Source organism: Acinonyx jubatus, chromosome A1, assembly GCF_027475565.1.
Source record: "Acinonyx jubatus isolate Ajub_Pintada_27869175 chromosome A1, VMU_Ajub_asm_v1.0, whole genome shotgun sequence".
Lineage (NCBI taxonomy): Eukaryota > Metazoa > Chordata > Mammalia > Carnivora > Felidae > Acinonyx > Acinonyx jubatus.
In genome coordinates, this window is record NC_069380.1 from 111,036,853 (window position 1) to 111,178,162 (window position 141,310).

Consider the following 141,310-nt stretch of genomic DNA (forward strand, 5'->3'; position numbering starts at 1 on the left):
CATCATCAATCCTTGTGGGAAGAGATAAATGACATAAAAAGTACTGGGTTATTATTACATCTTGAAAAGGCCCTAGGAAACTTGGCATGCTCCTGCCCTGAGGTGGCTTAGAATATCAACTTTACTGGAGCTTTTCCCTGGAAGACAAAAGAAGATGAGAACATCTTGAGAGAGGTCAGAAGACACTAGAAGCTTGGGGGAGGGCTTCCCAGAGGCAGGAGGCGAGTTCCACCCCTGGAGGGACCCTCAGGGCATCTATTTCCCCTCCCCCCCCCCCCCCCCCCACAAAGCAGCAAACCCTGGGGGCAGCCTCCAGGTGATAAAGGTGTCACTCCTGGCCTGGCCGGAGGAGGAAAACGCAAAGAGCCATTTTGGCAGCAGGAGCACCCAGGGAGCGGACGTTGTTTTTTCCCAGCGAAGAAAACCAGGTTGGCAATTGACACAGAATCCGCCTCGTGGTTGAGCTCCAGATTTTAGTCTGACTTCTCGTCAAGCGTGAGGTCCCCATGTGGCCTCTGCGCCCTGGGCCTTGTCCATGCTTTGTGTCCTCAGCAGGGCCATTGCAAGGGCATTTGTTCCTCACGTACATTCCCTGGTGGGACAGAGGCACTCTGCCTGCAGCCTGGGCCCTTGTGCCTCCTGCGGGTGGCTTCGCTGGTCACCCCGCCTTCTCAAATCTCTGCTTCCTCATCTGGATTGCCCGGGCAGCGAGCGTACTCCTCCTGGACGACAGGGGCTAAAAGCTCAGGCTGAAGGGCCAAAGGGACCTGGAACAAGACACTCAGCCACACTGGCCTCATGTGCCACATCTCCAGAACAGAGATTTCAATCCCTGCCCCCGGGATTGTGAGGGTTACCGGGGAGGGTATATTCCAGGTGCTTCCTAGGCGCAGTGCTCGGTACCCGGTCCTCGCTCCACGTTCTGTGACTCCAGAAAAGTGAGTCCGCATCTCTGGGCCCCATCGTTCCAGCTGGTCCACGAGTGTGGGGATCGAGAGGGGATATGCAGTGAAGCCACAGAAGGCCCATGCCTCATATGAACTGGCGGCAGCCCCCAGGGGATGGGTCCCCAGTGGTAGAGGCTCTGCTGAGCCAGATGCTTGCTTGAGCTACAGTTAGAGTAAGTGGCACAGCAGCTGTGAGGAGGGGGCCCTCTAGAAGTCACCTGAGACTTCTTGCACGTGGGGAGGAGCACCAACCCCACAGAAAGGCCAGAGGGGCCGGCTTTAAACTATATGGAGGGGCGCCTGGGCGGCTCAGTTGGTTGAGCGTCCGACTTTAGCTCAAATCATGATCTCAAAGGTTTGTGAGTTCAAGCCCCGCATCAGGCCCACTGCTGTGCGTGCAGAGCCCGCTTTGGATCCTCTGTCCCTCTGTCTCTCTACCCCACCCTCACTAGTGCTCTCTCTCTCTTGCAAAAATAAAACATTAAAAAAAAGAAGACTATACTGAAGGGGACAGGCTAAGTCCAGCACATATGGAATGAAGAAAGCACATTGTGACGCCTGAATCCTTTTATGTAAAATGAGTTACAGTCATCCACGTCTACAGGACACGTGGACGCAGGGGCCAAACTGGAAGGGGTGAAGTGTAGTATGTGTGGCCTGGAGCGCACGTGTTCTCACGTCACCTGTGTGTTTTTGCCGTATCTGATGACAGCTTGTGATCAGTATGCAAGGAGACTCAGCATTTTATTGAAAAACAGTCTACCTTAGTCTTGTCCCAGGCAGAAATACCTGAAAAATCATGGCTTTGATGGGACAATTATATTTTTTCTAATATGCGGTAAATCAAATGTATTTGCTGTTAAAATAAAAACTGATCACATGGTCACCTAAAATAATTTTCTTTTTTTTTCTTTTTTTTTAATATGAAATTTATTGTCAAATTGGTTTCCATACAACACCCAGTGCTCATCCCAGAAGGTGCCCTCCTCAATATAAAATAATTTTCAATGGCAAAGTGATTAAATACTTTGGCCTCAGAATCCGGCTGCCTAAATTTGAATTCCAGCCCTGCCATTTACTGGTGGCCTTTTATTGCCCTCTTTAAACCTCCTTTCCTTATCTTTACAAAGGGGTAATAATGGTACCTCGCTGATAGGATTCTTAAGAGGACATAAAGTAATCAACAAAAAATGACCAGCATGGATCCCGACCTAGAGTGACCACTGAAATAAAGGTGACTATTAAAAACTGGTTACAGTGATTTCTGCTTCTAATCACATCAATACTGCTGGTATTAGTTGTTCTCCCACTGTGAACAACTAGAAAACTGGATAAAATAGGAAGCCACTATTTGAAGACAGTGGAAAACAGAAAGTTCTGGACAGTGATCTAGGAGGGAAAGGGAACAAATGAAATGGGCCCTAACCCCCCCCCCCCCCCCCGGCTTTCTGCCTGATTGAGAATACAGCGAGAAGGGACACTGGTGCAGAGTCCATGGCCTCTGGTAGTCCAGAAGGCAGAGATCTATGTTCTAGAGGATGGGAGACTGGAACTTGCATCCGATTCTACTTATGTGAGTTTGGGGAAAGGCAAAAACACAGGGACAGAAAACAGATTGGAGGTTAAATAGAGGCGAGAAGGGTTTTCAACTGAAGGACACAGTGAGTGGTGCCCTAAGAAGCAGCTTACAGGTGCCCAGTCCGCACCTCTCTTCCCAACTGCACATTTAGTGATGCCGTGTCAGCAGTTTGAAACTGGCCAGGGTGGGAGTGTTGACACCAGGGAAATGAGCCAACAGTCAAGGCTTAGTTGTGTTGTCTTCTTTGTTTTTGAGAACCGGTTTACCAGCACACCACTGGGCAAAAGGGAATTTGGGGAGTAATTGGACTGGTCTTTATCTTGATTAAGGTGGTGGTTACTTGATGGGATGATTGGTTAAAATTCATAGATCTGCAAACTATCGAAGGGGTAGATTTTACTAACTGAAAAAGAAAGTGCAAAAAGCTTGAAATTTAGAGACAAATTCAACATAAATTTCTATGAAAGTGTGGACATAGGCTTTTTAAAAGTATTTAATATTAATAATGTGTTAACATTAAATATTTAATATTATTTAATATTTATTTAAAAATTTTAAAATATTTAATGTATTTTTTTTTGAAATTTTTTAATCTTTATTTTTGAGAGAGAGCGCACGAGCACACACAGAAGTGGGGAGGGGCAGAGAGCGAGGGAGACACAGAATCTGAAGCAGGCTCCAGGCTCCAAGCTGTCAGCACAGAGTCCAACACAGGGCTCAAACCCAGGAACCGTGAGATCATGACCTGAGCTAAAGTCGGACAGACACTTAACTGACTGAGCCACCCAGGCACCAGTGAACTATTTAATGTATTTTTTAAATGTTAAAGTATATTTTCAAAAAAAACGAAATTGGCAAACTACCCTAGCTGATTTCAAGGCATAGAGTAAATTTGCAGCTGTCCACAGGACAGCTCCCACATCAAAGAGTAATCTGGCTCAAACCGTCAATAGTGCCAAGATTGAGAAACACTGATCACAGTAATCAAGAATATGCCACAGTATTGGTCAGTTGGACAGAGCAGAGAGGCCAGGATGAATGGACCTGTGCATATAGTACTGATTATGAGAAACGGGAAAAGTCTTCAACCAATGACATTGACATAGTGGAGATCTAAATGGAAAAATAGATCCTGATGCCTACCTCAAACCGTATCAATTACCTCAAAAACAATTATAGGAGACCTAAACATAAAAGGTAAGGGTATAGAACATCTAGAAGAAAACATAGGAAGAAATCATCACAGTCTTAGGATAAGCACGTGTTTCTTCGGATACCAAAAGCCCAAATGAGAAATGCAAATTGGATTTCCTCAAAATGAAAAAAATTTCCTAGAAAGACATTGTTAACAAGATTGAAGTCAAGGCACAGCCTGGTAGAAAATATTCACAATACATATTTCTGACAAAGGACTTGTATCCAGTATATATAAAGAGCTCTTACAACATAACAATAAGAAGACAAAAAACTTTATTAAAAGTGGGGGAAAGGAGCTTCCAGTGTTGGCATGGTAGCGTAAGCTCACTTAGTCAACTCCTCCCACTAATTATAACAAAAACTTTGAGCCATATTAAAAATCCAACTACTGGAGAACTCTAAAAAGTAAACAAAAACAGATTGTGGAGATGACGCTTCTAGACAAGTGATCCATGCAGGGGGAACTTTCCCATCTTCTCTCTCTCGATCTCTCTCTGTCTCTGTCTTTGTCTCTGTCTCTCGCAGTCTCTTGGCTTTACCCACAGGGCAGGCTCCACTTGCACAGCAACAATGCAGCAGTGGCAGAAGGGGGGCCCTGGGAGGACGCAGAGTGTGGAAGGAATCCAGGAGGAGAGAGAGCCAGGAAAGTGGTCTCTTAATTCTGTGAATCAGTGTACACGGATGGCCTAACCTCTGAGCTCTGCCTGAATGGGACAGACCCAAACCAGCACAGCAAAGCTTTGAAAACCAAACTGAGCTTTAAACCATGTGCACGTATCTTTTTAGCCTAATCACTAAATAATTCATGCTCAAGAACAGAGTCAAGCCAATACAGCGCAGGCTTAGAGCACTGAACTGAGATTTGAGGCGTTATGTATGGAAGGCAAGACAGAACATGCAGCTTGAACCTAACCCAGTTGATTGTCTGCTAGAACAAAAATACAGACTTCTCTGGAGGATTATTTACAGGACCCAAAGTCTACACAACATAACATTCACAATGTCTGGGACAATTCAAAATTAGCCAACAGACAAAGAACCAGGAAAATGTGGCCACTTCTCCAAGGAAGAGACAATAAATGCCAATGCCAAGGTGGCCCATGCATTGCAATGATCAAACCAAGAGTTCAAAGAAGCTATTATAACTGTGCTCCATTAGGTCAAGAAAAACACATTTGGAATGAATAAAAGGATAGAAGTTCTCAGCGTAGACACAGGACCTATAAAAAGGAACCAGATGGAAATGTTAGGACTGAAAAATACAAAATCGGAATTTAAAAATTTACTGATTTCAATAGCAGCTTGGTGATGATGAGAGGGCAAAAAAAACCTATAAACTTCAAGATAGATGAATAGAAATTATGCAATCTGAAGAACAGAGAGAAAAGAAAATTAGAAAAAAAAGAGCAGAGCACCAGGGACCTGTGGGAAAATATATTTAAATTTTTAAAGGTTAGTTAAATTTAATTTTTTTCTTTTTTAATTTGATAGAGAAGGCATCAAGGATGTGTCATGGAGAAGAAAGGGGCAGTGCTGAGGGACTGGGCACAGACGGGTCAGGAAGGGTAGGCAGATCTAGGTCTGACCCCACCATGGGAGGTCCTGGAGCCACTCCAGGGAGGGGAGAGCCCAAGGATCTCGTACCCAGTCTGCCCTGTGACTTCAGGTGGGACACTGGCTTGGAGAGGGGCAGATGGTTCTTAGGGTCACAAACATCAGGAAGAGGCAAGAGCCATAAAAGGGATAGTTAGAAGGCCCAGGAAGAACTCCCAGCTCAAGAGATTCTCCAACAACCCCCACTCCATTGCAGCTTGGTTCCTGTGCCCAGCCCCCACCCCATCCAAACAACAAGGTTCTAGACCAGCCCCCACATGAGTCCATGCTCCTCAGGGTGGAAGCCCAGAAACAGGGGCTAGGTGGTCCCTCAGAGGTGTCACTGGAGTCCCAGCAGGAGAGGAAAAATCAACTGCAAAAAAATATTGGAAGAAATAAGCCTTCCAAGATTTGGTGAAAGATGTAAACTGATATATTCTGGAGGCTCTGCAAACCCCCAAAGGATAAGGTCATTGGAAACCATGCCTAGACACATTATAAATGGCTGAAAATGAAAGCTAAATACCATCAAAATAGCTGGAAAAACATGATACGCTACATATTGTGGAATAAGGATTGTGATACATCCATACAATGAAATAGCACTCTGTAAGAAAAAAGGAACAAACTATTCATACATGCAAAAACATAAAGGAATCTCACAAATATTATGCTGTGTAAGACAAGTCAAAGTAGGGGCATCTGGGTGGTTCATTCATTCGAGCGTCCAGCTCTCAGTTTTGGCTCAGGTGATGATCCGAGGATCGTGGGATCGAGCCCCACATCAGGTTCTGTGCGGAGTGTGGAGCCTGCTTAAAATTCTCTCTCTCTCTTCCCCTGTCCCCCTCTCCCCCATGTCCTCTCTCTCTTTCTCTCAAATTAAGAAAAAAGTTAAAGTATCTGGTGTATGATTCCATTTATGTAAATTTCTAGAAAATACAGAATAATCTATAGTGACAGAGAGCAGATCAAGTGGTTGCCTGGACATGGGAGAAACAGATTACAAAAGTGCATCAGGAAATTTGGGGGACTGATAAAAATACTTGGTATCCTGATTGTGGTGATGGTTTACCAGGTGCGTACAAATGTGAAAACTGGGCAAATTGCATACTTTGCATATATGCGGTTTGGTGTACTTTGTAACAATAAAGTTGTTAAAATATGCAAAAGATTCAAACACTTAACAGATGAAGTTATATGAACTGACGATATGCACACGAAAAGATGCTCAACATCACGAGTCGTTATCGTAAACTAAAACCATAATGCTGTCCTCGTACATACCCACCAGAATGGCAGAACTTTTAAATTTTTTTTTCAACGTTTATTTGTTTTTTGGGGGACAGAGAGAGACAGAGCATGAACGGGCGAGGGGCAGAGAGAGAGGGAGACACAGAATCGGAAACAGGCTCCAGGCTCTGAGCCATCAGCCCAGAGCCCGACGCGGGGCTCGAACTCACGGACCGCGAGATCGTGACCTGACTGAAGTCGGACGCTTAACCGACTGCGCCACCCAGGTGCCCCAAGAATGGCAGAACTTTTAAAGTGATGGAGAGAAACTCCATCTTTCACACACTGCCCCCGGGAACGTAAGAGGGCACAACCTGGCTTGGGAATCAGTGCGTCAGCTTCGTAAACACATGCTTACCGTGTGATCAAGCTATTCACATCGTGAGTGCTTACCGAAGAGAAACGAAAACTTTGCCCCCACCGTCTCGTACACTACCATGCCCAGCAGCCTAGTTGCTAATGGAAACAACCCAACGGCCCACCAATGAATCGACAAACACACTGTGGTGTAGAAAGGTGCAAACAGAATGCCGCCAACGTGGATGAATCTTAAAAACAAAATGCTGAAAACAAGGAAGCTGCGCACAAAACTACGTACTGTGTGATTCCATTTATTCTAGAACACACAAAATGAATCTATGACATCAAAACGCAAATCAGTTGTTGCTTGGGGCTGGAAGGCCGGGGCGGGGGGTACTACGTGAAGAGAGGCATTTCTGTATATTAATTTTGGGCTTGCTACATGGATTTTTAGGTTGTGAATGATATGCTTTATACTGTATATAACCTAGACCTCAATAAAGCTGATGTTTTTAAATATGGCTGTATAAGGGGGCGCCTGGGCAGCTCAGTGGGTAGAGCATGTGACTCTTGATCTCAGAGTCATGAGTTCAAGCCCCGCATCGGGCACGGAGCCTACTTATTTTTTTTTTTTTTAATGTTTATTTTTGAGAGAGGCAGAGACAGAGAGACAGAGACAGAGCGCGAATAGGGGAGGGGCAGAGAGACAGAGAGACACAGAATCAGAAGCAGGCTCCAGGCTCCAAGCACAGAGCCTGACGTGGGGCTCGAACTCACTACCTGCAAGATAGTGACCTGGGCTGAAGTCGGATGCTCAACCGACTGAGCCACCCAGGCACCCCGGAGCCTACTTATTAATAAATAAGTAAATAGGGGTGCCTGGGTGGCTCAGTCGGTTAAGCATCTGACTTCAGCTTAGGTCATGATCTTGCAGTTCATGGGTTTGAGCCCTGCGTTGGGCTCTGTGCTGACAGCTCAGAGCCTGGAGCCTGCTTCGGATTCTGTGTCTCCCTCTCCTGTGTCTGCCCCTCCCCCGGTTACACTCTGTCTCTCTGTCTCTCTCTCTCAAAAACAAACAAACAAACAAACAAACATAAATAAATAAATAAATAAATAAATAAATGTATAATGTATGGAATTGGTACCAAAAGAGACAAAGAGGGACAGAGCAATAAACAAATTAGAGAAACTGACTTGAGTTTAAAATAGTTATGAATTTCAAACGTGGTTATTCTGGCTTTTCATATCAGGTTGGTGGAGAGATCCATTATTCATCAATGGTATTGAATCAACACATATAACTCATAAAATAAAATTAGAGCCTTATCTGTTACCACTTACAAAACATACATTCCACGTGGATTAAAGAGTTAATTCCATAAAACAAGAAAAGCAAGCTTTAACGGCCCTGGGGTAGGGGTGGGGGGTCCGGGGCCTGGCCCCGAGGAGCCCTGCTGGGTCACACTGTGCTTGGAATCCAGCAATGGAGAAGCTTGAGGTCCTGGAGATACCAGGGCCTTGTGGCCCTCGGCTGGGGTTCTCCAGCCTCCAGACCTAAGGCTAAAGACTACCTCTGAAGGCCGTCCTAGCGGAGGCTCAGCTCCCCAGTCTCTAACACGGCACAACAGTGGTACTATTTCCAACTTGAAGGTCTATAGAGAGGGCTGCATGTGGGGAAACGCCCAGTGCAGCAGCTGATTCTTGGGAGGTGTGACAATAAAGGCTGGTCTCTTCCCTCTGTGCGGGACCATCAGGCCTGGGACAGAGCTGGGAAGGGTGGCTCTGTGGGGGAAAGTGGGCATTAGGCTTTGTGTCTCACTCTGTGCTCTCAAGTGACTGGGAAAGACCCACAGAGGAGAGGGGGCTAAAATCAAGTGGCAAGAGTAGAAACCCAAGGGGACTGAAGCACTCAGGTACGGAGCGGTCTAGACAGCCTGAGACAACAGCATGAATCCTTGGGGTGCCCCCTCACCTTCCTGGGGAGGCTGCTGAGGCGCTGAGGCACTGAATCTCTGGGCACAAGTCCTTGAGTGAGCTCACTGGATCTGTCATGGAGAGCTGTTCTGATTCCAGAAGATGCCTGCCCTCCCTTTGTATCCTGCAAGTCCCAGGGGGGAGATCTGGATTAAGCTGAATTAAGAGGCAGGTGATGATCACAGGTGTTGGGTGCTTGGGCAGGGGTCTCCATGGTAACGGTGCCATCTGGCTTTCTTGCCTGGCAGCAGGCCTTGTGACTTCATGGTGGAACCTTCTCTGACAGGCAGAGGGGGATTTGCCAGGGGGAAGAGCAGGCCAGGAGGAAGGGATCTGCCAAGGGCAGCTTTGTCTTTTCCATCAGAGTCTGAAGATTAACCTTGATCATGGCACAATGTGGGGCTACCACTGACTCCAGAACGGATGCCGAGACGGTGGCCGAGGGACAGCATAAGCCCCTCTGGAGAGTAGGTGGGGACATACCTGGCCTCCTTGAATCCAGAACCCACTGGTGAAGTGGAGCCAGGGCCCAGGCGGGCAAGACTCAGACATGGGAGAGCCTCTGGGCCAACACCTCTGGATGGCAGGAAGGGTAAGGTCTAGGGAGACCCAGCCCCTGCAGGGAGACTCTCCCCATAAACTGCTCATGAGGCTCTGCAAGCCTTCATTCTTGTGTCCACTCCCTTCACCCACACAATCAGCCATCCAACCCACCTGTATGTGTGAGTGTCCTGGGGCTGCTGAAACAAGTCACCATAAACTGGGTGGCTTAACACAACACCAGTGTATTCTGTCACAGTTCTGAAGGCAGGCTCCTTCTTGGGGGCTCAAGGAGAAGGTGTTCCTTGCCTCTCCTAGTTCCTGGTGGCTCCTGGCGATCCGTGGCATCTCTTGGCTTGGGCAGCATCCCTCCCATCTCTGCCACCACTGTTGTATGATGCTCCCCTTGTGTCTGTGTCCAAATTTCCCTCATAAAGGATACCAGTCATTGGATATAGGGCCATCCTAATCCAGTATGACCTCATTTTACCTTGACTGCATCTACAAAGACTCTCTTTCCAAATAAGATCCCTTTCCCAGGTACCAGGAGTTAGGACCTCAGCATATCTTATGGGGGACACAGTTGAGACCACAATACCATGTAGGTCATTGTGAAAAGAGCACAGGCTTAAGAGCAGGGTAGGCTTGGCCTCCAACCCTGACAGTGCCTCCACACCATCTTGTTCCCTAGGCCCAGCAAAGTTGGGAGGGGGCTCCCGTGGTCTACCTGCAGAGGGGCCGTGGTGTGTCTGGGGAGGAGGAGGAGGTCTGGTCCCTGCTCTTCAGGAGCTCACAGTCTGTGGGGCCATGGGCCGTCACCAAGGGTTAGGACTTTCAAAAGGGACAGTGGTGGTCAAGCTGCACACAAGGAGTTAGGACAGGCATGACCACACATGTGGCTGGGGTGGGGAACTCAAGGCCCAGAGACCCCAGCAAGGATCAAGAAGGCCAGGGCCAGACCATAAGTCCTTCCTATGGGACTCAGAATCCACGGGGTACCCCTGCACGCCACATATACCCATGGGCTCTGGGTCTGACCCTGATGGGCAAAGGTGGAGAATGGGTTGTTTTTTCACTGACGGGTGCTCTGGGCTTCTGTGTCCCACTCTGGGCCTGGGAAGTAATTCCTTATTCCCCTTCCCAGCCTCCCCACAAGACCTGCCTTCCCCTTCCTATTGACAGGGAGTCTGGCAAGGACTTTGCTCCTGGACAAGCCCAGTTTAATATTCTCTTTCTTCCTCCTTCTCTCCCACCTTTCTTTCCTTTATTCCAATATTTGGTATCTGCCATATGCCAAGGCTGTTCTAGGCCTTGAGGATACAGAAGACAGATGGGCCTAGCCTCAGTGGAATTTATAACTGGTGAGATGAGAGATATTAATCAAGTCACCATGCAGATGAATGTTTCACAGCAGAGGTGTGGATGCTCCGAATGAGGGGCATCAGGGTGGTGGAAGTCAGCAACAGAGTGAAGCAGCTAAACCGGGGAAGGATGGGAGCCTGGAGCCACAAGCTGAAGTTGTCAACCAGGAAAAAGGAGAAGGAAGAGATTCCAGGCAGGAGCATTAGCATGAGTGAAGGGCCTGTGGCAGGAGGCTGCTTGGCGACTTGAGAAGGACTGAGAGGTCTGTGTGGATGGACTGGACAGTGCAGGGAATATGCGATGGCCTGAGAGTCAGCAAATTAGCCCCGTCATTTGTTGGAAAAGTACCGATATTGCATGCCCACAATGAGACGAGACCACCACACCCCAGAATAGGCAGACTGAGACCAAGAACGTTCCAGCGTGGGAGATGTGAGGCTGGAGTGATTGGGAGTCAGTGCAGGGATTGGGGGAGGCAGGGGCTGGGAAAGCTCCTTTGAACTGGGAGGGGAAGGGCAGATCTGGGCATAGGTTCTAAAGCCGGGCCAAGCTTTGTGTGACCAAGGAAGGGCAAGGAGGCCTGTGTATACAGAGTGGAACCAGCTGTGCGTGGGGGAAGGCTGCAGGTGCTGGCAGGGCCAGGCCCTCCAAGACTCTTGGGTAACCTGACTGTGGCTGGCAGCTGCCGCTGGGTTCTCCTGGAGGGGAGCACACTCAGGTTTATGCTTTGGAAAGACCCCTCTGGCCTCCAGTGTCAGCAGGAATGGGAGACGGGGCTAGGGGGCGGGGACTTTGGGCTGCGGTAACAGGTGGAACACCATTCTCTTTCCAGTCATCCCAGAAGAGCTGTGAGCCTGAGCCCAGCGTCTTGGCTTCCCAGAGCCTCCTGGAGGCGGCCGGCCCAGAGCCCCTGTCCCAGCACCCACAGGCCAGCCGTTCAAGGGGCAGTGAGCCCCTCAGCAGCCTTGACCTCTCCCATGGGTCTCCGGTGGCCTTAGAGTACCTGCCCTTCTTTCGCACCTATGGGACTCTCCTGGCCGTGGGGGAGCTGGTCCCACAGCCTGAGGCTTGCAGGGACCAAGAAGGAGACCAGACTGTCAGAGATCCAGCATTCCATGAGGACTCAGAACCGCCCAGCGGCTTCTTCCCTTTCTACCGCTCCAAGGAGGAGTGTTTTCCCAGGCTGGGCCTTCCTGGCAGGTCATGCTGGGGCTCCCGAGACCCATGCACCAGGAAGGAGGCTCTGGCTGGCTGCGTCTGCAGGATGACCGTCAGCTGCGCATGCTCTGTGAGTGGGCGTGGCCCCGGGGGAATGTGTTTAAGCCCCTTGAGCTTCAAAGTCCTTACAAAGGGAGGCAATAGTGGAGCTACTGGGGGAGCCATGGTGAGAATTACGTACAGTAACGCCAGGCTTAGCCGGTGTTCTCCGACAGAAGCACCTGTGTAGTCCTTATGACTCGCTCGGCACCCCAGCCGATGCTCCAAGTACATCATCTCACCTGTCCTAATAATAGTCCGATGAGAGACGGCTGATTGCTGCTCCCACATGACCGAAGGGAGAAAAATGAGTCTCAGGGCAGTTAAGCGACTTGGTAGCAAGAGCAAACCTGGGCTCCGACCCCAAGCCGGTGCCCTGTCATGTCACTACCAGTCACAGAGCTGGGGGCTGTGCCGTGACCACAGAGACGGAGCAGGCGGGATGAGTGGATTGTGATCCCAGATGCACTCCTTCCGGCCGGGAGGCCTGGGGGGCTGAATGATATTGCTCACTGTTCTCCAGTCTGCAGAGTAGTCATGCATCCTGCCTCCTTCCCTACCGCTGCTGGGGTGTTGCAGGCACAAGGCCAGCGCTGGATTTCTAGCCAAACTTGGGAGCCTGGCTGACCGTCTTGTCTCCTTCCCACACAGGCTGCCTCGGCAAGCCCAGACCACCTCCCTGGGTCCTCTCGCTCGCCACCCTGCTGCCCCATCCTGCTGGTCCCAGAGGGGCACTGCCATGACAGCGGTCTGACTGCCCCTTCCTCCAGTGATGCTGCCTTCAGGGACCATGCCCTTGGTGGCTCGGGATTCGTGCCTTACTACAGAACCCTCGAGGAGGCGCTGCACGCCAGCCCTGGGCCTCCAGTCTCTCCGCTGGGGAGCCAGGAGCCCACAGGGATGCTGCCCAGGCCTGGTGCAGCGACTTTGTGAAGGAGTGTGAGTTACTAGCAGCTGGAGCCGCTGAAGATTGGGCCCCAGCACCTGCTCATCTGCAAGAGCTGAACGTGGCTGGGGGTGAGGGTTCCAGAACTGGCCTGGGACCACAACTCTGCCTTACCTCCCCCTCTGCCTGGGTGCCTAGGAACCACGGAGCTGGCAGGAGGAGCCCAAACGCTGGTAGGCCTGTCCATCCCCTCTCAGTCTATTTGGGTGGGCCAACAAGAAGATCCTGTGCCCTGCCAGGGTGCACCTCCACACCAGTGTCCGACTGAGCAGGCCTGGGGCAGGAGCAGTCCTTCTCCTCGAGGACTGGAGCTGAGATGCTCAGCCTGTGCCCCCCGCAGCCACAGCCTCAGCCTCAGGAAGTGACCCCACAGCCCTGGGTGCTCCCTCGGCCCTCCTAGCTGGAAAAACTGCCCGAGGCCAAGGGGACAGCAGCAGCTCCCAAAGGCACTCCACCAAGGAGATGTCTGCCCGGCCCAGCACTCAGACCGTCCCACAGTCCTCCTCTGCAGTAGCCTGTTCCAAGCTCAGAGGAAGGGAGCAGGACCTTGGTCCTCTGAACAACTGAGGGATGCAGACCAGAGACTGAATAAATCACTTCACTACAAGGATTGGAGTTGGTGCGCTAACGTGGTGCTTTGGAGTAATGCGTGCAGCTTGCATTAAGTGAGCATTTGCTATGTGCTAGGCACCTTACAGAGACCATCTCTGTATCCTCATGGGGGTAGACCCTTGCATCAGCTCCATTCTCCAGATGAAGAAACAGGCTCAGAGAGGTAAGTTGCCTGCCTGGGCTCACACAGCTCACAGACAGCAGAGCTGGGGTTCATAGCCAGGGCTGTGTGGGCTCAGGGCCTGAGTACTTAAAACCCTTCCCTACACACCCCTCCTCACTGGGTCTTGATGCAGCAGGGAAAGAGCCAGCTGCCAGCCATCGAGCACCGTGGAGGCCACCCCACATCGCCTTTTCTCCTTCCCCCTTTCCTTCCCTGGCTCCCCATGCTTTGCAGCCGCAGGTAGGGGAGAGCAGCATATGACACATCTGCTGAGGCCCTCCCCTCCCTGGCCTCTCTGGATACCATTTCCTGGTGCCCCAGCCTGACCCCAGACTCCAGGCTCACCCCACACCATGGCAGATGGCTCTGAGGCTGCAGCACGTGGTTATGACAACAGCATGCGCTCACCCACCCCACCCGCTCCTGGGACTGTGCACCATGGTACCCATGTTCACAGCCACTCTGTCCCGGTGCACTGGTTCCATGGCCCCCCTCCTCCCTCCTCCCCTCCCCGGTGACCTGATGGCTGCCCCTCACCTGCTCCCTAGTCCTCCTGAGGACAGTGAAGTTGAGAGGCCATGGGAGAGAAATCATTGGTCATGTTTCAGTTATGTCCAAGAATTTCTTTTTTAAAATGCACTTTTAAGTATTTCTTGGGGCATTCCTATGACTTCCCTTTGGGCTGGGTTGGCAATATGGTGAAGAAATATATATGTGCCCTCGCTGCAGGACTCCTTGGCTTTGTTCTTGGAGGGGGTGACTGGTCTTTCCCCTCTTAGATTCCCCATGGCTGGGTCCAACCAGCTGGCATCCCTGGGCTGTCACTGCCCTCAGAGACACAGATTGGGTGGGGAAGCGTCTGGCTGCGTGTTAGAAACTGGGGCCACTCTCTCCCCGTACAGCCCAAGCTGGGTCGGCCATATGACCCCCATACACGTGGGGGTCATACACGTGGCCTCCCAAGCATCAGCAGGGCCCAGAGCCCTGCAGGTTCTAATCCCAACCCTCCTGGGGGGAGATGCACAAACCTGACTGGCTAGCAGGCTGAAGAGAACCTCCAGTGTTCAAGACTGAGAGTTTTCTTGAGGAAGCTATTTGCAGGAAGGATCTGGGGCAGGAGAGGTCCTGGGTGAGGGAATGAGCTTATCTGGAAAAGCAGTCTGCTTCTGGTCGGTCCAGCTGATGTCAGCGAGTTGTTCTGTGCTGACACAGACCAGGCATGAGCACACATCAGGATACAGAGGCCTAACAACGATAAGAGCTAACTTTCATTGTTGGCCCTGTGTTGGCCATGGGGCTGAGCACTTCACGTGCATTGATTTTCAGTTGAGAATGATTTCATGTAGGGGGGCCTGGGTGGCTCGGTCAGTTAAGCATCTCTTGATGGCGACTCAGGTCATGATCTCACGGTTCCTGAGTTCGAGCCTCCCCCTGGGCTCTACACTGACAGTTTGGAGTCGGCTCGGGATTCTCTCTCTCTCTGCCCCTCCTCCACTTGCACTCTCTCTCTCTCTCAAAATAAATACACTTAAAACAAAAAAAGAATGATTTCATTTAGCTACAAGTAGCACCCCCATTTCACAGATGAGAATGTCTAGGCACAGGTTGCTTAAACGGCTGACTGAAGACTACAGAGCCAGAAACCAGTAGAGGCAGGCTTTGAACGTATCTAATGTAGACCCCATGGTCTTGACCATTACGCTTAGATATAATACATGTTAATAAATGGTGGGCTTACATTAGCTTATAGTAGACCTCTAGTTCTGTGTAATAATAAGTCATCTCAAAACGTAGTGGTTTAAAATAACGACATACGTGCATTTTCTGACTGTTGTGAGGGTCGGGAATCGGGGAGCAGCTTGACTGGGCCGTTGTGGCCTGGGGTTTCTCGTGAAGTTGTGGTCAGGGTCTTGGGCAGGGCTTGGTCATCTGAGGGCTTGATGGGCTGAAGGCTCTGCCTGCTCACTGCCTCGGCTGCCGGGTTGGTGCTGGTTGTTTGGGGAGAGCCTCACAGCATGGTGACTGGCTTCCCCAGTGACCCTAGAGACTGAGACAAAAGCTGTCATGACAGTTACAACTTAGCCTCAAGAGTCACATCTTCTCACCATTGTCATACTCTGTTGGTCACGCAGATTAGCTGTAATTCAGTGTGGAAAGAGACCTCACAAAGGCATGGATGGTAAGTCTGGGGGGCCCTGTTGGAGACTGGCTGCCATAATGGTCTAAAACAAGATAGCCAAATTCTGGTGATTCACGGGGAGAGAGAGCTCATTCACCGCGGCTGGTGCACAGGAGGAGAAGGGGCGGCTTGGCAGGCAGGAGCCCTGCGGTGGAGAGGTAGCCGGCTGACGTCACAGGACGCCGGCTACAGCAGAACCACGCAGGCTTGGGGGCAGTGGGTGACTTCCCTTCTGCCCCTGCCCCAAGTGGGCTTGTACCTCGTTTAAGTATGGTTCTCCTGAGCCTTCTCCCTGGCCAGAGCTTTTGTCACTTTGCAAATCTCTATTTTGGAGAAAATCTAATCCATATGGTTTGGGGGGATTTTGCTCTTTTAAATTTTTCCTTTGCACTTTGTACAAAGTTGAGAGTTCTTTGGAGTCCTTTAAAATCTCTCCTCCCTCAACAACAGGAAGTGTGCTCTTTGCCATGTACATAGGGACCCTGGAGCACAGAACAGTGGGATTTGGGTGGGTTCAGAGCTGGGGGGTTTGTCATACCCTGTGTCTTTCCTGAAGGTGACTCACAGCAAGTGGGAAGACCTGTACTGTCCCTGGAGGTGGAAAGTAGCTCTAATTCCTGCCTGCCCTTCCCCCAGTCCCCGGTCCTGGCCCCCGTTCTCACACAGAGGGCGTTCAGGTCACACACACGTGCTGGGGTAACAGTGAACTGCCCAGGCAGCTGCGGGGAAGGAGACCACAGCTCGAGCTGGTTTGCAAGGAGCCAAAGCCTGCCTCGGCGTGGGCCCGGGGAGTTTGTCTCAGTGAGATGCAGGCAGATGGCCGCAGGACGGGTCCTATGTCCACTTGTGGGGCAGCATGAAGACTGAGGACTGCCCACAGTCACTTTGCTGGCCAAGGTCCTCTGCCATCAGGCTCCCAGCCTCAGCCTCCCCTCCCACAGCAAGGAGCATCTTCCAGGCATTCTGCTTTCCCCGCTTGACATTGTCCAGCCTCTTCCTTCTGGCCACCTGTCCTTCTCTACTACCTTCATGGGTCAAAACTCAGCTCATCTCTTTAGGACCGGCCCAAATGTCCCCTCCTTCCCAAGGCTCTGAGTCTGCCCTCAAGACTTTCCCCTGTCCCTACTGGCCTGTTTTCTTTTCAGGTGAGGCAGGGTATGGGGTTTTCTGGCCTCCCCTCAGGGTCCTGCAGCTGATGCTTGAAGAACACATTATGGGGGAGACCTGCCCATGGCGGAGCAGGTAGACATCTTCAACACAAACTTGTCTCTGCTTTCAGCGTCTCGCGCCCTCTGCACCCCCAGCAGGCTGGCCCACGGTAGGTGCTCTGCAGCGGCTTTGGGATGTGATCTCAACTGCTGTACTGGATCCTCCCCCCACCCCACCCCCATGTCCCTTTCCTCCTACAGAAACTCCTCCAGTCTAGATCTACTGGTCCCTTGACCTGCCTGGCCTCCACTTCTCAGCACCAGCCCACGTGCGTCCATCAGTTGAGAAGAAAAGGTCAAGGAGAGCCAGGCTTTCCTTCCTCTCAGATGAGCACAGAGCCAGCAAGGCCCATGGGAGTCTGTCAGGAAGGAATGGATGGAGGGTACCCCAGGGTACTCCCCTTGATGACCATGGCATCTGCTCCAGAAGCCCTGAGAATATGAGTGTCATTGGCAAATGTTACTACCAGCTTATTGATGGTGGGGAAAGTGAAGCACAGAGGTTAGGACATTTATACAGAGGGGCCAGGGCAGGGATGAGAGCAAGGGCTTTGGGGAAGTCACCTCCACTTTCTGAGTCTTGGCCAAGAGGCAGCACCTTGGTTAAGAGCTGGTCCTGGAGTCGTACAGCAAGTGCATAATCCTCCATTCACTGCCTGTGTGGCTTTGGGGAAATTGCTTAACCTCTCTGAGCCGTACTCTTCTCACCTATAAAATGGGGAATTTCTTCACAGAATACAATGAGATGGTATAGGTGGAGCATATAGTACTGGGCCAGCTTAGAGCCCTGGTTAAAAAAAAAAAAGAAAAAAAGACCGTGGTATATTTGAGGTCTTGATGAATCAAGGCAGGTGAAGAGATTGGGGCTGTCACCTGTCTTTACTGAGGCATTCTCCCTCCAAGTACAGTCAACTCCAAAAATCCTCCGCTGGGTCCTCACCAGTCTCCTCTGACACCCTCAGACTCCTCTGAGTCTCCCAGGTCTGCACCTCTTTCAGTGCCCAAGTGCATACTCCACCAGCCCAGGGCAGAGGAAACCAGACCAGAAAATTCTCCCCACTGTGGCAGCCAAGCGGTTTCCCCCACCCCACTCCTGGGAGTCCCAAGTGCTGTACAGCAGCGCCCTCTGCTGGCACATCTTGACAAGACATGCATATCTGGTGGTGCTGTGGCCCAGAAATTTCATACCTTTTGGACACCACCTAAGAGGGAACTCATCTGCACTCTTTCTCCAAAAGACAGAGGGGGAAATTGAGGCCTGGACTTGCCCAAGGGCAGCGGCAGCACCAGAAGCAGAGCCCAGGCCGCCCAGCCTCCCAGTGGCTGCTTGGCCCCACTTCACAGCCCTACACCTCTTTTCTTGACTGGGAGTCACATTGAATAGACGCTGGGCCAAATACAGTCTGAACATGCTCTGAATAGACTTTCTCAAAGAACTGTCAACGAGAAGCTCAAATAGCAGCTAGAAAATCACTGTATGCTCCTTCCCTTCCCTTCAGAATCAGGGAAGAGACCCGAGAGCTCCCATTATCTGAGGCCAATGCAGGACTGCTGCAGCAGGTGCAGCTGGAGGGTAGACGGGACGGGGCAGAGGGCCTCTGTCACCATGATCCAGGCAGAGACGTCAGAAAGGGCTGCATGTCAGAGCCATGGAGGAGATGACTGTTGGGATGGGGCCCAGGGAGAGAAAGGAATCGCAGACGGCATCCAGGATCCGGCCTGGGTGACTGGCTGGGTGGGGACACGGAGTAAGGCATGCTTGGGGAGTTAAAGAGGTCATCAGGGACGTGTCACATGGGAAATGCTGTGGGGTCACCCAAGTGGAGGTGTTGAGTAAAGGCAGGCAGGCTCAGAAGTGAGGTCTGAGTGGGAGATGAGTGCTGGTTTCCTGGCCGCCCCCCTTTCCCCTCCCCCCTCTCATGGAAGCACCGGGAGGAAGCACCAAGGAGTGAGAGCAGGGCAGCAGAGAAGGGGAGAACAGCTGAGGGGTGGGGGGATGGGCTTCCAGGAGGCGAGAGAGCAGGAGACAGGGGCACGGCCACAGGTCATCAGACTGACTGGAGCAGCCGGCTCAGGACTGTGCTTCTCCGCTGGGCTTGGCTGGGCAGGTGGGGAGCGAGGGCTTGGCCGAGGGAGAGTTGAGGAGCTAGAGCCGTGGGGCTGGATGGACTCAAGTGCAGCTGGGAGACTCGAGGCCTGGGGGCCTTCCCTGAGCCCTGCCTGCCACACAGGTCCCTCCTCAGTGCTCCCACAGCCACCTCCGTGTGGCAGCTCAGACAAAGTGTCTCCTCTCTGACAGCTCCCAAGAACAGAGGCTGGCACACAGTGGGTCCTCAGGCAAGTCCTTACCTGAAAGGGCAGATGAGAGGTGGGAAGTGGTGGCTGTCAAACGTCAGCCCATCCCGTGTGCACCACCCCCCCTCACCACTGCAGTGGGAAATGCTCCTGGGGGCTACCTTCCAGGAAGGAGTTGAGGGAGCAAGGAAGTGAGGGGTGTTTTTCTTGCCCTGGCAACCCAGGAAGCTGATCTGTCTGTGCCCTAGTTTCTGTACCTGCTCTCTCCCGAGGGCAGAAGACGTGTGCATGGCGACATGGCAAATGCTCCAAAGCAGGGAAGCCAGGTGTAAGTGGCAGGCCGGATCCCACAGCCTGGTGGTCTGGGATTCTCCAGGCCTGGCCCTTGACTGCCGCTGGACCTGGGTCCTCCCCCTGCCTGGCGGTCGGTGTGCCTCATGGGCAGACCTGTGACATACATTTGGGAATGGAACATGGACTGTGGTTCCTTCTGGAAAGGAGTCTACTCCTTCCCTCCTGCCGCATTCATGAACGGTGCAAAGCAGCGGATTTCGGGACTCAGGCGGCTGTCCCAGAGCTGCCGGAGCCACTGCCTGCCAGTTCGTGCTGACACGGGACCGAGGAATGACAGTCCACCCTAGCACCCCGTAGGTGGTCCTCCAAGAGAGTGGGTCTTTCGACCTGTTGACTTGCTCAATAGTGACGGTAAAAAAAAGGGCCATTCTTTGGAGACCTTTCATTTATTCTACTGTCCCGGCACACATCCCAGGCCCCGTAGGTAGGCCAGTGCTGATGGTGAGCCCCGACTCCTCAGCAGCCTCTTGGCCCTTAGGATCAAGCCTCAGTGGTCAGACTTTGTCTTGCTTGGGAAGAAGGAGGCCTGGGTGACGTGATGTGGATGTGCTGGTGGGAGAAGAGCAGGCCCAGCAGAGCCCCCTTCTTCTAGACCATCCCCTCACCATTTTGGGTGCCAAGGTTGGGTTCCTGCCGGGCATTAGCATCGAATCATCTTCCTTCTTGGAAGGGGATCAGGAACTCCCAGTGCACCAAAAGAGGCCTCTCCACACAGCCAGGCCAAGCTGGGTCCCTGCTGGGTTCAGGGCCTCGCTGCAGAGAGGATACCTGAGGAAGAGAGGACTACCCCTCTGCCTTCCTGGGAACCCAGGGTGGAAAGTGTAGGCTGAACCCGGGGCTGGAGGGAGCTGGGCCCCTGGAGAGCTGGAAATTAGACATGACCCTGAATCCCCAGGTCTTGCTTGGGCCCAGGATGCTGAGTGGGACCAGGCTGCGTGACAGTAAGCATCACCCCCTGGGGCTGGGAGGGGGAAGAGAAAGCCCGCAGCTGATTGGAATCTGTACTGTCAAGATTGTGTCAGGTGAACAGAGGGGTCTACCAGAGAAACAATCAGCTGGAGACATATATATTAGGCAAGCGTGGGGTCTAGCTGGGAAAATCTGAAATCTGGAGCACAGGCTGGAAGGCTGGGAATGCTTAGGAGCTGACATTGCATTCTACAGGTGAAATTTCCTTTTCCTCACGGATGCCTCCATTTTGTTCTTTAAAAACAAAACGAAACAAAACAAAAAGCAAACAAAAACATTGGGGGCACCTGGGTGGCTCAGTCGGTTAAAAGTCTGACTCTGGCTCTGGTCAGGATCTCATGGTTCGTCAGTTCGAGCGCTGCATCAGGCTCTCTATCCCCTCTCTATCCCTCCCCCACCAGGATTCTCTCTTTCTCTCTCTCTCAAAAATAAATAAACATTTTTTTTTAAAAAGATTGTATTTGTAAGTAATCTCTACACCCAACTCACAACCCTGAGATCGAGAGTTGTATGCTGTTCCAACTGAGCCATCCAGGCACCCCTCCACTTGGCTTGTAAGGCCTTTCAACAGTTTGGGTGGAAGGCACCCAGATGATCAAGGATAAACTCCCTTACTTAAAATCAGCTGGTTTTAGGTGTTAACCAAACCTACAAAAATACCTTCGCGGTCCATTAATGTTTGACTGAATCACGGGGTGCTGTTGCCCACCCAGCCAACTTGATACAAAGCTGACCCTCACTGGGGGGGATAGTAATGCCTGCTCACAGCTGCTATGAGGGGGAAGCAGGACCACGCATAAAGCACCCCCTTTCCCCCCCCCCCCACTCCTTCCACGCACAGACCCTGGCCTGAAGACATCCTCGTAGCTAATGTTTATTTAGAGCTGACTTGGAGCCTAGCCTGGGGCTAAGTGCTTTCCACACACTATTTGTTACTCATAGATAGATAGGGTTCTGCAACCTGGGGCTAGCCAGAGAGGTGTGGAGGGTGTGTCGAGAAAGAGTCCCTAACCTCTAAAACGGGCAAAATCGTGTGTCCTGTGTCTAGTGAAACTGTCTCTGGCTTCCAATCAGATCATCACAACTAAGAACTTGTGGCCGAGCTGAAAGCCGCTCATTCCGTTAGAATTCTTTCGGTGCTCTTTTGGAAAGAGGATGTGTCCTCACAGGTAAACAATCCTATCACAGGTCTTGGTGTTTGTAATCAAATACTTCCCGACCTTGGATAAGGCCTTTCTACCTCTTGTAATGAGGCCGGCCAAACTGTCCCGGACACCACTTGCAGTGTCTCGGAGGAGGACTGAGCGAGGCGGGGGCGGGCATCTGGGCCTCGAGGCGCCGAGGACGTGTGGTGGCAAGGAGTGGGCGCGGGAGAAGGGCGGGCTAAGGGAACGCACCGCGCGGGCCCCAGCGTCCCGGACGGGCGAGGTGCGGCGCCTTTAAGGTCCGCTGGGGGCGTGCTAGCAGCGGCCACGGGCCCTTGGAGAGGTAAGCGCTGGCGCCCCGCGGGTCCTGTGCTCGGAGACGGGACTCGAAGTAGGACCTACGGCGCGCCCGAGTCTCCCACCTCCTCCCCCGAGCGCGGGCCGGCGGGTGGAACGCCCCGCGGACTCTCACTGGGCACCCACCCGGCTGCGGGAGCGCGAGGCGCCGCTACTGTGGCCATGGGCAGCTTCCAGCTGGAGGACTTCGCGGCGGGCTGGATCGGAGGTGAGCCCGGCCCTGGATGGGAGGGAGCCCCCCCACCCCCACTCCGGAGGTGAGTGTGCTTGTGGGAGACGCCCGGGCCAGGGAGAAGGAGAGAGAGCCGGCCGAGCTCACACACGGTGCTGGGGTCTGGGGGCTCCGCACCAGTGCGCCTCCGCCTGCTGCCCGAGCGCCCCTCCGCCGCTGGCCTCGCTGTGCTCGCGGTGCCTCGCCTGTTGCCGGGGCTGACCCCCGCCAGCCTCGCAGCTACTCTCTGAGCTGCGGCTTTGCCTCAAAGTGAGGACCCGCCCAAGCGGCTCCGGTAACGATTAAACCGGCCGTCGAAGCCGACAGCCAATGGAGAGTCCGGGCGCGCACACACCCTTCGGAGACTCGGTGTGTGCCTGAGGTTGGGGTCCTGACTGCAAGAGCTTGTGGGTGAGGGTGGCGATTGCTCCCGGCGCGGGAGGGTGTCTGGCTTCGCGATGCGGCGCCTCCCAGGAGGAGCGCTGGCTGAAGCGTGCCGGCGGTCTGGGAGCCCAGCCCCTGGCGGCAGGTGCCCGTTGCCAGATAGGAGGAACCCTTCCCGTTTTCAGCCTTTGTCGGCTGTCCGGTCTCTCCTCCCAGCACTCTTGGACGAGGTCGTCCCTTTGAGCGGCTGCTTGGAGCCGCTGTTTGCTGGACCTGGGATGGGCTTGCGTGGGCGAGAGTTGCATTGATTTCCTTACTTCTCTGATCTTCTCTTTCCAGTAGATTTAGTTCTCCTCTTTTCTCAGCTACTGACCAGGTTTGGGGAGGGTTTGAGAAGGACTTCCCTTTTTGTTAAGTATTAGCTTTCTTTTGGCCCCATCTAAGAGGATCATCAGAAAAGGGGTGCTGGCAAATGCAGCCGCTGCCCAAAGACAGAATCCAAAACAAAACTGAAAACCTGAGGGACTGAGGCAGAGGCTATAATTAGCATGTTTGTGCCCCACCAAGAGTTTTGGAAATGGAGAAGACCAGGAGATTTGTAGGAAAATGAAAATGAAACGAGAGCCACAGACCAGATAGTATTCCCGCCCCCCCCTTCTGTCCCTTTCTGGTGGCCCTTCCCACCTCTGTCCACCCACAGGTGGCTGCAGGCCCCTGCTTCTCCCTGTCATGAGCAGAGGTCTTTCCTTCTACCAAAAGCAGGTTTTTTGTACAGGCTGTCTTGAGTCAGACTGAGACCACCGTGTTCTAACTTTACCATGGGGGGGTGAGGGGGGGTCGGAGGCTGTACCCAGAGGCTCATTGGCCATATCCAGGCCCTCTTCTTTTTTTTTTTTTTAATGTTTTTAAAGTTTATTTCAAAAGAGACAGAGCGAGTGAGGGGCAGAGTGAGAGGGAGACAGAATCCCAAGCAGGCTCTGCAAGCCAGATGCCCAGCTAGAACTCCTGAACCTCTGAGACCATGAGCCAAAACTGAGTCAGATGCTTAACCTACTGAGCCACCCCTTTGGCCAACCATCACCCACCCTGAGGGAGAGCCTTCCCTGCTTAAGGCTGTCCACTTAAGTAGCCAGACCAACTTCAGGAGGGCTGCCCCTGGCTGGGTTTCAGAAATGCCCTAGAGGGTGAAGCTGTCAGAGTAGCTCCAGGTCTGTGATGACTCAGGGGCCTTCCCCAAGTCACGCAGTAAGCAGTGGATGGTCCTTTATTCTGCGATGGTCCTTACTTTCTTGATGTTAACATTTCTTGTGTTTTGCTCTCGGGGCTTTCTCGCTTCTGTGAAGTGAGGAGAGTGTAATAACTGAATACTTAGTAGGTAGCAGAGGCTGTTTAAGTGCCACATGTATTTTTTAATATTTATTTATTTTGAGAGAGAGAGAGAGAGAGAGAGAGAGAGTGTGAGCTGGGGAGGGGCGGAGAGAGAAGGAGAGGGAGAATCCAACCACACTCCATACCCTGTGTGGAGCCCAACATCGGGCTCAGTCTCATGATTGCAAGATCATGTCCTGACTGAGCTAAAATCAAGAGTCGGTTGCTCAGTGCAGGGGCCCTCACATGTGTTTTTTAAAGTTGTTATTTATTTATTTATTTATTTATTTAGGGGGAGAGAGAGCAATTGCTAGTGGGGGAGGGGCAGAAAGAGGTGAGAGAGAGAATCCCAAGCAGGCTCTGCGCTGTCAGCTCTGAGCCGCATGAGGGGCTCGAACTCACAAACTGTGAGATCATGACCGAAGTGAAATCAAGAGTCGCTCAACCGACTGAGCCACCCAGGTACTCCCCACACACATGTATTTTTGAAACAACTTCACTGTGGGGCACCTGGGTGACTCAGTCAGTTAAGTGTCTGACTCTTGATTTCGGCTCAGGTCACGATCCCAGGGTCATGGGGTTGAGCCCCTCATGGAGCCCATGTTGAGCCCCACGTCCAGCTCCATGCTGAGTATGGAGCCTGTTTGAGATATTCTTTGTTTCTCTCTCTCTCTCTCTCCCCCTCTCGCTCTCCCTCCCTCCCCCTCTCCCTCCCTCCCCTCCCCCTCTGCCCTTCACCCACATGCATGCTATCAACATAAATAAATAAATAGTAAACAAATATTAAAACAACTTTCTTGAGGTTATTTTACATATACTAATATATACTCATTTCAAGTATGTAATTCAGTAATTTTTAGCGACTTTACCAGTGGTGCAGCCATTTACCATAAATTTGTTTTAGCCCATTTTCTTCCCTGTGAGATCCTTCATGCGCGTTTACAGTTAAATTCCATCCCCTCCCTCTGGGCAACCGTGAATTTCCTTTCTGGCTGTATAAGTTAGCCTTTTCTTGGCATTTTATATAAATTGAATCATACAATGTGCGGTCTTCTGGCTATTTATATATTTCTTTATAACCCCAGTGAGGTTTTACATCCTCATCGTATAGATCCTCATTTCACAGACGAGAAAATGGGAACAAAGGGGCATCCAGTGACTTGTCCAAGGCCATGTGTCTGGCATGAGCAGAGAGTCTGATGCCAGGCCGTCTTAACCCCTGTACTCATCTGTACCTATTTTCTTTCTTAATGAACTTGCATAATAAAATCTCAACATCGTATCCTTTACATTTTGTTTGAAGTTTCACTGGTCTGTGAGGTCCTCGGGTCTGGAAACCACTGGCCTGATTGTGTTGTTTCTTATCTTGCATTTCCTGCTTTCAGGTGGGTGGGCTAATGAATGAGCAGGGAGACACAGGTCCAAGATGGGCTCTGGGTCTGCTTCCCTGGGCCAAGAGACACCTGTAGTGAAGGCTGCACTCAATAGGGAGGAAACAACTGGAGTCTGGGACCAGAGGTCCTTTCTTCCCCTGCTGGGAGGGGTTCCTGTAGAGTGAACTTCCCACTGTCACCTTTCTGCCTCTGCCCACTTCTGTGGGAAGGAGGGGCTGAGAGGGATCTGGAGGTTCTAGACCTGTACTGGTGTTAGCTGCTTCCTCTGCCCCTCTACCCATCTAGTATTCCAGCACTGTTTTACCTGATGAAATCACGGCTGCTAGCAGAGAAACTTCCTCATCTGGGTGACAGGGAATTTGTCATAGAGGATTGGTTCCCATTTCAACCTTGCAGTCACCAGCTTCTATAAGGGCGTCTTCATCTGTGTGGCCTCGGAGCAGCCTTGCTTCCCTCTGAAACTGCAAGCCTTGTGATTATGTGTGTCAATTGGCATTTTTCTGTGAGAAGAGAAATCCAGAGTATCCTTTAAAGGAGAGGCCTTCTTCAAAACAAAACAAAACAAAACTGGATAGTGGCAGCATCTCTCTCTCTTTTTTTTAAATTTTTTAATGTTTATTTTTGAGAGAGAGAGAGAGAGAGACAGAGCATGAGCAGGGGGAGGGGCAGAGAGAGAAGGAGACACAGGATCTGAAGCAGGCTCCAGGCTCCAAGCTGTCAGCACAGAGCCCAACACGGGGCTCGAACTCAAGAACTGTGAGATCATGACCTGGGCCAAAATCAGACGTTTAACCAATTGAGCCACCCAGGTGCCCCCGCATCTCTCTTTCAACAGCCTATAAGAGCCAGGACTCTGCTGGTACTTTACAATCATTACCTCTCTTCATTCTTACAATGGAACTGTGAGGCAGGTGCTGATGCTACTCCCACCTACACATGCTAAAAGCGAGGTATCGAAAAGATGAAGTAACCTTTCAGGTAACCGAAAAGTTTCTGGGTTTTCTCCTCACACCCTCCCCTTTTTATTTGAGGTGACATTCACATAATGTAGAATTAACCATTTAAAGGTGCCCGATTCAGTGGCATTTCGTATGGTCACAGTGTTGTACAACAGCCCCCTCTGGTCTAGTTCCAGATGTTCCTCACACCCAAGGAAGTCTCTGGACCCAACAAGTCATTCCTATTTCCCCTCTCTCCAGGCCCTGACAACCACTTGTCCGCTTTCTGTCTCTCGGGATTTGCCTATTCGGGATAATTCACGTAAACGGAGTCAGATGATACGTGACCTTCTGTGTCTGGCCTCCTGCACGCAGCATCACATCTTCAGCATTCACCCACGTGACAGCGAGCATCGGCCCTACATTCCTATTTATGTCTAACAACGTTCATTTTATGGATTTACTGCATTTTATTGGCCCACTCACCCCCTGATGGGCATTTGGGCTGTTTCCACCATTTGGTCATCATGAATAGTGCTGCTGTGCTCACATATGTTCATGGACATGTCTCAGTGCCTGTTGTAGTTCTTTTAGGTATCTGTCTAGGAGTGGAATTGCTGGGCCATGTGATGATTCTTTGTTTAAGTTCTTGAGGAAACGACACACTGTTTCCACAGTGGCTGCACCATTTTGCATCTCCACCAGCAACGTACAAGAATTCCAGTCCTCCATATCCTCGCCAACCCTTCTTATTTTCCTTAAAAAAAAAAAAGAAAAAAATTAGGGCCATCCTAGCAGGTGACAAGGGGGACTGCCTCTCACTGTGATGTTGATTTGCGTTTCCCTAATGACTCGCGATGTTAGGCATCTTTTCATTTACATGTTGGCCGTTTGTATATTTTGTATTTTCTTTGGAGAAATGCCTATTCAAATCCTTTGCCCTTAAAAAAAATCCTTTCTTTTTTTTTTTTTAGTTGTAAGTATTCTTTATAAATTCTGGATACTAGAGCCTTATCACATATATGATTTGCAGATATTTCTTCCCAGTCCATAGGTTGTCTTCACTTTCTTGATAGTGTCCTTTGCTGCACAAAAGTTTTTAATTCTTATGATACCCACCTCGTTTTTTCTTTTGTTATTTGTGTTTTTAGTGTCCTGTCTGAGAATCTGTTGCCCATCTAAGGTTGTGAAGATTTCCTCCTGCATTTTGTAAATGATTTTTATAGTTTTAGTACTTCCATTTAGGTCTTTGGTCTATTTTGAATTCATTTTTTGTGTATGGTATGAGGTAGGGGTCTAACTTCATTTTTTGGCATGCAGGTATCCAGTTTTCCCAGCACCCTCACTGCCCTTTTTTGGGATGCTCGTTTCTCGAGGCAGAGCCCAGGTTTCACTTCCTTTTCTCTGCCTTCCTCAGTGCCTTTGCCAGTGCCCGGCACATTGCGGGTGGGGGAGGCAACTGGGCATTGAGTGAATGAGTGAATGTGAGTGCCTGAGCCCCTGTCTTATCCCAAGAGGCAGCCCGCGCACGTGAGAAGCCCAGGGGCTGAGTGACCAGGTCCTTTTCTTTGATCTACAGGTGCAGCCAGCGTCATTGTCGGTCACCCTCTGGACACGGTCAAGGTACTTCAACCACGTTTGCCATTACCTCTTGGAAGGGGGCCTGGAGTGAGTCTGCCTCCAGGAATGCATCTGGTGTTTCTGATCCCAAGACAGTCTCTAGCCCAGGGCAGATTCTGTGTGCCAGCCCAGGGGGGGTGGGGCGCCAGGAAGACTGGTTTGGATCATCCTTCTCCTCTCATTACTTGGCAGTGATTTTGTTTTTGTGAATGTTCCATTTCTGCCTTGAGGTTCTCATGGGCTGTGGGGGAGGGGGCCAAGGCAATGGTGAGAATCCCCTTAGTCTCTGTGGAACTAAGAAACTGGGAAACGCTTCAGATGTGAAGCGGCCTCGGAGTCCAAAATTTAAGGTTGGGTTTTAGGTGATTAGAAAAGATGTTCTGGGCATGGAAAGCAGTGCGAGCAGAGGCGGAGATGGGGACACTGCCTGGGGGCCATGCTTGGGAAAAGCGTGGCCAGTGTTGCTGATGCATCAGGTTTCTGAAAGCACCTATAGGATCAGAGTCCAGGAAAGGTGGGTCAGCACTTAATCTTTGGAAGCCTTCAGTATCAGGTTAGGACTGTGGATTTGGGCTGGGGTTGGCAACTGTTGTAAGGTGATGTAGTGCATGGAGTGTGAGGACTCAGTGGGGCCATCTGACATTGGGATCATCCATGCTCCTTGTTCTACACATAGAGAAACTAGCCCGAAAGGGGAAGGGGCTTTCCTTAGGTCAGACAACAGCTTAAAGCATTGAAGAGTGAGGTGAGTGCCCCCCGTCCTTGCCACCTGTCCCCAGGACTCAGAGCCTTACCCTAAGAGCATGGTCACGAATAGTGCCTTCTCACCCCTGACTTGAACATTCATGTCTAAGGCTCTGGCTGGATCATGCACAAAGAGGAGCTGTTCAGGCCCTTCCCAGCCGGCTGCTACAGTCCCTTTTCTCCCCGTCTTCCTCCTTTTGGGACAGTGTGCGCCCCTCTTAGGTCAGAGCCCCGGCCTGCTCTCTTCTTGACAGGGCGTCAGCCCATTTGTCTTGAATAATTGAAGATATTTCCTAGCTCCTTGTATCCCCCTATGGCCCTGTCTTTTGCTCATACATCAAATACCTACTAGACACTTGTTTTTGCAGGCAGTATGGGGATAGCAAGGCATCAGTAGGAGACAAAACATGACCAATCCCTGCCCCTGTAGGCCTTCCGGCTACATTCCTGGCACAGGCAACCATTGTGTCTCCTGGGGAGAGTGTCCTTCCCTTACCCTCAGCGTGACCAGGAGCTGGTGGAGATTTTGGAGGCATGCCCTCCCCACACAGGCAAGTCTGGCCACCTGAAAAGGTGGAGCTGTCCTCCTCTCCACTTGGCCCCTTCCTGATACATCAAATCCAGTCTCTGCCCAGCCTGAGAACCTCTTTACTCAGCACACCAGCCTGGTGATGCCAGCTTGCATGGCTGGCCTTGCATCCCATCCGGGGATGTGGCCCGGGGCCCTCGTAACTGCTCAGAACAAGGAGCCTTCCTTCCTTTCTTCTGGCTGATGTTTTCTCTGAAGTTTCTGAGAAAGGTCCAGGCAAGAGGCTCAGAGTCTGAATCACCTGGAGGGCAGTCTTTGCCTCCCCACCTATTCTCCCGTGCCCAGGGTGCAGCCCTTACCCTCCCCACGCCTTGCTTTTCTCATCTGAAAAATGGGCAAAGAGCATCTCCCGGCAGGGCTGTCGTGAAGATTGTCGCTGTGGCACCGAGGCTAGAGTAATGAGTGAGACTTTCACATCCTGATGAACACCCCTACTGGGATGTTGGGAGTGCGTTGTGACTTGTCCGAGGTCCCAGGGCTTGCCCTTGGAAGAGCCCAGCTAAAAGGACCTGGTCAGGCTCCTTCCCCTGCCCTTGGCTACCTCACCCAAGTATGAGAGCCAGCCCGTGGCTGCTTGCTGGCCGTGGAGCTGGGATCCGGATTCTCACCTGGCTCTCGGCACAGCTGGGGCATTTGGGGTGTATGCCTGATGCAGTGTGACTTACCAGGGTTTACTAATCGGGGCTCAGCTGCCTTTAGACCAGCTAGTGAACTATGGGAGAGCAAGTAGGCATTGTTGCAAGCTGCTACGTTTGTCATAATTCGTTACAGCGGCAACAGGAAGCGAATAGAGGAAGACAGCTTTGTCCATCTGTGAAAGGGGATAGTATCCATGCTGCCTAGTGTTTGTGGGGTTCCGTGAGAGAAGTTCTGTAGGATGCCCCATGTTTCCCCAGGAGTGCAGTTGTCCTACACTGAATACAGGCACCTGTTATGACGGTGCACTGTGCTGCTGGCCACAGGGGTGGCCTCCTCAGGCGCTCAGCGTGGCAGGGAGACCATCGCTCCATGGTTTTGAAACTATTCTGTGATCTGGGTTTGACTCTTGAGTTGAGTTTCCTCATGTACGGTTTGCTTGAGTGATTCGAGCCCGCGAGTTTTTCAGTGGAACTTGATTCTTCTTGGGGACTCAACCTTTTTGTGGATTCGGTACCCAGAGGCATCCTTGTCAGCGCTGGGGCCAGTGGGAGAGGGCATTCGGCCTCTTTATGCCAGTCTTAAATGGGGACGAGAAAGAGGCCCGTGCCCACCTCCCCTTGCCTACGTTCTCATCCTGGTTGGGGATACCCCACCCCCAGGTAGACCTCTGTGGGTCTGCTTAATGGGAAGACCATGAATGCCCTGTTCTCATCTTGCTGCACCTTCCAGGGTGTCTTCACCTCCACCTGACTTAATATTGCATTTCCTTCAACCAGCCCACACTCTTGACCCTGGGTCTCTTTTTCTCCATGGCACCTGTCATCATCTGGCATATATATTTGATTGGGAATTACCTTTTATTGGCTGTTTTTTTCCATCCCCACTTGGGTATAAGTTCCAGGAGGCCAGTAAGTTTGTTTTCTCTACCGCTGAATTTCCTGAGAGTAAATCAGTGACTGTTATAAAACAGGCGTTCAATAGTACTGGTTGAGTGAGTCAATCAATACATTTCTCTGATTATGAAAGCAATCTTTATGAAACATAGGATACCATTTACGTATCGTACCTGTAAGAGCGCTACAGATTGCCTGTGGCCAGCTGGGTTTCTAACACTGTTGTGATGAATGTCGAGCTCTTAGACGTGCTGTTAGCCATGGTTATTAGCTCAGAGAGGGGGTGCGGAGGGAGAATGTTGGAATTTTTTTTATTAAGAAAATGTATTCCCACATGAGCTGTGTACTGAAAATTATTTTTAAATTATGTAAGCTAAAAATAATGAAAGTAACTCCTGTCTATCGTAGGAAAGTTGGAAAATGAAATGCAGTTCAGTGCAGAAAAACATCACCCATGATTTTCCCCTCAGAGGCCGTCACTTTTATGATGTGTGTTCTGCCTAAGTTTCTGCTACCTGTCTACAGACTGAGCTCAGGCTGTTAGTGTAGAGTATTAGTCTGCCTCGTGGGTCTTAGTGGTCCCTGGATTCTAGGGGGCAGGGTCCAGATCATTCCTTCTGTGGTTCTCAGGGCTCCTTCTTACCAGTTTCAAGGGGGGTGCCCTGGCCCTTTTGTGGGCTTCCTCAGACCCTCTGTGGCTGTCAGCTCATGCCCCTGATCACCAGAGCCAGCCTCCATCATAGGACACCGCATCTTCCCCTCCAGCCCCTCCTTCATCCAGTGCAAAGGGGACACGTGCTAGGGCCATGCTCAGCTTGGGGACAGGAGGGAAATACGAGATGACCCTGCCATAGAGAGGGAGCCCAAATAAGCCATAATTAGAGAAAGGACACCATTGCAACATTTAAGTTCAGACCGAAAAGATGAGCAGGAGCTGGAGGAAGAGCCTTCTGGGGGGAAGGAAGGGCTGATAGAAATTTCAGGCAGGGAGGGGAAGGGGGAAAGTGACATTCTAAGGACTTGGGGACGTGCCACGTGGTGGGCACAGACGGCAGGAGCATGGAGAAAATGACACGCAGGGGTGAGAGGCAGGCAGTCCCAGGCCTCCTGGACGCTGGCAGAGAGGGTGGGGTTTACTCTAGGGTTTGCTGGGAAGCCACCAGTGAACTTTGAATGGCAGTGGTGCGATTCACTGTGGTTGGAAGAGAACAGCGTGACTGCTGTGCAGATGCAGGCGAAGGGGTGAGAGGGAAGACCAGCCCATCCTCCAGCGGGGAGACCAGTGGGGAGACCAGCCCATCCTCCGGCGGGGAGATGTGGGGGTTCCGGGGGGGTGAGGAGGACAAGTCGCTCTGCTAATACTGAGGACGGCAGAGTGTGGACAGCAGACAGAGCAGGGCCACGGATTAGTTTTTGTAGTCAAGAGACAGGGATCACATGTTGATCATTCAGGCATCACTTTGGAACAACAAACGGGCCTTTGTTCTTCTCTCAGACCAGGAAGACTTCTGCTATGTTCAGCAAGGTCTGAATGGGACATTGAGGGAGGCGGTGCAGGTAGAGGACAGAGCACAGGCCTGGTGGGGACAGAAACCCAGCCCTCCTCACTGGCCAGGTCACTTGGGGCAGGGCCTTCCCCTCTCCGGGCCCCGGCGCCACAAGGTCAGCATCTCTGGGGCAGCGGGGATGTGAATGATCCCGTCCTGGGCCCTCACGTCACTGCATCTCTCCGCAGACTCGCCTGCAGGCCGGCGTCAACTACGGGGACACCATCAGCTGCATCCGCACGGTGTACAGGAGGGAGAGTGTAAGTGCCCCCCGCCCCGGGGCAGGGCCTGGAGCCACACCCGTCAGGGACTCCCACGAACGAACGGCTCGAAGCCTGCCCAGGCCCGGGCACCGTGGCCACAGTCCTGACGCCAGCCCATCGGGCGGGAGGCCTGATCATTGCTTTTGGCTCAGCGTCGCCTCCTCCCTCCTCATCTCACACCACCACACCTCAAGTGTCACGCGTCACCTAAACTTAACCCTGACACCTTGTGCAGTGTTACTGGAGAGAGACCCGATTTTGTGTGACCTCTCTGGAGAAATTCTTAGGAATTTGGAGTCACAGGAAGGAGAAGTCCTGTGAAAACAGGGTGACCCGTCCATTTTCAATGCCAAACGAGAAGTCACTAAACCACACACTCACTGGCTTCCCTTCCTGTGGCGGGAGCCAGGCCCTGCTGATTCCAGATGTCCAGTGCTGACTTGTACCTCAGGTTTCTTGAGACCAGGAGGCCCAAGATTTTCCTTTTCCAAGGGGAAAACTGAAAAATATTTTTTTAAGTTTGTTTATTTTTGAGAGAGAGAGAGGACACGCATGCATATGAGCAGGGGAGGGCCAGAGAGAGACAGAGAGAGATAGAGAGAGAGAATCCCAAGCAGCTCCCACCCTGTCAGCGCAGAGCCTGACTCAGGGCTCGAACTCACAAACCCTGAGATCATGACATGAGCTGAAATCCAAAGTCGCACACCTAACTGACTGAGCCACCCAGGTGCCCCAGTTTTGAATAATATTTTATAATTCTTGAGAATTAGCGTGTGCTTTCCAAAGACTTTCTCAGGCCCCTCTTTGGGGAGTTTAAAATACAGTTTCTGATTTGTGATGAAATGACTATTTATTTTAACGTTTATTTATTTTTAAGACAGAGAGAGACAGAGCATGAACGGGGGAGGGTCAGAGAGAGGGAGACACAGAATCTGAAACAGGCTCCAGGCTCTGAGCTTTCAGCACAGAGCCCGACGCGGGGCTCGAACTCACGAACTGTGAGATAGTGACCTGAGCCGAAGTCGGCCGCTTAACCGACTGAGCCACCCAGGCGCCCCTGAAATGACAATTTAAAGAAGCAGTCAGTTACAAGCCCTGTGGCAGCCCTGGGCTTTCCCTTGAGTCCCTGGAAACCTGGCCCCATTGCTGACCACCACCTTTTCCACGACCTCCATCATAGGAGGTGCCCCGGGGCTCAGGAGCCTCCCATCCGCGCTCGGAGATTTTCCTCAGAGGTGTGTTTTTTGTTTGGGTGTTCTAACTCTCTTGATAGGCTGCTTGACAACGGACTACAAACCTCACTCTAGCTGTTCCCGGCGGTGTGCAATTTGTCACTCCCCTGAAAGGTGGCTATCATTTCTCCTTTTTGGCACACATGGTCCCCATTGCCTGCCAGCCAGTGTCCCAGCGCCGGGGGTTTTGTGGGAACTGTGGGCGTTCCTTGGAGACACAGCCCTTTGGGGCTAAGTGATGCCCCACGTTATCTGGAGGAGCTTGTTTTGGAGGGAGGACCTGAGGCAGGCTGTGTGTGAACGTGTGCGTGGGAGGCGTCCTGCCTCTGACAGATAGGGCACAAACACCTAGGTCAGGATTAGCAGGTTTGTGTCGGCCCTGGAGTTTGTACAACAGCTTCCTGGTGCTTTTTCGCTTTTGGCACAGAGCTAAAAGTATGTGCTGGCCTAACTCCTCCAAGGGCCTCTGGAATTTTCCAGGTTTCAGAGGAGTGTCTGTGATGTTCCTCAAGAGTGCAGGGTGGAGGGGAGCCTGGGTGGCTCAGTCGGTTAGGCGTCCGACTTAGGCTCAGGTCATGACCTCACAGTTTATGGGTTCAAGCCCTGCCCTGGGCTCTGGGCTGACAGCTCAAGTTCTGTGTCTCCCTCTCTCTCTGCCCCTCCCCAGCTCGTTCTCTGTCTCTCCCTCCCTCTCTCCCTCCGTCACTCTCTCCCTCTCTCAAAAATAAATAAACATTAAAAAAAAATTTTTTTTAAAAGAGTGCAGTGTGGAAAGGACCCTCTCCTCAGCCTGCAGCCCCCTCTCCTGTGGTTTCCGCGTATGTGCAGAACCCTTCTGAGGACTCTGCTCCCCTTAGACCCTCCCCATAGACTTGGCCCATTGAATTTTAGTCACCTGTCAGTTTGTCTGGCCCTGTCCCCCTCCCCTTTCCTGCACCCAGAGCGTAGGCTCAGTGAGGGCAGCGAGGATTTCTTATGGTGTCCGCATGTCCCCCTGGCACCTGGCAGATGTTTCAGAGAATGGTGCTTGGCAAGTCTGTGCTACCCTCTAGGGCTCCTCGCAGCCTGATATCCGTCCAGCCCAAGAACACGGGGCCACCCTGGTGGCAAATACAGATTCCAGGCCCAGGACACCTAGACTCAGGAAACAAAACTGCATACACGCGCTGATTTCTCTGCCCAGGGCAAGAATGCCCTGGAGAGCACCCCCTCACCTGCCATGGCTCTCCTATCACTCAGCATCCTCTTGTATTCTTGTCACTGTCATGATGATTTATTTTTCCTGTAGTGTCACCTCACCAGCCTGCGGGCTCCCAGGCGGGCAGGGACTGTGTGGAGGGCAGCGTGGGGAGCTCGGCGCCTTGGCCTGCAGACGTCCCTGGGCCCTCATGCTCCACCGCCCTCGTTTTCCCACAGGTCTTCGGCTTCTTCAAGGGCATGTCCTTTCCCCTTGCCAGCATCGCGGTCTACAACTCTGCGGTGTTTGGGGTCTTCAGTAACACGCAGAGGTTCCTCAGCCAGCACCACTGCAGGGAGCCCGGGGCCAGCCCGTCCGGCACCCTGTCTGACCTTCTCCTGGCCAGCATGGTGGCTGGCGTGGTCTCTGTGGGGCTGGGCACGCCCGTAGACCTCATCAAGATCCGGCTGCAGATGCAAACACAGCCATTTCAGGAAGGTAAGAGTAGGGGAGGGGTCCTGATGCCTGGGTACCTGCGACCCTTGGCTGGTTCGCCGGTCTGGGCTGCAGTTGTTAATATCCTTTTTATTGAGCAGAGCATCTGCATTGTCACGTGATAGTCTATAATTATTCTTCTTATCTGTAGTATCTATCATTAATTAGATGATTAATCAATTGTTCTGTGCCAGGCGCCTACCTAGAGCCCTGTGTATGTTAACTTAATTGGTCTTCATAACAATTGTGTAAGGCAAGTGCTATTACTGCGTCCATTTTGCAGAGGAGAAAACCAAGTCTCTCAGAGGTTGAGACACTTATACAAGGCCACACAGCTAATGACTGGTTGGTGAGGAGCAGCTACATAATTTGCAGTGTCCAGTGTGGGAGGAAAATGTGGGATTCTTTATCGAAAAATTATTAAGAATTTTCAAAGAGCATCCCAGAGCATTAAATCAGGCATGGGGACCTGAGGAACTCACAGACAGATCTCAAACCCACACACTTGTCCACAACACTAGGGTGTGCAGCCAGGACGTCTCAAACCTAGACCACCAGCTGTAGGGGGTGAGGGGTCACTCCTCTCCCCCTCCTTGACTTTGTAGTTAGAGCTTCATTTCTTGGTGTGCTACACAGCAACCCTGTACCACATGCCGAGTCTGTTACTTCCTCTCTGCTGAGAAAGGAGTTTCTGTGTCTTTTCCTGGGAGTGGTTTTGATAAAGGAGGATGGAAAGAACGGGAAGGCACTTGGTGTGCAGAGTAGAAAGTGCCAGCTTGCACGGAAGGACAAGCTGGGGGCCTTAGGTTTCAATCCCTCCACGTACGGTTCTTGACTCTGACTGCACTCTGTCTCGTCAGGTTAAGATACGCCCCTGCCTGGGCCACCGTCTCCTTTCTGTATAATGGAAGGACTGGATCTGTGGTGCTTCCTGACACCTCAGATGTCTGGTCTGGGCTGACAGCTCTCATGGATAAGACTCCTCTCCCTGGCAGCCTTTTGAATGACCTGTATGTGACGTCTCTGCCCTCAGAGGCTGGGGCTCAGCTGGGCTCCACAGTCAAAGCCCTGTAATATACTGGGGAGCATTCCAGCCAGCCCAGCAGCTCTTCTGCCTTGATTCAGCCCGCACATCTTGTCCAGCCCAGGATGTATTCGGGACAAGGCTGTACATTCTCTGAGCATGATGCTGGTATCCCCACTGGGGCATGTGGAGGGCCTGGGACCAGCGGCCCTAGCCAGTTGCGTCATGCCTCAAGGATGCTCAGTACCCCCCAGGCCCACGGTCACTGTCATCATGTGGGTGACACAGGGCAAGAAACAGGTTGGCTCATCCGGAGGGTTACAGCACACCCCTGTTGGGACCTCTAAGAGACCTGCGGGGCAAGGGGATCCCACCTCCACCTGTTTGACATACTGAGTCACGTCTTGGTACAACTTAGTTGAGTCGAAGGGTTGCACCTCACAGAAATGTCTGAAGCTTGCTGATCTGGTCCTGTCCCAGAGGCAAAAGCAAAGATGTAGAGGAATGAACATCACGCACAGACTGAGAACAGGGAGTCCTGGCCCCCAGCCTGGTGTTTTCTCTGTCCTATTTCAGGAAAGCTTTATGTCCATCTCAGGCAGAGAGGAACTCTCTCCTTAAGTCTTAAAACCCTTTGGGTCTGGATGTTGGAAGATATACCATTGATGACTCTTCTGCTCCTGGGGGCAGACCTGCGTCCTTCACAACCTGGGCACTTTGACCCCGGAAAGGGAGGAAAAAGGGCTAGGCGTGCGTGTGCCTACTGGGGGAGGCGAGGCACAGCCAGCCCGGACACCGGGGGAGGTGTTTCTCAAGAAATGCCTTCCTTAGGAAAGCCTGGGACATTTGGAGGCAAAATTAAGTGATTCCATCCTCTGTCCTGCCCTCTCCCACCCCCAACCTTCCCCACAGAGGGTGCTAGAATGGTGGCTATAACCTGGCAGGCCAAGGCCTGAACCACAGGGGATCTTGAGGCCAGGCTAAAAGCCTCTGGCGCTTGGAGGAAGGATGGGAGACAGTCCAGGAAGGGCCAGACCCAAGAAGGGTCCCAAAGCTGGGTGCAACCAGCCAGTTTTAGGGAGCTGGGCAGCTGCAACAGCTCACTGGATGCCTGACTGTGTGTGTGCCTTTCAACTCACACCCCAGCTCGACACTGTAAGGTCTGTATAGCTGTTAGCCCTGTTCATTTACCCAGCACACTAGGTACGCACTTGATCTGGGCCAGCACAGCACTGAGGGTCACCTGTGCTTGCTCACCAGCAACCAAGAGAGCCTGACGTATAGCCCTCCCAGGCTATAGCCCTCTCTTTAGCCAATCCCTCGAGGCAGCAACAGAAAATGAACATGTGTTTATTCTGTCCTTTTCAATGTGCCACGAAACTGGCCTTTTGTGGACTCAGGGGAGGCTCTTAATAAGAGGACAGGGGAATTTCCTGCAGGCAAACATTTCTCAGCTCTGCAGTTCTAAGTCTTAGCACCTGGGCCCCCCGGGGCCTAGCTGGCAGGTATGAGGACAAAGGCGGTTTACCTGAGCAAGTGCAGGGAGGGTAGAAACGAGGACTGCAGCATCCGCCTGAGCTGTGCTCCCCAAGCCTCTCGTCTGGGCTCAGCCAGATCACAGCAGTGGGGGCTGAGTAGCTAGTATTTACTGAACCTGTATCCTGTGCCAGGCACCATGTGAAGAGCTCAGTGTGAGTCTCATCTTCCTAGCAACCCCGTTCCTAGACCTTTACAAAGGGGAGCCCGAGGCATGTCCTTAGGTTCCTCCCCCGGGGGGAAGTGGAGTGACTCAGGGCCCACTGGTGCTGTTTCTTTGTCTGCCCGGATGTAGAAGCAGCTTTGATAACACTCCTCCGGCCTTGGCACAAAGTTACCACAAATCTAGCATCGGTCTTGAGGGAGAAAGTGGGCTGGGAGCATGTCTCCAAAAGGACATTGTTTAAAGTAATAGGCCCCGCTCCTGGAATCCAAGGGATGGGTGTGAATTCTGTGTCTGCCTGGTCTGTTGTTCACCCCCAGTCCAGCTGCCTGGGGCGGGAGAGCGGGGGTGGGGGCTGGGGGGAGGTCTTTGGTAGCTATCATGCTGCGGGGTATGGAGCAGGAGAGGCTGGCATTGGGCCACCAGGCCATACTTTGGGCCAGGAGCCTCTCCAGGAAAGCAGAAGGATGTGGCTTTCTTTTCCTCGTCCCTCAGAAACCCTCTAGGCCAGAGATGGAAGGCTCAAAGACTCACTGAGACCTGGGAGGTACCATAAGTGAGCAGAGGTGCCTGGAAAATGTACCCACTTCCGTTTTACTTGACACCCACAGCCCTCCTAACCCACGTCTCATTTTTCCTCTTTTGACTGAAACGTGGACACAGAACACGTTTCACTTTCGCTATCACTCTGCCGTTGCAAAAGCAGCAGCTCAAGCACGAGTCAGCTTTGGTGCCAGGGAAGGCAGCAGGGAGTGGTGGGGACTGTGGCAAGGGTGGCTCACATCCTGTCTGAGGGGTCAGCTATGACCCCATCCCAGGTCCCAGTTGCCGCATGGCCTGGATTGGAAATTGTCAGACAAACTAATTAAGAACAAAACCAGACACAAACACAACGCCATGAAGCCCGAAGCACTGTGTGGACTGGATCAGCGTGTGGCTGGTCCTGACTTACCAGCTTGTGGTCTTGGTTCTGGGTCAGGCCCGCTCCGTGTGGTGACTGTGCTGAGCTGGGCGTTTGCAGGCAGCCTTGGGCAGGGCTTGTGGGATTGTCCACGGTTTGTGGCTTTACCCCAGAATTGTCCAAACCACTTCCTGGGTAGAGACGATGGGCCGTGAGAGACTGTGCCCATATACTGAAGCTGGGTGCCGGGGGTCTCTGGCATCTTTGCTTTGGGACATGTGACAGGTAGAATGGAGGCCACGTCAAGGTCAGAGTTCAGCTCAGCTGAAGGCTTGCAAATATAGCACCAGGGAGCTCATCCTGATTATCTACCAGTGGTGACCCGTGGTTGAAAGGTACAAAAGACATGAAGCTCCTGGGTGGCTCAGTCAGTTAAGTGTCTGTCTCTTGTCTTGGGCTCAGGTCCTGATCTCACAGTTTGTGGGTTCGAGCCCCGCATCAGGCTCTGTGCTGACAGTGCAGAGCCTGCTTGGGATTCTCTCTCAGTCTCTCTCTCTCTCTCTCTCTCTCCCTCCCTCCCTCCCTCCCTCCCCCCCTCCCTCCCCCTCTCCCCCTCTCCCTCCCTCCCTCTCCCTCCCTCCTTCCCTTCCTCCCCTCTCCTCTCTGGCTCTCCCTGACTTGTAGTTTCTCTTTCAAAATAAATGAATAAACTTTAAAAAAAAAATGTAAATAAGACAGAACATTAAATGTAGAGGGAGAATGTCCAAATATAATCAGTTACTACAGTAATGTGTTTCTTTTTCTAAATAAAGTATGTATTTTAATTAAATATTTAAATATAAAGTATTTTAATTAAAATATTTTAAGAGGTTGTCCTTATATAGACAGTTTCATATTCTGTTTTAAGTCAATATTATAACAAATATTTTCCATGTTATGAAAATGGCATAGAAAATTACTTAAAATAGATGACTAATATTTAAAATCGATGTGCATCTCTGTGCACAAAAGGCCCACAGGCGCACATGTATCGAGAGGGATGATACAGTGTGGCAAAAATGCAGTTTCTGGAGTTAGACTGCCTGCTTCTAATCCTACCTCCGTGAGAACCCAGGACCTCTGGGTAGCTCCCCTAATGTCACCCAGCCTCAGTTTCCTCATCGGCAAAGCAGGCATAACCCTACTAGCTACTTCATAACTGGAGTAGAACGGAATGATGTATCACGTGACTATTTTAGCACAATGCCTAGCTCGTTGAAAACATGAAATAAGTGTTAGCTGTACTATTAAACTTCTGAAACCACATTTCCTGTGATGGACGTTTAGGTTTTTGACCGTTTGTTCTCTTTTGAAAATAGTAATGTGCTCAGGCAACGTGTCTATAAGGAGTTGCTTTCAGTTAGGGTTGTTTCCCTAAATGTGTGGGCTCTTTGATTCATGAATGAATGAGTCAAAAGTTCTGGTCATTTTTAAGATTCTTGGCACATACTATGAAATTGTTGTACAGAAGCGTTTTACCAAATTACATCAGCAGTTGCCGAAGTTGAGAGGGAAGTTCTGTCTGGCTCTGACTGCCGCTGCATACTAAACAGCAGTTACCCCGCACGAAAACTCTTGTAACTTAGCAGAGGTTTTCTGTTGGTGCCCCTGCCGCTTGGCCGGCAAGGAAAGGCTGGCCTGAGTTCAGCTGGATGTGGCCTGGACTGTAAGGCACCTGTGAAGAAACCCTCCCTTTTAAGTCATCCTTACCCTGTGTGTGGGCATGAGCCTCCCTGGGTGCCCTACTGGGCCTGAACTGGAATTCAGGGCTGTGGTCCCAGAGGCCAGCAATCCCTCTGCTGCCTGGGCCACGTCATATCCTGGAGGTCTATGGCCATTCACACTCACTTCTCCACCTTCAAGCTTTCAGGTCTGTGTTTTAACTCAGAGACTGATTAATGTGCGTATCACAAAGACCTCAACCCCCCAGGAGGGCAGAGTTTGGGGCCTGCAGGAGGAGGGCTCAGCATTAACTCTGTGCTGACCAGCCTCTAATTTCGCCAGGCCCGGTTGAAGGCAGAGAGCTGAGTGTTCTACCTGTTGGAACACAGTCTCTGGTTCTTTCATTCACAAGCCTTTCCTGAGCTCTTGCTGTGAGCCATGCAGAGTAGATAAATCAGAGGTATCAGATGCACAGCCCCTGCCTCCAGGGAGCACACAGTCTGGTGGGGTGTAGCAAAATGAGAAGGGCCTATGGAAGGCTCTGGCACCTCGGAGTCTGGCTCTGCAGGTCAGGAAGACTCCAGAGAGCAAGTGGCCATTGATGGGGTGTTTGAATATTGGCTAGGCTTTGGAGAGGAAAATGTGGTGATGGAGATGGGTTTCAAACAGAGGAAACCTGTAGGGACAGGGTCAGAGGCGGGAAAAAGCAGGCATGTGACAGAACGAGTGAACCATTCTTGGTTAGGGCAGGGAGGGGAAGGTGCAGGGTGAGTTGTGAACATCTTGGATTTCCTTTTTTTTTTTTTTTTTTTTAATTTTTTAATGTTTATTTTTGAGAGAGACAGAGTGTGAGTGGGGGAGGGCCAGAGAGAGAGGGAGACACAGAATCCGAAGGGGTCTCCAGGTTCTGAGCCGTCAGCACAGAGCCTGATATAGGGCTTGAACTCACGAACTGTGAGATCATGACCTGAGCCGAATTTGGACACTTAACCAACTGAGCCACCCAGGCGCCCCTGAACAGCTTGGATTCCTTAGCCGAGGGTGGGCTAAGGTGCCCTTCAGCAGGCAGCGAGGCATATTGGACACCAGAATGACCACGCAGAGCTGTGTGGGAGGAAGGTGGATCCGGCCTTCAGAAGAAGGAGAAGTGAATGGATTGTTTTGGGGCTGTAGCCTTAGACCAGGGAACAGGGGGCCCAGGGCTGTGGGAACGGAGCGGGGTGGTCCATGGGAGGCATCTGTGATGGAGAATCAGTGGGCCACACAGGAGAGAGGGAAGGGTCTCAAATGACCCGGGACTTGCCATTTGGGTGACTGTCAGGGAGGAAGCCTCCCACACGGGGAATTAAGCAGCACGTGAAGTATGTTGAGGCCGCGCTTGGCGTGGAGCGGGTGACCCGTATACACTTCTTGTCCCTGCTGCAGTTTTGGAGACCGGCAGGAGGGCAGGCTTGAGTGAGAACATGCTGAGTTTGGCTGGGTTCCTGTGCGAGGTACTGCAGCTGGACTACCAGGGTGGGAGCAATAGTCAGGGGTGTGACAGCGAAGTGACAGCTGAGGTGAGCCGCAGAAAGGAAGAGGGTGGAGATGAATGGGAAAATGCCAGGAAGGAGCTCCCGCAACACCAGCCGCTGTGCAGTCAGCAGTTACTGAGCCCCTACCACGTGCACCCCGCCTTTAAATCATCATACCATTCTCTGTGTCTTACAGAGAGGGAAACTGCGGCTCAGGTCGTGTGACGTGTCTGTGCTCCCTCAGCGGTTACATGGTGTCTTGGGGCATTGCTCCTGGCTGTCCACCTCCATGGTCCTTGGAGGCAGAGTCCTGGGAGGCCCCTGTCACCAATGTCGTGTAAAGGGAATCGGGAGGGGAGAATTGCTGACGGGGACGTGACACTGGGGACAGAGACCAAAGGGTGGGGAAGGAAAAAGCCTTTCATTTCCAGGTTGTGAGAGAAGAGCAAAGCAGATGATGCAGGGCCAGAGGAGGGAGGTTGAGGGAGCCCTCTTTGGAAGGCCTGACTCTACCGTGTTCAAGATTATATGAACAGAACGAAGGGGAGAGTGTGGCCAGGATTTGAGGAGAAGAAGGTCCTGATTTCCAAACATGCCTAGGTGAGATAAATAGGGTTGGAGTGGTGACAGCAGGGAGGGCCACGTGAGGGCTAGATCTGGGCAGGCAAGATCATCAACCACGCACCAGCATACAAAGCCTGTTTGGGCTCCAGGATCTGCATGATGACAAGATGGGGTAGAGCCATTTGTCCGATTTTTCTGAATCTTCAGAGATGTCCGGCTGGGAAAGTCGCCAACCGTGTCTGGGAGGCCCTGACTACCTCGGTTTGTCTCTTTGGCAACGGAGTTTTATTGCCACCATAAAGATGTGTGGCTGCCAAGAAAAACACTCTTCTTCAGGCAGGTTGGCCTTGGGGAGGAGCAGCCTTCTGATAGAGCAGATCTTTCAAGACTTTCCCATTGCAGGGCAGGAGTTATTGATGCTAAACTCCCTCACTCTTGGTCCATTTAACTCCTGAAGAAGAGGGCCTGTGTGGGAGGACAGGCACCCTTGGAGCATGTCAAAGGACTGGAGACAAGCCAGGACCGTAGTGCCTGAGCCTTGTTCTTATGTAGGCTGTGAGCTGCCAGTGGTACGTGAGGGCTGGAGCAGTAACAGCCCTGAAGTGAAAGGAGGAAATGTGTGCAGAGGCCAGGCCTTTAGCCATGTAGTTCAAGAGGAGTCCTTGAATTCTGGATGGTTTGGCTGAATCTTTTCCAAACTGTGGTCCCACACCGCTAGCAGAGATGAATGAAGGTGCGTACAGCGTAACACATGCCACTGTGCAGGTGATATACCTGGGTGCCACATCCATTTCGTCTCTAAATCATTGACGAGGGCAAATATTGTTCTGATTTCAGACTTGACGTTAGCATTGGTAGTTTTTGGCCCTGCGTGGGCATCCGCAATCTCCCACAGTAGGTTTGGCCGCAGGCCACTGCTGCCCGAGGTTGGTACTACCAGCACTTCCAGAATCTGGAGTCGTATCAGGATAGGGGTGCTAAAAATAGGAGTGACTATCCGCCTCAAGTAAAGTTCATTTGTCAACATGCTCACTCAATTTTCACAAAAGCCAAAAGAAATTGACAGGCTATTTATCCTTCCCCTTTTGTAGATGATGAGGAAACTCAGGGCCAGTGTGGTTGAGTCTTTTCCACCAGATCGTACAGTAGATAGCAACTGAGCAACAAAGCAAACCCCAGCTGCTTCTAATCCGGGGCTCTTTCTACTAAACCATCTGCCTGTCTTGGACTCTTCAGACCGTAAGGAAACTGCTGGACTCATTGGAAACAGGAAGTGGACGAGAGCTTCCCGGTTGGTAACATTCCGAAGAAGTGCCCTGAGGGGTTTGCCCAGCCTGTGTAAACCCACATCATAGAAGTTACACCCAGCTTGTCTGCTGGAGGATGTATATCCACGGTACGGCATGCTTCCATGACATTTTGGAATAGCGCAGTGGCCGGGACCATGATTTGGGAGTTTCTTCCGATATCTACAGCCTCAGGGACAAGGACCAGACAGGACCAGGACTGGATGAATGCCAAGCTAGGGAGGGAAACTTTGGGAGGCCTAAGTCCTGAGAGCTTCCTGGTCAGATGCTCAAGTGTTGACTGAGTGGATATTGAGGCACAAAGCAGACACCGTGTCAGGTACAGGGTCACGGTGCTCTAGGACAGGCCGTAGCATGGGATTCCTGTCATCAGGAAACTCCTTGCTTGGTTAGGGTACAACAACATGTTCAGAAAACAGCAGCATCTAGAACAGAACTTTTAATAGGGGGTAGCGCCTTTGCAGGCACTGGGAGGGGTGATCCCAGCTTTTCGTAAGAATACCTTTAAAATACAGGGGCGCCTGGGTGGCTCAGTCGGTTAAGCGTCCGACTTCAGCTCAGGTCATGATCTCGCGGTCCGTGAATTCGAGCCCCGCGTCGGGCTCTGGGCTGATGGCTCGGAGCCTGGAGCCTGCTTCCGATTCTGTGTCTCCCTCTCTCTCTGCCCCTCCCCCGTTCATGCTCTGTCTCTCTCTGTCTCAAAAATAAATAAACGTTAAAAAAATTTTATAAAAAAAAATAAAATACATTAAATGGGGTCCAACCCATAGAAGAACAGCTGTACTTTAAGTGTCCATGGATAAAGCAAGCACCTATGGCAAGAAGTTACTATGGATAATTAGTATATTTAGGTACATTTTTGTCATGTCCCCCACAATAACACCTACACATAGGAGAAAAATGGTCATACATGTATGTGAGATATTTTAGGAATTATGTGAATCTATAATGCTAACCGATTTGCGGGTCCCTTGAAATAAGTCCATGCTCCCAACTTGCTAGTCCGCTAGCCTAGAAGTGTTTGAACACAGAAAACTTGGTAAACCTGCATGTCACTGACTGGGACCAGCAGGACCTTGTCCATGGATGGCTTATTTGTTAAGGATTTTCTGTAGAAAATGACCTGCTGAGAAATAATGTTCTGTTCCCATCCCATCTCTATGCACCCACGGGAAAGATCTGGTGGCTCTGTCCCTTCCAGAGAATGGCCAGGCCTTTGTGTTCCTTGTGGCTGGTCCTCTTACCGCTGTGGATCAGTGACCCGCCATTGTGTTTCAGCTGACTGTCCTGTTTCCACAGTCATGGCCCATTGAAGAACTTAAACAGCACTATTTGAGAAGGGAAAGAGATGAAACTGTGTGGTGTTTGTGTCTCAGAAGGGCCCAGCAGTATTCTGTGGCTGTATTTGGGCTTCTGAGAAGAGGGGCAACAGTGGCAAATCTGTGGGGACCCCAGCCTGCGTCTGGGTTGCTTCAGCCTCTCTGAAGTGGGAGAACTCCCAAGAGGTGGCTGCGTGGGTACCTGTTAAGATTGGCCCAACATGCAAACCCCCACCCCATGCAGAAGCATCTGCCTTCAGAGGAACCTCTTGGCCCTGGCAGGGACCAGTAAGCAAGACACCTGACCCTGGTGTGGAGCAGTGGAGCCAGACGGCCTCACTGTGTGGCCTAAGGAGTAATGTTAGGGACCCAGCTAGACAAGGTGAGGGAGCCTGGAGGAGAAGCAGTGTTTTTAGGACTGCATAGGCTCTCCTCTGCTCCTGGATGAAGATGACGAGCATGGTAGGGGTCTATTTCATTGACTCTGAGCATCCTGCCTGTCTTGGTATAGGGGGCTTGAGTTTGTCCTCACTGAATTTGGGAAAACAAAACCACAGATGCCCTGAGTGTTTCGGGTATTTAATCCACACCTGTCATAGTAAAAGGTGATAGGGTCTTGATTTAGGGAAAAAAAAATATCAAGAAAAAATGGTCTAGATAGCAAAGCCTCATGATAAGAAATCAAAATTTGATTTATAATTTATCCTCATTTTAGAACAAAAAACTCGAATTAGAGAAACGAAACATCTTGTGTCCTAGAAGGAAATATGTCTAATGTGAATCCCTTCACATGCACCTGTACACCCCCAAGCCAAGCCCTGAAGGTTCAGGAACAGCAGTCTCAGAGCTGGTGGTTCAGTGTGAACAGACTACTGACCCCAGCATCTCACCTCCTTTCTCCAGTTCCTTCCACAAACAACATGCAGGTCCACGGATTTCAGTTGTGCACATTTCCCAGCGCTGCTTGCCGGCAACCTCCCAAGTCCGCTTTTAAAGGTCACCCAAGTTTGTTCTAAATAGAGTTAACTGTGAACTCTGATTCAGCGCTTTTCTGAGGTCTGCCAAGTCACGCCTCCCCAGGACCTGTCTTCCAAGCCCCGCCCCCTGGACTCCGCCTCCTAAGCCGCGCCTCCCTGGACCAGCCCGTCAAGCCACGCCTTCCCAGGTCCTGTCTCTCAACTTCCTGCCTCCCTGGATCACGCCTCCAAAGCCCCGCCTCTCTTAGGCCATGCTTCCAGGGGCCCAGCCTCAGAGCATCTTTTGGCTGGAGCAGCTGATAGGAGGTGCCGCTGTTTTCTGCTTTGTGGTCCCGTGTGAATCATCATGCCCCTGTTGCTAATGCAGATGGGCCCTAACAACCATCGTCCAGTTGAAAGATTTGCTTCTCCCTGAGTGACACGTCATTGATGCCACAGAGTTCTTTTACCTTATAAAGCAAGCAGGAGAGGGTAGGTAGGCTTGGAATCTTCACTGGGACCAAAACAGTTTGTTTCAAGTGTAAGACGTCATTTTTTCAGTAAGGTGTGGTGACCCAGGTGCATGCAATTGTCACAGCTCATTAACTGTGCACCTATAAGCAACATCTTTTATTGAATGTAAATTATATCTGAATTAAAAAGGAAACTAACAAAAACCAGGATACGAGGCCAGAGAAGACGACCAGGGGCTCCTGAGAGTCATTAGTCCTCATGGGAGAAGAGGTGGAAACAGGGAGGAAGTGTGGTGGAAGAATGCATCATCTCAATGAGATCACAAGGAAACCTCAAACAAACCCCAAATGAGGAAGGGTCTGTTCATCAGAAGGGAGGCAGCATACTCTTAAAAAATGCCTGTGTCATTAAAAGCAAAGAAAAGCTGTAGAAATGATCCAAGTTAAGGAATCTGGGGGTGCCTGACTGGCTCAGTAGGTGGAATGTGTAGACTCTTGAGTTTGGGGTTGTGGGTTGAAGCCCCATATTGGGTGTAAAGTTTACTAAAAACAAAAATAAATAAAGGAAGCTTAAGAGTCATGACAACTAAATGCAGTGCCTGGTTAGACAAGATCCTGCCCTTGGGAGAGAAGGAATGCCATACAGGTCAATATGAGATCAAGTGATAACTTGAGTATAGACAGTATATTAGGTAAAGGTATTGTGAATATAGATTATGACTCTGATTATTGTAGCAGGTAGGACAATATTCCTATTCTTAGAAAACACATACTGAAGCATTTAGGAGTAAAAGGCCATTTTGTATCTAACCCTGAAATGGCCCAGAGAATAATTTCATGTATGTATGTGTGAAAAAAATATATACATGTATGTACAAAAGAATTTCCTCATTGCTTACCTTGGGGAAAAGAGTGAAAAAAGTACAAGTTTGGGTCTTGTTGACAATGCCGGTTCAAAGTTTGTCAAGTATTTTTCCAACATTGGCACCTCTAAACAAGGAAGATTTTTATCCAACATCTCCTATCAGTAATTCCTGGAAGCCACATCATACCCGTAGCTGATTCATGAAACCTTTCATTCCGGGTCAGGTCACTGTTACCTGGAGAAGAACACAGCCCAGGCAAAGTTTATGCACTGGGACAGGGGCATCTGTTCAGTGATAAGGGAGGGGAGGGGAGAGGAGGAAGGGGGAGAGAGAGAGAGAGAGCACACAAACCATACATTTTACAAATGAGGTAAGATGTTAACAATAGGTAAATCTGGGTAAAGGATATAGAAAGGTGTTCTTTGTACAGTTTTTCTTTTTTGCACTTTTTTTTTTACAAATTTGAAATTATTTCCAGATAAGTGTATGTGTGTGTGTGTGTGCTTTACCATTGGTGATGAGGGAGCTGGAAAGAGTTCCAAGGCCTTTGCAGCATCAACTGGTGTCCAGAAGGCATTGGCTGCTGGCTCAGATTCGTGTCAGTATTCCAGGTGATGGTAGTCACCATGGCAATTATATTGCTTTCATAGTCATAAATGGATATTTCTCAAGCAATAAAAGCTAGGTTGCTTATGTTACAAACCTGGGAGATTATATGAGAGAATTTCCTTATTGCTTATTCTGAGAAGAAAAGGAAAAATGTTCAGGTGTTTTGTTGACAAGGCATGCTGGAGGTTGGGCAAGTATTTTTTTTAAACATCTATACCTCTAAACAAGCAGAATATTATCAGGACACGCTCCTTCAATTAGTAACTTCTGAAAGCCACATCATACCTTCAGTTGATTCATGAAAACCTTGACTCCTGGGTCAGGTCACTGTTATTTGGACATAAGCATGACACAGGTACAGTTTATATGTTGGGACGTTTACATCTGTTCTGTTTCATACCAAAATTTCCCAGAATGACCCTAGCAGCATTATAGTGGATTTGGGAAAGGAAGGGGTGTCCAGTGACCTCTCAGTGGGCTTCCAAAGACCATAGTGTCTGACCTTGCTCTGAGCTCAGTGGACCCCTTGCCCCCAAAAGTGGCCACGACCCCTGCTCACTCCCTGGGGGATCTGCTATGAAAGTGGATGGGACTCTGCCTCCTGCCCACACTGTAGTTGGCCAAGCACACATGACAGTGATTATGACCCTCTTCCCCCCCACACAAAAAGAAAATGTGGGATTCATTTGTTCAAGCACACTTCCCAGGCAGATGGGAAGTTCCCCCTGTACCCCACCTCCTTCTGGGAGGGGTAAAAGGACAGGTTGCACCTGATTCTCAAATCTGCAGTTTGGACTCTGGAATCATGAAGCTGAGTATTTTCTCTCAACCGTTCATCTGATAAAGATGGGACTATTTGGGGAGCTTAGAAATTCAACTGTGTAATGAACGTTGCTGCCTCTTTGTCCACGTGTGTAAAACCAAACTGAGGTGCCACCTTCAGGGAACTAAACCCAGCTGGCAAAATAGGTGTGTGTCACAGGCAGGCTTTCATTCTGTGTCCTTCCTGGTCATGCCATGTGAGTTCTTCAAGAAGAGAGTGTTGAGAATAAGAGTCCACTTTATCTGCAGCGGGTCTGGGAGTCCTCTCTGGTCCTGAAGCAAAGCTGAGCTAAAGGGTCCGTGGGAGGGGAGATGAGCATCAGAGATGGAGACGGGAGAGCCAGCTGGAAGGGTTATATGGAAGAGACGGAGTCGCTGCTTGCTGGCTGCATACAGCCCTAGGAGAAGCTAGGGACACAATACCCCCTGATCTGCCAGTAGACACCCCAGAGGTAGACAAGGAGATAGTGGCCCTGTGCCCCTGGACTTTGAGGAGCCAGTGGCATCAGGGCTGCCCTCCAGCTGTTGCAGGGCACGGCCTGACCAGGGCTGGAGTTACAGAATGTTTGGCCCTCCAGCCCCTGTATCCTGCCCCCTACTTATGCCAGTCGCCTCAGTCTCAGTAATAATCTGTTGATAACTTATTCCACTGCTACAATGTACCTGAGCACTTTATAGGTGTTACCTTATTTATGTTCACCTGTTATCTTTTTTCCTTTAAAATATTTTTCAGCTTTATTGGGATATAATTAACATTGATATAAATAACACTGCGTAGGTTTAATATACATGTGCATTTGTTGAATGGTTACCAAAGTGAGGTTAGCTAACATGTTCATCGTGTCATATAGTTACCGTTTGTGTTTGTGAATTGAGAACTCTCAGGATTTACTCTCTTGGCAACTTTGTATACAATAAATATTGGCCTGTTCTCTTTTTAAAGATAAGGAACCAAAGGCTGACAAAAGGTAGCTTACCAAGGTTGAAAGGTTTTTAAGTAGTGGGTTCAGGATTTGGAACCAGAATAGTCTGGGTCCAAAATCTCCCATGCTCTTTTACCACACTGTGCACAAGTACACACACCCACACCCATAGACAACACACACACACACACACACACACACACACACACATAAACACACACACACACACACACAGAGTATATGGGACTTTGCAACCTCTTTTTTAAGAGGGAGCTTGGTACAGCTTGTCATATTTGATCCTAGACAGTCTGCAGTCCCTGCTGCTTACAAAGACATAGTGATGGTTGACCAGAAACCTCTGGACGTCCTATGGCAGCTGGTACTTTATCCCCTGGCAGGCATTGTCTCCAATATGGCTACACATGTTGGCAGGGGCTTTCTGCTGGGACTTGAGAATCTTGGTTTGAGCTGCCAAGGTCAGCAGTTTGGGTAAAAACCAACAGGCCATGTGAGTGGAAACTGTCAGTGGGCTGGGCTGGGTCCGGTGCCGGAGAACGGCCAGTCTCTTGACCTCAGGTCGCTTGCCATCTTCTCCTCCCTGTCTTTGCAGCCAACCTTGGTTTGAGACCCAGGGCGATGACTCTTGGGAAGCCACCAGTCTACCAGGGGCCTGTGGATTGCATTGCAACCATCGTGCGGACCGAGGGCCTGGCAGGGATGTACCGGGGTGTTGGCGCCATGCTACTGAGGGATGTCCCGGGCTATTGCCTCTACTTCATCCCCTATGTGTTCCTGAATGACTGGATCACACCCGAGGCCTGCACGGGCCCCAGCCTCTGTGCTGTGTGGCTGGCAGGCGGCATGGCAGGTAAGGGCAGCCGTACTGACCCCTGCACTTGTTCTGATCCCCTGTATTGGGAAGGCTGGGGAGCCCATCATGCCCTTCTCTGCCCCAGAGAAGGGCACGGTTCACCTAGCTACTCATCCAGTGAGTATTTGGTAAGCACCTGCTATATGCCAGACCTAGCCACACAAAGGAAGGGCTGGGAATAGAGAATGGTCTCCCTCTTTTCTGCATCTCCTTCCCTCTGGATCTATGAGAACAGCAAGTCCCTATTTGGGATTGTTGAACCTTCGGTCAGAAGATATATTCTCCCCTTTCATTCTGGGTCAGGTCTCCTTGAGCTCTGAAAAGGAAATCTGTCATCATGGTTCACCTTTTTTCAATGTCGGCATATAGCAAACCTTTCTAATGTGAGCATTTCATTAGCTCTGTAAGGGAGGAATCAGTCTCCCCATTTGTCAGATGAGAAAACCGAGGTTCAGAGAGACTAGGTGACCCACCCAAGGGCACACAGCTAGTGCATGCAGACAGTACAGCAGGGACTCTGTAGTCAGTGAGATCCCAGTTCAAATCCACACTTACTCAGCTTGTGACCATGGACTGGTTTCTTCACCCCCCTTCTCAGAACTCATACAGCATCCCCATTTCCTTTAGGGTAAAAATCAATGTTCCCGCAGTGGTTTTCAGTCCCTTTATGATGCAGCTGTCTCTTGCCCGTCTGCACTCAGCTCCTGCTCTTGCCCCTGTACGTGCTCTGCTTCAGCCACGCTGGTCTCCTTGCTACGGCATGACCATGCCTGGCTCCTCCCCACCACGAGGCCTTTGCACCTGCTGTTCCTGCTGCCTGGATTTAGCCATATGTAGGTCATCAGGGACTGTGACAAGACCCATGTTGGTGAAGGGTGTGAACACCCAATTGAAGAGAGATTGGGAGAGAAGGGGATGGAAGAAACAGGACAGTCCAAGTACACACGACACCTCTGAGGGGCTTGGTGGTGCTGTGAGGGGGACGGGGACGAGAGGTATGCAGCTAGAGCCAGAGCAGGGTGTGGAAGCCAACAGGGGGTTGCTTCTTAAGAAGGCTGAAAACGTGGCATGTGTGATGCTGTGGGGAAAGGTCTGGAAAGAAGAAAATCGTCGTTGCTCCTCCACTTCCTGCTTCTCCTCCCCCTCCTCCTCATTAGCTATGCTCAAAACTCAGCAAACACATAACAAAGTCCGTGTCTTAGCCACCAAACACCAGTGTCCAGCCCGCTGCCCCCGTGTGTCTGTGGCCTGGCCAGAGCTAGCTCCTAGTAAGGGCTTAGTAAGCACTTGCCGACGGAGGACAAACAAGGCCCCATCCGCTCTCATTTCTGGTGAGAGCAGGTATGAGGGGCCTGGTAGGCAGACCTCACTTTGTAATACCCTTGCCCATGGGCTAAGGAGCCAGGGAATATGCCAGGGCAGCACCTGGACAGACTCCAGGAGAATCAGCTTTGTTATTCTGGAAGGAGTCAAGAGGAAGGGGAGGTCCAGAGGGTTCCCAGAGGGTCACAGGCAGGAGGCCATGGGGGTTGGAGGCTGGGATGGGCAGAGGGCCCAGGGCAGGCTAGGGCCGCTTTTGGGAGCTCCTGGGCAGCAATTACAAAACCTTGCAAACAGCTGCCTTGGACTTTGGCATCAGTTTGTTTTTCTCTTCCTGTCCAAAAATGTGCCAATTTCTGTGTTTATACAATAACCTGGCATTGTTTTCCTAGAGTCCTTTCAAGTCACAAAGGTGCTCAAACTGGGGCACCTGAGCTTCTCCACCAATGATGAGCCAGGCTTGTGTGGTCCCAAGGCCTCTCTGTCACACCTCTGGAAAAGTCACAAGATTTCTAAAGACCTGCCCCTGCTCTTTTCCATCTCTGGGCTGGTCTCTCCCTGGCAAGCAGCCTACCTGCAAGTGTTTGTTTAGCTTCTCTGTATGCAGAGTTGCTTCTGTCTCTGGGGAGCTGCAAGCCTTCAGCCTCAGACATCACTCTGGGCTCTCACCCTTGGTGTCCTGGAAGGGCGCTGCAGAGTATTGGTGGGGCCTGTTCCTGCTTCTCCAGTAAAAGCTGCTAATAAAGGCATCCACTTAGGAAGCTCTGGCTGTGGGCCTGGCTCTGTGCTAGACGTTCACATGCATCCATTTATTTGTCCTCACAGTAACCCCATGAAGATGGGTGCTGGTGCCCCACTTTACAGATGGCAGACCCAAGGCCTGGAGGAAGAGGCTTCTGTAAAGTCCCACACACAGCAAGTGATGAGTGAGGTTCAGAGAAACCTTTGCAGCTCCTGACTGAACTCTTTCCACTTCCCCCAGCAGCTTGTTAAGCCTGTTAGTGGTGGAAATGGGCAGGGAGCCACGTCCCCTCCAGATCCCAAACAGCCAGTCCCTGACACTTGTTTGTCTCTCTCTTTACAGGAGCAATTTCTTGGGGGACAGCGACTCCTATGGATGTCGTGAAAAGTCGACTCCAAGCTGATGGGGTTTATTTAAACAAATACAAAGGTGTCCTGGATTGTATCTCCCAGAGTTACCAGAAGGAAGGTCTTAAAGTAAGCCCCGCAGTAGTCATATGGGGTCAGTGTCAGTCCCTGGAAGGTGGGCCAGACGTTTGGGGGGTATATGAGGTTACAGAGAGGGGAATCAGGAAACTAAAGTGCTCACAGTTACTATATCAAGCACGACTTGAGATTCTTGTCTCATTTAGTCCTTGCCCCAGGCTGGTGGAGGAGACAGAGGTTCAGAGAGGACTAGTAACCTACCTGAGGTCACACAGCTGGTGCATGGCAGAGCCAGGGCCTAGACCCACATCTGTGTCTCACCAAAGCTTCTCTTTCATAGGGATAGGCTGAGAGCTGCTTCCTCACTCACTGCTCAGTGCCTCACTCTCCTGCAAGCTGGGGGCCCCAGAGCTACCTGAGTCATCACATCTCCCAGTGTCTGGTCACTTGGTCTGTCTTCTCTCTCATCCCACTTGAGTCCTTACACCATCACCTCTGGTCTCAACTATGAGGCAGCCTCCAACATGGCCTTGTCTCCCTTCTCTTTCCTCTTCCCTGCACCCAAAGGGCTCATTTAAATCCATGCCTCTTCCAGTCAGCAGACTCGAGTTTAAAGGCAGCCTGGCAGCCTGAGCTGGGGGGAACATCCAGGCAGGTTGCTTCACTGCTCAGCCTCTGTTTTTCCAAGGATAATCATCCCTACCGTGAACAAGGGGGATATTTGTCAGTGAAATACAAAAAGTGCCTAGCTTCGTGCATAACACAGTATATTTAAAAAGAGCTACTTGTCATTGGCTTTAGTATTAGTTTAATTAGTGCAAATGTCACTACTGAGTATTGGGTCTTTGCTTATATGTGTCGCATCCCCAAATATATGCATACGTATATATGTATATATGTATGTGTATGTATGTGGATGGATAGATAATTTTTTTTTTTTTTTTTGCTTCAATGGAGTACTGGAACTTCTCTGGAAACCTGGACTTCCATAAAGCCTCTTTTGTCTGCACATACATCTACATGTACATGTATATGTATGCATACACAGACACACACACACACATATATATACACACATATACTCACATATATATACGTATGTGTATATATATGTGTGTATATATGTATACGTGTATGTATATATACGTGTATGTATATATATATGTATATTTGGCTTCAGTGGAGTGCTGGAACTTCTCTGGAAACCTGGACTTCCACAAAGGCTCTCGTCAGTAGGTGACTAACCAAGGCAGTGTTCTCCAGGTGCTCCCAGACAGCAACTGAGGGGGCTGGAGCCAGGTCATACATAGGCTGCTGCAGGTTCCACTGGCAGTACTGAGGTCTGTCTGCCTAGTACCTGATACACAGAGGGACAGGACTCTGGGGTACTTGACATGTGATCCTGGATCCCATGACTCCCTCAGAGGCACTTGTCTTTGTGGATGGATGTCCAGTTTTTGTTGTTGAGGTGGGGTCAACACAGGGACGTCTTGTACTGCCATGATACTGACATTACTCTATGTATTTACTTTTATTGAGGTCTTTATATCTTCATACAGCTTCAAGTTACTCTCTAGTGCCATTTCATTTCACTCTCCCGGACACCTTTGAACATTTCTTGCAGGGTAGGTCTTGTGATAATGAACTCCTTCAGCTTTTGTTTATCTGAGAATGTCGTAATTTCTCCCTCAGTCTTGAAGGATAGTTTTGCTGGATATAGGATTCTTGATTGACTGTTTTTTCTTCTTTTAACACTGGATATGTTGACCTACTGCCTTCTTGTCTTTCAAGTTTCTAATTAATAATCTGCTGGTAAACTTATTGAGGATTCTTTGTATGTAATGAGTTCCTTCTATCTTCCTGTTTTTAAAAGTTTGATTATAATGTGTCTTGGCTTGGATCTCCTTAAGTTTATTTTGCTTGGAGTTGGTTAAGCTTCTTTGATGTTTATATTCATGTCTTTCATCAAATTTAAGAAGTTTTTAGGAAGTAATTTAGGAAGTTTTTGGCCTTTATTAAGCAAGTTTTTAGCCTTTATTACTCCAAATATTCTCTGCCCCTGTCTCCTTTTGTTTTCTGGGATGTCCACAATGCATGTATTGGTTTGTTTGATAGTTTCCCACAGATCCCTTAGGCTGTTTTCACTGTTCTTCAATCTTGTTTCTATTTCTCAAACTCAATAATTTCCATTGTCTTATTTTTAAGTTTGTTAATTCTTTTTTCTGCCTGCCCAAATATACCTTTGACTCCTTATTGTGAATTTTTCATTCCAGTTATTGTATTTTCAGCTGCAGAATTTTTGTGTTTTTTTTTCTGGGTTTTCTATTTCATATTGATGTTTTTGTTTTTGTTCATATATTATTTTCTTGGTTCTCTCCACATTTTCGTGTAGTCTTCAAGCATCTTTAAGACCCTTGCTCTAAAGTCTTTGTCATGTAAATCTGCTGTCAGGTCTTTTTCAGGGACAATGTCTCTTGACTTATTTTTTCTTCTTCTTTAAATGGACCATACTTTCCTGTTTCCTTTGAGGCCTTGTTATTTTTTATTGGAAACCTGACATTTGAATCTAATAATGGGTTAACTCTGGAAATCAGATTTGGTGTCTTTTGTTATTATTTTTGTTGATTGTTACATTTTTGTGATTGTTTTAGGCGGTCTCTATGCCAAAGATCAGCCTGAAATGTAAACTCGAGGTCTTTTCAGGTCTTTTCTGAACCTTTCTTTGGGTATGCGCGGTTACTTTCTAATTTTCCCCATACATGCAGTTCCTTTTTAATGTCATAGTCTTTAATGTCTATCTCCCAAAGAGGAAAAAGAGAAAAACCAAGGGGGAAAGGGTCATCAGCCAGAGGAGGAAGGGTTTGCATCAGTGAAACAATAATGACTACCTCCCTGTATACACCTCTGTGATCAGAAACAGCAGTCAGTGATCAAAACATAGATCTCTAATATTTGGAGAACAGGGCCCTTATTGCCCACTCTGGCTTCCAAAAGCTATGTGTGCAGGTTGCTCCTCCAGCATAAATCCAGCTGCCTGCCACAGGTCTGGGGGGTGAGGGAGGGGTAGCTGCTACCTTGCTAAGAGCTAAAATTGACTGCACTTAACCATATTTACTGTGCAAACCTTCTCCTAGAAGTTGTAAGGATTCGCCAAACTGTAGAATTTCAAAAAAGTTACATCAGACAGATTCCATCAGTGCAAATTTTATCTAGGTAAGGAAACAGTTGGCTGGCATTTCCTATTCTGCCACCTTCCTAGAATCCTCACCTCACTTGTCTTTTGTATTATTTTAGTAGAAGCACAGTTTGTGATTCAGTCAACTACAGAGGGACACATAAGAGACATTCGCATAGGATGCTTCTTTATTTGAGATACTTTGTCTGCTATTATTAATGTTTCAAAAAATTCAAGTTAATGTATCAAAATATTAATGTTATAATTCTATAAAGTCTATAGAGGCTAAATATATTGCTGATATTATTTCCTCCAAAAATTACTGTGCTCTGTTAAAAACAAAGTCTGGGAAGGCAACTGAGGTCAGATTATAGATTTCTTAATCTCAGTAGCATTTGGTTCAGTTTATATTCAGAGACAGGTTTTAAACAGAGGCAGCCGTATTTAGCTTGATTAACCACTCATTGACTGAAATTAATTTTTTTAATTTTTATTAGTTCATTTTAAAAATGAATAATATATGAACATAGGAAGCTTCAAAAGGTAAAAGATGATATACTGTCTAAATGTCCCTCCTTGGTCTTCAGTCTTCTCTCAAAGATAATCACTGTTATGAGTTTCTTACAATATATCCCAAAAATAGTCACAGCCAGTGTGAGAATATATGTGGATAGGTATATTTACATATGTTTGTATTATGTGTTTGCATATAAACAGAAATCGTAACATGAAGAAAACATCCCACACAGTCCTGGTTGTCTCACAACCAGATTTCTGGCAGCAAGAGGAATGACTTTTTCTGGGGCCTAAGGGGTGTCCCCAGTGACAGATGGCTGTAGCACTGGCTCTATGGGCCACCCACTCCCAAGTAGTTTTTACTGCCACTCACTGAGGCATGGTAAGCCAGCCTGTTCCCATTTTACCATGGAAGAAGAACTCAGTGAAAATAAAGAATTAGAATGGAGTAAAGTAATGATGATGGTACCCATATCTGGTAGTTCTTTGTAACTCACTTAATGACTACCAGTAAAGCATTCCCTTTTTGATAGAGGGAATTAGAAGTCTAGGACTTAGGGGGCATTCCCAAATCAAAAAAGAAAGCTCTGGAAGTAGACTTTTGGGTCTACTCTGCCTGCTGTGATGATCGTCATGGGCCACATGGGCCGTTGCTCACACTTGGAGAGCTACCATCTGAAATAAGGAGGCCAGAGGAGTGACTTGGCATCTTTGAGCTGCACAGAGAGGGCTGTTGTTGAGGGGGTTTGTGATAGTGGATTGAGAGAGGTGGAGGAGGAATATTTAGGCAGTCTCTATGCCTCCCTAAGGAGAGGTGGAGAGGAATATTTGTAGGAAGAGAAGTTTCCTGAGGCACCAGAGTTGATTGCCCTTTGGTTCTGCCATCTGGGGACTGGAACCCTCCCTCCACTCTAGGAATCCCTCACTACCACTACCACCACCAGCCCTCTTTCAGCTTGGGACTGTTTCCTTTTCACAACAAGGAATTTGTTCGTTCATTCGTGTGTCCATCCATCCATTCATCCATCCACTGATTCATTTACTGAGACTTATAACAGACCCTCTGGGCCAAGAAAAGCATTTGACGCTGGGAGTTCCAAGGTGTAGATGCTGAGGGTTCCAAGGTGTGGATGCTGAGCGTTCTTAGGTATAGATTCTGGGGGTTCCAAGGTGTAGATTGGGGCTCCAAGGTGTGGATGCTGAGGGTTCCCAGGTATAGATGCTGGGGGTTCTGAAGTATAGATGCTGGAGTATAGATGATAAGTTCTGAAGCAAACCACACCGTAGCCCTGCTCTCACTGCCCTGACTGGGATTATTAATGGGGGTACAGACAAATTACGGGTGGTTAGGGACAGTGTGAGAAGTGTTGTGACAGCAGAGATGCTGAGTGCACAGAAGACAATGGGCCACAGTCCAGCTTGGGGTGCCCATGGGAAGACTGCTAGAGGTATAGCCAGGTTTAGGGAACATTCCAGCAGAGGGAGCAGAAGATACCCAGTGGTGGGAAAGAGCTGGCTCCTTAGAGGAATGACAGGCTGTTAACCTACCCAGAATGTCAGGTATAAGAGGCAGCCCAGATAAAGTGCAGGGCCAGAACAAAAGGGTCTTGTCAGGCCAGAAAAGGGTGTAGACTTGACACTGGGCAGTGTGGAACGATTGAGGCTTCATGAGGACTCAGTCTGGTGGTTTTGTATTCAGAAAGCTTGGGATAAAAGCCACCAGGTGTGTGCTTTGTCATCTTCGGGCCTTACAGCAGAGCAAACAAACCATGGCTGCTGGAGGGAGGTCATGTCCATATGTCTGAAGAGTCCCATGGTTCCTTCAGGGCCCAGCACTGTGGGAGAGGAGATCCACATTCCAAGCTGGGCCCTGCCTGGCTCAGCCTCACAGAACAGAGTCAAGCCCAGGCCCACAGGGGAGTGTCTGTTGCACCCAGCATGGAATTTTCCTCTCGGAGCTCGAGCCAGTTCCTTGCTGTTATTCAGTCACTGTGGGTGAGCTTGGGGAATTCCAGAAAGGTTAGACGTCAAAGAGCAGCCCTGATGTTAAAGGGTCCTCCTTGCCTTATGCCTGCATCACTCCAGGGTTTGGCTGAGCCACTTGCTTACCTGTGGGGGTCCTTGTCCATCACCTCCCTTCTCTGTGAGGGTCAAAGCTTCCCCCAAGTTCACAGAAGCCATTCTCTTCCCTTCACAATCAAGCTACATCTTGCAGGCTGCCATGGAAGGCCAAGGTGCAGGTGCCTCTCCTGCAGAAAGACATCCTGACATCCTGACCAATGACAGAGGCCTGTACCTACCCTGAAACCACAGTGCCTGACAGCTGAGAAAACTGGGGAAATATAAAAGGGCTGGATTTCTCCTTCCATACAATTACAGTATCAGTTCTATTTATTACACTTGGTAAATATACAGGGGTTAGATAACAGGTTTATATCATAGGCTTGACAGTTCTTGGGTCCTTTACATTTGAGTAGGGCTTCCTTTAGATGTGTTGTCTAGGGAAGACATTTAAGGACCACTCCTCCCCACCGCACCCCTCACCAAATCCCTTAGCTGTTCTCATCACATTCTAGATTATATTGTAATTATTCCCAAATGGGGCCTATCTCCCCGCCCCCAGGAGGTTTTAAACTGGGCAAGGGCTGGAACTACATCACACTGATCAGATCTACTCAATGGGAAGATTCAGGGAGGAAGTGAAGTATCTTATCATATGCCCTAGGGATGGAATACAAATACCCTGTTCTTGTATAAAAGGCTGAGTTAAGCAACTCATCAGTACAGGCCAGGCCGGGACTCCTCCGCACTTGTACTAATGATCTAAGGTTGAGTGCCACCCTGTGTAAAGATGGCTACTGATGATGATGATGATGATGATGATGATGGAGATGATGGAGATAGTTAACAGGTCCATGGCAGGTACTGTACAAGCGCTTTAAGAGCTTCTTCTCATTTATTCCCTCAACAGCCATATCAAGTCAATAGTGTTACCCCCATTTTATAGGTGGGAAGTTGAGTTCTAGAGACTTTGCTACTTGCCCAAGCAAGAGCTATTAAATGGCAAAGCTGTGTCTCAACTTCATGCCTAGTGTCTGAAAAGTATGGCCTGAGTTCTTCCCCACTCTGCCTCTTGGGGGACATCCTGTCAAAATGGTTGGTCCTGACTGGGTGCTCTGTCTACCATTGCGGAGTGAGTGGAGTGCAGAGCTTGGATTTCCAGGTTCCAGAGAAGTGTGTGTGTGTGTGTGTGTGTGTGTACGCACGTGCGCGTGCACATGTGTGGGGGTATGTACATGAGAAATAGCAGCAATTAAACAAGTGTATGTGGGTGTTCATGGTCAGCAACTTGCCCACAGTATTTAGTTGTATGTGTACCAGGCCTGGGAGGAGAAACCCCATCACAGGTGACATGGGTTGAGACAGGAGCATGACTAGGGGGCATCCGGGGTGGTTTTGGCTTGTAAGGGCCCTTTGGGCTCTGTGGGGTCCAGCCTGGGACAAGTGGGCAGCATCCCCAGCCTCTCTCTTCACCTGCAGAGGGTCCAGGTCAGTCCCCTGTGATAACGTCACCTTCTGCCAAAGGTGTTTTTCAGAGGCATCACTGTGAATGCTGTGCGCGGCTTCCCCATGAGTGCCGCCATGTTCCTCGGGTATGAATTCTCGCTGCAGGCAATCCGCGGGGACCACGCCGTGACTAGCCCCTGAGCGCCAGGTCAGTGTGCTTCCTTCTCAGCCCGTTGTACCTCCTGGGAGCTTGACACTGTCTTCTTTGCCATGAACACGTTGTGACTTTCTGAAACATCCCTGCCATTTGTTTCCTCTCTGATCCGTGTGAGTTCTGGGGCTACAGTGGCCAACCTTCTTTTCATCAAAAAGCCCTTCTGAAATGCTCGCCTGTGACTGGTGGTGAGCTGGGTGCTCGCGAACTGAGATGGGCACAGAATTTCCCTGTTTATAGTAAGCTCGCCCATCTGTTTTCCCATCCAGCAGCTTCAACAACCCTTGAAGGGAAGTGTGTTTCACTTTATTATACAAATTCAGTGGCCCAGGCCCAGAAGTGAGGCCTTAAGTTAGAGTGTCCACCCCCTGCCACAGAGCACCATCTCTCCATCTTCCTACTGGACTCAGATCATGAGTCTGAGAGCCAGCGACAGGCTCCCACAGCCCTGGAGGACAGCCTCTGTCCTTGTTCCCTGCCTCCCACCTCTTTCTTTCTCCCACTCTCATTGCAGAAAGATCACTACAGCCCAAGGGATCTAAAAAAAGAAACCTGACCAAGTGACTCCCTTAGTCACATGCTCTCTGTGGCTCCCCATTGCCCTTTAGGTAAAGCGTTAGTCCTTAACCCGTCATCACCAGCACCCTAAAATAATTTTCTCACTCTTGCCTCTGGATCTTTGCACATGCTGTCCCTGTCTGACCCCCTTTTGTCACACCCTTCCTCTTGTCCTTGGCTTTACCAACTCCTCTCTGTCATCTGGGCTTTGGTCAAGAAATCTCTTCCTCCAGGAAGCCTGCCCCGATGCCTCCGCTAAGATGAGTTGTGCCTGCTGTAGGCGCTCCCCAACAGCCCCTTCTCAGCCCCTACCACATCCCCTTGCATCATACCTGCTGATGACTCTCCTCACTCCTCAGCCAGCGTGCAGTCCTGGAAGAGCTGCCACTGTGTCTCCGCCTCTGTGTCACTGGTGCCTCACGCGGAGCCCGACACCCAGATGGCCCCTCAGAAACATCACTGAGAAGACGGGCAATCAAGTGCCAGCGTCCCCTCACCTCCTCCCCTTCTTTTCCTCCCTGTTTCTCCTTCTCTGGCTCCACACTGGTGTCCTGCAGAGCTGAGAAGATAAGGTGGAACGAGTCACTGAATTTTCTAGTCAACAAGAAACCATTTTGCTTCAGCCTTGGCGACTACGAATTCTCTCAAGAAGGATGGCTTTTGTCAGAAAGGTCTCGCAGTCCTCTCTGCTGCCTTCCCTGGGCCAGCAGAGGCCTGCTAGCATTCGTGGACGGGCCCAGACCCTAGACCCAGGGGAGGGGTGTGATGGATCAGGCCGATGAGACTGAGCCCAGGACAAGGCTTAGAATGCCGGCTTCATCAGATGATTTAGCTTTTCACTAAAGCACCCACACTCACAGCTCTCCTGGCTTTTGGCTCTCTCTTACAAAAGGAAAAGAGTAGTAACACATTTTGCATAATTAAATGTCTTGAGTGGGTTTTGTCCAAGGCGAGGAAGAAGAACCGCCTGGTTCTTAAAGCTTTGCTCAGATATCAGCTGCTTTCCACCTTGAACAGGTGAAAATAGCTTTCAAGAAAAAAAAATCCTATCATAAAATCCGTGCCTCTTTATTGCAGAAAAAAATAGAAAATACAAACAGAACACAAGAAAATAACCTATTTTCTGCAATATTTTGTAACTCATCCTTCAAAAAAAAATCCTATCATAAAATCCGTGTCTCTTTATTGCAGAAAAAAATAGAAAATACAAACAGAACACAAGAAAATAACGTATTTTCTGCAATATTTTGTAACTCATCCTTCCCATTTAATAGTTCAAGACCATTTTTTCCATGTCATTAAATATTCAGCAGCAAGGTGGTTTTTGTGCCAAGACCTGGCAGATCCCAGAGTGGCTGGACGCTTGCCCGAGCTGTCACACCCGGCAACTTGTGACCGCCCTGGTGGTTGGCTACTTCTGGAGGAAGGAAGAAGTTTCTAGCAAGCCAAATTCTGATCATCCTGGATTTAGCCTTTCAGAGCAGCGACCACCCCAGTTGGAAGCCACCCTTTCCGGAAGTACTCTCACGGTACAAGAGGCACAGATGTGTGTCAGCCTTGCCTCTGCTGGAGTGAGACAGGAGGCTGTGGCCCCCCGGGTGGAAGAAGGGGTTTCCCAACGACTTTTCTGGAGCCTCATCTTGAACAAGCCTTCAGTTTGTTTCAACTTCCTGCTCTAACCTAACAGCCCCAAGGTCCTTTATCAAGCCCTGGATTTGAATTTGCCGAGTAGCTCTGAGATCATGGGCAGGTCCTCTAGGAAGCAGCAGTAGCATCTACTCTTTGAAGACTTGGAAACCAGTGCCTCCCTTGTGATCTAGACGGGGGGCAGAGTGAGAGGTGGTGTATGTTAGAGAACCGCAGAGCCCTACGGTCCCTAATCGGTGGCAGGAGGGTGCCCATCTTGAGTCCCTGGGTGCAGGTGGTAGGATGGCATGGAATGGTTTCCATTGTCTACACTCCACCGGAGCAGCATCCAAACCACAGTACCTATGGCCTCCTTCTAACAAGCAGGGGCAGGGGCAGAGCTCTCCCTCAGCCCCCACCAACTCCCGTGGAGGAGGAACACTTCACTTTCATTTATCCTCTCCCCCAATTCACACACACGAGTGAACCAAGGACCATGGCAAATCCAGTAAGTGGGGCGTGAGGTCGTTGTTTGGGATGCGGCTAGTTTGACCTGTTCTCAGGGAGTACCAGACTCAGACAACATGAGAAAGATGACCCCGGGTGGTAGAAGTGGGGTCCCAACCCTGGTCAGAAAGTCAGCTCTTAGGTTTGTTGGAAGCCCATGAGTCCAGCTGGGCCATCCCCACCGTCCCACCAGGATCTCCTATCCCAGAAGCTTCCTGGAATAATGCTGGTCTGCCTCCTGACTTGACATTCTTGCTCCACACCTCATGGATCTACCTTTAAATCCTGGAAAGTCCATTTCCCAGGAAATAAGATACATTCTTCCTATAATACCTTGTTTTGAGCATTTATAGATGACCTCAGACAACCTCCTAGCCCTTCACATCTGCCCTCATGGTGATGCCCTGCCAACTCTTGCTTCATATACACAGTTTTCCCAATGGATTGTTGACCCTTAGATCCTGCTTGATAACTTGGGTTTGATGAAAGCCTTATTTTTCATCCTGTTCCCCTAGGGCCAGCGTCACCTGGCCAGAGCTGGTGTCATCTGACCAGAGCCTCTTTTTGCTACAAGTTGGTGCTGGAGGCATGGCATCTCTAGACTCCTCAGTAGTGAACTTAAGAGAAAGAAGGCCTCTCTTCCACCCGTGCTGTGGGTCAGGTGGGCCCTCGGCCATCGGCGCCGACCTCAGAATCCCTTCTTTCCTGAGGACTCTGCTCCTTACCTCCCAGCTGCGGCCACTCACCTGCTGCCTGGGAAGGAACTGTTGGACCATTGGACCACTGGCTGACCACCAGCTCTTTCAGATCTCCACTGGCCCCAATACAAAGCAGGATAAGATCGGCCCTGTCCCCATGCCTGCTGTTACACTCACTGGGAGCTCATGGAGGAGCTCAACTGTCTGCATGTTTCCAAATAAAAACACTGAAGACCTCTTCAGGTCATTACCGAATCAGATGCTGCTGCCTGGCTTCCACAGGATACTGGCCACTCTCGTTCTTCCCTCTGTTTAGATCTCTATAGATGGTGCTGGCCCAAAGAACCCGCTCCACACAGGTGAGAGGAGAAACCAAGGATGGCCGTCATGCTTCTTTATGCCCTGCTGCCTCCGGTGGGCAAGGAGGGCACCTGACTCCGGTGGCACATGCTGACGGAGCGCCTCAGAGTGGTGTTAGTGAGCGTGCTGGGATGGGCGTTCTCTGGGCCTTATTTCCACACGGAGAACAAAACAAAACAAAGTACTTTGTCCACAGCCTGGTTTCCAGAATGGTTTCATTATTCTAAATGTTCTCTCTCACTAGAACCATGTAGGAAGTCCATTGTTCTTTTGCTGTCCTGTGGCCTGTGTCCATGACCCCTCTCTCACTTTTGTGCCTACGACAGGCATCCCTAATCAGTCGTAGAGGCTTTTCCTGATGAGCTGAATGCTACTTCAGAATCCTCAGCTTAGGACCCTGGGCAGCCATCACCAGTCAGTCAGAACTGGCACACAGATTAATCTATTTGCCATTCTTAGCTTACATCCCAGTGGGGAAAACATCCTTAGATTATTTTTCTTTCCCCTTTGAAAGAGTCTTCCTTGATTTCTCTGTTCCCTCCCACTGCTGTACAAAAAAACAGTCCCCCAATGGTTCTCTTGGCTGATAAACTGCAGAATCACCACTTGGTGGCAGCAGAAGTCAAGAAAAGCCTCCACAGATGTCAGCTTCTGGTAGCTTGTGACCATGGTCCTCAGTGGTGAGAGCATCTGAACTCCATGACACTTCTCTTCTGGTTTTCTGGATCTCACCATCTCCCTTGTTGTGGTCCTTCTTCTTCTCTGTGGTGGAACGAACCTCAGACTAGGGAGAAATATACTTTAGGTTCCAGGTCCAGTCTGTCATTGGCTACCTTCCTTCGCGATCTTGGCAAACTTTTGGCCGCTCGGGGCCTCAGTTATCTCATCTGTAAAGTGGGAGAATTAACAATAGGTCCCCATTGTTTGCCTTTGAGGGCTTTAGTAAGAATCAAATGCAAACAGGGTTTTGTAAACTGTAAAATAAAACACACACACACACACTCACACTAACAGGAGTTAAAGAAGGCAGAGGAGGGGAATGCTTGTGTGATTTTTCTGGTTTCTGGTTTTGACTTGCCTTCTTGTCTGTGAGTCTGGGTTGTTTGCAACACATGGTGGCTGCAGTGGTGTTCCTTGGGCCTCGTTTCTACAGCTCAAACTCTAAATGCTACAGATGCCTGGCCTCTAGGCCTTTAGACTTCCCCATGGACATCCAATGCCCATGCATAGATCAGGGTGGATACAGACACTGCTGTGGTTCCTCTGATGCCTGGGATGTCTGATTAATCACCAATGCAAGCCCTCCAACCTGCTGACTTCCAGTGCCCCTTGCTGCCAGGCTCCCATCAAAGGGGTTTCCAGGAAGCATTTGGTCCAGCAGAGGAGTCCAGCCCATGAGTTCCCGGGAGGTAGAAAAACCATCCAGAAAATTGCTGCTTCTCTCCTCTGGCTAAGAGTGGGGAGGGGCCAGCACGCTCTGGGGTCAGTCACTCCTGCCAGTCATAGGACCCATCCCCAGCTCCTGTGCCTCCTGCCTCCCAGCAGTGCAGACCAGGTCGGTCTCTCCCTCCACATCCATATATTCTGAAGACGTCCCTACAGGTTATGTTTGTGTTGAGTCCGGGACCTGCATTCACTGCCTGCCTGCCTCACCGCTGTTAGCTGAATGATTCCCCCACACCCTTGTGTGTACAACACATAAACGGAGCTTTTAAAATTTTTCTTTAAGTTTAGTTTTTTCCAGGCCTCCGTTCTATCACGAAGTAATTTTGCCATTTTCACGGACAACTCAGAAGCTCCCAAGTTAAGGGCAGTCAGTTCAGGGTTTTCTCTTTCTCCTCCCTCTCCTTGGGATGACTTTAGGTTTGGCAGCTTGGGGTACAGAGAGAGGCTCCTGGCTCTTGGGAGGCGCTCCGTCTTATGCTGGTCTAGTCCAGTGTATCTTCTTCCTGTCTAGTCATAAGTGTGGCCTTCCCTCCGTGGTGGCTTCTGTGGAAGCCTCTTTATTCCTCTCTGGTCCTGCCCCCACAGTCCTTGCATGCCACATCTACCAAGCCTCGGGCCTCTCTCTGTCCCGTGGAAAGTCTTGGCTTCTCCATCAGAACTCGGGGGCCTGTGTTAGACCCACCTTTGGGGCTGTCTATGCCACACCGTGTATAGATGGCAGATGGCATTCTCTTTTCAGCGTGCTATCTCCCAGGACAAGAAATCCAGAGCCCTCCACTCTCAGGTCCTCACCCCTCCCCGGAGTCCTGCCACCACCGTTCCATGGCTCCACTGTGGGCACAGTACTCACCAGTGACTGCTGTCATCCTCTCCTCTCCAGTGTCTGTCTAATACTTGTTTGTGATAAAAAATGCTCCACAAATAGAATAGAAAGGAATTTCCTCAACCTGGTGCAGGGTATCTATGAAAAGTCCACAGCCAATGTCACACTCAGTGGTAAAAGGCTAGATGCTTTCCCACCAAGATCAGGAACAAGACAAGGATGTCTGCTCTTGCCACTTTTATTCAACATTGTATGGTGGTTCTATCCGGGATCATTAAGCATGAAATGAAATAAAAGGCATCAAAGTTGGAAAAGGAGAACTAAACCACCTCCCGTGCAGATGATAGGATTTTGTACATAGAAAACTGTAAGGAATCCATTGAAAAAATATTAAAACCAATAACCATGTTCAGCAAGATTTTAGGATACAAGATCAATGACAGAAGTCACTGGTATTTCTATGCCCTAACAATAAACATTCCAACAATGAAATTAAGAAAACAATTCCATTTGTAATACCACCTGAAAGATGAAATAACTAGGCATATTTCAGCAGAAGCAGTGTAAGACACACTGAAAACTACAAAACCTTGCTGAAAAAATTTTAAAGATCTAGGTAAATGGGAAAGTATTCAATGTCATGGGCCAGAAGACTAAATATTGTTAAGATATTAAGACTCCCCTAATTGTTCTGCAGGTGTAGTTTAACCCCTCCCAAAATCTCACCTGGCTTTTTTTTGCGGGGGAAAGGGGGTGCATAATAAAGCTAATCCTAAAATTCATATGGAAATGCAGAGGACTGAGAATAGCTGAAATGAACTTGACAATAAGATTGGAAGACCAACACTTCCCTAAGACTACAGTAATCAAGAGAGTGTAGTTCTGGCATTATGATAGATGTGTGCATCAATGGGATACAAGTGAGAGTCCGGAAAGAAACCCTTAGATTTATGATCAATTGATTTTTCCCAAGGGTGCCAAGACAATTCAATGGAGAAAAGAATAGTCTTTTCAGTGAGTGGTATTGGGACAACTGTACATCCACATACAAAAAAAAAATTTTTAATTGGACCCTTACTGCACACAATATATGAAAATTAACTCAAGATGGGTCACAGACCTAGATATGAGAGTTAAAGCTATAAAACTCATGGAAGGAAATATAGTAATAAATCTTTACGACCTTGCATTTAGCAACGGTTTCTTAGAATACCAAAAGCGTAAGTGACAAAATCAAATATAGACAAATTGGGCTACAATTAAAAACGTTTGTTGCTACAAATGATACCATCATTAAAATAAAACAACCACCCGCAAAATGGGAGAAAATATTTGCAGAACTTAATTCAGATAAGGGACTTATTTCCAAAACATAACTCTTAAATTTAACAATAAAAAGCAAGTAACCCAATATAAACATGGGCCAAGTATTTAAATAGACATTTCTCCAAAGAAGATATACAAGTGGCCAGGGAGCATATGAAAAGATGTGTCTGTAGTTATTAGGGAAATGTAAATCAAAGCCATAATAAGATATCACCTTATAGATGCAGGGAAGGCTATCGTTGAAAAGATAGAAAATAGCCAGTATTGACAAGAATGTGGAGAAATTGGAACCCTCACACCCCGCTGCTGGAAATGTCAAATGGTGCAGCCACTTTGGAAAACAGTTTGTTAGTTTTACCATATTACCAGCCAGAATTACCATATGACCTAACAGTTCTACTCTTAGGTGCCCACAAGAAATGAAAACATACGGAGTCACCAAAGCCTTTACATGAATACTCATAGCGGCATTATTCATAATGGCCAAAGAGTGGAATCAACCTAAACGTCTGTCAACTAACAAGTGGATCAATAAAATGCAGTGTATCCACACAACAGAATATTATTTAGCAATAAGGAAACAAAGTGTTAATATATGCTATGACGTGAATGAAAACATCATACGACGTGAAAGGAGCCAGTTAGAGAAGAACACCTATGATTCCATTTATAGGAAAAATCCAGAAGAGGCAAATTCACAGAGAAGAAAGACTATTAGTTGATTAGGCTGGAAGAAGGGAGAATGGAGAATGGCCCCTAATGAGTGCAGGGTTTTTTTGGGGGGTGATGAAAGTGTGCTGGAATTAGACAGCGGTGATGGTCACACAGCCCTGTAACTACACTACAAACCGCTGAAATGTACACTTTAAGTGGGTGAGTGGCCTTATGTTTCTGCCGAGGGCTCCCTTTGCAGAGGAAGAGAGGCCTTGGTCTGGGGTAGGTGAGGAAAGCAGTCTAGGAATGGAATGGAACAGTTGAGCCTTCTTCACAGTAGCTTCCTGCTTCAAATTGGTTGGATGTGCAAATAAAGAGACGGATGGATGGGGACTGGTCAAGACCAGTAACCTCTGGGCTTAGTTTGGTCAGCATCAGTGTGCCCTGGACTAGAATATTCTGGAAACAACTCTGCCTGGGCCCGGCCAACCTGGACAAGGCTACTGGCGCTGTGGAGAGCTTCCATGCTCCTGTCGGTTAGATGTAAATATGGCCCTAGAGTTCAGTTACCTGAGTGGGAACCTTGGCTTCACTTCTTTTGAGCAGCATGCCTTGGACGAGTTATACTAACCTCTCTGGTCCTCAGTTTCCCCATCTGTGTGCTAGGAATAATTATATACAATAATTCTATATCTACCTCACGATGTTCTTTCAAAGATCCAACTAGGTATTCCACAAAACATGCTTAGCCGAGTGCTTGGTACATTAATACATATTCGTTCTTCTTTCTCCAAGGTGCTTTTTAGATAAATCTCAACTCTCCTGACACAGGCAGGAGAGTAATTATTGTGCACTTCATCACAGGCCCTGAGAACTCTGGGTTGAGCTTGTCTGCAGGGGTGTATCCTGTGGGTTATATGACTTTTGCAGAACAGCTAAGGGAAACCACCAAGCTACACTGGTGACTAATCTGGGACACTGGGCTGCCGCTCATCTCTCTGCCCGTCTTCTCCGGCAGCCGATTGTTCTGAAACCATCTCCAACCACCAGCGTCTGTCTGTCCTTGCTATGATCCCTGTGTGGGACAAGCACTGGTGACGTGGCAGCTCTCAGTGCTGCAGGCTGTAAACCACAGCGTGTGACTTGTGTCTGAGGCCATTCAGAAAACGCAGGTGGAGGAGACGAGAGAAGGCCCTGTGGCCAAGGCCCATGTGGCGGCCATCCAGGGAGCTACAGGAGCCTCTGTCCCTCATGAAGATGCCCAGACTGGCTCCAGATAAGCCCTTGTAAAGAGTGCCCCCTATACGTGGGGCCAGAGCTACGGAAATATCACAATTCTGAAATCCAAACGGCTCTCAAAGCCCAAGATTTGTTGAGACGCATTTGGCTGCCAAACCTGACGGCTTTGAGTACTCCTGTGTGTTGTTTTGTTTGTTTGTTTGTTTTGCAGAATATTAATGTATTTAATTGCAGAATCCTGCCCCAGGTCTTGGGTGTTAGGTAACATATGGCTCATGAGCTATGGGTTCCCCATCTAGAAGGCCAAACAGTTTAATTTCTGAAAACGATCTGGTCCTCGGGTGTTGGGATAAGGGCATGTGGTCCCATATTATTATGAATCTATTTTACCCTCAGACTGTGGTCAGAGGAAACACACCTGCTATACACAGCATAAGAAAAGAACAGAGAGGAGAGAGCCTTGGGTTTGGGATGAGACAGCTGGGGCAGGGGTCCTGCTCCAGTTCTCACCAGCTGCAGGGCCCTGGGAATGTCTTTAACCGCTCTGAGCCTCGATTTCCTTGCTTATATAACAGAAATAATAATCCCTACCTCCTGTGGTTATTAGGGGATTAAATGAGATAATGCATGCTTAGCACATACAGAGTAAGGGCTTAGTAATTGATTACAGGCTTAATATTAATAGATAATGATATATGTATTACCTGGATGGACTCTTTTCCTCAGTGCCATGTGCACAGGCGTCCACAGACCAGCTAGGGAGCCAGGCCAGACAACCGCACCTGGACGCTGTGCTCAGTGTATGGGAGCGGGATCCCAGTTTTGGGAACCCTGTACAGGAAGGGGGGTGAGGCGCTGAGGACACTTAGTGCCCAGAACTTCCGGTCTTAGAGAGGAAATTATGTGGAGGATATTGGAATACGCTACTAAAAAACAGTAATAACGGTTGGGTGCTTGGGTGGCTCAGTCAGTTAAGAGTCTGACTCTTGGTTTTGGCTGAGGTCATGATCTCACGGTTGGTGAGTTCGAGCCCCACAATGGGCTCTGCGTGGTCAGTGAGGAGCCTGCTTGGGATTCTGTCTCTCCCTCTTTCTCTGCCCCTCCCCCACTGGTTCTCTCTCTCTCTCTCTCTCTCTCTCTCAATAAACAAACAAACTTAAAAAAAAAAACAGTAATAATGGAACATGAAGTCTCATACCCACTCTTACGGGAGATGATCAGAAATCCTCTTTGGCAGAATCTGTGCCCCAGTGCTGCCTACCCCCCCACCAGTGCTACATGATGCTGCTCACTTATCTGGGGAAGCAGAGGGGTCAACAAGATGTGATGACTATTTGTCCCAGGGTCTGTGTCCCCTATAACATGTTGGCAGCCTTCAGCACTGAGGACAAAGGCTAAACCAGTGGTCTCCTTCTGAGAGCCTCTTGACCGCGAAAATCTGGCTTTTGGCCCTTTCATATGCATGCCACTATAAAGAAATCACTGAGAAACTTTTCTTTCTGTGCGAAGTAAAATAATTATAATTGGATGTCCACAAATAATTATGATTGTGTACGCACCATTTCTGCAGCCCAGAAGATAGCAGAATGGCTCAGCTGACCTTAGGCACTCCTCCCTAAAACCGCCGCATCTGCCCTAGGCAGGAGGGGCTCAGCCGCAGGTGCAGGACCAAATTTGTGGCACTCCATCGCTAAAAGGTTTGCACAACTCCGGGGACCGGGGCTACTTAGAGTATCAGAGAATCTCACCTTTGGCCAAGGGCTGTTTAAAGCGCAGATCACATCTGATATTGCTTGACGTTGTGACGGATGAAAGGCCGAGCAGAGCTCTTTGAGGAACCTTTGATGCTCTGAACTTTCCATATTATTGTGGTCAGAGGTGCTCAAGGATGGTTTAGCTCAATGGGGTGGGGGGGACGATTCTAATTTTGACCGTACCTGGAAAAATACTCCCCACGGGAGATTCTTCCCCAATCCTCTCACCCGTCAGGTAGCGGGGCAGAGGGCGATTGTGATTGTCAGACCATCCCAATCCGAGACCTAACCCGGCCTCCCCCACAACGCATCACACACAGCTGGCAGGCGGCTCCCTCCCCAGGGGCCAGATCATGTGAACCCCAAGCTTGGAGGCTGCCTGGAGCTCTGTGGAGGGACCGCTCCTTTCTGAGCACCTGCAGCGTGTTTCTGGATACCATCTCTTCTCCAGGTGAGCACTTTCCTGACCTACAGACCGGTTCCTACTCTGCTTTGGCGTCTCAAAGGGCTTTCGTTCCCTCGGCCAATATTTATGGAGTGCCAGCTCTGGTAGAGGGGTAGTGCGGGCTCGGGAGGGGCAACCGGGATTCAACAGTGGGCTAGCAAAGCTCTCCGCCCTCGGGGAGCTGCCCTTTGAGCAGGGAGAGACAACGAACGGGGTAAAGTCCTAAGTGGGAGGGCATCTTAGAAGGTAGTGAGTACTGTGGGACAGAAGACGGATCTGGGGTACGGGGGCAGGGGGCAGGTTGAGTATTAAGGTAAGATGGATAGTACGTTAGGGTCCTTCAGAGAAATAGAACCAATAGGCTGAATAGATAGATATACAGATAGATAAGAAGAATTTGGCTCGTGGGATTGAGGAGACTGAAGTGCCCCAAGAGCTGCTGTCTGCAATCTGGAGGCCCAGGAAAACAGCTGGCGTGGTGATACGCGTCCACAGGCCTGAGAGCCAGGAAGCTGCTGTGTTTTTAGTCCCAGTCCGAGTATAGAAGAATGTCCCAGCTCAAGCTGTCAGACAGAGAGCCGATTCTTCCCCTGCCTCTTCAGGGCCTCGGTGGGATTGAATGAGGCCCACCCACACTGGGCAGAGCATTTCAGTCTGCCAATTCGGGTGCCCGTCTCATCCAGAAACGCCCTCCAGACACACCCCAAAGCAACGTTTAGCCAAATATCTGGGTGCCCTGCGGGCTGGTCAAGCTGACATGTAGAATTTGCCAGCAGAGACAGCCACGCTGTAAGCCAAGCCAACAACCTGGTTCAGGGATCCCTTGGGTAGACCCCCCATTAGGCTCCGCACGTCAGCCGGGCACTCCGCCTGGCTGGTGGCGGGTTCTTACCTGAAGGTCTTTGGCAAGTGAACAGGTGACTGTATTGATCCCAAGCTTTCTGGGCTTTGTGCTCTAAGTCAGGAGGTCTGCTCCCCGGGTCTTCCCCTGGCTGAGCTTCAAGTACTTTCCTCTGTTCTGGGTGTACGTGCCTACATTCCTGGGTAGGCTCCTGCCTCCTGGCCTTACCACACTGCCTTCTCCCATTTCAGGGATGCAGGTGGCTTCTCAGGACCCCAAACTCCCTGGCAGTGCCCAGGGAGCATCCTTCCCCCAGCGCCCACACACAGGGTGCCTCAGGCGTGCCTTCAGCCTCCCTAACACCAATGGTCAGACTGTCCCCACACACCCTTCACAACTGTGCTTTCTCTGTCCCCAGGCACAGCTAGTGGGACTTCCAGTCTGTTTAGGGTAACGAGTCTTAGTACAGGAGCCTTTGACCCATTCAGTCCCTTGACAGAGTTTGTAGGGTTTTTTTTTTAACTTTATTTATTTTGAGAGACAGAGAAAGTGGGGGAAGGGGAGAGAGAGAGAGAGAGAGAGAGAGAGAGAGAGAGAGATACGGAATCCGAAGCAGGCTCCAGGCTCTGAGCTGTCAGCACAGAGCCCGACACGGGGCTCAAACTCACAAACTGTGAGATCACCACCTGAGCCGAAGTCAGATGCCTAACCGACTGAGCCACCCAGGTGCCCCTGTAGCTTGCTTTCTTCTGAGCAGCAAGGAGTGAATAAACACCTAGCGACCAGACTGTGTTCTTTTTCTTCATATATATTTATTCCAAAATACAGAAATAATTTTAAACACATTATTACAACTGAATTTGATTCATCATGGCTTTACTTAATGTTTTTACCTGCCCCAACTCAAAGAGGAGGCTTTTAAATTCAATAAATAGCATAAATAATATTTCATCTTCATACTGTGCCTTTCATCCTTTCTTTCTGTAAAATTTCCTGGAGACTCTTCAGGAACGTCAGCACGTTGCCTGTTGCAGTTTGGTTACACGGCTGTTCACAGGAAAAAAACTGTGGGGAGAAAAGTTAATGGAGTGACTAAAAGAGTGTGGACCAGGAACTACCCTGCCCGCAGCCCTGTGAGAGGCAGGGTAGGGGTGCAGTGGGGTGGGGTGTGCTTGAGACATAGAGCAAATGCATGGGGAGGTCCAGAGCTAGCATGTCGTGTAGACCGTGTAGATGGCTGACTTTGTGCTACCATTTCAGGGGTGCCCCCCACCCCCACCTATCAAATAATCCTAAATCTCATCAGAGGGAACCTTTTCTCGGGAATCTTTGAATCCTAACGTTTTATTATCCTTTTTTGGTCGTCCTTCCAAGGTCCCTGAAGAGCTCTATGGCCGAGAATGGGAATTTGGCATCAGGTAGACCAGAGTTCCCATCTCAACTCTGCCAATGCTTAAGTATCTAGCCTTAGGCAAGTTAGTTAACCTCACGGAGCATCTGTTTCCTCCCAATGAGGTGAGGGTGGTAAATGATAATTGCAACAATTGTTACTGAAATGCTATTGTCATGAAACAGTATATATTAAGCATTTAGAACTACAAGCTGTTGATGGTAAGTAACTCAGCTGAGTAGCTGGGTGAAGGCTCTTAGCCTTCTGAGGACACACATGGATTTGCTAATTCCCAAAGAGTTCACGTCCTCCCTTCCCTCCAGGGACCAGGGCACATGCAGAAAAAGAGAACATACTGAAGGGCACTTAAGGCAAATGGCAAGCCTCCATCTGGATTTGAGTGCTCCTTCCTTTAAATACCTTCTTAGCCAGTCGGAAAAAAAAAATCTTCTTTTTACAGGCCACAACACCCACTGGGTTAACAAATCGACAGCTCTGATTCTCTAGATCTCAGCTTCTTATTACAATCAGGACAGATTCTTTCATTATTCAATAGGTGGAAAGAAGTAAACGGTAACATGGGTGTGAGTGTTTTTTTTTAAACCAGGGGGAATTACAGGGCTATAGGGGCAGATCTCACTTTAATTTTGTCATTCTGAGTACATTTCTTACAGGTCTCGTATTGGCCTCGAACTACCAATTCCAACTTTATCGCCGTTTCTCATTTAGCTAGAGTTGTCATTGACCTTCACATAAAAAGAACTAACCAGAGCGGAAGACACGGAAAAACAAATTCACCTGGCACTTGCTGCTCTTTAGGTCTTTGACGGTTCTTTTTAGTCGGTTGAAGATCAGGGGGAAACTTGTTTGCACCGTGGAGTTGGTCATCTGGGACAGCCCTTCCTGGAAGCACGGTGTGGTGCAGTCGTCCTGGTAAATGAAAAGAATTTACTAAAAGAAACACCTTGAGGACCACTTTGAGAAGAACCACAAAGAGCTTGCTTTCAGACACCACCTTAATTTAACCAATGTAACCTAAACTGGTATTATTTTTAGACAGGTCCCTCTCCCCATGTAGGAAAGGACTTTCAGCATTTCAAGTCAAGGCCATTTTTCCACAGTATCACTGCCTGGAGATTTCCAGTATGTTCCAGCAGAGGAACACAAAGCCGATGGACTCTGGAAAACAGCTCGTTCTAGTCTCCGATGCAACCGATGTTCCTGGGCTCCGTGTCTTGTAATAGTAGGTTCCCAAGGAGAAAGAAAGGAAAAGCTTTCTCACACCAGTCTGATGGCATGAGTCAGTTGAATACAGCCAGTGTTTCAGCAGTAGCTAAAATCACGGACCATAAACTGAAGGGCGGGACTGGGCTATAAATGCATGGTTCCTCCTCAGAAGGCCCCCTCCCCTAGTCTGATGGGGTGTAATATCTGACCCCAGTGAGGATGACAAGTTCAGATTCTCCCAGGCCTTGCTTGGGACGATAATAATACAGGAGGCACCTTCCTCCTCCCCTGAACCAGAAAATTCCTGCCTGGCTTACTCTTTGTGAAAGTGGGGAATCACCTTCTGCAAGTGCTTTTCGTTTTCTCTCTACCTTAGACACCCTGTCCTCCCAGCATTCAAACCATGAGAGGGCCACCCCAAATCAGCTAAAAAGACAGACAGGAAGGGAGGAGTGAGGGAGAAGGTATAGCACCCAGAGAGGTTTTGTAATAGGAAAGAAAAAAAGTTATTTTACCTCCTTGTTGTGCAACCCTTGAGTTTTAGGAAATAAATTAGTAAGCAGTACGATATAAGCTATATCGTTTGTTACATTCTCAGCTCCAGTTTGATTTAATTGTGCACATGGCCACTAATCTAAGAAGACAGACAAGATTCTTCTTAAAGTATTGAATAGTGTTCAAACTTCCCAAAGGGCATAAAAGCTGACCAAATACAATGTATACTAGTGATGTATCTAGTATAGAATTCAAGGGCCTGGTTTTAAAAGGAAATCCTGAACTGTAACAATTGCAATTAAGCAACATTTTCTTATTTCAAATATCAAATCGAGCAATTTATTTTTACTTGAAAACTTTTTAAAATTACACCGTCAAGATTATATTGTTTTACTATACTTACAGAAGGAATGGGCAGACACAAACAATCGGTCACCTGCAAAAGAATAATCCCAGGGTGAAGATTCCAGATGCAAACATTAAAATAAGTTTGGAAAGTTCTTAAAAGAGCATTTACTCACGTTGGTGCCACAGTCACATTTTGAAGGTGGATGTTCCTAAAGTAAATAGAAAAACAGGAACCCATAATGGGTGGTGTGCTTTTCAACCTTTTGTTTCACCTACATTTTTTTGTTTCTTTGTCTCTTCTTTTTTTAAGTGAGAGCGAGAGAGAGGCAGAGGGAGAGGGAGAGTCTTAAGCAGGCCCCACGCCCAGCACAGAGCCTGATGCAGGGCTCGATCCCATGATCATGACCTGAGCCAACATCACGAGCAGGACATACAACCGACTGAGCCACCCAGGGGCCCCTCACTTAAACTTTCAAGAGTTCCCTTTCCCACTGGCGCCCCCCTCTGCAGCTTACCTGCAGTTTGTTAATGAGGTACGTGACATCATGGATCCCTGACAAGGTCGAACACCTCTGGCTGGCCACAGAGCAGAGAAGCAGAGCAGAGGCAAGAACCACGGACAGGAGCATCTTGACTTGGAGCTGCAGGGTGGCTTATAGTTGCCTTGAAATTGAGTCGTATTTAAAGCTCCCTCTTGCAAACCTGGAAAAACCCTGACATCAAACTGATACCAGGTGCCCACTTCTTCTATGTAAGTTTGGGCCACTTGACATTGAAAAATACATATATACATTGAACTGAGTCACTTGGCAAAGACTATGTTACACTGTGCTAGGAAATATCATTCCCCAGAAAAGATGCTTTTCAAAATTTGGGTACTGAGATGCTGTAGGAAAAGTTAAAGATCTAAAAACCATAATTTTTTTTTAAGGCAGATATTCTAGTTGTGAGTTAGAATACTTTCCATGAAAGCCCAGGTCTGTATTTTCCCCTTTTTACTTTATTGGAAATGCTGATATAATAGCCAGTCACAGGTATTATAATGAAGGGGCCAGGGAGGGGGCGGGAGGGTGAGAAATCATGCAGGAGAGCTGCTCTGTTGGGGTTTTTGCAAGCTCAAGCTCGATGAAGTCATTGCAACTTTAATCTTACTACATTTTATTCTCAAATCTTAACAGCGTTTTTCATGCCTGGGGCCAGATTCTCCGCCTAGCACAAGGCATTTTTGTGCCAGTATCTCTTTAAACAGGTGTCTGAAGGAGGGAACTCTTCAACTGTGCCAGCAAGAATGTAGCCACAGTGTCTGTTAAGATTGGTCTTGAGGATTCCTTAGTGTCTTTAGGGAACTTATGTCACCCTGCACAGCTGTCAAGTCAAAACTCGGTGCTTGAGAGAGGATAACCGCTCACCTGTATTGAGCGCTTACGGCATACCAGCCACAGTTTTCAGCTCTTTACGGGAACTGCGTCATGTAGTACCTACAGCCACCAAATGAGGTAGGTACTAATTTGCCATTCCCATTTCTTCATATCTTAGATTAGAACACTGTCTGTATCTTAGCTTCCCAGCCCTTGGATGAAGCTGTTCTTAACCACTGTGAGCCAGAAAGATGTGTCACTGTAGCCCTATAAGTATTATGGTTATTCCCATTCTTTTGTAGATGGGGAAATTGAGGCACAGAGATGCACGTAATTCACCCAAAGCCACACAGCTAGGAAGAAAAAACAAAACAAAACAAAACAAAACACTGTATTCAAATCCAGAACTCTGGCTCCCAGCTTCAGCTGCCGCCCTACTTCTCTGTTTTTTGCCTGCCTCTCCCCCTGGGATATATGCCCCGTATGGGTCTGGTTCACCCTTATATCCTCAGCCCTTGGAAAACTCCTTGAGGAGCAGTGAGCTATCACCAAATGCCTCTTGAATCAAAACGTGAATGTGAAGTAGTAAGACAGGTACTCAAAAACTATGATTGTGTAAGTTTACAAATCTAGTTTCTGGGCGTGTATGTGGAGGTGTGTGGGCTTAAGAAAATTTATCTTCTACACGCTAGAGGCTGAAAAAGTGGGAATTCTCTGGTTTAGCATTTTGAGCCATACTAGCAAGTGGGACACACTCATAAGATTTTCTCACCACTGCTGGAAGAGTATGTGGTAATATTGCTTTTCTCATCGCATGCTGTTCCTTAGGAGCGGTATTGGACTATGGGGAAAGGGGGTGTCTTGGTAGCAAAGAAGGTAAAAAAAAATGGCTTCTTGCTAACTTCGCCAGGTCCTCCTGCAGCTTGGCCTCCATGCCTGCCCTGTGTATGCACCAAGGAGACGTTTCAAAGGCCTGCCAGCCTGTGCCGAATACTTTCATGCCAGAGTCTGGTAGCGATGCCCTTTCCTTGCCAATAGAAGCTCGATTAGTTCAGGATGGCAATGTACCCAGCCAAACACCCACTTTTTCAGTCACTCTGCTGCACTGCTGCAGGTGGCCATGTGACGTGTTCTGATGGTTGCAATGTCTGTAGAATTCATTTGCTTTTCCGGTAACAGGAGACAAAAGTAGCTGAAACCCGTCGTTACCACCTTATTACGATCTGAGCGTGAATGTGCTAGCAAGAGCTTCGGAAGTGATCTTCTAACCATGCAGGGATGGACCAGAGAACTGTAGCAATAACAACTCTAACGTTTTACATAAATGGGAAAAAGTCCTGGAAAACAAAAATAAAACCATGCAAGTGACGATAGAAAATAACAGTAAGAATACCAAAGTGGTACTAAGTTCCAGCTCGATATCACTGCCTGCTGAAGACCGTGCATCTTGACGCTCAGGAAAAATGGGAATTAGCAGGTGCTGGAGTCATGGCAATCTGCATGATGCTGTCTTGTGTCTCTTCCTCCAAGCGGGACTGAGTTCCAGGAGAACTGGTGGGATGTCAGACTCTGGTTCATCATTGTATTCCCAGGACACAGTCCATACTCAGTGCTCAGGAATTGCTGGTTAAGTGAATGAATGACGAAGAGCTGTCCTTTTCTTAAAATGTATTAAATGTATGTGATTTGTGAAATGACCAAGATGTGTTCCCAGTGGATCAGTAACAAAGAACAGACAGAGCCTTTACAAAACCTGAGCAAGGAAAGCATTTGAAGAGTAAGCAGTGAACAAAATACAGCCTCCTGCAATGCAGTCCCTTCAGAACTTTGAAGGGTTCTTCAAGGTCTTCTCCCTTTCAGTTCTCTTAGCAACTGCACGAAGAAGGCAGGTCAGGTGAAGGAACTCCCAGTCTGTACAGGACGAAACGGAGAGACAGAGAGGTGGGTGACCGTTCTTTGCGATTCTTTTCTATCTTCCCAGCCACTTCAGTTATAAAAACGAAAAGAATTAAGAATATTTAAATGGCAGCTCTGTATTTTAAAACACCGTTAAAACAGCAGATGTTTATCTCGGCAAAGTCTACAGCTTTTGAGGTTTAGCTTCTAGGATTTATTGCGATACCGGAATGTGAGTATGCAAATGATCTCCTGCAGAGGAAATACACCAAGCTCAGAAATGAACTACTCGCTTGTTTTAAATATCGAGAAGATTGGAGAGTGGGATGCTTACCAAGATGTGGCGTAGATAACATATTTTACAATAAATGACAAAAGACAATACTCCACCATTTATTTTGTTTCAAAGATAAAGTTTGACATTTTTATTTTGTGATTAAACACCCATGTGTCAGGGATTATTTCTCTAATAAAACAAAAATGGTTATTTGTTCTAGGAAGCCACAGCATGAAATGACACACACAAAAAGACACTAAGTTTCTAAGTAAAACCCATTCTGTCTTTTCTTCTGAATAGCCAAGAGATAACGTTATGAGAATCCTTGAGCACTAATTTCTTAATCAAATAGTTCTTTCCAAGTCATTATTTCCCAACCAGCTGTGAGGGGCAAGCCTCGCTGGGTGCACTGTTATCCCTACTGGGGTTTCTCCCCCCAGAAGGGGGATTTCTACGTGGGAGCTCGGCACCTCTCCTTTCGCAGCTCCTAAGCAAATTCCGGGGCCGTGGACCTGGGGCCCTGTGCTTCCCGTTTAGCTTCCATGAAGTTTCCAGAGTTACAAGATGCAGGCTCCACTCCTCTCAGCCCCCACCCCTTCTACACTGCTACTCCTCACCAAAGGTGACTAACGCCCCAGGCTATCCTCATAAAAGGAATTTTTACATTCTCCCACTGATATAGCCCTTTGTTGCCTGAAACCTGCCCCTGTGTTTCTTAAGAGTCTGTGGGACCCCACCCCCGCTTTGCTGTGGACAATTTACTGGTGTTCATCTACTAAAGAAAGGTATGAAAGGGGCGCCTGGGTGGCTCCGTCTCTTGCGCGTTTGACTGCCGCTCAGGTCACCATCTCATCATTGGTGAGTTCGAGCCCTGCGTCGGGCTCTGTGCTGACAGCTCAGAGCCTGAAGCCTGCTTCGGATTCTGTGTCTCCCTCTCTCTCTCAAAAATAAACATTAAAAAAAAATAATAAAAAATTTAAAAAAAGGATGAGAACTCCTGTTTTGGGCCACACTGGGGAAGGCACTACCATTTGTTGAACCCTTACTATATGCAAGGTAATATATTAAACACCTCATATGTATTAACGCACTCAGCCCTCTCCAGTCTTTATTAGCCTCACTTTATAGATGTTGAAGCTCAGGAAATTGAAGCTCAGGAGGGCTGAGAGGGTTCCCTTAATCACACAACTAACAATTTGAACTGGATTTATCTAATCCTAGAGCCTGTGTTCTCATGGCCTATGCCATATATCAATCTGTATTTCTGCTGACCCACCTATACGGCATTGTTCTGGGTACCTGTCGTAACTTAAAGGGAAACTTTCACAATGTCCAGAGCACTTGATGTCCTGCGAATGAAGGGGAGGATGTCCTTAATTAAATTCCTTGCAGCAGGAACCCACTTAGGTGGCACCAAAGTTGACTTCCAAGTGGAACAGTGCATTTGCAATAGGAAAAGTTACAACATCTATGTCATGAATCTGAAGAGAACCTGGGAGGTTTCTACTAGCAGCTTGTGCCATTGGTGCCATTGACAACCCGGCTGATGTCAGAGTCCTGTCCTCCCAGAATACTGACCAGCAAGCTATCCTCAAGTTTGCTGCTGCCACTGGAGCCACTCCTGGTGCTGGTCACTTTGCCCCTGGAGCCTTCACCAACCAGATCCAGGAGCCATGGCTTCGGGCGCCTAGTGACCCCGGGGGTGACCTCAGCCTCACCCAGATCCAGGAGCCATGGCTTCGGGCGCCTAGTGACCCCGGGGGTGACCCCAGCCTCACCCAGATCCAGGAGCCATGGCTTCCGGCGCCTAGTGACCCCGGGGGTGACCCCAGCCTCTGACGGAGGCCTCTTATGTTAACCTGTCTACCATCACTCTGTGTAACACAGACTCTCCTCTGCCATCCCCTGCAGCAACCAGGCTGCTCCCTCAGCGGCTCTGACGCGGTGGATGCTGGCACAGGCAGTTCTGCGCATGTGCGGCGCTCTTCCCCGGCGAGAGGTCACGCCTAACCCCGACCGCTAGGAGGTCCCTGGAGGGGAAGAACAGGCCGCTGCTGAGAGGGATTGGCCTGGGAGGCACGTCAGGGTGCACGGACTGCTCCAGCGCCCCAATTTACTGCTTCTCACCCCCACACGGCAGGCTGGTCTGAAGGTGAGCAGTGCCTCGGTGCTGGTGCAGCCCACCCCGCGGAAGCCTGGGTGCCCCCCTCCCCCCGCCGCCACTGAGGACTGGCCCGCGGTTAATGCGTGGGAACAACCACTGAGTGGTCTTAAGCTGTTTTTCCAGACTCTTAAGTAGAAAACGGAAATAAGCTTGATGGAAAACGAGGTTTCTTTAAAAAAAAAAAATTTGCCGAATTAATTGAGTTCTGATAAACTTGTCCAGAAGACGTGCATCTGATGGCTTTGGGGCGGTAATTTTTTGGAATTTTATGCTTTTTTCTTTTTAGTGCTATTTTAGGTTTTCTCCTTCTTAGTTTTCTATGTGTGGTTTCCTGGAAAATGATCCCTGAATAATGCTAACAAAGTAGTAAGATTGTGCATTTTACCCACATTTTCTCTTTGATGAAACTTGTAAGAAATGTATATATTTGATTATTTTCAGATATTTAGGTTATGCTTTTTATTGGTCATTTCTGGATATGATTTTCCTCATCTTTCCAATTTGGCATTTTATGCATGTGCATTCCTTCTTAGGTGATTTGGATTTCCTAGATTGTTTTTTATTTTTATTTTTTAGTAATCTCTGTGCCCAACGTGGGGCTCGAACTCATGACCCCGAGATCAAGCGTCGCATGCTCTACTGATTGACCCAGTCAGGCCACCCCCTAGATTTATCTTCTTGTTCCTCTTCTAGCTTCTTGAGTCGTATGTTTGCTTCAGTGTTTAAACAAATATTAGCTTCAGTTACTGACTACACCGTGTGGCAAGCAGAGCGCTACATGCTTTATTTGCATTATCCCACTGAATTCTCACAATACCGTCTGTGGCTTCCTAAGAAATATTTGTAGCTTAGTGGTGGTGAGTGCGGACTTGAGCTAGATGGTTGCTGCCACTTCTAATTCTGTGGCCTCGTGCACGTGACTTCTCGGCGCTTCAGTTTCCTTAGCTATAAAATGGGATAATCGTATAATCCACATTACAGGTCTGTTGTGGGGGATGAATAAATTAGTTCTTAGAGCCCCTAGAACAGAGTCCAGCACATGATCAGCACTATGGAAGCAGTCCATATGATTATTTAAAGATGAGGGATTGAAGCTTTAAAAAGTTAAGCAACTTTCCTAGGATTACACCGCTATTCCCAGATTAGGGGCCACCTTCTTTTGAGCACAGCCTGGGCAGCATCGCGTAGATTTTGGTATGTGGTTAGCTCACTCGCATTGATTTCTTAACAGTCTGTAATTTCAATTTTGGTTTCTTCTTTTTTTAAAGAAATTTTTAATGTTTGTTTTTGAGAGAGAGAGAGACAGTGATAGAGTGTGAGCAGGGGAGGGGCAGAGAGAGAGGGAGACACAGAATTCAAAGCAAGCTCCAGGCTCTGAGCTGTCGGCACAGAGCTGGACGCGGGGCTTGACCCATGAACCATGAATGAGATCATGACCTGAGCTGAAGTCAGACACTCAACCGATGGAGCCACACAGGTGCCCCAATTTTGGTTTCTTCTTTGATGAAGTTCCCATTATTTTTTCCTCTGTAGGAAATCGTTTTGGGAAACCCTTTGCTTTCTACCTGCATGATCTTCATCCTTGAAACTCAGAAGTTTTGCCAGAATTTGTCTAGTTGTGGCTATTCTGTTTTTATCCCTGATCAGCACATAGCCCATTTGATCTTAAGATCACAGTCTTTCTCCCATAAAAATATTTTCCTATTTGTTCTTTGATCTCCACTTCTCTTTTTTCCCCTTCTGTAATTTCTATTGTACACAGGTTGAAATCTTCTGAGCTTATTTTCCATGGCTTTGTTTTCCCCTTGAATTTCTTATCATTGTTTTTTACTTCGGATTTCTGGGGGGTCTTCTGGATTGGGTCTTTTAATTACCAGTTCAGTTATCTGCAGAAGCCATTCTGTTTTTAACCACCTCTACTGAGTGTTTTTGTTCCCACCAATGCATATTTCCATTTTAATATTTTTAAATTTTAATATGCATCCCAAAAAGCATGTAACAAGCTCATGAGGGCCACCCTGCACCATTTTTTAATGAAAATGTGGAAGAAAGATGGTATATACAAATGGCAAAGACACACAAAATGGCCTTGCATTTTCCACTAAAATTAAACGAATTGAAAATTCCAGTGAAACGTTCACTTCTACTAAAGTTTTTCTGTCCTGGACACAGTCATCCAGCCTCTGTTTCTCCAAAATCTGACACCCACTGCCAGACCTTAAAGGCAGCCTACACTCTGCCATATTTCACCAGTGTCTTTTGGTCTTCTTTTTTGAATTTTATTAAAGTTTTTACCTTAGAACAGTTTAAGATTACGAGACAATTATTGACGTACTACAGAAACTTCTCATATACCCACATCTAGTTTCCCTGTTGTTAACATTTTAACATTTGTTATATATACACACGATACATTTGTTACAGTTAATGAACCAATATTGATAACATTGTGGGGTTTTTAAAATAAGTTTATTTATTTATTTTTGAGAGAGAGAGAGAGAGAGAGAGAGAGACAGACAGACAGAGCACAAGTGGTGGAGGGGCAGAGAGAGAGGGAGGTACAGAAACGAAAGCAGGCTCCAGGCCCTGAGCTGTCAGCGCAGAGCCCGATGTGGGGCTCGAACTCACAAACTGTGAGATCGTGACCTGTGCTGAAGTCTGATGCTTAACTGACTGAGCCACCCAGGTGCCCCTTGGTACATTATTTTTAACTAAAGTCCATATTTTATTCAGATTTCCTTAGTTTTCACTTAATGTCCTCTTCTGTTCTAAAATCCCATCCAGAACACCTCATTACATTTAGTCATTATGTCTCTTTAGGTTCCTCTTAGCTGTGACCGTTTCTCAGGCTTTTCTTTGTTTTTAATGACCTTGATGGTTTTGAGGAGTACTCATTAGGTATTTTGTACAATGTCTCTCACTTTGGGATTTGCTTGATGTTCTCATGATTAAACTGAGGTTAGGGAGGAAGACCACAGAAGTCAAGTTTTATTTTCATTACATTGTATCAGAGCATCAGCATGACTTATCCTTGTCGATGACCTTCATCCTCTGGCAGAAACCACCTGTAGATTTCTCTTTTCCCTTCCTTCCATACTGTACTCTTTGGAGAAAAAGTCACCATACAGATAAAGAGAGGGGAGTTATGTTCACTTCCTTGAGGACTGAGTATCTGCCTAAATTACTTGGGGTTATTCTGCCTGGGACATTTGTCTCCTCATTTATTGATTGATTCAGTTATTTATTTAATTCGGTATAGACTCATCAGAATTTGTTTTCCATTTCGGGTTGCAATCCATTACTGCTTTATTTTGTTACTTGGACTTTTCCAGCTTTGGTAATCGGGAGTTGTTTCATTTGTCCTCTGTGTCCTCCACCGTTGTGCCTTTTTTGGTTCTGTTTTGTGAGCACCATGTTATTTTCTGGCACCACAAGATGTTCCAGGCTCCTGTTGTCACTTTGCTGCGCCAGTCCTGGAATCAGCCATTTCTGCAAAGAGTGCAGATTCCTTTTATTGGAGTCTGGCATCAAAAAGCAAGATGGAAGCTATCCATGCTTAGTGCGACTGGGATTCTGTTTTTCTTTTCAGTTGTGCAATTATATTTCTTATCTTTCTTGCCATAATTGCCTGCTCTCGTCTTCTCATCTTATCAATGCAATGTGAGAATAAGAATTATATATATATATATATATATATATATATATATATACATATATACATATATACACACACACATATATAGCGAGAGAGAGAGAGAGAGAGAGAAGAGAAAGGAGAAACAGAGGAAAGAGAAGCTCTTTTATGTATTTATTTATTTTCTTTACCCTGGGGTATTCACTCTGAAAGTTCTATTTAAACTGCTGAGGTTTTACATATCTGGCAATGTTTTGCTTTGCTGATACATATGAACAGTCGTTCGGAAAGATAACCTGAACGAGATGGGTCCCAACAGAGCCTGTGGCAACCATTGCGATTTCTTTCTGTCCTTAACACAAATAGGAGACAAATTTAGATGTACACTTTTTCTCTAGCAGCTGAGAGGGTGGGTCGTTTGTTCAGGGATAATGCGGTCAGCAGGGCTGAGAGCTACTTGATTTGGAATCTCACCTTAGCTCCGGACCCAGGTCTCCCTCTTGTCTGGGAAGCTGGACATCAGGCAGCACAGAGGCCCTCTCTGGTCTCCATCGCAAAGGAGGCGGGGCTCTGTGTACCAGCATTTCAGGATTGTAGGGGGATCTACTTCTTGCACACCCCCGCTGATTGGTTAACTCTCTAGTTGGCCCTAAACACAAACTATTGGCTTCTGTTTCTGCCTCTCTATCCTGCTCCCTTAGATAGAGCTCTTCAACAAGACTCTCTTTTTAGTTCCTGCCTCAGTCTTTTTCCCCAGAGGGAAAGCTCTGCTCTCCCTCCATGACTAGTGACAGGTTCTAGAAACCCAGCCCAAGTTAGCGGCCAGGCTTCCCACCACCATTCCCGAAAGTACTATATTACTTAGACCTCCGAGGTCATTCACCTAGCGAGAGGAACAGCCACGATCCAACCCACTCTCTTTGCATTACCGTTTGTGCTGCAGAGGCTGACCAGTAAATTAAATAGATGATTCAAACTCTGCACTCAAACACCATTCAGGAATTATTATTTCCATGGTGTAGATAATCCAGTTTGATGAAATAGGTAAAATGGGACAGAGAAAATGAATAAAGTTCCTACTGTGCATAGTCACAACTGAAAGCGAAGGTCAGGGTAGGAGCAGTAGGGCCGCGGGAACTCAGAACGATGGTGAGTAGGGATATCATGCACACCCCAAGGGTTTACTTCACAGCTCCTTTTGGTGGGAAAGGAGGCTCCACCTCTGGCTATACCTCTGCGTCTCCACAACACCAGGGACGCCAAGCATAGCACCCAGAAGGGCCCCACCCACAAAAGCATGTGCTTTGGTGTCCATCTGAAAGAATGTGTTTTTCAAGTTGGTTTCAGAAAAAGATAAGCAAAACAAAGAAAGAAACCATTACTCAGCTTCCCATGATGCTTCATCAGAAACCAACTGAAGGATCCTGTGGAGTACTTCTAAAAGTTCTCAGTAACAGCAGGGGATCCCCACTCGCCAGTGCTCATTACCTCAGTCATCCCAATGGGGTTTCCGTCTGCCTCAAACAGCACAGCACTCTCTGAATAAAGCATCGTATTAATTAAAAATGGTGTCATGATTTTATGAAGCTTTATTACCACTGGTCCTTTTACATGGCATATTATTATTATTTTTTATTACTGTTATTAATTTCCATTTGTCCTCATTATCCTTCTAGGGAAGAGTGGAGAGTTTGTGGCAGGGCAGGGGCAGGCTCAGAGTGTGGGTTAGGTTCCCTTTACAGTCTTGACCTCCTGGGAACTTTTGATTCCCCTGAGTGCTCCCTTCCTCTGGAAACCTGCTCCTCTCTTGGCCTCAGTGGCACCACATGCTCTTCTTCCTACCTCATACACCATCTCTCTGTATCCTTTGCTGGCTCCTTCCCTCCTTTTCTGCGTCTCCATACGGGGTTGCCCCGGTACTCATTCTGGGCTCTCAACTCTCCTTTATCATGACAGAGATGTCTCCCTAAGTCCTGGCTTTGCCCCATCCACATGCTGATGATTCTCAAATTCTACCTCTATTACTGACAGCTTCACTGAGCTACAAACTACAAACTTGCATTACAAGTGTAGTATATTTAGGGCACCTGGGTGGCTCAGTCGGTTGAGCATCCAACTTTGGGTCAGGTTATCATCTCTTGGTGCCTGGGTTTGAGCCCCACATCGGGCTCTGGGCTGACAGCTCAGAGCCTGGAGCTTGTTTCAGATTCTGTGTCTCCCTCTCTCTGCCTCTTCCCCACTCATGCTCTGTCTCTCTCCGTCTCTCAAAAATGAATACATATTAAAAAATTTTTTTACAAGTGTAATATATTTAAATATGCCCAGATTCTGCCTCCCTGTGAAGGATCATATCACCACTTCTTTTTTTAAATTAAAAAAACATTTTTTTAATGTTTATATGTTTTTGAGAGAGAGAGAGAGCGAGCAGGGGAGGGGCAGAGAGAGAGGGAGACACAGAATCTAAAACAGGCTCCAGGCTCTGAGCTGTCAGCCCAGACCCCGATGCGGGGCTTGAACTCACGAACCATGAAATCATGACCCAAGCCGAAGTCGGGCATTCAACCAACAGCCACCCAGGTGCCTCTCATATCACCACTTCTCACACTCCCTCAGCCATCAAGGTTTAGCAGTGAGACCAGAAGGAATTTTTGTATCTTTCAACATATTAGGATTCAGTTTGTAAAGAGAAGATTGCCCCCTGACTTTGCTGGCTGGGCTGTGAAGCTTGCTGCCCCGGGGCAGGAGAGGCATGGACCAAGAAGAATGAAAGTTGGAAGCCCACCTCTTCTGGTATTAAAGGATTGCAGGGGAAAGAACGTGGGGCAGAAGAGGCAGAGGGAGACGCAGGGGTGCTGGTCTTCCCTCTCCACTTAGGCAGAGGGAGGTGTGTTGTCACTTTTGAGGGCAATGCTGAGAGTCCTTGCGCATTTTACTTTGGAGGCTCTGAATGGAGAGCATCACCTAGTTAGCCTTTGTGCCAGCCTTGGTGGTGGGAGCAGATGGTGGATGAACATAAGAGTAAAGCCAGCGGTATGGCACGGTTAGGCGGCGATAGGCTGGATGGTAGCTCCCTAAAGCCATCCCCAGTTCCCACTTAGTGAGAATGCAACTCAGAAATCCCCACATGTTGGCCATGTGTCCACGGGTCATGGCTGGATAGGGAGCTAGTAAACATCCACAGAGCCAAGGTGGGTATTTGGACCAGGAATTGGCGGGGAGCACACGGCCGACACGCAGATGGGTGTACAGGGCCAGCTCGCATGAGGCCAAGTCTGCCAGGGAGTCTCAGAGCCTTCACCAAGCCACACTGGCTGCCAGGGTCACAGTCAATGCCAGCAAGGCAGGCAGGGACAAGGCCTTGTGAATAAGGCGCATTGCTATAGAGTTTACAGGAAGTAGAGGATGCCACAAAATACAAAGCCTCCTTCCAGGCACAGTTGGGAGAGCACCATGGGTTCCCACCACCCTGGGGGAGAGAAGTGTTCAGGGATGGAGAGCTGAGAGTTTGAACGTATTAAAAATCTTCCCTTGGGCAAAGAATACCAGACTAGACTAACTCCATTTCCTTCCCTCTGCCTGCCTCCAGTCCCCAGTGGGTCAGGAATCATGAAGAAGATCTGAGAAGAGGCTATAATTTCTTTGTCCTTTGGAATTACAGATTTCCTCAGCTCATAAATCTGACCATTGGACATCAAACGTGTATCTTAGACTGTCTCTAGCTCAAACTGAATTCTTGACCTCTCTCCTAATAAAGAACGTGGTCCACTCCCAGTTTTCCCTACCTCAGTCATTGATAACAGCATATCCCCATGGGTTTAAGGCTCACTGTTGATTTCTCCTTTACCCTCAGTCTCCCATCCAATCATCAGTAAGTCCTGCCCGCTCCACCCCCACAGGTGTCCTAGACCCACTTCTCTCTTTCTCCAACATAACTTTTATCCTTGCAAAGATTATTGCAATTTCTTCCCCCACTGTTCTCACCCATGAGGCTGCTTCCTGCCCATCTGGTGCCTTGTGTATGATAGAAAAAGATGCCCCTTGGTACAGGTGAACATAGCCCCAGGCTGGACACGGGCCCTGGTGTGTGGCACAAAGGCTAGGTTGCAACTCCCCACTCAGCCTCTTTGCCTGGCACCATTGTGTAGGATCCAAGCTACAAAAACAGCCGGTACCCCTTCTCCCTCCTGTGCTCCAGCCTAGGATTCATCATCCACCTGCAGCCACAGTGATCTTTTTAAAAAATAAATCAGATATCACTGCCTTGCGCGAAGACCCTCAACAGCTTCCCCAAACCCTTAGACAAAGTTTCAACTTGCCACCACGCCTGTGGCGTCCTGTGTGCTGGGATGCCTGCTTCTGCCTCTAGCCTTGTCGCACTTGCTCACAGCCACTTTCTCTTCCTCTGTGCAATGCCTGTCCATCTTTTGGGGTCTTGCTATTCCCAGACTGGGAAATGCAGGCTGGCTGCTTTCCTTCATCTGGGTTTGGTCTCAGTTGTCGCCCACTCAGTACGGATTTTTCCGAATGACATCTTCATGTTGCCATCCTCCCATCCCTCGAATCACATGACCTGTGTTGCTTACTCAATAGCAATTATCAACCACTAAAATCATCTTTTTCATGCATTCATTCATTTGTTCCTTGTCTCTTCCCTCTCATGCAGGAATAAAAGTTCCAAAAGCAGGGACCATTTCTGTCTGGTCCACTTCTGGGTTTCAGAGTCTTGAACAGTGAATGACACGTATTTGTTGAATGAACAGTTGAATGACAGAATCAATGGTGAAAATTGCATGTGGTGCTATTGTCGGCGTCTCACAAAAGGACTGCACATTGCTGACCAGCTAAGCTAAGATTTTAGTGTTTCTCCAAGAGACAGTATTGCGGCACCACAGACATACATGTGGATAAATAAACACCAGAAACCAGTGAACAGTTCGGATGGCAAATCATACACTCACAATGTAAGTGTTTCAATAACAAATGACATCAGAGGTTGATGTCAATGCCATCAGTGACTCTTAACAACATTTATACTTAAGTGAAGTTTTGTAAATACTTCAAAAGTTCAAAAACTTTTGGAAATTACTTTAATGGACTCTATATCAAATATAAAACTATTTACAACTGAAATTAGATCTTCTAGATTACTCTGTGAGGTGGGCTAAAGATTTTTCACTTAAAGAAAACCTTATTTTAATAAATAATTCAGGCAATGTACTCTATCATGCTAATTCAGAGCGATAGTGAAATATCTCCCCCTTTCGTTTTTATACTGTCTAAATTGTAGCTGAAGATAGAATGATCGAAGATGCCTTTCAGCTGCATGATGAGGATGTTACAGAATCTTTTTCCTTCTCTTACTCAATTTATTATTTTTTTTTTTAGATTTTATTTTTTAGTAATCTCTACACCCAACATGGGGCTTGAACTCACAGCCCCGAGATAGTGAGTCATACGCCCCACTGACTACTGACTGAGGCAGCCAGGAACCCCTGCATTCCTCAGTTTAAAACTAGAAAAGACCCAGTTTTAAAGTGGTTGAGTACTTTTACGTGGCCATGAGAAACACAGCCTTTTGATGACCATCTTATTTTCTGACTCTGAAACTTTTTTTTTTCACTATTTCTCCATATCCTGTTTGTGGTTTAAAAATTCTGATCACAAAGAATGATATAACACACACTAACCAATAATTAAAATAGAATTATCTTAACATCTATTCATCATCAAGGGCTCAAGTTTCCTAAAATATTATTCATCGTGTTACTAAATCCAGGAATGGCCCACTTGCACACCATTTACTCTAACATACAGCCCTGTCAATGAATATTACTGATTATGGCTGAACCTTGTTGTAACCAGTTTGCAGAACTACTACGATCAGGGTATTTGTCAAGTGTCGCCATTGTCAGTTACCTCATTTGCTGTTAGTATTCATTCCTACTGAGAAGGGCTCATGGTCTGTGGTTCCGACTTGATGCTTCTGGTCAACTTAGAAAAAGCAGTAGTTGTAGAGTAGACTGGGTTTCATGGATACGTTGTGAGGTCACTCTAAGACATATAATATAAGCGCAGTTGAACAAAAGAAAAAAGAGTTAATTTTGACTTGAAACCCACTCTACTTTTCTTTGCCTTCCCTGTTTCTCTTCCTTCTTATCCCCTTTCCTTCCTTCTCTCTTTCCAATACCTTTTGATTTTCAGTTATGCATGAGGCCCACTGTGAGGTAACTACACAGGAACATATTTATCGAAGACCCTATCGCCATGCCTAGAACAAAGTAGATCATTCCATTAGTGGGGGGTGAGGAATAGAACCAAGTGCGTGATTTCTGCCTTTGATCCTGACATAGTTGAATCTTTTATTTGTACTTGCCTAGATGCAAATCAGTTAGTCTGAGCTTTCTTCTTGTATCACACGATCCCTTTGTTGTTGTTGTTAAGTTTATTTATTTATTTTTTTGAGAGAGAGAGAGCAGGGGAGAGGGAGAGAGAGAGGGAGAGAGAGGATCCTAAGCAGGCACTGTCAGTGTAGAGCCCAATGCGGGGCTCGAACTCACAAACCGTGAGACCATGACCTGAGCCAAAATCAGGAGTCGGACACTTAATCAATTGACTCACCCAGCCACCTCGTATCAAAGGATCCTCAGTAAATGATTCTCCATCTTTTGTTTAAATGAATGAATAGATTTTGCCATGATATAATATGGTGTGAAAAGAGACCTGTAGTATCACTCAGAAAATGTTGAACAATTCACAAGCTAGAATATATAAAGCATAGTGTAGTAGAAAATGCATTGGACTGGAAACCATTAGACTGGATTTCAAGTCCCAATTTTGTCCCCCGTGTGCTATGTAACTTGAGTCCATTACTCCCTTGGTATGAACCTCACTTTCCTCATTTGAAAAATTAGAGGATTCTTTTAATCAAAAGTGACAGAAACCCAGCCAAAACTATTTCAGGAAAAAAAGAGTATTTTTTGACTCAATCATCTTCAGGCATCATCAGGTACCAGACAGTATAAGTGAAACATTGTCTTTCTCTCAGCTCTGTTTATCTCTGTGTTGGCCTCATCTCCCCTCCTATATAGAGGGGCTTCTGCTATGGGCCCAAGGGAAGGAGCCACTGTAACTTTAAGCCTGCATCATTCCAGCTTGTTAACTCTAGAGAAAAGGAATTTTATTTCCCAATATCAGTATGTCACTCTGAGGGAAGAACTTAGATTGGGTCTGCTTTGATACTATATCTATCTTTTGGACCTATCTCCGTTGCCAGGGGAGTAGGTATCATCATTGGCCAAGTATGGGTCACATGTCTATCCCTGCAACTGGGTTGGGGAAAGGTCTTCTTGTTTCCTGCCCTGGTGTCCATTCTCTGGCCAAAGAAAGGAGCTAGAAAGTCTTGGGATAGCACGAGTGTACTCTCAGACTTTCCAGACAATCTGTTTCTCCAAGTCTCTGCTAGATAAGGAGATACTGAACCAGCGGTATTTCACCTTTGAAGCAAAACTATTGCCCGTTTGCTTTGCCCATCAATCTATCCTGTCCTACCAGATGATAGTAAGTTTGGATACTTACTAGGAGGGTTTCTCATTCCCAAAGCGATGAAGTGCTTGCCCAAAGTGAAATCTGGGCCCAAACTCACATCTGTATTCTCCCATCCACTGTCCTCTTCACACCTCTTCACAGGCTTTTCCTTTGGTCATTCATGTAATAGCGACCTACCACCTATGCCTATGGCCATGGGATTAATCTAGTTTAGAGTCAGATGACAAGTTAGTTCCTCCTGGCTCCCCCTTGGAAACGTCTCTTTTTGTTAATATGTATTTATTTATTTTGAGATAGAGCAGGAAAGGGGCAGGGGGGGGGGGAGAGAGAGAGAGAGAGAGAGAGAGAGAGAGAGAGAGAGAGAATGAATCCCAAGCAGGCTCCACGCTGCCAGTGCAGAGCTTGATGCAGGACTTGAACACATGAATCGTGAGATCATGACCCAAGCTGAAACCAAGAGGCAGATGCTTAACCGACCAAGCCACCCAGGTGCCCCTGAAAACTTCTTATTGTACAATTTATATTCCTAGAACATGGGCATTTTAGAGCATCCTGGTTGACAAGCTCCGTCAAATATTACTATTTCAGACACAGAAGATATGCAGAATGACTATGCTGAATTACAGAGCCTTTTGCAAGAAATGCAGTCCAGTCATTTCCAAGAATTCATAAAAGCAAGATAAGGAATGTGTGTGGAGGAGATCACAGGCCAGTAGTTAACTCTTTGGAACCTTGATTTCCTTATCTATAAAGTGAGAAAGTTAGACAAAGTGGTTTCTAAGGTCCTCCTGAAGTCTGTGAGTACATGCTTTAATGCCTGATGGATTTCTTTCAGAGATTAGACCCTTGAGCAGAGATAATAATTTTAAGTAATTTTAATTTTAATGTTAATTCCTAATTTTAATAATCAGAGCAGGGACATGCTTGGGGCATAGGGGCTGTGAGTGTCTGTATACGTGGCTTTATCTCTAAGACACTGGCAAAATCCTGCCCCCTAAAGCAGAGGCTGGGCCTGGCTTGTTGATTTCTGATGCTTCACCCCTGGCACTGCATTCACTTTGCTTCTCTCCGAAAGGACACATAACAACCGTGGAAGAGGCAGCTTGTTTGAGCTGTGATCAGAGGCTTTCCTATGTGATAGTTTTGAAAGGAAGAAGAGTCAAGGTTCCGGGTTTCCAAAGAGGCGATTAACAGTCCTAGGGGCATGCCATCAGGACGCCAGGGTACCACAGCCGCATTCTAGACAGTCGGCACGCTTGTAGGGGCTCAGTCTCATGAGGAACACTTGTCTTTTCACTGTAGGTGTGGTCAACACAGAGGACATGTGGCAATCACACTTTGACCTCAGAAAAACACTTTTGGTTAACCGCCAAGAGTGAGCCCTGCTTCCTTCTCAGAGCCGTCCCTGACTAATTTGTTCAACCATGTCGTGCCCACACAGACTGGAAGAACCGGCTGAGGTTAGCCGAGGTAAGTGACCGGCCCGGGATCACCATGGCACTCTGTTGACAGTCTATAAGTCATTTCACTTTTTTTCTTATGCTAATAAGCCAGGCAATAATAGACTTTCTAAAGCTTAAATGACATTTTATAAATGTCAAACTACTTCTTGGGCCCACCTTACATTTTCTGTTCCAATACAGGGATGTCAAAAGCTGAGAGATCCATTAAGGCTTCCACTGCTACCTGATGTATAATAATGATATATAAGTGCAGGTAATTATGGGGGGGGGGTTGTAACACATTTTAAGGTGTTCCGATGAAAGGTGTTATTTAATACTCAATTTCTGAGAAATATAAAATGTATAATGATTATATGCTGTCCGTAGCCGAACATGGGAGATTTCTCTCTGTAATTCTGCCTCGGTACTTGTGCTGCTTTACCTGGAGGAGGCTAAGGCACGGTAGTGATGGGTCCTATGAGCCTGTCTACAGACTCATTTTATCTATCTATCCATCCAGATCCATCCATCTTCTGTCTGCTGGGACATGATGTAATGTAAGATGACAAGATATTCATTTACTCATCCCCTGCTCAACTGTGCGTTAAGTACCCACTACGTGACGGGCACTGCTCTAGGTAATGCTGATACACCAGAAAGCAAGACAGGCAAAGGTCTGTGACAGAGACAAAGGTCTCTGCCTGTCTGGAGCTTATAGTTTAGTGGGAGTGACAGATAAGCAAAACATATAGCTTATTAGACAGTGGTTAGTGAATAAATAAAACAGCATTTGAGTAAAGCCCTCAAGGAGACTAGGGAGTGAGTCTTGTCAAGATCTATGGAAAGAGCACCGTAGACAGAGGGAAAAGTGAATGTAAAGGCTCCAAGACAGGAGAGTACCTGAAGGGTTCGGGGAGCAGGGAGGAAGAGGCCCCTGTGACTAGAGGAGAGGGTGGGAGGGAGAGGGCAGGTAGTAGAAGATGAAGTTGAAGAGATGGGGTGGGAAGAATGGATTGGGGGAAATTTCATATGTGCCGTAAGGATTGGTTTTTACACTGAAGGCAAGGATGCCACTGGCTGTTTTTGAGCAAAGGGGTGACATGAGCTGACATTCTAACAGGATGACTCTGCATTAAGATCATATTATAGGAGTAAGAGTGGAGGCGGGGAGGCCAGCTGGGAGGCCACCGCACACTCCAGGTGAGAGATGATGGTGCCTTGGACCAGATGGTAGTAGTTGAGGTGGTCAGAAGTATTCAGGTTCTGGGAGCACCCGGGTGGCTCAATCGGTTAAACAGCCAACTCTTGATTTAGGCTCAGGTCATGATCTCATGGTGTGTGAGTTCGAGCCCCACATAGGGCTCTGTGCTGACAGGGTGGAGCCTGCTTGGAATTCTCTGTCTCTTCTCTCTCTGCTCTTGCCCCACTTGGGCTCTCTCTCTCTCTCTCTCTCTCTCTCTCTCAAATAACTAAATTAACTAACTAACTAAAAAAAAAAAAGTATTCAGATTCTGGACATGTTTTGAAAATAGAACAGAGAGGATTTGCTGACAGACTGTGCATAGAATAGGAAAGAAAATTCAGGAGTCAAAGATGATTCCAGAGTGTGCCCGAACAACTGAAAACGTTGTGCTGCTGTTTACCGTGGTGGGGAAACAGCAGAGCAAGCAGGTTTTGAAGGAGACGAGCTGCAAGTCACTGTGAATATAAGTTTGAGGTGGCTTTTGGAAGTCCAAGGGAAGTCAAACAGAGAACTAAATATACAAGTCTGGAGTTGGAGAGAGAGGTCAGGACTAGAGCTACAGATTTAGGAGTCAGGAACATAGAGATGGAGCTTAAAGCCATGAGATGGGATGGTATCGCCCCGAGGATCACCATGGGCAGAGAGGAAAAGTGCTCCTACAGCTGAGCTGGGGGCACTCTAGTGCTGAGAGGGCGACGAGATGTTGGGGAAGCAGCCAAGGAGAGGAGTGGGCCAGGGCAACTGGGAAAGACTAGGGATTGTGTTCATGGTCTTTCACCACGGAAGAGGACGTAATTAAATAGTGTACTCCAAAATTCATTGTATGTTATTACCCTCTTTCTGGAAAAACTGTCTGGGATTTGGGCTGGGAGTCAGACAAACTAAAGCTAAAAGAATAAGATAATACGAGATCATTTGGTCGGAGAAATCCAACTAGAGATGCCTTCCCATTATTCTTCCTGCTTTATAAGAGACTGTACCCTGAAATTTTCAAAGTGGAAGCATTTGATTTAAAAATTACTTGGGTATATTTTTCTGCGTAATTCGGGAGAAGTCATTACCATCCTTGAGATATTTCTATGGAATAATAGCAAAAAAAAGTAAATTAAATTTAGGCTATTTGAAAATAGGTTTTATTACCACTTCCAGAACCTAGGGGAATCTGAGTTTGTGAAAAGGACCTTTGGTCAAATCCATTGACCTCGCAGTCAAATTCATTATCTCCTGTGGTTGGATAATGTTCTAGCTAGTTCTATACTGAGAAAAATCGGGAAAAGTGCTAGAGATGCTATCAATGTTGGATAAGAAAGTCTGTGATTTCTTGATTACTGTTTTTAGCACAGTTTTCTAGGTACAGACATACCTTGCTTTATTGTGCTTTGCTTTGTTACTCTTTGCAGATCTGGTGGGGTTTTTTGTTGTTGTTGTTTTACAAACTGGTTTGTGGCAACCCTGTTGTCCAGCAAGTCTCTTGGCAACATTTTCCCAGCAGCATTCGCTCATTTCATGTCTCTCTTTTTGGTAATTCCTGCAATATTTCAACCTTTTTCATTGTTATGATATTTGTTGTGGTAGTCTGTGAGCGGTGATCTTTGATGTTACTATCGTTAATTGTTTTTTGGGGTGCCATGAACAGTGCCCACCTAGGATGGCAAACTCGATCAATAAATGTGTGCGTTCAAGCTGCTCCAACTGACCATTCTCCTGTCTCCCTGTCCTCAAGCTGCCCTATTCCCTAAGGCACAACAATGTTGCAGTTTAGGCCAATTAATAACCCTGTAGTGGCCTTGACATTCAAGTGAAGGGAAGAGTCACACATCTCTCACTTTAAATCAAAAGCTAGAAATTATTACGCTTCGTGAGGAAAGCATGTTGAATTCTCAGAGAGGCCAAACACTAGGCCTCTTGCATCATACGGTTTGCCTAATTGTGAATGCATGGGAAAAGTTGCTGAAGGGAATTCAATTTTTTTTAATGTTTATTTATTTTTGAGAGAGAGAGGGGAGAGAGACAGGGTGTGAACGAGGGGGGGGGGCAGAGAGAGAGGGAGACACGGAATCTGAAGCAGGTTGCAGGCTCTGAGCTGTCAGCACAGAGCCCAACTCGGGACTCGAACTCACAATCCGTGAGATCATGACCTGAGCCAAAGTGGGTCGCTTAACCGACTGAGCCACCCAGGCGCCCCTCGTTGCTGAAGGAAATTTAAAGTGCTACTTCACTGAACAAATGATATGAAAGCCAAACAGTCTTATTGCTGGCATGGAGAAAGTTGGAGTCATCTGGATAGAAGATCAAACCAGCCACAACATTCCACTAAGCCGAAGCCTAATCCAGAGTAAGGCCCTAACTCTATTCAATTCTATGAAGGCTGACAGAGGTGAGGAAGCTGCAGAAGAAAAGTCTGATGCTATTAGGTTTAACGAAAGAAGCAAGCTCCATGGCATGAAAGTGCAGGTGAGGCAGCGTAGGCTGATACGGAAACTACAACAGGTTTTCCCGGGGGATCTAACTGAGGCAGTTTGTGAAGGTGGTCTTACCAAAAGTAGATAAAATAGCCTTCTCTTGGAAAAAGATGCCATCTAGGATTTTCATAGCTAGAGAGAAGTCCATGCCTGGCTTCAAAGGACAGGCTGACTCACTTGTTAGGAGCGAATGCAGCTGGTGACTTTGAGTTGCAGCTAATGCTCGTGTACCATTCCACATATCGTAGGGCCCTCGGGTCATGCTAAATTGACTCTGCCTGTGCTCTCTAGATGGAACAACAAAGCCTGGGTGACAGCACGTCTGTTTACCACATGGTTCACTGCATGTTTTAAGCTTCCTGTTGAGACCTACCACTCAGAAAAGAAGGACTCCCTGCAAAATATTATTGCGCATTGACAGTGCACCTGGGTAATCAAGAGCTCCGATGGAGATGTACAAGGAGATTAATGTTGTTTTCCTGCCTGCTAACACCACATCCATTCTGCAGTCCGTGGATCAAGGAGTCATTTTGACTTTCAAGTCCTATTCTTTAAGAAATACATGTGGTAGGGGCACCTGGGTGGTGTAGTTGGTTGAGCGTCTGACGTCAGCTCAGGTCATGATCTCATGGTTCGTGGGTTCGAGCCCCGCGTCGGGCTCTGTGCTGACAGCTCAGAGCCTAGAGCCTGCTGCAGATTCTGTGTCTCCCTCTCTCTGTGCCCCTCCCCCACTCATGCTCTGTCTCTCTCTCTCTCTCTCTCAAAAATAAAGATTAAAAAAATAAAAAAAGAAATATATGTTGTAAGGCTCTAGGTGCCATAGATAGTGATTTCCCCCATAGCTGGATCTGTGCAAAGCACATTGAAAACCTTCTGGAAAGGATTCACTATTCTAGATGCCATTAAGAATATTGGTGATTCATGTGAAGAGGTTAAACTATCAGCATTCACAGGAGTTTGGAAGAAGTTGATTCCAGCCCTCCTGGATGACTGTGAGGGGTTTCAGACGTCAGTGGAGAAAGTCACTGCAGATGTGGTGGAAACAGCAAGAGAACAGAATTAGAAGTGGAGCCTGAAGATGTGACTGAATTGCTGTCATCTCATGAGAAAACTTGAATGAATGACGAGTGGCTTCTCATGGATGCACAAAGAAAGTGGTTTCCTGAGGTGGAATCTACTCCTGGTGAAGATGCTGTGAAGATTGTTGAAATGACAACAAAGGATTTAGAATATTCCATACCCTTAGTCGATAAAGCTGTGGCAGGGTTTGAGAGGATTGGCTTCAGTTTCAAAAGAACTTCTGCTGAGGGTATAATGCTGTCAGACAGCATCACATGCTAGAAAGAAATTGTTCATAAAAAGAGGAGTCCATCAGTGTGGCAAACATCATTGTTGTCTTACTTTAAGAACCTGCCACAACCACCCCAGCATTCAGCAACCACAAGCCTGATCAGTCAGCAGCCATCAGCATTGCCGTTGGACCCTCCACCAGCAAAATGATGCCAACTCACTGAAGGCTTGATGATGGTTAGCATTTTTTAGCAATGAAGTGTTTTTATTTATTTAATTATTTTAAAAGTTTATTTCTTTTTGAGAGAGACAGAGAGCAAGAGAGAGAGCCCGCACGAGTTGGGGGGGGGGGGATGCAGAGAGAGAGAGGGAGGAGACAGAGATTCCCAAGCAGTCTCCGTGCTGTCAGCACAGAGCCTGATGCGGGGCTCAAAGTCATGACCTGAGCTGAAGTCGAGTTGGATGCTTAACCAACTAAACTGCCAGGCGCCCCAATAACAAAGTATTTTAAGTTAAGGCATATACATTTTTTAGACACAATGCTGTCGCACACTTAATAGACCACAGTATAGTGTAAACACAACTTTTAAACAATGTGAGCTGTAGTGAACATTATTATTGTGAGCACCTAGCTGTGTTGCACAACAGATGACTTGGTGGCTCACGGTTTGTTCCTTTGTACTGTTCCTTGTCCTGAATTGGTTACCATCATGGTTGATTGACAAACCTTCATGTTCAGGTTTGTGAGCCCAGTTTTTCAGTGTCCCAGTAACTTGCACTGGGAAACCAAGAAGTTCATTTGATTCAATTTGTTGTGATATTTGCTTTATCACTGTGGTCCAGAACTGTACCTGCACTATCTCTAAGGTATGCCTGTAATTAATTTAAGGAAGTGCAACTAAATTATATTTAAGAGTCAATGAAGTAGATGCATCATCAATACCACTTGTTAAAGGCAACCTACATACATCATTCTACAAGTTTCGTGTTTGTGAATTTTTCTGGATTGAAAATGAAAACTCTGTTCCAAAGGGAAATACATCAATATAATAAGAGCTTGACTGGGTTCTCTTCTGAAGCCCCTGTATAATAATCCTGCTGAAAGTAACGACTCGCTTTCAGGATATGACTCAACAGCAATTTTCTCTTAATGAAACACACTTCACTCACTAGTGGACGATGTCGTGATTTCCTCTCAGAGATTGGAAAAGTTCCCTAAAGGTAAGAAGGTATGATTGATGTTGAGAAAGGAAGATGGGTAACAAAATTTTCTCCGAAGAGAAAACCCTTTTTATGAAGCATAAGAGCAAAGATGCTTAACAAGAGTGTGAGGATCTAAACACACTCTTTTACTATGATTCAACCCAAATGGGTACATATGCTGGGAATCATCACTGTGGGAAGAAAATAGCTTCAGCTCTCGCACAGGAGATCTGTTCCCTCCTTTGAGAGGAAAGTCATTCCCCCTAAACCCAGAGCTGTGTGCATTCTCAAAAGCCTGGGCTTTCCCCCAAAGCCCATCTTAGATCCCATGCCGTTCTACGTACAGGATATACATGTGGTCAGGAAAGTGGTTTTGCTGAGATTTTTATCTGTACATGTTCTGCATACCTCATCCTATTTTTGAAAGGCGCAAATAGGAATACTCATAGGAAAGATTTGAAGATATAACTCTCCCTGTAAAATGTTGAGCTTTATACTTTTACTCCATACAGGGAGTCCTTACAGAGAAATGGAAAAATCAGCCTTGCTGTGCTCTGTTTTAATTTCTACTGTTGTAATTAATGTGATTACCACCACTGTCAAGCAGCCGTGTGGGAGGTGTGTGTGTGTGTGTGTGTGTGTGTGTGTGTGTGCGCGCGCGCGCGCGCGCGCGCGCGCGCGCGCGCAGCGGTGATGTGAGTTTCCTTTATCCTTGTGAGCACCTACCTGTGTTGCACAAATGACTGTGGCTCACAGTTTGTTCTTTTGTACTGCTCTTCTCTCCTGGATTAGTTACCATCATTGCTAATTGGGAAACTTTGTCCATGTTTGTGAGCCTGTTTTTCAGTGTCTCCTTAATAACTTGGTAGCAAAGAGCTCTTTGGTAGTAAAGAGCTGCCCTATTTCTGTTCGAGTACTTGATTAGTTTGTTTGCCCGCGGTTTACTGCTATCCTATGGCATTTTAAATGTTACTTCTATTAAATATCGTGGTATTTTTCTATTTCCTCTGATGTTTCTAATTTATGATCTCATTGCAATTGACTGGCAATGCAGTATATTCCTTATGTTAGTGAACAATAATCATTAGGGAAAACAAAGTCAAATTAAACTGCTGTATACTTAATTTTTAATTTTAGATATGTCATTTTTAAAAGATTTTGAATTAGCCCAGGAAAGCTTGCCATAAATGAAGAAATTTAAGTTTAGTATTTTGACAGGGTTTACTGTTTTCTAATAAGAAAAACAGCTCAGTGTTAGAATGTTCCGTTTGTTAAAAATACTAAGAAATTTTCATTTTTATTAATGACTACTTTTTGAAATGCCCGCAAAAATGGCTGCCCACCAGAACAGCTAGAAAACATGACCTACTAACCTACTTTTATTAAATTATTTGGAATGACTGTCCCTGTTTCTCTCAGTGATCCCAGATTTGTGCTGACAATCAAATTAACAATACAGGTTTTACCTTTCATAAATAAAATGGCTGCAAAAAAATGACCTCTAGATTGACAAAGTATTTACATGAAATGTTAAACAAAACCAGACAATAATTGCATTCATTGCTTTTTAAAACAAAATGTATTTGCAGAATTTTTTACTTGAATTACAGCTTTTAAAACCAGGTAATCTTCAAAATTGGAAAACCTAATTCAGTACATTTCATTTTAAAGACTTTGCAGTGTAAAGGCTTGACTAGAAAAGCATTAGTGAAAAGCAACAGCTTAAAAAATAACTTTGCTTCTTTGTTTTAAGAAATGAAAAGTTCAGGGGCGCCTGGGTGGCTCAGTCGGTTGAGCAACCGACTTTGGTGACTGACTTCGGCTCAGGTCATGATCTCACGGTTCATGAGTTCGAGCCCCGCATCGGGCGTTGTGCCGACAGCTCAAGGCCTGGAGCCTGGTTTGGATTCTGTGTCTCCCTCTCTCTCTGCCCCTAACCCATTCGCATCCTATCTCTGTCTCTCTCAAAAATAAATAAACATTAAAAAAAAAAAAAAAGAAATGAAAAGTTCAGACCCATGAGACCCGTAGAAGACAAGGCTACTTCACACCTGATAAAATGTGGGATTAAGGAAATCGTGCGATCCACTTAATCCTCATGATTTTATTCACTCTTCAAAACAGGTAATGGCTTTGAATGAATGTTGTCAGTGATGACTAACCCTGACCCATTTAGAAGTGCTCATTTCATAATTCCCCCTACTTACAGGGGCTTCGTGCTGTGTCTGAATACCGTGAAAACAGCAGCAAGTTCTGCCACATTTATAGAGACGCCGCTGGCATTTGTGGCTTAAAATGAATAGCCTTACGTTTTCAGTAAAGTTAAATGGTTCCTTTACTTCCTTTGGGGAAACTTAATATAAAAGAATATGAAGTGAAAGCTGAATCTTTAGAAAATATTTAGAATATCTAGAAAATAGATTATCTTTTTAAATATTGAAAATCCGAATTCTTAAAAGAAAGGCAGGATGGATCTTCAGAGCATGTTTAAATGTATTCAACTGAGACAAACTGTAACAAAGCAAATCTCATTTTCTTTTAATGTTTATTTATTTTTGAGAGAGAGAGAACGAGCAAGCAGAGGAGGGGCAGAGAGAGGATCTGAAGCAGGCTCTGTGCTATCAGCACAGAGCCCGACACGGGGCTTGAACGCACTAACCGTGAGATCATGACCTGAGCTGAAGTCAGATGCTTGACTGACTGAGCCACTCAGGCATAACAAAGCAAGTATCTTTTTATGTAGGTATTGTGTTTGGCAATGTGTGAGAGGAAAAAAGTGGGAAATGTATCTGAATTTTTCTCTGCAAAGTGGACAAATTAATTAAATTAGGCATTTTTTCCCTGTCACGTTGTCAAAAATAAAGACTTTTTATTAGGTAGCAAATATTACTGACATAATTCAAATGCATTTTTCTTCCCAATGGGGTACATAGGCAATTTCATTGCAGAGTTCTGAAATCATGTTTAATCTAATATGATTTAACTCTGTGTAGTTAAGAATTATCCTTACCCAAAGAGAGGCCTGGTCTTTATCCTCAGCTCCTATGGTATAATCCAAGTCCTTGGAATGTTCGGCCTGATAAGAGTACCTTTGTGTATCTGGAGCTTTGGGCCACACCAAATAGTCTAACAATGTGATTTATGGTGAGGGTTTTGGGCCAGGAGGTCTCATCTCAACATCTGGAGGGGCTGTGGACTCAATAAAGGTCAGCCACACAGTCAACCATGTCTACGTGACCCAGCCCCAGTAAAATCTGTGGACAGTAAGGCTCAGGTGAGCTTCCCTGCCTGACAGTACTCCATGCATATCGTCATACATTGTTGCCCGGAGAAGTCAGTACAGTCCATGACTCCACCAGGAAATGACAACTGGTAGCTCACATCTGGAACTCTCCTGGATTCTGCCCCATGCATCTCTTTCCTTCATTGACTTTAATCTGTAGCCTTTCGTTGTAATAAATCATAACAGTGTAACAGCTTTCACTGATTTGTGTTAGTCCTTATATTGAATATATTGAATTTTCAGTCTGAGGGTGGTCTTGGGGACCCCTGAGCTTGTAACTGGTGTCAGAAGCAGGGTGGTCTTGGAGAGCCCTGATATCTACTGTTGGTATCAGGAGTGACTGCTGTCTTAGGAACTAGCCCTCCCCAAACTTAAAAATTTTTTTTAATTTTTTAAAAATTTTTTTTTTTTTTTTTTTTTTGAGGGAGAGAGTGCAAGCGGGGTAGGGGCAGAGAGAGGGAGACAGAATCTGAAGCAGGCTTCAGGCTCCAAGCTGTCAGCGCAGAGCCCGACATGGAACTTGAACTCACAGAGTGCAAGATCATGACCTGAGCCAAAGTCAGATGCCCAACCCACTGAGCCACCCAGGCACCCGAGCCCCTCCCCAAACATTATAAAACTCCCCAAAATGAGATATCTTTTTATATATGAGAATATTTTTGGTGAGATTTGGGTTGCACATTTTTACCAATGTGACAGTCATTCTGGCTGTTCCCAAACATTACAGGTTTCTCCTTCCTAGGCATGTGGTAAGGTTACATTTTCTTACCCACTTAAAGGTAGGCATGGCCATTTTGACTAGCTTTTGCCAATAAGAGTGGAATTGACATACGGTTAGAAGCAGAAATTGCAGTATATTCATCCCACTCTCTCTTTCCCTTTGTGACAAAATGACAACTTGCTAGGTACTAACCACTCCATCCTCCTTGATCCTGGAAAGAAGACAACAGGGCCCAGAGCTTTCAGCTGAATTGTGAAAGAAATGTCGTATTACTGAGAATTAAACCTCTGTGGTGTTAAATCCCTGTGATTTGCAGTTGTTTGTTCCTGCAGAATAACCTAGACTATACTGATTCCCACTGCCAGAATCACTATCTGCTCAAAGCGTGACAAAATTACTACACAAAACTGCTGTTTAAAAAAAAAAAAAATTATTCCTAGCATAATTCTGTGCTCCTTAGTTTGAAATGAAGTACAGTAAAACCTTGGTTTATGAGCATAATTCCTGCCCCAAACATCCTTGTCATCCAAAGCATGTGTATATCAAAGTGAATTTCAAGAACTATTGGCTCAGTTGTGATCATGTGACATTTGGGATCACATACCGCTGGTATTGCAAGACATCCCTTGTTTATCAAGTAAAATTTTATTAGAAATGTTTGCTCATTTTTCTTTTTATTTAGAAAAAAATTTTTTTACATTTATTTATTTTTGAGAAACAGAGTGAGACAAAGTGTGAGCGGGGGAGGGGCAGAGAGAGGAGACACAGAATCTGAAGCAGGTTCTAGGCTCTGAGCAAGCGGTCAGCACAGAGCCCGATGCGGGGCTTGAACCCACAAACTGTGAGATCGTGACCTGAGCCGAAGTCAGAAGCTCAACCGACTGAGCCACCCAGGTGTCCCTGAATGTTTGCTCATCTTGAGGAACACTCGCAGACCAAGTTTAGGAGAAAATCTTTGTGAATTTGGCTTAGGAAAAGATTTCTTAGTTTTGACATCATGATCCATAAAAGAACAAACTGATAAACTGAACTTTACCAAAATTAAAACTTACGCTCTTCAAAAGAAGAGGAAAAAGTCAAGCCACAGACTGGGAAGAAAAGTAGTTATAAGTCCTATGTAAGAGAGTCAGCAGTATTAACTCCACCTTTAGTGCTCTATTTGTTTGTTCATGTCCCATTGATGACTCCTCTCTCCCCCAACTGTTGGGCTTCATGTCCTGGGACCCCTTGGCGATTAATATACTTACCTTAGAAATGCCCACCAAGGCCAGGATGGGGGGGAAGCTTGCTTTGGCTCTCCTTGAATTTGTCTCTCCCTTTCCTGAATTTGTTGGAGATAGTCTCTCCCCTTCCTGTCATACAGATGTGCCACGAGAGCTAACAGAATTTTTGATGCCCATTAAATGCACATAAACCCTCTGAAATACACATGAACCCTTCTATCTCACTACAGTGCCCTTCTGCCAGTTCCCTTGCATTATAAAATCTGTAGACTAAGGTCTACAGTCCAGACTTTACGGAGAATAATTGCACAGCTGGACTGTTGCCCAGCAGATCTTCCTTGTCTGTAAGTTACCCTGAAAAAAACCTCTGTGTTAACTGTATGGTGCGGCCTCCTTCATTTTTCAGTCTCAAAATGCATTCTTGGTTTGGGCAATACTTTCTAGTCCCTCCCCTAGCTTCTAACAGTCATATATCTGATAGAGGAGTTGTACCTAGAATATATAAACAATTTTCCAAACTCAATAATGAGAAAAGCCAACGTATTAAAATTAGGCAAAAGATTTGAATAAACTCTTCACCAAAGGAAATGTAAAGATAGTAAATAACTACATGAAAAAATTAACATTGGGTGGCCTGGGTGGCTCAGTCAGTTGAGCATCAGGTCAAAATGTCACGATTCATGAGTTTGAGCCCTATGACAGGCTCAGAGCTTGGAGTCTGCTTCAGATTCTGTGTCTCCCTCTCTCTCTGCCCTTCCCTGCTTTTCTCTCTCTCAAAAATGAATAAACATTAAAAAAAATTTTTTTAAGTGTGGGTTTGGATGTGATAGAAATAGATCTCCAATAAACTGTAGGCAGGAATGCAAAATAGCCTCCTTGGAAAACATACTGCCAGTCTTTAGAAGATTAACATATGCCTTATATGCAGCGCAGCTATTCCACTCCTGGGTATTTACCGAAGAGAAATGAAAGCATAACTGTATACAAAAATACGTACAATAATGCTCACAGCGGCTTTGTTTTGTAACAGTCACAAACTAGAAATAATCCAAATATCCATCTTCAGGTGAATGGATACCCAAATTGTGGTATAACCACACAATGGAATACTACTCAGCAACAAAAATTACCTATGATACATCCAGTAACATGGATAAGTCTCAATACCATTATGCTGAGTGAAAACAGCCAGGTAAAAATAAGTACATACTCTATGATTTGATTTGAGAAATCATTTGAGAAATGATTTTTTGAGAAATGATTTTTGAGAAATTTGAGAAAATGCAAACTAATGTATAGTGTCAGAAAGCTGATGGGGGAGGAGATGAAGGAGGGATTACGGAGAGGCATAAAGAAACTTTTGGAAGATATGCATATATTCATTATCTTGATTGTAGTGATTGTTTCAAGGATGTCAAAACTTACCAGATTCCATGCTTTAAGTATATGTGGTTTGTCCATTACACCTCAATAAAGCTGTTGGAAAAAAAATCTGGGGAAACAATTTGTGTCAATTTGGAACTGTGTTCATGAAAAGCAACAATGGAAGTTCCAGAATATTATGTATAGTCTGACCTCAGACCTAAAAAAAAACAAAACAAAACAACTAATGATTAAGAAAAAGTAATAAAATCCTCACCTCTGTGTCCTTTTTTGGTGTATGTATTGAAGCTCAGGTAGTTTACACAATGAAGGATTGCAGTGGTTAAACCCAGGGAATGAGATGTGGCATAGGACAGGGAGGTAATATACACATATTTAACACCCAGCGGTTACCACTTTTGATATTTTAAGTTTCAGGTATTTGTATATTAATAAAGGTGTGCTCTTTTCTGGGAGTTTTTTTTTTCTAGAAACTGGAACTATTTGGTTGGGGGTCAGTTTTACGGCGTAGGTGGTCACCGAGGTGTAGCTAAAGAGCAGCAGGCAGACGACCTCCCACTCATCGCCTAGGGAGGCGCCCCGGGGATCGCGGAGCAGGTGCGCACTCGCGCGCGTCCCCCTCTCGAGAAAGGCGGGGCTGGGCGCATGCGAGGAGGGGCGGACGCGGGGCCTGGGCGGGGCTAGGGTGGAGGACACCGGCTGCTTCAGGGGTCTCGGTCCGCTACCCCGAGCCGCCAGCTCTGGGTGGGGGAGGGACACCGGAGCGCTGTCGGGGTGGGCCGGTCCTGTCGAGCAGCCCGGCCTGGGGACGCCGCCGAGTCGCGCGCGCTGCCAGCCCCGAGGTTACGTGCGTGAAGGTAGCATTTCCTTGTGGGGGTCGCGGTGGTCTTCGAGGAGTGCGCCTCCTCCGGCTTAGAAGGAGCCGCGGGCCGGAGGCCTGGTCCTGCCTCCGGCGGCTGGAGACCCCGAGGCGCCGGCGGTCCCCGCGCTGTATTCCGGACATGAGGAGGCGTGACCTGGCATCCCCGCGGGGGTCGCCCGAGGCTGGGGGGTGGCGGGAGCCCCGAGGAGCGGCCGCATCCCGGATCCCGGCCCCCAGCCGCCTCGCAAACCCGGCATTTGATTTGCCCCGAGGTGGGGTCGTCTGGCGGGTTTTACAGCCTCGGGTGGTTCGCTTCTCACGTGTGTGTCTTTCCACAGGGCCCTGCGCAGGACCCGCGTGCGCGAACTCAGTAATTTTCTTCCTCTGTGGAGGGTAAGCTTTGAGAGGGCCGTCCGCAGCCTCCCGCGGCCGTTGGGCGCGCACTCGGGGATATTGTTTTTACGGTAGTTGCGGAAAATGCGCAGTGGTCACGGGTCCGCGTGGTCGCTTTTGCGCGACTGCCGGGGGGGGGGGGGGGGGGAGGGGGTAGGTTACGGGAGGGTAGCGGCGGAGTTTATGTTTGCCATAAAGAGATGTCCGAGACAGAGGTAGACTTAGACCTTTCCCGCGACTTGGACATTCTGCACTCAAAGGGGACTTGTTTTGTCTTGGCCCGTGTGCTCGGAAACTTTTCCCAAAATGTGAAGTTGAATGGATTAGGAGGATTTTCTCAGAAAAAAAAAAAAAAAATGTTGCAAAATGCTTTCTTGAATCCTTTGTTTTAACTGTTAGGTCCTGGACCCTCCCCAGTTCCGAAGGCTTCTCCTGGTCTGGGACCTGGCTTGCCTTTTCTCTTTCAGAGTCTGGCTGGAGAGGTTGGGGATGGGGAAGGAGAGTAAAAAGCTTACACAGCCCTCCCTCCTCCATCCAGGGATTCTAACAGATTGCCCAGTTCAGGTTCTATATAACCCTCTCCTTGCATCTCAAAAGGTGTCTTCAATCTACACATATTTTGAAAATTTCAGTTTTCCTATGAGTCATTAAAAGGAAACATGCCTATTTTAAAATTTAAAGTTTTTTTTCAATAAGCATATCTTAAGGGCACAGAGAGAGTTTTGAGAGAGTATAAAAAATTGCTAAATCAGTGGTGAGAACACCAAAATGCTGGAATCACTGCTTTAGGAAAGATTTTATTTGACGTAATACTTCTTTTTGCCTTATTGAACCCTCGATGATACTGTAATTGATTTTCATATTGTTTTAAATCTTTTTTAACGTTTATTTATTTTTGAGACAGAGAGAGACAGAGCATGAATGGGGGAGGGTCAGAGAGAGGGAGACACAGAATCCGAAACAGGCTCCAGGCTCCGAGCTATCAGCACAGAGCCCGACGCGGGGCTCGAACTCACAGACTGAGAGATCATGACCTGAGCCGAAGTCGGACGCTCAACCAACTGAGCCACCCAGGCGCCCCGATTTTCATATTTTTTTGAAATTGCAGTTTTTAGATTTAGAAGGCAGCTGAGGTCATGTGGATTGCAAAGACTGTAAATATTTTTTACAATATTTCTAAAAAAATTATGTTTTGTTTTCTACCTGGATGATAAACTCTGGGGAAGAAATGTTGGCCCTTAGCATAATTGACTCTTCCATTAGAAAGCCATGTGTTTTTTGGGGTGCCTGGGTGGCTCAGTCGGTTAAGCATCTGACTTCATCTCAGGTCATGATCTCACGCTGTGGGTTTGAGCCCCACCATCAGGTTCTGTGTGCTGACAGCTCAGAGTCTGGAGCCTGCTTCCCATTCTGTGTCTCCCTCTCCCTCTGCTCCTCCCCCTCCCCCCAAAACAAATAAACATTAAAACAATAAAAAAATAAACAAAAAAAGAAAGCTATGTGTTTTAAAGCTGATCTTCAGCCCATCTGTCCAGGCTCACCTTCCTTGATTAGGATTTCAGACCCCTTAGCAGATGCCTTTTAATCTGTGGTAGCAGCAATGAGATTTCTAGTTTGCTGTTTTAGAAAGCAGTTTAAATAAAGGACCTTTGATAATAATTTCTGTTCATTTTCATGTTGCTGCTTCCAACAACTTTCTCTAGGGTTTTAGGTAGTTTTGAATCTTCTATTATCTGTAATAATCACACAATATTTCTAGCATTGTGATGACTGAAAACTTGAAACTTTCTAAAATACTTCCTGTGTATTCATTTAACCAATTCTGGAAGAAGTGATGATGCAAAAGATAGTTGTTTCCATTGCTGCCACCAGATTGGCTTCAAGATGTTCGTTTAATGTCTTTGAGAATGTTCTTCTCAAGAATACTGTTGGAGATTTCTTAAATACTCTTAGAGGATCCAATTCACATGTTCACCTGTTCCGCCAAATTAGTAAAGATAACAAAAAAGGAAATTGGGTTAGGGTGATTAGGCCACTAAGTGGATTTTGAGTCATTTTGTTACATTCTTTGCTGAATGCTAATAAATCTTTTCAAACTCTAGACTTGCACTGAAGATCAGTGTCAAGCTATCCTTTTTTGGAAGTTTGGTTTATCACTTGATGGGGTCCCATAGTCTGATTTTATGTTCTTCTGTGGCTCACAATTCCAGATAGTCACTCTGAAACAGCAAACAAGTGTCCTCAGTATCCAGGGAAGTAGTTCATCTGATTCTGAAGACTCCAGTGAATTGATCGGTGATAGGTACTTACTTACCATCTTCTTAGGGGTTTTAGATAGTAATTCACTGTTGTGGTACCCTTGCTAGATTACTGCTGTATTCTCCAGCATACACAACGGCCTGCAAACACAGAATTAGTCAACTTGATACCTCAGTAGAAAATTTTCTGCAGTAAATAAAATTGTGTGACATCTGATGAGGGGACTACAGGTCATTTACCTTTCCCTTATTTGTGATATTCCTTTGAAAATGTGCCAGTAGCTCCTTTCTGCCTACTTCCGGAGTGGAATACAAAGTGGGAGAACCAGCCTTGCCATTAGCTTGTAAATAGTAGTTCGGATAGTAGTAGAACAAGGGGTAGTGGTGGGGAAATGAAATTGTGGATGTTAAACTCAAATACGTTTTCCCTATCTGTGCTCCAAAGCTCTGTGTTAGGAGTTGGATTCAGAGAGAAATTGAGAGCTGGCAGGTAGTAGATAGCAGCTATTAGAAATTTTTAGTGGATTAATAGATTGCCCCCCACCACCTCCTCTGTATAGTTGAATTTGGCTTATGAAAGTAGTAAGAATGCATTTATTTATTTATTTTTTACTTTACGACATTTATTCATGATGCCAAGGCAGTGAATTTTATCCCAATGTAGACCTGTTACTGTTTTCTTCTATGTGAATAGAATGCCTCTAACTCTGGTAGGTCACTGTGCCTAAAATTGGTCAGACCTCAAAGATGTTAGAAATGAATCGATTATGAATGAATCAGTTATATCTATCAACATCAGTGAAAAACTTAAAAAACCACAAAAGCATGTGTTAATAGGAGACTAGTCAAATGATATTTGATAAAAATTTATGTCTTCTTATTTAATTATCATTAGTGTAGTGGCATTATGTGCTCCTAAAAACTGGAACTGAAAGATTTAACACAGCCCATAAGCAACTACATAAAATCTTGGACTACTTAAACTTTCTGTAATATCTCTCCATACATGCTCATTAAAATATGAATTTTCAGAACTCTCTGATTGATCGTAGCCTTCTGAGTAGAACCTCTAGTCTAATTTTGAGTGGTGACCTTCCCGCTAACCAGCCGAGTTGTTTTTATGGACTGGTTTCCTCCCAAGTAGAAAATAATTGTTTGGGAAACAATAATTGCTAAACAAAATCCTTCAACGTAATGCGATCGTATCTAAATATCCTAAGCATAAGAATTATTGGATTTTTCCTTATATATTCTGATGAATGTATTTTTGTGGTATTTTGCCAAGCTAGGAAGTGAAAGCACATGGATGTTGGTGAGTACCCCATGGCAGCTGTTACTTCATGTGGTTCGTTCAGAGTGAACTATAACTTGGAAGCCTCCTTTAGGTAAGAAAATTGGAGTTTGAAAGAGAAATCACCAATTCTTTTCAATGATCATGTATGTTTAGGTTAGAATTTTTCTGTCATGTTTTCAAGCTAATAAAGATTAATTTGTCTTGCCTTCTAACATATATTTTAATGGTGCTCCCTGGAACTAGATTGTATAAAATTTATGATTTGTGGGGGCACTGGGTGGCTCATTCACTTAAATGTCCAACTCTTGATCTCAGCTTAGGTCTTGATCTCAGGGTCATGAGTTCAGGCCCTGTGTTGGGCCCCATGCTGGGTATGAAGCCTACTTAAAAAAAAAAAACAAAAAAACCCCAACTTTGTGGATGGGTTTTATACTCTGAAAATAAATGTACACAAGGAAAAGGGAAATGAAATGTTATTTTTAACAGAATTACCGGTATTCATCTAATATCTGTTATTTCTGGTGATTATATCAGTGAATTGGCAATTTAATATTTTACTGAATAAACAAAACAATCCATGTTATGTAGAATCAGATTTAATGTGTAGCACAATCCCTTTGTTTACAACTGCAAGGCAGTTTTCTAACCTGATACTTAGATGAAATTTTCATTTGACTTTCGGTTTCACTGCTTTTCCAGTGAGGGATTATATTAGCGACAACTTTTTTGGTGATAACTTGTAAGATTTTAACAATACATTCTGTAAGCTTACCGAATAAAACACGTACAGGCAAAATGTTTATAAATGTGCTCTCAATTTAGGATCCACTGTACATTCTTTTACCTTACTTGGGCCATTGGATTTCATTTTAGGGCATTAAAATTAAAGAGTAGGTCAGCCCTTTCAAAATTAAGTGCATTTTGGAAAAAGAAAACAAAAATAAGCGTATTTTGAATAAGCTTTGAATTATTGATGTCAGCAGTTTCACATATCTTATGTTATGTCACTGAACCGTTTCTCAGTCATGCACATAACTGGTTGATTCATACTAAAATGTGTGTGGTAGCTCTTGAGATATAGCTTTGCAACTATTTTTGCTTTTCATTTTAGTTTTCCAAACCCTAAAGATGACATTTCATTTTTGTAGCAACTTAATAGGTCTGTCCTGCTTTTGGGATCCAACCTTCTCCTGTAATTAAGAAATGTTTCACATCATACAGAGATACATATATTTCTAATGTTCAGGGATGAAAAGAGGGTTAAATAGTCTACCAAAGTTAAATAAAGTTCAGAACCACTCTTAGCATTATTTTGCCTCTGAAATAATTGTGTGTGTGCTTAAACACTTTGGATTCTTACGTAGAATGTACACACAAGATAAACCTATATACTTGGGTATATCTGGACCTGAAATTTGCTGGAACTTAGTTGTGTCTCAAGCTGGCTAATACCTGGAGATTCATCATGTCTTTTTGTTGGAGAAGACTACTCATTCCTTTGCTATTGAGCATCAGGTGCATTGCTTACAAGGCTCTGTCCCTGGTGTGTCCAGCTTCAGTAGAGCTCCTTTGTCCTGGGTGTCACCTGAAAATTGTGCTTCAATTTAAGAAATGAAATTAGTTCAGAAGAAGGCACTGGACAATTTAATATAACAACAGTGACTGCAACAATGATTAAACCTTTACTATGTTCCAGTACTTAGGGTACTCTAATCCTCACTACAGCCTTATGAGATGAGGTACTGCTATTCTCCCTGGTCTTCAGACGAGGAAACTGAGGCTTAAATTTGCTCAGACAAGATTGCATGGTTAGTAAATGGCCCGGCTGGGACTTTTCCAGGCCTATGCTTTTGATTATGTTTTACTGTCTTTCAGAACCCCCAGGAGTTGTTAGCACAATTGCACTGTGATGCTTTCTTCTCTGTAGAAGTTAGTAGGAGTAGAGTAATTGACCAGGAATGAGCCTGGGACACACACTGCTTCCATAGACGTTTCCTTTTAGAAGCCTCCCCAACCACTCCCTCCCATTCACAAACTCAATCACATACCATTGCTTTATTCTTCCAGTGCGACTTGTCCCAATTTCAGGGATGGCATTTCTCATGCTATTTCACGATTTGACCATAGCTCTTTGAGAGCAAGTTCCCTCTTACCTCTATATCCCTAGCATGTCGCAGTACCTATCAATGCATGAAAGTAGATTGCTATTAAAATTTGTTAAACTGTTTTTCATTTTCTAATGTTAATCCATACAATTAGAAGACACATGTCTAGGAAATGAGGAAAGTGTTATCACTTAACATCTTTTAATGTTTACAGAATGAAGAGGAACAGTTTATCTGTTGTGAATAAAATTGTCCAGTCTTCACCAGCAGTGAAACAACCAAAAGTTGGGTTCTACTCCTCTCTCAGCCACACCCACATGCACACTGTTCTTCTAGACTGGGGGAGTTTGCCTCACCACGTAGTAGTATGCATTTTTCAGTATCTTCCTTTAATAGATCGGGCCCGGGCATCTTCAGTATGTAGGAAATGGAATGAAGTTTTTCATATTCCTGACCTTTGGAGAAAGTTTGAATTTGAACTGAACCAATCAGCAACTTCGTATTTTAAGTCTACACATCCTGACCTCATTCAGCAGATCATTAAAAAGCATGCTACCCATCTCCAGTATATCAGCTTTAAGGTAAGAAAGTGTTAAATAGAAACGACTTGCATTTTGTTAATGTCATTTTTTTTGTAGATCTAGATCCCAATATTGAAGCGGTCAATGAATTTTGCAGGATTTTTATTCTGAACAATTTCCTGTTTTTCTGTAGTTATTTGCATAGATTGAGGTAAAGAACTTGAGCTATAACTTAAACTTCATTTTGCTTCCTCTGGATTGTACTACTAAAATTCAGGTCATCGTAGAGGATTTGAAAGCATGGAGCACCTAAAAAGTTACTGTGTCACTAGCTCTATTTCTCACTTTTTGTCTGAGACCTTTTGTATAAAGAAAAAATACTAATTTGTTTCATAGCTTGACGGGATAAATACAGTTTTGCAATTGAATTCTGTTAAATAGTTATATTGCCAATAATTTTCTGATAACTTACCTTCAGGAGATTAAGATTTAAAATTGTCTTTGTAGGTTGACAGTAGTACTGAATCAGCAGAAGCTGCCTGTGATATACTTTCTCAGCTGGTAAACTGCTCTCTCCAGACCTTGGGCTTGATTTCGACAGCCAAACCAAGTTTTATGAATGTGTCAAAGGTAAAGATGCCAGGCTTTTTTGTGAGATAAACAAAAGTTCTCAAATATTTCAATCTAGGCAAAAAGGATTCTTTTACTAAAAGTAGATGGTGTCTTCCTTATATTCAGAGAGTTACTTGAGGCAGTTTTCTCTTGACTAGCACGTATTTTTGCTGAAATAGCTTATGCATGGTTTCATTCTTTACATATATTTTGTAATTTTAATAATTGTTTCTACAGTAGCTATCGTTAATGTAAAATTCAGATGTTGTACTTAGGATTTTCAAGTGCCTTACTTAGTTTCTTTGAATATAGAGTGTGTATGGCCAATAGTGGATGTTTTTCTTGTAATTCTATAGCTTCTGCATTGGAGGTAGAACAGCATAATTCTAAATGAACTATACCAATTAGGATGATATTGGTTTCTATAAAATAGAAACTCTAAAACGATAGTAGCTTACACAACATGGCTGAAGTTTATTTCTCTTACATTAAAGAAATCTATGCATGAGCATAGCTGGGTGAAGCTGTTGGGATCTCGAGCCCCTTCCATGCATTCCATTTTCTTTAAGGCATTTTCTTCATTTTCACAGTCCGAGATGGCTTTCTGAGCTCCAGCCATCACATCCTGTTCTAGGCAGCCAGGTGGAAGAAGTGGGGAAAGAAGGGTACGCCCCCTGCTTTTCAAGGACGCTAGCCATGAGCACCACATAATGCTTCTGTTGGTATCTCAGTGGCCAGCACTTCGCTGTGGGGCCACATCAGGTTTCTGTTTGACGAGGAATATTTCTTAGCTCGCTGGTAATGTGCCCAGCTAAAAATTGAGACTGGATTACCAAAAAAGAAGGGATGAATGGTTGTTAGGAAGCAGTCAACAGTCTCTGCTGCATAAACTAGTAACTGTCTTCATTCAGGCTTCAGCTTGGATGCCATCTCTTCAGACAAGCATTCCTTGACCAATTTTGCTAAAATAGTGCCCCCTCCCCCAGTTACACTCCACTATATGTCAGTGTTTTCTTTATAACATTCATCAGTGCCTGAAATTACCTTATTTATTTAGCATGTTCATTCTCTTCTCCTAGAACAAAACATAAGTTCTTTGAGGGCAAGGGTTCTATTTTGTTTATTTACCACTGTAAACCTAGAGTTAAGTAGTGCCTGGTATATAATAAACACTAAATTATGGGTGCCAGTAAAACCGGCTAATGGAAACCTTCCTGTTGAAGAGGACCGAGGAATAGTAGCATCTTCTCTCTCATAAACTGGGTCATGGCTCTCAAGCATTTCCACTAGCTTGTTTATCTTTTTAAGAGATAGGGAAAATGGGTCATTTGGGGATTAGAGTAATATAAGCCATCCGATGGAAACTTACTACTTCTAAACAGTTATTTCCTTGTATATGAATGATGGAATCAGATTAGCCTGAAATTGTTAGATTCTAAGCTGTCTCAAATGCAGCACATCAGCTTCTTTTCTGGGTAAGCTGATGCAGTCACGAGGGTGAGGCAACAGTGATTAGCAGACTTCCTTTCAAGCTCTGCCTTTACAGTTAAATGAGTTGAGTGGCTTCCGGTAAAGTTGTGTATCTCTCTTGAGTGTCAATTTTTTTCACTTGTAAACTGAGGAAATATAAAATACAAGGACAGTATTTTGTCAGGCATAGGCGTAGAGAGTGCTGAAGGAATATATGGATACGATAATGAAGTGTGTACTCCAATGCTTAAAAACATCCTTCAGGACCATAAGGGTCCATTGAGAGTTGATGAAAGGAAAGTAAACCTTAAATTTCTTAAGGAAAACGTGATGTATTTCTCTAATAATTTTTGGCACAATAAAATTTGGTAAAGAGATCTAGCTATCCACCATTTAAAAATTTATATACATCAATTTACAATTAGTATAAACCAGTGTGCTTGATTACAAATGAACTGAGACATAACCAATTTGGTCATTCTTTTTTTAAAAATTTTCATAATGTTTATTTATTTTTGAGAGAGAGCACGAGCGGGGGAGGGACAGAGAGAGAGAGACAAAGAATCTGAAGCAGGCTCGAGGCTCTGAGTTCTCAGCAGAGAGCCTGACATGCCTGACATGGTGCTCAAACTTACCAGCTATGAGATCATGACCTGAGGCAAAGTCCAAAGCCCGTTGCTTAACCAACTGAGCCACCCAGTGGCCCCTCCAATTTGGTCATTCTAATAGGAGTAATAGAACCTTTGGCAGAATCTGGATGGACTTTGAAAAAGGGAAAATGATCATGCATGGATTTGGCTTTCAGACTTTCTATCTGTCAAAAATTTTGAAATTGTATGCACTTTAGAGTCTTTAATTTTCCACAAAAGGTGTATCACTAAAGAATAAGATTATTTATTTATTTACTCATTCATCAACAAATATTTATTGATCTCTTCCTATGTGCCAGATATTATTTTAGGTACTAGAAATACAGGAGTGAATAAACCAGATGAAAAATTTGTTTATTCTATGCCAGGGGTTGAAAAGATTCAGTCAGTCAGTAGTTTAGGCTCCACAGGCTGTAGTTCTGCAGCTACTCATCTCCGGCATGGTAGTGTGAAAGCAGACACGGACAGCATGTAAGTGAAGGAGCACAGCTGTGTGCCAGCCACACTTTAATTGTGAGCACTGGAAGTTTCATATAATTTCCACATGTCACAAAATATTATTCTTTACAAAACTTTCTTCAGCCGCTTAAAAATATAAAAACCATTCTGAACTCAAGAGACATACAGTAACATACTAGCTTGGATTTGGCCAGCAGATCATAAGTTGCTAGCCCCTCTTCTAGGAAATAAATATAATTATATCCTTTTAATATTGGCAATCACATTCTTAAGATGGAAGATAATTGGAAGATGTGTGTATGAAATTTTGGAAACATTCTTCCTTTCTTGCCATTCTATTTATCAATTGTAAAAGTATGAAAGTATACTTTGTCTTCTACTGACTAATGGTGTCATGAAAAACACTAATATGTTGATTGCTTTCACTGTGTTTTTGTTAGTAAGTGTTGATATAAGTAGTTTTAATGGCCTATTTGATTGAAGCTCTAGATGTTTAAATAATGTTTCCACAATTCTTTCCTTATTGCCGTGCAAGTCTCATTTTGCGTCAGCACTTACAGTTGTTTTTGTCAACTCAAAATCATTATCATCGATCAAAATTGAAGATACACCAGTGGATGATCCTTCACTGAAGATTCTCGTGGCCAATAACAGTGACACTCTAAGACTCCTAAAAATGAGTAGCTGTCCTCATGTTTCATCTGATGGTACACTATATCTTTTTAAGCTTTTTTGATTTTTTTTTATTATACTAATAGTAACAATGTAATTTCATACTGAAAAGTACATGCTTATGAAACAATTGAAAAAGTAATATTTTTTCAAAAGAAGTCTTAATCTGTAAACTAGGCATAGTTTATATTGCATCTAAAAGTATTTTAGTCATAGATGTATTTTATTATACGTATACTTTTTATTACTGCATATAATTGTATGCCTGTATCTTGGCATCCATCTCAGAAATAATTTCATGTCTATTTTGGCAAATAATGAATAACTAATGTCAAATTTAGATTTATGAAATGTTGTATTAGTATCAGTAATTCTTGGTTCTTAAAAGTTTTTCCCTGTTTCCTGCAGGAATCCTTTGTATAGCTGACCATTGTCAAGGCCTTAGAGAATTGGCATTGAATTATTACATTCTAAGTGATGAACTTCTCCTAGCCCTTTCAAGTGAAACTCATGTTCGCCTTGAACATCTTCGAATTGATGTTGTGAGTGAAAATCCTGGACAGGTTGAATTTCACACTATTAAAAAACAAAGTTGGGATGCACTTATTAAACACTCCCCTGGAGTTAATGTTGTTATGTATTTCTTTTTATATGAAGAAGAATTTGAGGCATTCTTCAGAGAAGAAACCCCTGTTACTAACCTTTATTTTGGTCGTTCGGTAAGCAAAGCAGCTCTAGGCCGGATAGGTCTTAACTGTCCACGACTAATTGAGTTGGTGGTATGTGCTAATGGTCTTCAGACTCTTGACGATGAACTTATTTGCATTGCTGAATGCTGTAAAAACTTAACAGCCTTGGGCCTCAGTGAATGTGAAGTGAGTTGCAGTGCAGTCGTTGATTTTGTAAGACGGTGTGGGAAAAGGCTGACCCACCTCTCCATAATGGAAGACGTTTTGATCCCTGATGGTAATTATAACCTAGATGAAATTCACACTGAAGTCTCCAAATACTTGGGAAGAATATGGTTCCCTGATGTCCTACCTATCTGGTAATTAGCTACCAAAGATTCTTAATTTTTTTTTTATTGGTAAGATAAGCTTCTTTCTGTCTATGCAAATGTAAATTTTAAGATGCATTGTTGAAATATTTTAGGCAAGGTATATTAACATTTGCAAACTGTCTTAATGGATTGCAGCAAAAACATTTGAAAAAAAAGTAGGAGAAATTTTAAGAGCGAGAAATATCCATAAACAGGGCTTAGATCCTGTATTGTGGATTAGGTAGCTGATATGCTAAACGCTATCAATGGTTTGTAGATGAGTTCCTCAGCCTTCCTCGAAGGGATATTTTAGCTTGCTAAATAAATTTATAATATTGAGCTTCGGATCCCTAAATTATGATGTTTATAACTTTATATTGCTTTAATTACTTCTCTTTTATCTTGGTACTAGTGTGTTTTACAAGATATGTAGTATTAAAAACTAAGAGTAAAATAAAAGTATAGTTACAGAGGCTGACTTAATTGTACTTAATTTTTAGCACTATATAAGATCATATTATAATTCAGTAAACCATTTCTAATTTCTAATACACTTTGAATTCTACTTTATTACATTAGCTTGAGAGAAAATGTGCATTAGATTAAAATTAATACTGATCAAGTTAATAAAAATATTCTAATTGTTCATTGATTAAATATGCTTCTGAAAATTTTAAAAAGTAAATTTTGCAGAGTGTCTCTGGGAGGGAATCAGCATTTACTGACCTAATCCTCTGTATCTAGAATTGTCCCAGAGGTCCTTTGCAGAAGTGATCTTCTCATTTCATTAGTGACACAACTAAAACTCTTTAGTAGTTATGTATTGACTTGAGGGTGAAGATATATGCTTAAAATGACCTATAAGACCCTACATAGTGTGGCATCTCCCTAATTGTACCAAACTTCCCCTTGGCCCTTCTCCATTGTCTTTCACTTCCTTAAGACTGCCATGCACTCTCTAGTCAGAGGGCGTGAGGATGTGTTCTTCTTTCTGCTTAGATTACTGTCTTTGCTCCCTCAGATCTTTCCTTTAGATGTCATTCCTTCAGGGAAGCTTCTGACTTTCCACACTCTGTGACTTCTGTTTGTGGCACTCAGCGTTATTGAAATTTGCCATTTGCTTCTATGATTATTATCTGTTAATTCTACTGCACTGTAAGCTTTATCAGTGCAAGATCACTGTTGGGCTTTGCCCACTGTTGCATCCTAGCATGTAGCATAATACTTAGCAAATAGTAGACTCTCAGTAAATTTTACTTAGGTACTTGCATTTCCAGACTTGTTCCCTTATGCCTTCCCTTAATATCTTGTTTCTTTCTCAGAAAGCAACTTAAAAAGTTGCTTCATCTAAACTTAAAGTAAAAAGAAAAAAGAAGTGTTTATTACTTTACAGTTCTGAACATTTTTTAATTAGGAAAAAATTTTAAATATTCTCACCTGTTAAAGAAATTAGAATAGAATACATTGTGGTTTGTACGTGGTAGTTTTTTTTAAAAAGAGCATATTTTAGATCTGCCTTTTTTAGAGCGTGTATTTGTGCAAGCATTCTCAGCCCTGCCCCCGTGTTCTTTCTCAGGGCAAGCTGTGTAAGAGCGGGCATCTTACCTCATTTACTTTTGTGTTTGAGACTCTCAGACTGGTGTGTGGTACATTAGTATACCCTCAGTAAGTGGGAGTGGAGCTCATATACTGGTTAAAAAATAAAACCAGTTTCTTAAAGACAGTTGTTACTATTGCAGAGCATGTCCTTTATACCTTAAGATTCCAGGAGACTACAGAAGCGGCATATAAGAAGGCACTCAAAGTCTGGTTAGGATAACGGGACAAACATAAAGGAAATAGGATAACCAAGATGGAGGGTCGGGCTGGTTGAAGATCAGAGTAATGGTGGAAATAGTGAAGAGGTAAACTTTCGGTCTCATCGGGTATTACTCTAACATGACATGGTGGAGGAGTCAGGGAGGAGTATATATACCTGAATGGTAAGGTGGTGGGATGCCAGTTGGTGGTTTCACCAGAGAGCAAAGAGAGGGACTAAAGAAGGGAGATCAAGATGGAGTTTCTCCCTGTTACCTACTAACGCAGAGCGATAATGAGTACCAGTGGCCTCTTTTACAGTTGCTGCTGTAATTGGTGGTTTTTAGGGACCCAGTAGTCAGACGTAGTGAACTCGACAATAAAATAACCCTTACAAAGACAACTCAGTAAAATTGATCAGCTTAATTACATGACCCTGGTTCGTCTGACTTTTATTGGCTTTATAAATTGAATAGCAAACATTTTTAGGATAGCCAAAATCAAGACAAGAAAATACAGAGGATTTTTGATGCTTTATCTAATGAAGATGTCTCCATTTACTTTGGAAGCCTATGAAAAGTACTGTTTACTTAAGATTAGAGGATTCTAGATTAAAATGGCCATTTATCTTGTCCTTCCATTAAATTACCTTCCTGCAGAAAACTCAGAACATTTTGTAAGTAAAAAGTAATTTTGTTTCCGTTCCTAATTTAGTCATCAAACCTGACACAATTTTTGAAGTATATTTTGCTATCATTTCACAAAGGAAAAATAAGTTATTTAGTACTATCACTTTCCTATCATTTGAACCTTAACAATACTTTGAAGATGTTGACACCCAGATCTAAAAGGAAAAGGAAATTAAAAAACAAAACCTTCTGATGCACCAGAGGGCGCTGTATTCTGGTTCTTCATAAGAGTAATCCTTGGGTCTAAAGTTTGCATTTCCATTCAACAGATATGAGAGTGCTTATCCAGTTCTAGGCAGAAGGCAGCGTTCTTGGGGAAGCTCTCAGTTCCGGGCAGTGAGTTTGGTCTTTTAAACAATCGCTTAGGAAGGTTGATTATTTATTGTTCAAACATTTTAGGGCTCCTTTAAAAACTGTCTTTGAAGTCTCCATGCTATTGCCTATTTTGTGTTCTCAGTGGGAACACAGTCTTTGTCCTTTGAAAGCGAATTTAATTTCCGGAAACAACCTAAAGTTATTTGGCCATAAGGAATCAATAAGGTAGATGATCCAACCAGAGAGTGTTGGTTATAGGTTTTGTTTTAACTAAGAATCAAACTCTTGTTAGCCTTGTATGAAGTGTCATGATACGGTAGAGAATAATATCACCTGGATGTGAGGATAAACCAGTTGTGTAGTAGAGACTCTGAACTGAGAGTCTTCATTAACTCGTTCTTCTTGACCACCCACCTTCACGTCTTGTTACCAGTATAACATATCAGAATAAATACTCATGAAATCACCCCCCAGCTCTAAAATGACAACAATGACATAACAAGAACTTAAATTTTTCTGTGTGGTTTCCCTTATTCACTTCTGAGATAATTAGTCTTCATTATTTGCTTGATTTCCTTTTTGTATATTCTTACCACACTTGTATGTGTTCCTAAAAATTATGTTTTGGTTTTAATTATTTTGACTTTCTAAAAAGAGTATCATATTATATGTAACCTTAAGTACTTGTTTTTACTCAAAATTATATTGTTGTGATTCATCCATTTTGTCATGTTTAGCCGAGGCTCATTTATTATGACTTCTAGACACTATTCCATTCTGTGCTAAATCACACAGTTCATTTGTTCATATCAGCTGTCCATGGGGATGTGAGTTGTTCAGGTTTTGCCATGACAAATAGTTATATTATGAACATTTGTATGTACATGTCCTAGCATACAAATGCAGCTACTTCTCCATTAGTAAAGTTCAGTTAATTACGTTTTCCATTAGTACATCTGTAGTAAGAATGGAATCTTCTCACTGGAATTCCAAAAGGATTTAAGCAAAAATTCGTGAAAAGTTTCCAGAATGATAAATCAACCTACTCATTTCTCACTAACTAAAATCCAGGGAGCCAGTTATTTCTGGTCCTTTGAATAGTTGTATGGTCTTTTTTCCCCTTCCTACCTGTTGTCAACATAACTAAGGAAGAATGATCTAGATTTAAAGTGATGTGTAGAGGGGCACCAGGGTGGCTCAGTGGGTTAAGCATCTGACTCTTGATCTCAGCTTGGGTTGTGATCTCAGGGTTGTGAGTTCAAGCCCCACATTAGACACTGTGCTGGGCATGAAGCCTACTTAAAAAAAAAAATAAAGTGTAGAAATAAGTGGCTATGATATGCATATGGCTAGATGAGGCTGACTGACTTGGTTCCAGGAGATACTTCAGGTTAAGATAGACCTCTTTCTTATTCCAGTGCTTCCTATAATGTGCTCTTGCTGAAATTGAGACTACTAATATATTTTCTTGGAATGCCATCATTTATGATTTAGAAAATCTTGTTGATATAGTGTGGGGAAGTGGTTGTGCAGACCAGCAAACTCTGTCTTAATCCATGCAAGCTCCTCACCCTGTGACCAGTTTGACATACCTGAGGATATTGCTTTGCTGAAACTTTTCAATACCTTAACTAAAGTTTAACTCTTATTTGTTCACTCAATATTTGTGCATGTGTGTCTAGCATTGTGCAACATTCTCTTCTTGTACCAAGAAAATAACTTCAGCCTTTTTCTTATTTTCAAGCAGAAAGGTAGCTAGTTTTAGAAGTACCAAAAATGCAGCCTGGATAGCTGGAAGTCATGTTTGTTAATCCTATGTATTGAAGACTAAGGAAATGTAAACAAACAAACAGAACCCCTCAGATCCCATATGTAACAGAAAAATCAGAGAACCCTCAGAAATTAGTTGACAATCAAAAATCAGAGTGGCAATGAGTTGAAATAAAACACTATTTTCTATTTTGCACTCATCATGTTTTTATTTGGACACAAATTTCTTGAAAAGTAGGATATGCATCCACGTTCTTAAGAAGATGGTTTTCTATTTAGAAGATCTGGTCATCTGTCTTCTACTTAGAGATACGCAGTAGGATCACTCAAGTCACAGTTTTCAATATGTATATGGGATTGTATGCCAGGATGAACTTTCTGCAAGGGCAATACAGTTCCCAGTTTTTCTCCCTTCTTGATGGAACCTTTATATTTAATTGGCTTAATATGGAACATTTTTATACAAAAACCTAAAAGAAAAGAAATTAAATTAGTTTTTATCTGGGTTTTAGTAGCCTTGAATCAGAAATTCAAAAAATAACAGAAATGGAAGAAAAGACAAAAAAAATGAGTTGATTGAACTCAATGAGGAAATTGAGGAAGATGACAAAATCATACCAGAAATGACTAAAATTACAAGATGCCGAAGGGAAAACAGATTCATATGAAAATTTAATAAAGACATTGAGGAATAACAGAAAAACGCTAGCTGAGAAAATTGAGACGATTAACATATTTTCTTGTTCTCACCCAGAACAATTTCAACTCTAAGACATATTCTTATAAAATGATGAGACTTTTAAAGACAAATAAAAGTGGACATAATTGGCACAAGATTGAAACTCTTACTAAATACCCAAAGAAAATAATTTTAAAGACAAAGACCCACCAAATAGATAGGTGGAGTTATTGTAATACTATCATCATAATGTAATATGACAATGTTGAGACCACATATATGAGTTATATCTATAAATGTTAACTCATATATTAAAAAAATGTTCCTACTAGCTTAAAAAGCAAAACCCAATTATATCCTATATACAGTAAAACACAACAGTTGAAAAAGGCAAAAAATAAAGGGCTGGATCAAGATTTGTCAAGCAAATGGAAACAATAAGGAAAGCAAGGGTTATGATTCTGTTATCAGAGATTCGGATTTGGGACAAAAAGCATTGAAACAAAACAAAGGAGGACAATTTGTAATGCTAAATCCAATGAAGATACAGCATTTACAACCACCTGCACACTAAACACAAACCATCTATATAAGGCAGAGACTACTGGAGAAACAGGGAGAAATAGAAACACACTAGAAGATTTTAATACACATATCAGTGAAAACAGTCAAGTAGACAAAATTGTGCTGTCTGACATGGTAGCCACTAGCCACAAGTGGCCAGTCTGCACTTGAAATGTAGCTCATCTGAATTAAATGCACTTTGAGTATAAGATGCATGCTGGATTTTGAAGACAGTACAGCAAAAGTAAAATACTAGTAATTTTTATGTTGCATTTTAAAATAATATTATAGACACTGAATTAAATAAAATATATTATTAAAATTAATTTTACCTATTTTTTAACTTTCGTAATGTAACTAGAGAATTTTAAATTATCTATGTGACTTGTATTTCTGTGGACATTGCTGATTTAGAAGATCTAAACAAAATCAATATAATGTGTCTTATATGCATGTTAAACAATATGTGCACAATTTCAACCCTGCAAGCCAATGTGACAACTAATATAACAGTACAGGAAGAACTAAATAAATGGAGAATATAACATGTTAATTAATTAGAAGACTCATTACTTTTAAGATATCAGTTCTCGATTTCATCTGTGTAGTCAATGCAAACCCAAAGTCCCAGCAGAATTTTTGGTGGAAATTGATAAACTGATTCTTTTTTTAATGTACTTTTTAAACTTTGTTTATTTTGAGAGAGAGAGAGAGAGAGAGAGAGAGTGTGTGTGTGTGTGTGTGTGTGTGTGTGTGTGTGTAAGTGGAAGAGGGTCATAGAGAGTGGGAGAGAGAGAATCCCAAGCAGGCTCCAGGCTGTCAGCCTGATGAAGAGCTCAAACTCATCAACCATGTGATCATGAAGCACTCTAGATCATTGAGCTGAGATCAAGAGTCAGAAGCTTAACTGACTGAGCCAACTAGATGCCCCTGATAAACTGATTTTGTAATATATTTGGAAATGCACATAAGGAAGAATTGTCAAGGCAATCTGAAAGAATAAATTTGAAAGATTTATGTTATATCAAGATGTGTTTTTGGTTTTTAATATTTATTTTTAGAGAGAGGGAGTGCAAGTGGGGTAGGGACAGAGAGAGAGAGAAAATCCCAAGAAGGCTCTGCACTGTCAGTGCAGAGCCCCACGTGGGGTTCAATCTCATGAACCATGAGACCATGACCTAAGCCAAAATCAAGAGTTGGACGCTTAACCAACTGAGCCACCCAGGCGCTCCCAAGATGTATTTTAAAGCTACAGTAATTAAGACAGTTGGATATTTGTGTAAGATCGACACATTGACCAATGAAATACAATAGAAAAATCAGAAACAAACCCATGTTTATTCAGACCATGACTTACCACAAAAGACTATACTGCATTAGAGTAGGGGGAAAAAATAGTCTTTTCAGCTTAATGGTACTGAGTCAGAAAGTAATGTGAGAAAAAAAGATGTTGATCCCTATCTCATTCCTTACACAGAACCCAATTCCAAGTGGATTATAAATCTAAATATGAAAGATGAAGCAATAAAACAGAAGAAAAAAATACCTTTATGACTTTATGATGGGCAAATGTGTCTTAAACAGGTAAAAACATGTTATCAATAAAGGAAAATACTACCAAATTGGACTAAAAGAAAAATAAGAATTTTTGTTTATTAAAAGACAGCAAAAATAAAGTGTAAAGGTAACCCATGAAGTGGGAGAAGATATTTACAATACATAGATCTGACAGACGACTCATCTACAATATACAAAAAGCTCCTACGTGCCAATAAGAAAAATGCAGAAAACACAGGGAGAAATAATTGAATAGGCACCTCACAAAAGATAATATCCATGCTATCAATAAATACAAAAAGGTGCTCCGTTGCATTAGCCACCAGGAAAATGTAAGTTAAAGCCAATAATGACATGTCAGGTAAAGGGTTAATATCCAAAATCTATAAAGAACTTCTCAAATTCAAAACCCAAAAACAATCCAGTGAAGAAATGGGTGGAGGACATGAATAGACACTTTTCCAAAGAAATTAGATGGCTAACAGACTTGTGAAAAATATGGTCAACAACACTCATCATCAAGGAAATAAAAAACAAAACCACAAGGAAGTACTTCCTCATACCTGTCAGAATAGCTAAAATTAACAACTCAGGAAACAACATGTTGAAGAGGATGTGGAGAAAGGGGAACCCTTTGCACTGTTGATGGGAATGCAAACTGGAGTAGCCACTCTGGAAAACAGAATGGAGGTTCCTCAAAAAATTAAAAGTAGGACTACCCTATGACCCAGCAGTTGCACTACTAGGTATTTATTTATCCAAAGGATACAAAAATGCAGATTCAAAGAGGCACATGCACCCCAATGTTCATAACAATGCTATTAAGAACAGTTAAACTATTGAAAGAGTACAAATGTCTATTGACTGATGAATGGATTAAGAAGATGTATATATATAATGTATATATATAATGGAATATTCAGTCATCAGAAACAATGAAATCTTGCCATTTGCAATAATATGGATGGAACTAGAGTGTATTATGCTAAGCTAAATAAGTCCATCAGAGAAAGACAAATACCATATGATTTCACTTATATGTGGAATTTAAGAACTAAAACAGGTGAATATAGGGGAAGGGAAGGAAAAGTAAAGATAAAAACGGAGGCAAACCATAAGAAGCTCTTAACTATAAAGAACAAACAGGGTTGATGGAAGGAGGTGGGTGGGGGTTGGGCTAAATAGGTGATGGGTATTAAAGACGGTACTTGTGATGAGCACTGAGTGTTTTATGTAAGTGATGAGTCACTGAATTCTACTCCTGAAACCAATACTACACTATATGTTAATTAACTTGGATCTAAATAAAAATAAATAAAGCCGATGAGATGCCACTATATACTCATCACAATGGCTGAAATGGGGGGGGTGCACTTGGGTGGCTCAGTCAGTTAAGTGTTCAACTCTTGATCTTGACTCAGGTCATGATCTCATGACTCATGAGTTTGAGCCTCGTGTTGGGCTCTGCACTGACCGTGTGGAGCCTGCTTGGGATTCTTTCTCTCCCTCTCTCTGCCCCTTGCCTGCTTGCACTCTCTCTCTCTCTCTCTCTCTCTCTCAAAATAAATAAATTAACTTAAAAAAAAAAAGAATTGCTGAAGTGGAAAGTTGGAAGATAGCACCAAGTATTGTGTATGGAGCAACCGGAACTGTTACACACTCCTCGTTGGAGTGTAAATTGGAACTACTGCTTTGGGAAACGCAGTAGCTGTTAGAGCAGAAGGTACATATGTACCAAGTGATCCAGCTCTCCCGCTCGTACAACATTCTGCCATCAGCGAGTGTGCTGATTCCAATTATGCATTCTGAAACGGGGGAAATTACCAGAGAGTGGATTTGTGGACACACTGGGACCACTGTCAGATGGACCCTCATGAAAATCTACGTTGATCACCTGACCCTAGAAGCCTCTATTCTGACTGATTGACCACATTGGCCTTTCGGGTGTCCAAGAATTAAGTCTCAGTTGTTGAGCAAGTGTCCAGTAGTCTCTGAGAAGTGCAATTCTTTCTTCTTCCCCAGTGTACAGCCATCCTGCTTAATGGTGGCAGTTGCCTTTGAGGACAGCTAGAAGTAAGGTTTATGGTATAAATTTTAGGCTGTGTGAACTAATCTTTGACAAAGCAGGTAAGAACATCCAGTGGAAAAGAGACAGTCTCTTTAACAAATGGTGCTGGGAGAACTGGACAGCAACATGCAGAAGGTTGAAACTAGACCACTTTCTCACACCATTCACAAAAATAAACTCAAAATGGATAAAGGACCTGAATGTGAGACAGGAAACCATCAAAACCCTAGAGGAGAAAGCAGGAAAAGACCTCTCTGACCTGAGCCGTAGCAATCTCTTACTCGACACATCCCCAAAGGCAAGGGAATTAAAAGCAAAAATGAATTACTGGGACCTTATGAAGATAAAAAGCTTCTGCACAGCAAAGGAAACAACCAACAAAACTAAAAGGCAACCAACGGAATGGGAAAAGATATTTGCCAATGACATATCTGACAAAGGGCTAGTATCCAAAATCTGTAAAGAGCTCACCAAACTCCACACCCGAAAAACAAATAACCCAGTGAAGAAATGGGCAGAAGACATGAATAGACACTTCTCTAAAGAAGACATCCGGATGGCCAACAGGCACATGAAAAGATGCTCAACGTCGCTCCTTATCAGGGAAATACAAATCAAAACCACACTCAGATATCACCTCACGCCAGTCAGAGTGGCCAAAATGAACAAATCAGGAGACTATAGATGCTGGCGAGGATGTGGAGAAACAGGAACCCTCTTGCACTGTTGGTGGGAATGCAAATTGGTGCAGCCACTCTGGAAAGCAGTGTGGAGGTTCCTCAGAAAATTAAAAATAGACCTACCCTATGACCCAGCAATAGCACTGCTAGGAATTTACCCAAGGGATACAGGAGTACTGATGCCTAGGGGCACTTGTACCCCAATGTTTATAGCAGCACTCTCAACAATAGCCAAATTATGGAAAGAGCCTAAATGTCCATCAACTGATGAATGGATAAAGAAATTGTGGTTTATATACACAATGGAGTACTACGTGGCAATGAGAAAGAACGAAATATGGCCCTTTGTAGCAACGTGGATGGAACTGGAGAGTGTGATGCTAAGTGAAATAAGCCATACAGAGAAAGACAGATACCATATGGTTTCACTCTTACGTGGATCCTGAGAAACTTAACAGAAACCCATGGAGGAGGGGAAGGAAAAAAAAAAAAAAAGAGGTTAGGGTGGGAGAGAGCCAAAGCATAAGAGACTCTTAAAAACTGAGAACAAACTGAGGGTTGGTGGGAGGTGGGAGGGAGGGGAGGGTGGGTGATGGGTATTGAGGAGGGCACCTTTTGGGATGAGCACTGGGTGTTGTATGGAAACCAATTGGACAGTAAATTTCATATATTGAAAACTAAATAAATAAATAAATAAAAATAAAAATAAAAAATTTTAGGCTGTGTGATGGAGCCCTTCCTCAAAGGGGCTCAGCCTTGGTTTCTTTCAAGGGGCCCTGGGCTTGTGAACTGGTGCAAATCTGGGGGTGGGAGGCAGTTTTGTGACCCAGTATGGTGATGATTAAAGTCACGACTTTGTTCATCAGACCTAGAGTGTTTCCATTTATACAAATCAAATCAGGCTTTAGTAGGCTGCCCGTTTGTTCACTTCTTGGGTCACCATGATTAACTAGACAATGCCACAGATCTCTGTCCTTCAGATGAATCTGATGGCCTCTTCAGCTCTGCAGCCTGTTAGGTAACCATGCCAACCTTGGCCTTGCTTACTAAGTGGACTCCATCCAGTGGCAGCGGTTTCTCTTGTCATTTGGGTCCTATAGAGAATAACCACCATAGAGCCCTTGAGGATGTGAGCTCCCTCACAAAGTGTTTCTTATCGTGGTGAGGGGAGTGTCTTCAGGGCCCGTTTCTGACAGGAATGCACATTAGTGTTCATTAAAAGACACATGCAGGAAAGTTCATGGAATTTTCATAATTGCCTGAAACTCGATACTACCCAGATGTCCACTTAGAGAAGAATGATTACGTAGATGAAGATCTATGCATAGAATCAAGCCCTCTACATCGATGAGAATGAAGGAACTAGAACGACACACACAATTAAACAGTAAGCCCAATACCTGGAGTACTGGGTGACCCAGCTTAACCTAGAACATAGAAGCCTTTGAAAATATTTTCCAGCCAACTTTTGCAGGAATGCCAACATCTTTGAATTGTAGGATTTTGATGAATGAAAGTATTTATTTATTATAGTAGATACTGTTGAAAGTGATCTTGTTTGTAGACTATTAGGCAAAACCACATGGGCCACAAGAAGAAAGCCCTTCAGTCAGCTGTGGGGTTAGGTAGAGTGTGTGCATAAAGAAAATGATTTCAGAGGAAGAGGTGGAACGTATTTGAAAATGCATCTAGCTGTTTTAGTTTGGTACCCTATGGCCTTTGTATTCTAGATGTTACTATTTTGAAGGATGTATGACACTTCGGCATATGGCATGTGCATTAAATAAATAAGCATCAAACATTTCCAGCATGTGCCCCAGGTATAGACAGCACCTCTCACCTCTTCCAGATATCCGAACTCCATTATTAATGGCATTTTTGTTCTTATAAGGTTTCTCCTGGCCTAAAATCGTTCCGGTGAAAGGCGCATACACAGTCGATCCATCAGAGCACAAGACGTCCACACCCTGGTGAGGCCTATGATTTCTAAAATGTAAATAAGAATGAACAGACTGAGGAAACTGTCCTAGGAACTTTATTGCCCAGAAACATGGTGTTAGCCCACTGTTCCCAGACTAGGATATCAAACCCTGAAACTGCTACACCATATTGGGAGGTCCCAGGTTTCCTCTTTTTAGCACAATTTTAACCTCCCTTCCTGCAGGTAGTAATAACCATATTGTAAAGATTAAAGTCTTTAGGATAGTATTTGGTATATGGAGAGCCTTTAAGAATTCATTAGCTATTATTATATGGCATTTTGAGGAAATGAGACAATCTAAGTAAATTTTTAAAACGTATTTATTCTTTTGAAGTTTATTTATTTTGAGAAAGAGAGCGCAGGGGAGGGGCAGAGAGAGGGGGAGAGAGAATCCCAAGCAGGCTCCCTGCTGTCAGTACAGAGCCTGATGCAGGACTTGATCCCTTGAACCGTGAGATCATGACCTGAGCCAAAATCAAGAGTCAGACAGTTACCTGACTGAGCCACCCAGGGTTCCATATGTAAGTAAATGTTTAAAAGATTTTTTTAACGTCTGTTTATTATTGAGAGACAGAGAGAGACAGAGCATGAGCATGGGAGGGGCAAAGAGAGAGGAAGACACAAATCTGAAGCAGGCTCCAGGCTCCGAGCTGTCAGCACAGAGCCCGACTCGGGGCTCGAACTCACAAACCGCGAGATCATGACCTGAGCTGAAGTCAGACGCTTAACCGACTGAGCCACCCAGGTGCCCCCATATGTAAGTAAATTTTATAGATACATGAATCTTGACCCCCTTCAAGACCAGTTGTAAAAGAGTTATCTCTTTATGGGAACCTATCATAAAAGAATCATATGTCACCCTCATCTTATTTTTGTCTCAGTGACCAGAAGTTGTCATAAACAACATTTTTTGTATATGGTATTTTAATACAGTGAGTGATACCTCCTGAGTTTATTAAAGTGGGTCAAGAATAAACACAAAATGATCCCAGATTGTGAGATTTCTTTAAGTTGTCTCTGAAAATCCTCACTGTTGTTTACATTCACTCTTTCCAGCCCCCTGCCCCTTCTAATAGGCTAACACCTGAAAAATCCAATTTGTGAGGATTGTTAGAATTGTGTATAAAGCAACACTGAGCGGGATTCCAAGTGAAGAACCAGTAAATTATTGTAGAAGTCAAGTGCATACACACTTTCGGGTATGAACAAATTAAGTCTTAATTCTGGCAATTACGCGGCCATTTTTCCATATTTCCCATCTCAACCCTGCTGCTCCAGGTATTTGAGGTTGCTTTGTAAGTAGCATTTGTTCAAGTGAGAGCTCCACTATAATTAGGATGGAGATCGATGATGCAGTTGGACACATGGCTATTTCATCAGAGAGTGGCACCCCTAAGGTGGTGCTGTGCATTACTGAAAATTCACAACTGTGTCCCTTATTGTTTAGAAGAAATGGCCTGTCGAGGGCCAGCCTCTAATGTTGAACTCCCACATCCTGGGTCAGTGACATCATGGTGTGATGGGAAGAGGAACCAAAAGCGTGAATCCTTATGCAGCTTTTCCCACCTCCAGCTGTGGTGGACAGGTGCCTTAACCCTTCATACCTCAGTTCAAGTCCCTCTTGAATAAAATGTGATAGTAATGTTGATTTTCACCTTGGAAAAACCAGGTGGGTAACACTGAGAAGGAAAACATGCATTTTTTCCCCTTTCTCTTTATTACATGCTTTATCCCCAATTCAGAGGCTATCCTTGAAACAGAGGTCTCGGAAGTTGCTCTAAAGATAGTAGTCCAGCTGGTTTCATCGCTGTGTCCTGCTGTTAAAGGGAAATGACCATGAGCGTTTGAGGCAAGGACACTAAGCAAAGAGGTTAAGAACCAAAAGAATTTATGGTTATTTGTGGAGCCCCATACCTTTGAGCAGTATACTGGCCACAGCCATGGCTGTCACATGTCCTGATCTCATTGGAAGACTTGCCAGCACAGATATTAGCCCATGGTCCAGCCAGAGCTAAAAAAGAGAAACATGACAAGCAGATTTCCTGGCCTCACATATTTCCAGTCTCTTTTTACCTTGTCAGTCTTCCGGTAGCTTCAACGCTTCTGTTTTCACTATAGTTTTTCTCTAACTTTCTATATTTTATGGGCAGGTGTTCCTTTAATTCCCGATTCGGGTGTAAAGTTCGCTTTTTCCTTTACCATAAAATTCTGTCTTATGACATACACCGTATTTGTAAATGTGTTTATTTATAAGCATTAATCTCCATCATTACGGTTTGTTTCAGATTATCAACTAATAAATGCCCTAAGTTATGATTCTCAAACTTTCTTTGCTTATTACTTGGGACCGCTGTGTTTAGGTTAAGCAAAAATAATCAAACAGCATGGTGCCAAGAAATAATTCAAGAGATTCTAAAGTAACTTTGAGATGTTCCTTTATCATTAGTCCTAAAAATCAAATCCAAGAAAATGTTTGAATTGAAGAAGCAAACTCTGAACTAGCAAAGCAGACTCTGAACTAAATAGATCTCTTTTTTGTCTGCAAACATGGAAGAGGGAGATTCTTAGAAATAAGAACATGTCGGACCAATTTAGCCTAGAGTGGAGGGAGAAGACAAGGGAAGGGAGTAGAAATATATGAAAAATTGTGAAGTAGTAAAACATGGAGGAAGGGCTGGCTCTCTCAGTGTATTTTGTGCACACTTGTTTTAGGTGCATCTTCTCTTTAGTATATGCTAAATTGAGATAAATGCTCAATTGAATTAAATTTCCCAGATTTCCAATGTTAACGTTCACAGAGAGATGCAGTTAGCCAACTCATCCTTTCACTTCAGAATAAACTAACAAAACAGAAGCAAAAGCAAGAACCAGCTAATTTGATTGTTGATTTTCGTCAAAGATATTTTACTATTCATTAATATATGTGCTGTGAGAGGAACAACAGAATGTGGCTATTTAAGTTTATATGGCTGTTTAAGTATATCCTTTAATATATTTTTTAGAAGATGGGCTTCAAATGTCTTATACCTTTGAGCCAAACTTCAAGTCAACATCTTGATCGAGATACAATACCATCACTTTGGCAACTAGTATTTATCCTGGGGAATTGAGGCAGATATTAGGTGATTTATTAGCGTATTCATTTTTCCTCTCCTGCTGTGGTGGTTAAGGGAGCGAGAGTTCCCTTTGCCATAATCCACGCCAGTCGCTGCATAAGGAATTCTCCAAATCAAATTCTTATACAAACTTCTTATTTTCTAGTTATGTTCCAATTAAATCCTAGGCCAAGATTAATAGACTTTTCTTAAAGTCCTCTATTCCACTTTTATGATTCCCTTGTTCAAGAAGGACAGCATTCAGGTGGAAGTCAGGAGAAGTCCCCCTTTCCCCTGTATTCTTCCTAGTCCATTTTCCGTAGTCAAACACACACATTTCTCTTGTGGTTGTGATATTCCTGACTTTTGAATCTATTACTGAAATCCATTTTTTAAAATTAGCCAAGATTCTAAAATTGTTTTTTGCACTTACCAGTCGAAATGAAGACAGCAAAAAGGAGGACTTCTGTGGAAAACATTTGGCTTTTGCTTTCCTTGTGATGTTTCTTTCTCTGATAATTGGAATTGCCCCCACACTCTTTGAGGAATAGCCAAGGTTGAATTATGTAGCCTTGGAATTCTGCATCATTCCCGTCTTTCGTTTACTGTGAGACACACAGAAAAACAAGAATGAAGCAAGTCAAAGTCAAATATTCCCTGGGTAGCTATTTGGTTCACATGTAGGGCCTATGTAAAAGTGTTTGATCTGAAGAAGGAGTTAATTTTATTGGAAATGCTGACTAAACATTAACAGAAAGTGATAAGGTAGCTGACTGTCTTCTGGGCTGCAACTTCATGAATGGCTGTGTACATAGGAAAAATACAAAAATATGCACAGATTAATTTTAAGATAATAGGTACCTCTCAGGAAGGAGGGAAATAGAATTGTGGAGGGGTATACAGAGTGCTTAAACTCTAAAATACTTAGTAAAAATGTGAGAGGGAAACATGTGAAAGTATTTGTTAATTATTAGAGGTAGATACATGGCTATTTGTTATATGAATCTCTGTGCTTTTCTATATTTTTCAACAAATAGACACTATTTCTGTGTATTAACATCTCTTTCTTGTTATGCTTAATATTATATGAGGCCTTGGGATTTTCTACAGAAACATCCCCCTTTAAATAATTTGTCAGTAGCTGTGGGAGACTGAGATTGTGGCCCCAGTTCTTTTTACCCTTCCCTGAATCCACACCCTTCCCATGACTCTGAGGAGGCAGAAGGCCTTTCAAACCTTTGGTATGTGTTTCAGCTGTATGACATGCTGTGACCGATCAAAGGAGACACAAGTGACAGTTCGTGAGTACAGCCTGAGCCCTACGGGGTGTCATGTCTTTCGCCTTCTTGTGTTCTGCCTTGGCCGTGCAGAGAGCCTTCCCAGACAAACCTGCTGGCCCCAGGAAGAGAGTAAAAGTCCTGTGGAACAGAGTCACCGTAGCCAAGCCACCCTAACTGAAGCCAGCCTAGCATACCCCTTAATTTATAGTAGAAAATCATCAGCTCTCACAATTATTGAACAGAGTAAACGCCATGGTGTTCAAAGAAATAGTACAGGAGTTGAAGCAAATATAAGCTAGCTAACCCAACAGTTGTTTGAAAGGCTGGCCAATGCCCGTTTTGAAGTGGTAGGAGGCACTGTCACTGTTCTCTTGTGTGTCGTCCGTGACTGTAAGGAGTGTTGAGGTGGTTGCCGCGTGCTAGAGATCTTTTGATGAGAAACTCTGACCTATTCACAGTTTTGCATAAGACCTTTATCTTCTCTGAGCTCTACTTCCTCCTAAGGAAATGTGTGTGGAAGTAAGGTGACTTGTTGGGCTACAGTTACTGAAGGGCATTTAACTTTTGCAAGACAAGCTCAACTATCAGCATTAAATTGACCTCTCATTTCTCCCCCATGCTTTGACTGTTTTACTTTTCTTAGCACTTTCACCAAAGCCAGAGGGAACCTGGAGGAGGAGGAGAAATTCAAACTGGCTATAATTTAGCTTTGAGGGCAGTGGTGCTAAAGTCTACTTCCGGCACTGAGATTAACTAAAAGTTACTTGCCTCTTTCACCGCATCATTCTCCCGTCTAGTTAGAAGAGTTTGAGGTACAATTACATGAGAGCTCATGCAATTGCAAGACTCAGATTGTTTCTTCCTCTTGCCCTGGCTTCTCTGTACCTGTCTCCTGCTTCCTCTGAGATGGGTAGTTCAATTCCAGAGTGAGAGGGTTGGCTGTATTCCAGGAGCCAATGAACAAATTGCTTATGATAAAAACCACTGAATCGTATGTTCTTCTCTGATTAGCCAAAGAAAGCACTTGATTTTCTTCTCTCAGGGCTATTGTATCCTTTTGTTAATAGTTTCTTAATTGATTTTTAAGAAGTAGCTGTATTACAGAACACTAAATCACAGAAGAGTTGAAGTTTTGGGTATGTCTGAGTGCTTCCATTTGGGAACAATTTACATGAAACCTTTTTGGTTTTCCTTAACTGTGGGAATAGTGGGCTAGAAGGTGAAGATATAATTTCTTTGGTAGCTTTGATCTTTGATTTGATCTGCAGTTTGGAGGCCTTTGTGAAAGAGAGGAGGCTGGCGTGCTTTGCAAAGGGTTGTTGGCCTGGGTACCTGACCAAACGCACTGGCTCCTTCCTTCTGTGTTTCACTAAAATGAACCTACCTAGAAATAGCATGCTGTGTTAAGCTACCGATTTATTAAACAAATGCCTTCAGAAATCTGAAATTAGTCCAAAACTGCTCTGCTAAAGTCTGTCCTAGTCATGATAAGAATGAAGAAGGCATTAAATACAAGTTGTGGCCAGTAGAGCCTTAGCCTCATGATGAGGCCTTGTGTGTCACTTTCCATCTCTGATTTAAGAATGCCGAATGAACATTTAAATCCATTCTACCTTCTTCCACCCCCTTTCCCTCACTCCTGCCACCCCCCACAAATCCTCTGTGCGGACAGACAACGGTAACAATTGCAAGTATGACACATTAGTCACCACAGCTTTGGGAAGTGCAGTTAGCAAAGGGGAGGGGTTTGATTACAAAAATCATTTTATTTTTATTTATGTGTTTATTTTATTCCTTTTTCTTTTTAAATTTACTTTTAATGTTTATTTTTGAGAGAGAGAGAGTGTGCATATGAGAGTGGAAGAGGGGCAGAAAGAGACGGAGACACAGAATCTGAAGCAGGCTCCAAGCTCTGAAGTGTTAGCACAGAGCCTGACTTGGGGCTCAGACTCACAAACCACGTGATCATGACCTGAGCCAAAGTTGAACACTTAACCAACTGAGCCACCCAGGATCCCCCCAAAATAATTTTAATATGGAGAATCATTCCTAAGTTTTCCAATGTATGGGGCAGTTGACTTATCCTAGAAAACAGGAACTTGAAGCATTTTCTAATAAGCCATTTACTTTTTTACTCACAGGATAATGGGGGTGGGGGGGAGGGGACAGGTTGTGATTCCTAAAACCAGCATTAGATTTTATTTGCTTTTTTTTTTAATGTTTTATTTATTCTTGACAGAGAGAGCATAAGCGAGGGAGGGGCAGAGAGAGAGGGAGACACAGAATCTGAAGCAGGCTCCAGGCTCTGAGCTGTCAGCACAGAGCCCAACGCGGGGCTCGAACTCACAGACCACGAGATCATGACCTGAGCGGAGGTCGGACGCTCAACTGACTGAGCCCCCCAGGCGCCCTGGATTTTATTTGCTTTAAATTAAGTTGTAAACTACTGAAAAGGGAAAGCTCTTTTTATGAAATGTAGACATACAACACAACTTTGTGTCATGTCTAACACAGTATTTCAAGGTTAGAGGGATGTGGCCAGGAGGTTTGCTGACTAGAGGCTACTGAGGGAACATTATCTGTGTCAGAGTGGCAACTGTGAAGTGCAGGTACCATTACTTTCCTGCCTACATCCAAGGCAGACATTACTTATCAAGCACGGTCATCTGTCAAACTCTACTCAGATGTGTCCTCATGATCTTGCTCCTCACAGAGTCTTTCCCAACTGGGAAAGCATCTTAACATTTACTTCTCAGGGCGCCTGGGTGGCTCAGTCGGTTATGCGTCCAACTTTGGCACAGGTCATAATTTCACAGTTCGTGAGTTCAAGCCCTCCTTGGGCTCCGTGGTGACAGCTCAGAGCCTGGAGCCTGCTTCAGATTCTGTGTCTCCCTCTCTCTTCACCCCTCCCCCGCTCACGTGCTCATGTACGCGCTCTCTCTCAAAAATAAACATTAAAAAAATTACAAATAAAAATAAAATAAAATCTACTTGTCATTCTTGATTGAGGTAAATTTATCTTAATCCAGAGTCTGCTCTTATTTATTTTATTTTATTTTATTTTACTTTATTTATTTATTTTTTATTTGTAATTGTATTTTTTTCAGTGTCCCAGACTCAGACACAGGCAGGGTGAGTGACTCAAATTCATCAAGTTACTGGAAGATAAATGAACACAGAGGTAGATAGATAAGTAGGTATGACTTTCATTGGAGGTGATTCCTCTTTTCTGAGGGGTTGTACTCCCTTCTTGATGTTGGAGCCCTTGGAGAAGTGGTTTGATCAATTTGGAATGAGAACAATAAGAGATAAAGAATTTTAAGGGCTTTTCCAACCAACTATGTGGAATCTTTTAAATTTTTTCCTCTTGATTAAATGGACTAGAAAACATGTCCCTCTTGAGTGACACCAAATGCACCCATGAACCTCTGTCTCTTTGATTCCCTTTCTGGCACCCTAAGCCCATGTTTTTCAACTGGGAGTACCTGGATGTAGGCCAGGTAACACAAAAGCAGTGACACTTGATATCTGTTTTTTTTAGGATTTGGGAGTGGGGTGAGAGGAAGAGGAATAACCATTATTTATTTACTATAGTAAGTGTGTTTTTTTTAATATCTGCTGACATATTAAATCTTTTTTAAATTAATATTTAATTTATATATTATAAAATTTACCCTTTTAAATTTTGTAAAATTTATTTTAAATTAAATAAAACCCTTTTTTAGTCTGTTTACAAAATCACACAAATATTACCAGAACTTTTGTCACCCCCAAATGAAAAACCATACACGTTAGTAACCACTCCCCATTCCTACTATCCCCAGCTCCTGGCACCTGTTGATCTACTTTTCCTCTTTTTGAATTTGCCTATTCTGGAAATTTCATATAAATGAAATCCTTCAATATGTGGCCTTTCCTGTCTGGTTTCTTTCACTTAACATAATGTGTTCAGGGTTCATCCATGTTGTAATATGTATCAGAACTTTATTCCTTTTTATGATTGGATAATAGTCCAGTGCATGAACATACTCATTGTGTAGTTGATGGATATTTGGAAGGTCTCCACTTTTGGCTATTATGAATAATGCTGTTATAAACAATCAGCTACAAGCTTTTGTGTGGCCATGTGTCTTCAGTTCCCTTGGGTCTGTCCCTAGGAGTGGAATTGCTGTGTGTTTAACTTTTTGAGGAACTGTTAACCTGTTATCCAAAGCAGGTGCATCAGTTTACATTTGCACCAACAATGCATGAAAGTTCCATCTTCTCCATGTCTTTACCAATGCTTGTTATTATCTGTTTTTGTTTTTTTAATGTTTATTTTTGAGAGAGAGACAGAGTGCAAGTGGGGGAGGGGCAGAGAGAGAAGGAGACACAGAATCTGAAGCAGGCTCCAGGCTCTGAGCTGTCAGCACAGAGCCCGAGGGGCCCAT

At 45.7% G+C, this 141,310-nt stretch overlaps 5 protein-coding genes and 1 pseudogene across 14 annotated transcripts; 4 read left to right on the forward strand and 2 right to left on the reverse strand.

Annotated features, from left to right (window-relative positions):
• The first annotated feature begins 8,395 nt into the window (after positions 1-8,395).
• Positions 8,396-13,595, forward strand: LOC113604481 (uncharacterized). The gene is made up of 3 exons (XM_027076647.2): positions 8,396-9,472; positions 11,615-12,070; positions 12,691-13,595. The coding sequence occupies exons 1-3, from the start codon at positions 9,431-9,433 to the stop codon at positions 12,970-12,972; spliced, it is 780 nt and encodes a 259-aa protein (XP_026932448.1). The 5' UTR covers positions 8,396-9,430; the 3' UTR covers positions 12,973-13,595.
• Positions 13,596-22,070: 8,475 nt separating this feature from the next.
• SLC25A48 (solute carrier family 25 member 48) lies at positions 22,071-64,853 on the forward strand. Of its 8 annotated transcripts, none has more exons than XR_008297842.1 (9): positions 22,077-22,475; positions 28,142-28,185; positions 32,783-32,854; positions 35,506-35,764; positions 51,050-51,307; positions 53,715-53,848; positions 59,315-59,483; positions 61,074-61,203; positions 62,127-62,882. XR_008297842.1 is itself a non-coding variant. In XM_053221260.1 (8 exons), the coding sequence occupies exons 1-7, from the start codon at positions 22,430-22,432 to the stop codon at positions 61,194-61,196; spliced, it is 936 nt and encodes a 311-aa protein (XP_053077235.1). In that variant the 5' UTR covers positions 22,089-22,429; the 3' UTR covers positions 61,197-61,203; positions 62,131-62,882. The 8 variants fall into 8 exon arrangements, 3 of the variants coding, with proteins under 3 accessions (XP_053077235.1, XP_053077231.1, XP_026932440.2); XR_008297843.1 differs by having other exon boundaries at positions 62,131-62,882; XR_008297841.1 differs by lacking the exon at positions 62,127-62,882 and adding an exon at positions 64,416-64,853 and having other exon boundaries at positions 22,079-22,475.
• A 9,568-nt stretch (positions 64,854-74,421) lies between these two features.
• IL9 (interleukin 9) lies at positions 74,422-78,880 on the reverse strand. The gene is made up of 5 exons (XM_015087610.3): positions 77,462-78,880; positions 77,120-77,155; positions 77,002-77,034; positions 75,675-75,806; positions 74,422-74,551 (listed from the first exon to the last, which is right to left on the reverse strand). Exons 1-5 carry the CDS (start codon positions 77,573-77,575, stop codon positions 74,441-74,443), a joined length of 426 nt encoding a protein of 141 aa, XP_014943096.1. The 5' UTR covers positions 77,576-78,880; the 3' UTR covers positions 74,422-74,440.
• Positions 78,881-81,713: 2,833 nt separating this feature from the next.
• Positions 81,714-82,703, forward strand: LOC128315173 (40S ribosomal protein SA-like; annotated as a pseudogene).
• Positions 82,704-108,841: 26,138 nt separating this feature from the next.
• Positions 108,842-121,569, forward strand: FBXL21P (F-box and leucine rich repeat protein 21). Of its 3 annotated transcripts, XM_027076634.2 has the most exons (8): positions 108,842-108,927; positions 109,271-109,325; positions 111,536-111,627; positions 112,873-112,968; positions 115,197-115,563; positions 116,011-116,133; positions 119,230-119,401; positions 119,775-121,569. In XM_027076634.2, exons 4-8 carry the CDS (start codon positions 112,886-112,888, stop codon positions 120,416-120,418), a joined length of 1,389 nt encoding a protein of 462 aa, XP_026932435.2. In that variant the 5' UTR covers positions 108,842-108,927; positions 109,271-109,325; positions 111,536-111,627; positions 112,873-112,885; the 3' UTR covers positions 120,419-121,569. The 3 variants fall into 3 exon arrangements, with proteins under 3 accessions (XP_026932435.2, XP_053077239.1, XP_053077242.1); XM_053221264.1 differs by lacking the exon at positions 108,842-108,927 and having other exon boundaries at positions 108,949-109,325; XM_053221267.1 differs by lacking the exons at positions 108,842-108,927; positions 109,271-109,325 and having other exon boundaries at positions 110,925-111,627.
• Positions 121,570-125,158: 3,589 nt separating this feature from the next.
• On the reverse strand, positions 125,159-136,291 carry LECT2 (leukocyte cell derived chemotaxin 2). Its single transcript, XM_027076633.2, has 4 exons — positions 136,034-136,291; positions 134,420-134,516; positions 132,365-132,510; positions 125,159-125,446 (listed from the first exon to the last, which is right to left on the reverse strand). Exons 1-4 carry the CDS (start codon positions 136,077-136,079, stop codon positions 125,280-125,282), a joined length of 456 nt encoding a protein of 151 aa, XP_026932434.1. The 5' UTR covers positions 136,080-136,291; the 3' UTR covers positions 125,159-125,279.
• Between the last annotated feature and the right edge of the window lie 5,019 nt (positions 136,292-141,310).

What these genes read in the sequence shown, in the direction of transcription:
- LOC113604481 (XM_027076647.2), top strand. Translation starts at nt 9,431, where the DNA reads ATGGGAGAGCCTCTGGGCCAACACCTCTGGATGGCAGGAAGG. An exon ending in ACCTCTGGATGGCAGGAAGG is followed by an intron (nt 9,473 to 11,614) that starts GTAAGGTCTAGG and finishes TTCTCTTTCCAG; the next exon opens with TCATCCCAGAAGAGCTGTGA. An exon ending in CCGTCAGCTGCGCATGCTCT is followed by an intron (nt 12,071 to 12,690) that starts GTGAGTGGGCGT and finishes CTTCCCACACAG; the next exon opens with GCTGCCTCGGCAAGCCCAGA.
- IL9 (XM_015087610.3), bottom strand. Translation starts at nt 77,575, where the DNA reads ATGCTCCTGTCCGTGGTTCTTGCCTCTGCTCTGCTTCTCTGCTCTGTG. An exon ending in TGTGTCTGCCCATTCCTTCT is followed by an intron (nt 75,807 to 77,001) that starts GTAAGTATAGTA and finishes TTCATTTACCAG; the next exon opens with GACGACTGCACCACACCGTG. An exon ending in TAAAGAGCAGCAAGTGCCAG is followed by an intron (nt 74,552 to 75,674) that starts GTGAATTTGTTT and finishes TTCTCCCCACAG; the next exon opens with TTTTTTTCCTGTGAACAGCC.
- LECT2 (XM_027076633.2), bottom strand. Translation starts at nt 136,079, where the DNA reads ATGTTTTCCACAGAAGTCCTCCTTTTTGCTGTCTTCATTTCGACTG. An exon ending in TGCTGTCTTCATTTCGACTG is followed by an intron (nt 134,517 to 136,033) that starts GTAAGTGCAAAA and finishes TCTCTTTTTTAG; the next exon opens with CTCTGGCTGGACCATGGGCT. An exon ending in GGCCAGTATACTGCTCAAAG is followed by an intron (nt 132,511 to 134,419) that starts GTATGGGGCTCC and finishes TTTACATTTTAG; the next exon opens with AAATCATAGGCCTCACCAGG.
- SLC25A48 (XM_053221260.1), top strand. Translation starts at nt 22,430, where the DNA reads ATGGGCAGCTTCCAGCTGGAGGACTTCGCGGCGGGCTGGATCGGAG. An exon ending in AACACAGCCATTTCAGGAAG is followed by an intron (nt 35,765 to 51,049) that starts GTAAGAGTAGGG and finishes CTGTCTTTGCAG; the next exon opens with CCAACCTTGGTTTGAGACCC. An exon ending in GCTGGCAGGCGGCATGGCAG is followed by an intron (nt 51,308 to 53,714) that starts GTAAGGGCAGCC and finishes CTCTCTTTACAG; the next exon opens with GAGCAATTTCTTGGGGGACA.
- FBXL21P (XM_027076634.2), top strand. Translation starts at nt 112,886, where the DNA reads ATGGATGTTGGTGAGTACCCCATGGCAGCTGTTACTTCATGTGGTTCG. An exon ending in GTTTTATGAATGTGTCAAAG is followed by an intron (nt 116,134 to 119,229) that starts GTAAAGATGCCA and finishes TTGCCGTGCAAG; the next exon opens with TCTCATTTTGCGTCAGCACT. An exon ending in TCCTCATGTTTCATCTGATG is followed by an intron (nt 119,402 to 119,774) that starts GTACACTATATC and finishes TGTTTCCTGCAG; the next exon opens with GAATCCTTTGTATAGCTGAC.